This window comes from Macaca nemestrina, chromosome 17 (assembly GCF_043159975.1).
Source record: "Macaca nemestrina isolate mMacNem1 chromosome 17, mMacNem.hap1, whole genome shotgun sequence".
NCBI classification, from domain to species: Eukaryota; Metazoa; Chordata; class Mammalia; order Primates; family Cercopithecidae; genus Macaca; species Macaca nemestrina.
Window position 1 is genome coordinate 90,331,723 of NC_092141.1, and position 121,896 is coordinate 90,453,618.

A 121,896-nucleotide genomic window follows, 5' to 3' on the forward strand; every position below is an offset into this window, starting at 1 on the left:
CCGCTAGGCCCACGGCAGGACTTCTAGGGAGGGGTTCCTGGAAATGCCCTTGGACGAAGAGAGGACGGAAAGAATATTCTCCCTTAAATTGCAATTAAGGGTATGCGGGGCGGCGGTGCTGGGGGGTGCTGCGGCAGGCCCGGTTCGCTCAACCGGAGGCAGCAGCTCAGCCCTGGGCCGACAAGGCCGAGGGAAACGGGATTTCTTTGCTTCCCGCACGGAAAAGATCCGTCCAAGCGGGTAAGAGGGAAGCAAAGCTTGCATTTTGCATGTTGAAAAAAAATTCAAAATGGAAAATCATTTTATTGGTCACCACCCATAAGTAAACTAAAAACAGGGATAATTAGAGTGTGGGGATTTGGAGGGACCATAAATCTGCGGCGCCTTTTCCACTGGAATCAGGAGCCTTTATGGCTTGTTGAGTTTTATTTTGAGAGAAATGAGATCCCTGGCTTTGGTGCAGGCGGGTGTGTACTCCGAGCGTCTTTCGTGGGGCGGGGGGGAGGGGGGAGCGAGGAGATTCGCGCAGCCAGGGCGCTGCGAACCCCGAGTCTCGGTCCTCGAAGGCGGCAGGAGAAACTGCGCGCTGTGCCCCGACCCCTCTTGCCCCCAGGGCCCTTCTCTCCCCAGCTCGGAAACCGCGACTTGGGACGAGCTGGGGGAGGTTCCCCGGGGCTCCCGACGCCCGGGCCGAAAACCAGGCCATGGGTACCAAACCCGACTCTAGGCGGGGATTGACTTTGTCCCCACCCAAACTCTGATGAGCTATTTGGGAGTGCGCGGGGACTGGGAAGTGACAGATTTTTATAACGTTCTTCTTTAGACTCCGGCTTCCGAGCCCACTGCCCATCGTGCCTCCTTCGCCTCCGCCCTTTGTTCTAAATTGGGGAGGGGGGAGAGGGGAGAGAAAAGGACACAAAATCACCCCCGCCCCGTCAAATCCTTAAATTTCCAATCTTCCGCAAAATGGCCAGGAATCCATTTCACTCCAGTTCTATCCCCCACCGGGTGGAGGCCAGCTTTCCAATCTCCCACACAGGCAGGATCTTTCCCACTTCTGAAAGTCTTCAAACCCAGTCACCCCAAATGCAAACATCGTGTGAAACCCCATTAATCAGTTAAGAAAGTAGGGAGAGCTCTGACTCAGCTGCCTCTAATTTTGGGAGCAGAAAGTGAGTTTCTCTTTCATCAAATACCCCAAAATAACAGCGCTCCTTCCCTTCAGCCCGCTTCAACCGCAGCCTTGCCTTTGTTGTAAGACTCCTGTCCTTCCTGGGAAGGGGGGCGGGGAGGACTAGAGGCTCACATTCCGAAGAGTTCTGTCCCCAAAACTGTTAGAAGATTCTTTTGTTTGACGTGCGCATGGGGGAGGGGAAGGAGCCCGCTCAGGCTACCCGGCCTCCCCGGACCCCGCAGAATACCTGCAAAACCCATGGGCGTCTTCTAACCGTCAAAGTCCGGGGCTCCGGGGGCTAGGAGGGGCTGCTCCAAGACAAGGGGAGCTGCCCACCAGACTGGGGCCAATATCGGGTTTTCCCAACCCAAGCTTCCTCCGAACATAACCCCCTCAAAACTGAGCATCCCTGGAAAATCCGGATTTTCCAGGAGGACGGGTTGGGGAGGGCTGCGGAGAACAAAGCCCGGTCATTCCAGCTCTGAGGCCGAAGCAGGGCGCACCTCCTCCCGGGCGAATTCAATCGGAGCTGCAGAAAAGGGACAAGCATTTCCAAACTGGCACCCGCTCCGAGCCCACGGTGAGGGTGGAAAAGGGTCCCGGGTGGAAGCTGCAGGAATACCTTGGGCCGGGGTCTACCCCGTGTTCGGCGGCCCCCCGAACCCCGCAGAAAGACACGTTTGCAGCGAAAGGCTCTTACACACCAACCGGGATTTTATTCGTTCCCTACCGAGAGTGCGCACTGGGAGCGCGGGAAACAAGGAAAACGCACGTACCTGGCGGCGCTCCGAGGGCGGCCTCGCGGGCCCTCCGCTGGCGAAGGCCCCCAGAAGCCACTCCCCGCCCGGCTGCTCGCCCCACGGCCAGTCCCTCCCTCCCTGGCGACGCACCGAAGCTCCAGGAGCCGGAGACCCGGCTCGCCTTTCCGGGAGCTGCGTCCGTCTTCGACCGCCCGGGCCCGAGTCCTCTTCCCGGCCAGAGGGTCCCCGCGGCTGGTCCTGGCTCGGACACGTCCTTCTGGGTTCGAGTTCTCGCGTTCCCAGGTTCCCGGCCGCGATGTGGAGACGGACGCGGAGCCCTCGGGGAAGACGAGGCGGCGGCGGCCGCCGTCCGGGCAGGAGCCCCGGGGCGGGAGGGGTGCAGGGCGGAGAAGGCGGGCGGAGGAGCGGGCGGGATCCCAGCGTCCCGCGCCCCGCGGCCACCGCCCTCCGGGGCGCCCAGCCCCACCCACGTGGAACCGCCCCGCCCCCGCGAGGGAAGGCGCCCGAGCCACGCCGCACACCAGCAACTCCCGGCCCCGGGTCCGAAACGCCGCGCCCCTCCCCCCGGGCCGCGCTCCCCGCCTCCCCAGCGCGCCGCTCGCGCCCGACCCGCGCTCTCGCCCGACCCGCCCCCCAACCCCGCCCAATCACCGCCCGCCGCGGCCGGTCCCTTTGTCTGAGCCGCCGGCGCAGGCCAATGGGATCGCGCGGAGGCGCTGGAGGCTTGGCCAATGGGCGGCCCGGGGGGCGTGGCTGGCGGGAGGCGCTGCAGGCGGCCGGGATCTGTGCGCTGAGATTGGAGACTGTGGCGCCCGCGGGTGCTCCCCGGACGCCCAGCTACAGCCACCAGGATCCCGCCGCCTTGTTGTGGGTTTCCGACCCTCCCTCCGCTGTCGGGAGAAGCGCCCGAGTCGGGAGGGAGGTGGGAGAAGGTGACCCCGCGTCGAGGCTGCGGGGAGCGGGACGGCGGCTTGAATGGACGTGGTCGGCCCCGGGGCCGGAGAGGGTTCGGCTCAGAGCAGCCTGGGTTCGGTTCAGAGCCCTGCTGTGCACGTTTCCGCGAGGATCTGCAGAGACGTGCAGGCGACGCAGGCCCCGGGAAGGAAGGAGGGTGCCTGTGCTCGGACGAGCGATAACACTGTGTTCTGCGACTCCGTGCAAAGGGATCCTGGAGTCCAGGGAATGCGTCCCAGGCCCCGAGCCCGGACAGGGTTCGTGAGATTGGCGTCCGCTGCCCCAGGCTCACCCCGAATGGGGGAGTGACCCCTGTCGCCTGAGCTGGGTCACATTGAGGGGAAATGCCAGGACACCCTCAGCAGGGCCCAGGGACTGAGATCTGGAGCGGAGCACAGCCAGGTGGCGTGGCCTGTGCCCTCCGCCCTCCCCAAAGGGGGTCTTCTTCCAGGCTGGAGCGCACATCTCCCCTGGAGCAGGGGATGAAGGAAGGGCCTCCTGTGCCCTCAGTCCGGCCCTGTAGGGCAGCAGGGGCGGAGAATGCCTGGACCTTCTTATCCTGCTATCCCTGATTGCCTTCACCATGGCAAGGGAAAAAGTGACAAAACTGTCTTTGGGATGCCAAAGAGCTGGTGAGTGTCGCCTTCTCTGTAACAGAAACATGTGAAGGGGGTTGTCTGCTTCGAGGTGGAGGACTTTAGTCCGCTGTGTCCTGCATCTTCTTTAAAAGTAACAGACACAGTCTTAATTCCCTGAGAAGGAGGCACACGTGGGTGTCAGTGGTCCTAGGCCTCAGGGAACGTGCTTTTCACATTTTCCTAAGTTTCTAAATCTTGTCCAAGTGAAATCACAAACCAGAATACAAACAGGAGCAAAGCAGCCCCTGACTGTGAGATTTCAAAGGGCCTCTCCCTGCAGGGTCCAGTCCATCCCTGCAGAGTAAGTGGAGCCCTGGGCATAAATAAGGCACAGCATGGCAGAGGAGCCAGCACCAGGGAACACAGTCTTGTCACAAACATCCCAGGACCTGCTGGAGTCCTGCCGGGCCAGCCTGGGCCTTCTCAGTCCTTATGTCCCTGGCACTGTTGTCACCAAAGCTACCATCCAACTCAACTGCTGTTGCCAAAGCCACTAGACAGCAACTTTTAAGGCTCCACCCTGGGGTTCCCCACTCTAGGGGTCACTGGAATTCTGAGGCAGGCACTCTCTGTGTCCCCTGAGGTCCACAGCAGCCCCGGGGTCTGGGGGACGCAGGCAGGACTTCCTAGCATCCTGACCTCCTCCAGCCCTGGTTGCAGCCCACAGACCCAGATCAATATGACCTTAATGGTGTGGCTCCCAGGGATTAAGCAGCCAAGTCCAGAGACCTGGATAGGTTTAGAGGCTGAGAAGGGATTTAATCAAGGTAGCCCTCCATACAGTTCCTCCTGACACCCTCCTCTCCTGTTTCCAGTCCCTGGAGATGACAAAAAAAAAAAAAAAACTCAGGCCAGGCGCAGTGGCTCACGCCTGTCATCCCAGCACTTTGGGAGTCCCAGGCAGGCAGATCACCTGAGGTCAGGAGTTCAAGACCAGCCTGACCGACATGGAGAAACCCCATCTCCACTAAAAATACAAAATTAGCCAGGCGTGGTGGCGCATGCCTGTAGTCCCAACTACTCAGGAGGCTGAGGCAGGAGAATTGCTTGAACTGAGGGGGCGGAGATTGTGGTGAGCCAAGATTGTGCCATTGCACTCCAGCCTGGGCAACAACAAGAGTGAAACTCTGTCTCAAAAAAAACAAAAACAAAAAAACTTGTAAGTCTATTATAACCAGGAGGGATAAGAAGGGTGCCCTCCGTGGCCCAGAAATCTGGAGGAGTCGTGGGGAGACAGGGGTGGGGGACATTGCTCTGGCTGGAGGGAAGAAACGACAGCCTTGGTGCCCAGAAGTGAAACCTGCTGGCAGGTGACGGCAGCTCCCAGGGGAGCCGAGGGGCCCTGGGACAGTTGTAGGGGGATGGCTGGGGGTGTCTGTGGGAGGGCAGCCTCACTCTTGGCTGAGTACACTCAGCACAGGCGGTGGACAGAGAAGAGATCCCATTGTGGAATAACACCTAGAGGGAGCGGGGAGTCATGGGCCCCAAGCCGTCAGCCACAGCTGAGGTGCCTGACCACGTGCTGATGGACAAGCAGGGATCCCTCACAAAGCTGGGATCACCAACCCCGAGGACGCACCACAAACCAAAGAACTAACACGAGCAAACTAACCAGTGGAGAGCCGCGCTGTCCAGCGAGATTGGGTGCCCCTCGTCCTGGGCCTGGGCTAGACTGAATCCGCCAGGTTCCCTGGCAAGGGGTGTGCCCGGGTGGCCACCTGCAGTGGAGGTGACAGCAGTGACGTGTGCCTCTCCTGTGACTGGTCCAAAAGGCCCTCTGTTCACTTTCCCTTTCCCAGGGCCTGGCAACAACCAGGGTGACACAGGAAGCTTTGCTGGAGGACAACAGAGTCACCCTCAGCCTGGGGCCCTGAATGACTGGCCATTGTCAAACTGAAACCCTGCCATGGTTGTCAAGAGAGAAATCCACTTCTCTTTTGTTTAGGCATTTACACCAGTCTATGCCTTAGAGCAGTTTAACTTACAATTCAATTAGCGATTTCATCATTGGTTTTTCACTCCCCTGTAGCAGAATTTTACCTCCGTCTTCTTGCTGTGGCCTCTGGGTGGTGGGTGGGCTCTCCTCCCTTGACTTTGGACTTGGCGAGTGATGCGCTCTGGCCAGTAGGAAGGTAGCAGATTCAAAGTGGGCAAAGGCTTGGAATGTGCCAGCAAGGGCGGCCTGGTCTTCCTGCTTGCCAGGGACCCACTACAAGCAGGCCGTGCCCCAGAGAAGAATGGAGAAGGATGGAGAACGCAGACACTGACGGGGGCTCCAAGGAGGAGCGAGAAACCTGGGTGGACCTCAGCCCGGCCCACATCCCAGAACCCGGAGGCCAGGGGCTCGGCCGGGTGGAGGTCGGCCCTAGCCCTGTGAGTGTGAGAATTGGCCACCAAGCTTTGAGGTCCTCGTTATGCAGCATTGTTGTGGCAATAGCCGACTGATATGCCTGCCCCGAATCACACAGAAGTCAGTACACAGGGTGCTGGCTCGGTGGTTGGACTGGGGATACGGGAAACGGATGTGGTGAATTGGAGATGACGCCACACGTCCCTTGGTGTGCCGAGGCAAAGGCTTGGGAACGCTGGGAAGGGGGAGGAAAGAGCCAGAAGGTTAGTGCGAGGCGCCCCTTCCCTGTAGCTTGGCCACTCTTTCCAGAAAGTGAGGGCTGGTTTGCAATTAGAGTTATCCCAGAAAGATGAGACTCCCAGGCTGAAAGAGCCACGGTTTATGCCTCAAACAGTAGGAGAAAAGATGGTGGCTGTTCAAGGCCTGTCACTCAGGCAGCTCAGTCCAACAAAAGTGTGCAGGCCTGCGGCAAAGATCAGATGAAGGCTCAGGTTGCGGGGGAGGGGAGCAGATGGCTTTAATGAATCATCTGTCAGTTGGACCCACGGAAAGGCTCCGCCCATCCTAGACAGGCAGGCTTTGGGCTGGGTCTGCTCCCTGGAGACGATGGTGACTTTCTCTAACACGAGGTGTGGAAGGAAGGGTGGGTCTCACAGATGTCTGGAGGCCAAGGGCTGGCTGGCTGCCGTCCGGCTGTCCAACAGAAGCCGTTACCCCTTCTCACGGGGCCCCTGGCTGCTCTGCACTCCCAGGCTCCCTTGCAGGAGGTGTGGCTGAGTAACTGGTGGTGTCCAACAGAATCTGGCAGAAGCAACGTGCGCCAGTTTCAGGAGTATGTGAACCTTCCAGGAGGCTTTTAGGGTTCCCCCTTCTGATGGCTGGAATGGGGACATCAGAGAGATTGTAGAAGGCAAATGTGCAAGATGACAGGGCAGCCTCCAGCCTGGGGCCCACCCAGGCCCCACCCCTCAGGAGCATTTGCTCAGGCAGGTCAGGGATAGATTAGCTGCTGGCTGGCGTGGGCAGCTATGTTTGGGGTCTGTTTGCTACAGTTGTGTAACTTGCACTGAGCAAGAGTCTTGGAACACACAGCGTTCAAAAACAACACCAGTAATAGCTTCAGAGAGAAGAGAAAGATATTTTACTCTTTCAAAAAAGAATCTAGGGACGTGAACTCAGATTTTTGCTTTTTTCCTTATAATTTTAGGTATTATTCAAAAATTTACAGAAGATTCAGAAACAATAACCAACAAAACCACATTCATGTGAACAAATAAAAATAAGCTTTGGGGCCGGGCACAGTGGCTCACGCCTGTAATCCCAGCACTTTGGGAGGCCAAGGTGAGTGGATTGCTTGAGGTCAGGCATTTGAGACCAGCTTGACCAACATGGTGAAACCCCCATCTCTACTAAAAATACAAAAATGAACTGGGCGTGGTGGCGGGTGCCTGTAATCCCAGCTAGTCGAGAGGCTGAGGCAGGAGAATCACTTGAACCCGGGAGGCAGAGGTTGCAGTGAGCCAAGATTGCGTCATTGCACTCCAGCCTGGATGACAAACCAAGACTCTGCCTCAAAAAATATAAAAAATAAATAAAAATAAGACTTAGGAAGACTTCCCAAAAGTCCACTGGATATCTTGGGAAATTAAAACATGGGGCATTGAAACAGGAAATCCTCAAATCGGTGGGCCTCAGTTGAGCCCGAGTGAGTGGGCTGGGAGGTCCAGCCAGATAATTCAGTGGAACACAGGTCACAGGGCAGAAAGGTTAGAATGTGTGAAGGAAAAGTTCAGAAACATGGAAAACAGGCCCAGAGTTTTCTCCATCCACTGAAACAGAATTCCAGGGGAGAGGGAACGGGAGGGAGAGAATGTTAACGGAAACCAAGACAGAAAACTGCCCAGAGCCGAAAAGACACTTGAAGACGTTTTGGAACACGGGGAAAAAAGAGAAAAGTGTCAAGTGGGGAAAAAACCTGTGAGTTTAAACAAACAACAACAAAAAAAAAAAAAAAGAAGAAGAAGTAGAGGAGAAGGAGCAGGAAGAGGAAGAAGAAGAGGTGGAGGAGGAGGAAGAAGGAAGAAAGAAGAAAGGAGGAGGGGAAGGAGAGAGGAAAAAAATCTTCATCTGACATCACACATTGGCAAGCTGGGATTCAGACACTGTGGAGGGGGCACCTTCACGGCTCGGAGGGAAAATTTGGAGGCTCTAATTCGATGCCAGGCCCAACAGCCATTCAGTGGGGAGGAAGAACAAACACTGTTTTCGGTCATGCCAAGTGCTCAGAGAGTTTCTTTCCAACAAGTACTATCTGAAATCATTACTAGATGAGGTACCCTAGCAAAACAAAACACAAGTCCAAGAGGGAGATGAAGGATACATGGGCCATCGAGGGGTTTCATGCTGGAAACACAACTGTCTGCAAGGAGGCTCTGGATGATGCCAGCACGGGCCGTGGGAGGGGAGGAGGAGGGAGAGAAAACCGCACAGCGGCCGTGTCTTTTCAGAGGGGATCATGTACGACTGAGGAACTCTGGATGGGGTTAGGAAGAGAGAAATATAGTGCACATGTTAAACATTTAAAATAACCGGCTGCTGGCCGGGCGCGGTGGCTCACACCTGTAATCCCAGCACTTTGGGAGGCCGAGGCGGGCGGATCACAAGGTCAGGAGATCGAGACCACGGTGAAACCCCGTCTCTACTAAAAATACAAAAAATTAGCCGGGCGCGGTGGCGGGCGCCTGTAGTCCCAGCTACTCAGGAGGCTGAGGCAGGAGAATGGCATGAACCCGGGAGGCGGAGCTTGCAGTGAGCCGAGATCGCGCCACTGCACTCCAGCCTGGGCGACACAGCGAGACTCCGTCTCAAAAAAATAAAATAAAATAAAATAAAATAAAATAAAATAAAATAAAATAAAATAACCGGCTGGGTGTGGTGGCTCATACCTGTAATCCCAGCACTTTGGGAGCCTGAGGTGGGTGGATCACCTGAGGTCAGGAGTTTGAGACCAACCTGGCCAAGATGGTGAAAGCTCGTCTCTACTAAAAAATACAAAAATTAGCTGGGCATGGTGTCAGACACCTGTAATCCCAGCTACTTGGGAGGCTGAGGCAAGAGAATAATTTGAACTGAGGAGGTGGAGGTTGCAGTGAACCAAGATTGCGCCACTACACTCCGGCCTGGACAAGAGCAAAACTCCATCTCAAAAAAAAAAAAAAAAAAAAAAAAAATTAACGTCACCACTAGATGAATAGAAATATGTAAATCTTCCAAACCATTAGAAGAAAAAAATGGGACAGGCCGGGCATGGTGGCTCATGCCTATAATCCCAGCACTTTGGGAAGCCTAGGTGGGCGGGTCACCTGAGGTCAGGAGTTCGAGACCAGTTTGGCCAACATGGTGAAACCTCGCCTCTACTAAAAATACAAAAATTAGCCGAGCGTAGTGATATGCGTCTGTAATCCCAGCTGCTCAGGAGACTGAGGCAGGAGAATCACTTGAACACAGGAGAGGTTGCGGTGAGCCAAGATGGCGCCACTGCACTCCAGCCTGGGCAACAAGAGCAAGACTCCCTCTCAAAAAAAAAAAGAGAGAGAAAAAAATGGAACAAAGAAGACTTGATGAATCTCACAAAAGCAGGAAATGGGGGCTGTCAGGCGGACAGGAACAGTAAGAAAATGTGGCAACTGCCGGGCGCGGTGGCTCAAGCCTGTAATCCCAGCACTTTGGGAGGCCGAGGCGGGCGGATCACAAGGTCAGGAGATCGAGACCACAGTGAAACCCCGTCTCTACTAAAAATACAAAAAATTAGCCGGGCGCGGTGGCGGGCGCCTGTAGTCCCAGCTACTCAGGAGGCTGAGGCAGGAGAATGGCGGGAACCCGGGAGGCGGAGCTTGCAGTGAGCCGAGATCGCGCCACTGCACTCCAGCCTGGGCAACAGCGTGAGACTCCGTCTCAAAAAAAAAAAAAAAAAAAAAAAAAAAAAAAAAAAATGTGGCAACTGAAACCCCAGAGCCAAGTGCCAGGAGGAGGCCCCATGCAGTCATCTCAACAAATGTGAACAAATCACAGTCATGCGTGAAACAACAGATACGCACGGGTTAGATAAAAATTCACAATCCACACGTGCACTGTCACTGAGGCCAACCCCAACCACCAACCCCAACCACTGCCCGCCCCAGGTGCTGGCCTCGGCCCAGTGTCCCTAACCCCACAGAAAGACCGCAGGCAGGAAGTTCATGGGGGAGCCACAGGGTACGTGGACTTGAATAGGACATTATCATCTTTTAAAAATTATTTGGGCCAGGCGCGGTGGCTCAAGCCTGTAATCCCAGCACTTTGGGAGGCCGAGGTGGGTGGATCACGAGGTCAGGAGATCGAGACCATCCTGGCTAACACGTGAAACCCCGTCTCTACTAAAAAAATACAAAAATTAGCCGGGAGCGGTGGCGGGCGCCTGTAGTCCCAGCTACTCGGGAGGCTGAGGCAGGAGAATGGCGTGAACCCGGGAGGCGGAGCTTGCAGTGAGCTGAGATCCGGCCACTGCACTCCAGCCTGGGGGACAGAGCGAGACTCCGTCTCAAAAAAAAAAAAAAAAAAAAATTATTTGGAGGGCCGGGCACCGTGGCTCACACCTGTAACCTCAGCATTTTGGGAGGCCAAGGCGGGCGGATCATGAAGTCAGGAGTTAGAGACCCAGCCTGGCCAGCATGGTAAAAACCCATCTCAGCTAAAAAATACAAAAATGAGCCAGGTGTGGTGCTGCGCACCTGTAGTCCCAGCTACTCGGGAGGCTGGGGCAGAAGAAGTATCACTTGAACCCAGGAGGCGGAGGTTTTGGTGAGCAGAGATCGTGCCATGGCACTTCCAGCCTGGGTAACAGAGCAAGACTCCGTCTCAAAAAATTTAAAAAAAAATTTTTTTGGGGGGCTTGTTTGGTTTTGTGGAGTTTTTTGAGGCAGGGAGTACAGCAGCAGGATCACAGCTCATTGCAGCCTCAACCTCCCAGGGTCAAGCAATCCTCCCACTTCAGCCTCCCAAGTAGCTGGGACCAGAGGGTTTGAGCCACTACACCCAACTAATTTTTCGTGTTTGCTGTGTAGAGATGAGGTCTTGCTCTGTTGTCCAGGCTGGTCTGAAACTCCTGGCCTCAAGTGATCCTCCCTTCTTGACCTCCCAAGGTGCTGGGATTACAGGTGTGAGCCACCACACCCCGTCCCACTTTTCTTTTTTTTTTTTTTTTTTTGCTAATCAACCCCAACTCATTATTCATTTTCACTGATCTCTAACTAAAATTTGACATTCCCTTCAGAGATGAATGTATGACGTAACTGAAATAACTAAAATGACTCAAATCATGCTGTGATCGTTGCAGATATCATTTTTTTGAGACGGAGTCTTGCTTTGTCACCCAGGCTGGAGTGCAGTGGTGCCATCTTGGCTCATTGCACCCTCTGCCTCCCGGGTTTAAGTGATTCTGCTGCCTCAGCCTCCCAAGGAGCTGGGACTGTAGGTGCACGCCACCACTTCTGGCTTATTTTTGTATTTTTAGTACAGATGGGATTTTACCATGTTGGCCAGGATGCTCTTGATCTCCTGACCTCATGGTCCATCCGCCTCGGCCTCCCAAAGTGCTGGGGTTACAGACGTGAGCCACCGCGCCTGGCCAGCCAGGCTGGTCTTAAACTCCTGATCTCAAGTAATCCACCTGCCTTGGCCTTCGAAGTGCTGGGATTACAGGCATCAGCCACCACACCCGGCCACAGATATCTTAAAATACTGTTTCTGTTCATCATAAACACATGTACTGCATGTACCAGAACTTTTGTGATGCATTAATATGTATAATTAATATGCATTAATGTGTACAAGTATAAAAAATATATGCAGGGGCGGGGCGTGCTGGCTCATGCTGTAATCCCAGTGTTTTGGGAGGCTTAGGAAATAGGATTGCTTGAGTCCAGGAATTCAAGACCAGCTGGGCAACATGGGGAGGCCCTGCATCTCTACAAAAAATTTAAAAATTAGCTAGGCATGGTGGTGCATGCCTGTGATCCCAGCTACTTAGGAGGTTGAGGCAGGATTGCTTGAGGCCAGGAGTTCAAGGCTGCAGTGAGCCGTGATTGTGCCACTGCACTCCAGCCTGGGCAACAGAGCAAGACCTTGTCTCAAAAAAGAAATTAAGAAAGAAAGCAAGAAAAGAAAAAATATATATATATGCAAACTCATATACATTTATTATTTCAGTGTAATTGGTTCTCTTTATAATCCTATATACTTTATTTTAAAAACACTTTTGAGATGGAGTCCACCGACTTCATCAGTGCCAAGAGGGGTCCGAGCCAATTATGGTGACCATGGTCACAGCCGGGCTGGGTGGATGTGGGGCAAGAATTGCACGCTGGACACAAGGGCAGTGTGCCCCAGGGCTGCTGGGGGAGACGCTCTCCCTTCCTCTGGATCCCCTGGGTGTAAATGGGACACCTGCCCCTACCACAGTGCCTGCCAACTGACTTGCTCCTGTCCTGAGTCAGAGCTAAGAAGTGGAAGGACTCGGGACTGGGAGGCGCTGGGGCCTCTGGGTGCTGCCCCTGCACCTGCCCATCTCAGTCGTGTGAAACGTTCTGCTTCTTGATCATAGAGGTCCGTTTGAGGCAGAGGCTCTGTGACCCGCACACACCTCCCAGAAGAAGATAATGCAGAAACACTGAAACTGGAAAGAGGGAAAAAGTCACCCCACACAAAGGTTCTGTTTTTTGACCCGGGCGTAGGCTGCATGGGTGTGTTCATTATGTGAGCATTCGTAGGACAGTACATTGAAAATAGGTGTACTTGCCGGGCGCGGTGGCGCAAGCCTGTAATCCCAGCACTTTGGGAGGCCGAGACGGGCGGATCATGAGGTCAGGAGTTCGAGACCATCCTGGCTAACACGGTGAAACCCCGTCTCTACTAAAAAATACAAAAAACTAGCCGGGCGAGGTGGCGGGCGCCTGTAGTCCCGGCTACTCGGGAGGCTGAGGCAGGAGAATGGCGTAAAAACCCGGGAGGCAGAGCTTGCAGTGAGCTGAGATCCGGCCACTGCACTCCAGCCTGGGCGACACAGCGAGACTCCGTCTCAAAAAAAAAAAAAAAAAAAAAAAAAAAAAAAAAAAAAGAAAATAGGTGTACTTTGATATATGTTTATTATCCTTCAATAAAACAGACAAATGCTAGCAAAAAAAGAAACAGATATCATAATATTAATAAAAGACACAAAGAAATAAAGACCACCAATATGGGATGGGTAGAAACCCATATGATTTCCGCTACAACCCTCGCAGAGATATGCCAGCTGGATCAGCTGCTTCTATAACCGTCCAGCTACAAATGACAGGAAACTTCCCAGCGCACGGGTTTGTCCTACTGCAGTGCAGTGAAAGAGGGTAGAAGTCCAAGGTGAATGCAGCCACCTGTGACATCATCTCAGATAAGGGTTCTGTCTCTTGGTGGTTTTTGGCTTCTGTCCTTGTGGTTGGGGGATGGTTGCTGCCCCCCAGTCAAGATATCCTGTTCCAGAAGAAGGAAGAGCTGAAGCAACAGGCCATCCCCACAAAGCTTCTCTCTTTCTACCTACATCTCCTTGGCCAGAACCAGGTCATATGGACAACCCTATCTGTGAGGGAGACCAGGAATCTGGGCATTTCCCTTGAGGAGAGGAAGGCAAAGGGAAGGGTGGGAGTAGGTGACGAGCCTCTTTCTTACAGAGTGTGCCACACCAGTTGTGAACTACCATGGACCAACCAACATATCTTCAAAACAGAGAGAGCAAAAAATCATAGAAGCACACATATTAATAAATCCACATTTAGTCTCAGAAATTGAGACACAAGCGGACCCAAAGCAATTAGGGATATAATAGATTTGAAAAGCACAAATGGGCCGGGCGCGGTGGCTCAAGCCTGTAATCCCAGCACTTTGGGAGGCCGAGACGGGCGGATCACAAGGTCAGGAGATCGAGACCATCCTGGCTAACATGGTGAAACCCCGTCTCTACTAAAAATACAAAAAAAAACTAGCCAGGTGAGGTGGCGGGCGCCTGTAGTCCCAGCTACTCGGGAGGCTGAGCCAGGAGAATGGCGTAAACCCGGGAGGCAGAGCTTGCAGTGAGCGAGATCCGGCCACTGCACTCCAGCCTGGGCGACAGAGCGAGACTCCGTCTCAAAAAAAAAAAAAAAAAAAAAGAAAAGCACAAATAGGCCGGGCGCAGTGGCTCACGCCTGTAATCCCAGCACTTTGGGAGGCCGAGGCAGACAGATCACGAGGTCAGGAGATCGAGACCATCCTGACTAACATGGTGAAACCCCGTCTCTACTAAAAAATACAAAAAAATTAGCTGGGCATGGTGGCGGGTGCCTGTAGTTCCAACTACTCAGGAGGTTGAGGCAGGAGAATGGCGTGAACCCAGGAGGCGGAGCTTGCAGTGAGCCAAGATTGTGCCACTGCACTCCAGCCTGGGTGACAGAGCGAGACTCCATCTCAAAAGAAAAAGAAAAAGAAAAGAAAAGCACAAATAACAAATGATCTAATGGATCTATATAATGGAACTTTATAATCATTGAACAGAGACTATATTATTTTCACACATAAGTCAGTCCCCAGAATTAAACATTTATTGGACCACAAAAGAAATCTCAATAGGTTACAAGCAGAAACCATACAGTTCACATTCTTTGACTATAATGAAATCACTTAGAAATTAAGAGTAAGGGCCAGGCGCGGTGGCTCACGCCTGTAATCCCAGCACTTTGGGAGGCCGAGGCGGGCGGATCACAAGGTCAGGAGATCGAGACCATGGTGAAACCCCGTCTCTACTAAAAATAGAAAAAATTAGCCGGGCACAGTGGCGGGCGCCTGTAGTCCCAGCTAATCGGGAGGCTGAGGCCGGACAATGGCGTGAACCCGGGAGTCGGAGCTTGCAGTGAGCCGAGATTGTGCCACTGCACTCTAGCCTGGGCGACAGAGTGAGACTCCGTCTCAAAAAAAAAAAAAAAAAAAGAGTAAGAGCCAGGTGCAGTGGCTCACGCCTATAATCCCTCCTAGCACTTTGGGAGGGCAGGAGGACTGCTTGAGGCCAGGAGTTCGAGACCAGCCTGGTCAGCCGGGCCCGGTGGCTCATGCCTGTAATCCTAGCATTTTGGGAGGCAAAGGTGGGTGGATCACGAGGTCAGGAGATCAAGACCATCCTGGCTGACATGGTGAAACCCCGTCTCTACTAAAAATACAAAAAATTAGCCGGGCGCGGTGGCACCTGCCTGTAGTCCCAGCTACTGGAGAGGCTGAGGCAGGAGAATCGCTTGAACCTGGGAGGCGGAGCTTGCAGTGAGTCAAGACTGTGCCACCGCACTCCAGCCTGGGCGACAGAGTGAGACTGTCAAAAAAACAAAACAAAACAAAACAAAAAACAACGCCACCAGGCCCAGATGGTCTCAAAAAAAAAAAAAATTTTTTTTTTTTTTTTTTTTTTTGAGATGAAGTCTTGCTCTGTTGCCCAGGCTGGAGTACAGCGGCATGATCTCAGCTCACTGCAAGCTCCACCTCCCAGGTTCAAGTGATTCTCCTGCCTCAGCCTCCCAAGTAGCTGGGAGGACAGGCACCCACCACCACCCCCATCTAATTTTTTGTATTTTTACTAGAGATGGAGTTTCACTGTGTTAGCCAGGATGGTCTCGATCTCCTGACCTCGTGATCCGCTTGCCTTGGCCTCCCAAAGTGCTGGGATTATAGGCGTGAGCCACCACGTCTGGTCCTCTCTCCCTGTTTTTTTGACCCATTTGAGAGTAAGTTGCAGACTTAATGCCCATTGTTCCTTATCACTGGAGGGCATGTTTCCTCAAACAGGGAAAGCGCCCGTGTCTCCCCTTAACCACAGCAGACCATCGCAACCAGGGCCAGATCCAGATATTGGCATGACATCACCATGAACCACAGACCCAGGAGAATTTCACGGGCGGCCCCAGTGACATCTTTTATGGGTCCAGATCCAATCCAAGCCCCCGTGGTAGTTTGTAGTGTGTTTCTTTCGCCTCCTTCAATGAGGAATTCACAGCTTTCTCTGTGGCTTGTCCTGTAAGGGTTTTGTTCCACATTTGAGTCTGACAGTTGGAGTCGGCTGCTTGGAGTCTGGTAGGGAGGGCAAGGGGAGTGTGTCTAGCCGGTAGGCAAACTGAGGCCAGAAGGCTTAGAGGCCTGCTCAGGCTCTCACTGCAAGGTGACACAGGTGGCAGGGTTTGGGGGCTCACTGGCCCTTCCCTAAGACCACTGAGGGCTGGAGCAGGGACTCTTTTTTTTTTTTTTTTTTTTTTTTAAAGATGGAATCTCACTCTGTTGCCCAGGCTGGAGTGCATTGGCGTGATCTTGCCTCAATGCAACCTCTGCCTCCTGAGTTCAAATGACTCTCCTGCCTCAGCTTTCCGAGTAGCTGGGATTATAGCCACCCATCACCTATAATTTGTATTTTGGTATTTAATCTGTATTTTGTATTTAATCTGTATTTTTAGTAGAGATGAGGTTTCACCATGTTGCCCAGGCTGGTCTTGAACTCCTGGCTTCCAGTGACTCGCCTGTCTCATCCTCTCAAAATGCTGGGATTACAGGCATGCACCACCATGTGTGGCTAATTTTTGTATTTTTAGTACAGACAGGGTTTCACCATGTTGGCCAGGCTGGTCTTGAACTCCTGACCTCAGGTGATCCACCCGCCTCGGCCTCCCAGAGTGCTGGGATGACAGGCGTGAGCCACCGCGCTGGCCTGGACTGGGAACTCTTGAATGTCACTGTTGACTGATAAGGCAGGCCAGTGAGGTCAGAGAGCAAGAGGACCACTCTTTGAAAATCTAATTTAGGCCGGGCGCGGTGGCTCAAGCCTGTAATCCCAGCACTTTGGGAGGCCGAGACGGGCGGATCATGAGGTCAGGAGATCAAGACCATCCTGGCTAACACGGTGAAACCCCGTCTCTACTAAAAAATACAAAAAACTAGCCGGGCGAGGTGGCGGGCGCCTGTAGTCCCAGCTACTCGGGAGGCTGAGGCAGGAGAATGGCGTAAACCCGGGAGGCGGAGCTTGCAGTGAGCTGAGATCCGGCCACTGCACTCCAGCCTGGGCGACAGAGCGAGACTCCGTCTCAAAAAAAAAAAAAAAAAAAAAAGAGAAAGAAAGAAAATCTAATTTAAAACATGATCCATTTTTATTTTTTGAATTTGTCTTTCTTTGTATTTCATGACTGTGGTATTTTTGAACAGTACAGACTGGTTACTTTGTAAAATATCTCTGAGTTTGGGTTTGTCTAGGGCTTCCTGATGATTGGATACCATTTCTGCAGTTTGGGCAGGTGCAGCGCAGAAGTGATGGTGTTCTCCTCGGTGCAGTGTGTCATGAGCCACACGATGATATGCTGGGACTTGTTCCACCCTGGTGATAGTACAGTTTATTATCTGGCTAAGGTGATATCTGCCAGGTTCCTTCACTGTACAGTTAATGAATTTACTTTGTACTTACTAATTAACAAGTAGTAAAGAGTAAATGCTGTGTGAGGAGATTTGAGGCTACACGGATTGCCTGCTTCCACCAGCCTTTCACCAGTAGTTTTAAGTGCTGGAGTTCACGCTTCCCTGAATCAATTAATATGCTGGTTGCCAAATGGAAGTTCTCTTTCTTTTTTTTTGTCTTGCTCTTTTGCCCAGGCTGGAGTGCAGTGGCGTGATCTCAGCTCATTGCAACTTCCACCTGCCGGGTTCAAGCGATTCTCCTGCCTCAGCCTCCTGAGTAGCTGGGACTACAGGGGTGTGCCACTATGCCTGGCTAATTTTTTGTATTTTTTGTAGAGACAGGGTTTCACCATGCTGGCCAGGCTGGTCTCAAACTCCTGATCTTGTGATCCGCCCACCTCTGCCTCCCCAAGTGCCAGGAATACAGGCATGAGCCACCATGCCTGGCCTACTTTTTTTTTTTTTTTTTTGAGACGGAGTTTCACTTTTGTTGCCCAGACTGGAGTACGGTGGTGTAATCTCAGCTCACTGCAACCTCTGCCTCCTGGGTTCAGGTGATTCTCCTGCCTCAGCCTCCTAAGTAGCTGGGATTACAGGTGCATGCCACCATGTCTAGCTAATTTTTTGTATTTTTAGTAGAGACAGGGTGTCACCATGTTGGCCAGGCTGGTCTCAAACTCCTGACCTCAGATGATCCTACCTGCCTCAGCCTCCAAAAGTGCTGGGATTACAGGTGTAAGCCACCATGCCCACCCATGCCAAATGGAAGTTTTATAATTCCATTATTCCTTCTGCTGCACCCCCCATTTATATATAAATTGTCCTAGGTTTGGCCAGAGGGAAGCCCCTTGAGCCATCTCTTACCTTTTGACACATCTCCATCTTTATTTTGAGATGGTCTCACTCTGTTGCCTGGGCTGGAGTGCAGTGGTGCAATCTTGGCTCATTGCAGCCTCGACTGTCCCAGCTCTAGTGATCTTCCTGCTTCAGCTTCCTGAGCATGTGGGACCACAGACATGTGACACTGATATGGTGTGGCTGTGTCCCCATGCAAATCTTGTCTTGAATTGTCGCTCCCATAATTCCCCTGTGTGGTGGGAGGGGCCCAGTGGGCGGAAATTGCATCATGGGAGTGGGTCTTTCCCGTGCTGTCTTCATGAGGTAGTAAATAAGTCTCACGGGATGTGATGGTTTTTTTTTTTGAGATGGAGTCTCGCTCTGCCGCCCAGACTGGAGTGCAGTGGCACGATCTTGGCTCACTGCAAGCTCCGCCTCCTGGGTTCATGCCATTCTCCTGCCTCAGCCTCCCGAGTAGCTGGGACTACAGGCGCCCGCCACCACGCCCGGCTAACTTTTTGTATTTTTTAGTAGAGACGGGGTTTCACCGGGTTAGCCAGGATGGTCTCCATCTCCTGACCTTGTGATCCGCCCACCTCGGCCTCCCAAACTGCTGGGATTACAGGCGTGAGTCACCGCGCCCGGCCGATCTGATGGTTCTATAAAGGGGAGTTCCCCTGCACACGCTCTGTCTGCCTCCATGGAAGACGTGACTTTGCTCCTCCTTCGCCTTCCACCATGATTATGAGGCCTCCCCAGCCATGTGGAACTGTGAGTCCATTAAACCTCTTTCCTGTATAAATTACCCAGACTCAGGTATGTCTTTATTAGCAGCATAATAACAGACTAATACAGACCATTCCTGGCTAATTTTTTTGCGTGTCTGTTTGTAGAGATGGGGTTTTGCCATGTTGGCTAGGCTGTTCTGAAACTCCTGGGCTCAAGCAATCTTCCTACCTTGGCCTCCCAAAGTGCTGGGATTACAGGCATGAGCCACCACGCCCGGCCTGTTTCCTTGAGTGCTTCCTGACTTCCTGGCACAACAGGATATCCCAGGCTCATCTCAAACATTCCCTGCCCCAGCCCTGGATGTAGCCTTCGCTCCAAAGAACCTCTGTTCCTGTTAGTGGGAAACGGAACTGAGATCTGGGCAGGGCATTGGGTGTGCACATGACTACTGGGACTTCATTGTTTCCGGGCCCTTCTGACAGGCAGAGCTGGGAACTGCACACACACACACAAACACACACCCCTCTACCTCGCTCTATTCATTTACTGTATGAAAAAGCATGAAGCCGTGCATAGTCCAAGCTACTCAGGAGGCTGAGGAGAGAGGATCAGTTGAGCCCAAGAGTTCGAGGTTACAGTGAGCCTTGATCACTGCACCCCAGCATGGGCAACAAGAGTGAGACCCTTAACAAAAAAGAGAGAGAGAGCGAGACCGGGCGCGGTGGCTCACGCCTGTAATCCCAGCACTTTGGGAGGCCAAGGCAGGCGGATCACAAGGTCAGGATTTTGAGACCAGCCTGGCCAACGTGGTGAAACTCCATCTCTACTAAAAATACAAAAATTAGCTGGGCGTGGTGGCGCATGCCTATAATCCCAGCTACTCAGGAGACTGAGGCAGGAGAATCGCTTAAACCCGGGAGGCGGAGGTGGCAGTGAGCTGAGATTGTGCCATTGCACTGTAGCCTGAGTGACACAGTAAGACTCCATCTCAGAAAAAAAGAAAAGAAAAGAAAAGAAAAGTTACATGCATTCACACCAATACTGCAATTGTAGTCCAGCACATTAGCGGGGCATGGTGGTGGGCACCTGTAGTCCCAGCTTCTCAGGAGGCTGAGGCAGGCGTGAATGGCGTGAACCCAGGAGGCGGAGTTTGCAGTGAGCCAAGATCTTGCCACTGCACTCCAGCCTGGATGACACAGCGAGACTCCATCTCAAAAAAAAAAAAAAAACAAAAAAAAAACCCACAAAAAAACCACAGTGTGGCGTGGGACATCTCCCATCCACCCATATGTCACCCAGGACTGGCTCAGCACCTCCCACCCGCCACCACTAGCTCACCCATGACACATCACCTCCCACCTGTCACTGCTGGCTCACCTGTGACACCCCAGGCAGCTCAGATGCTCAGCAGGTCCTGCTGGTGAGAAGGAGGCAGCAACCTGTGCTGTCTGGGACACAGGCATTGCTGGGCACGGAGGGACCTGGGACCTCAGCCACGCTGGAAGCTGGCCTCTCGTACAGACGGTGCCTGGCAGATGTGGACGGGCTCCTCAGGCTCCTGGCAGCCCACCCCTGCATTCTCACCATTCCTCCTGGAAGTCTGGCCAAAAAGGACTCAAGGCCTGTCCCATCTGTGCCTGGGGCTCACTGTGGCTCCCTTCAGTGGGGCTCTGCTCTCTCCCCACGTGCTTCTCCTCCAGCTCCCGGGCTCTGCCCCAGCACCCGCCCTGAGCCTCTTCCATTCCTGGCCCCAGCCTGTCCAGGGATCCCAGGGATCCCAGGGGGTGCCTTCGCCAGCCCAGCCCCTTGCCTGGTGGATCACCACTTCTGTCTCCTGCTGCTCTGCCCCCTGCCCCAGGCCTGAGAAACCTGGGAGGACCCTCAGGGAGGGTCAGGGATGTGTGATGCCAGCAGGAGACCAGCGAGTTCCCTGGCAGGAAGCACACTGCACAGGGAGCCTGCTGCCATGCTGCCACCCACATGCACCTGTCAGGCCGCAAGGAGTGATGCCCAGGGCGGGGCGGGCAGTGGCTGCTGTGGGGGAGGCGCTCTGGGCAGTGCTGTTTCCTGAGAAACTGCAGCCCCAAGGGGCCTAGGCAGAGCCTAGCCTGAGTGGGGTTGAGGGGGAGGTAGGGTGGGGATGCCCTATGATGTGAGGCCTGTTGCGCCCTGGGGAGGAGACCCAGTGCGGTGGGGCCCAAGCTCCAGCGTTCAGACTGTGTGGGAGCCCTGAGGCTCCCTCACCCCGCAGGACACCCCATCCTGTGTGGAGGGGAGAGTAGGGTGGGCCAGAAGGCCCACCTGGACAACTGAGGCCCCTCCCCGCCTGCTACCCCATCTGCTTGGGCCCAGGAAGGGAGGGGCCAAGGCAGACCCCTCAACATACGTGCCAAAGCCCGATGTGGAGCCGCCCACACACCAGGAGCCCAGATTCTGGCATTCGGCATTTTTTCTGACATCAAAAGAGTCTCGGCCGGGCGCGGTGGCTCACACCTGTAATCCCAGTACTTTGGGAAGCCGGGGCGGGTGGATCACCTGGGATCAGGAGTTCGAGATCAGCCTGGCCAACATGGTGAAACCCTGTATCTACTAAAAATACAAAAATTAGTCAGGCATGGTGGCGGGTGCCTGTAATCCCAGCTACTTGGGAGGCTGAGGTGGGAAAATTGCTTGAACCCGGGAGGTGGAGGCTGCAGTGAGCCGAGATCATGCCACCTGCACTCCAGCCTGGGTGACAGAGCAAACTCTCTCTTTAAAAAAAAAAAAAAGGCCCGAGCCCGGTGCAGTGGCTCACACCTCTAATCCCAGTACTTTGGGAGGCCAAGGTGGGTGGATCACCTGAGGTCAGGAGTTTGAGACCAGCCTGACCAACATGGAGAAACCCCATCTCTACTAAAGATACAAAAAATTAGCTGGATGTGGTAGCGGGTACCTGTAATCCCAGCCACTTGGGTGGCCGAGGCAGAAGATTTGCTTGAACCGGGGAGGCAGAGGTTGCAGTGAGCCGAGACCACGCCATTGCACTTCAGCCGGGGCAATAAGAACGAAACTCCATCTGGAAAAAACCAAACAAACAAATACTGAGCCAGCTCACGTGTGTCGCTTCACCTTCCTCAGGCCTCGGTCCTGTCTTACTGCTCCAGTTCAGTCATGCCTGGGAGATTCGTCTGAGTCGCCGCGGGCATCGGTGGTTCCTCTTTGTTGCTGAATTGTATTCCATTGTAGGAATAAACCACAGCACGCTGACCCAGCCTCCCACTGATGAACATTTGGGTTATTTCTGGTTTGGGGCTTGTTGAATGGTGGCACCCAAAAGATGTGTCCACCCAGATCCTATGAAAGGAACCTTCTTTGGAAAAATAATCTTTGTAAATGTCATTCATTAATGACATTGAGCTGAGATTATCTTGGAGTTGGGTGGGTCCTAAATCCAATGACAGGTGTCCTCAGAAGATCGAGGCGGAGGGAGTCTAGACACAGATACACGGGCGGCATTGCTGCAGCCCCCAGCAGCTGGGAAGAGGTGCTGGAAGGATTTTCCCTCAGAGCTTTCAGAAGGAGCCAATCCTGCCCATGCCTTGATTCCAGGCCTTGGTTTCCCAGACTGTGAGAGAATGCGCTGGTGTTGCTTTAAGCTGCCCGATTGGGGAACTTTGTTACGGTATCCCTAAAGAAACGCACAAGGGCTGTGATGAGGAACTCTGCTCGGTAGGTTCCTGTTTGTGTCCCTTGGTCATAGAAGCCCTTCTCCATCTTGGGTGTGTATTAGCCGGGGTTCTCCAAAGAACCAGAGCCAACAGGAGACAACACCCGTCTCTGTATCTGGAGAACGAGATCGATGAGAAGGAATCTGCTCTCGTGATGATGGAGGCTGACAAGTCCCGAGAGCCACAGTTGGCACCCTGGAGACCCCGGAGGGCGATACCACTGCTCCAGGCTGAAAGCTGGCAGGCTTGAGACCCAGGGAGAGCTGGCCCTCCGATTCCCGGGATTTCTTACTCCATCCCAGTGTTTCCTCAGCTGAGTGCATGGGGCCAGCCCACACTGGGGAGTGCAGTCCGCTTCACTGAGAGCCCCCAGTCATCTCATCCAGAAACACCCTCGAAGAAACAGCCCAAATTGTGCTGAGCAAACATCTGGGCACCCCGTGCCCCAGACAAGTTGACACAGAAAATTAACCATCACAGGTTAACTCCACCTAGGAGCGGAATTACTGGGTCATAGGGAAGGCATAGGAATTCACAGAACTCACCAAATGGTTTCCAGGAGGTTGTGCCACGTTAAACTCCCACTGGAAGGAGAGGAGAGCTGTGGTTGTTCCACATCCTCACCAACGTTTAGAATAGGCAGTCTTTGGCCAGGCGCAGTGGCTGAAACCTGTAACCCCAGCACTTTGGGAGGCCATGGCGGGTGGATCATCTGAGATCAAGAGTTCAAAACCAGCCTGGCCAACATGGTAAAACCCCGTCTCTACTAAAAATGCAAAAGTTAGCCTTGCGTGGTGGTGCATGCCTGTAATTCCAGCTACTTGGGAGGCTGAGGCAGGAGAATAGTTTGAACCCAGGAGGCTGAGGTTGCAGTGAGCCAAGATCACACCACTGCATTCCAGTCTAGGCAACAGAGCAAGACTCTGTCTCCAAAATAAATAAATAAAGACGGAATAGTCAGTCTGTAATTTTAGCCTTTGTGAAGGTATGAAGTGGCATCTCAGTGTGGTTTAAATGCTTATTTCCCTGGTGACTAATGACTTATTTCCTCAGACTAATGAGGCTGACCAGTTTTTCACTGCATTTAGCCCCTTCAACGTGCTTCAGGTCTGTGAAGTGCCTGTTCAAGTGTATTGCCCATTTTAAAAATTGGTTTGTTTATCTTTTTCTTATCAGTTTGTAGGAGTTCTTGATATATTCTGGGCAGAAGACCTTGGTCCAGAATCTATGGAGACACACCAAGGCGAACAGCGCATTCGTCTGCAACTTACCTTTTCACTCTCTTGATGGTGTCTCGAAGTGGTTGATTTTAAGGAAGTCCAGTCTTTTATGGCAAGTCCCTTTGTGTTCTATGTTAGAAATCTTTGCTAACCTCAGTGTCTTCTTTTTTCTTTTGAGACGGAGTCTCGCTTTGTCACCCAGGTCGGAGTGCAGTGGCGTGATCTCAGCTCACTGCAACTTCTACGTCCTGGGTTCAAGTGATTCTCCTGCCTCAACCTCCCAAATAGGAGGGATTTCAGGTGCCTGCCACCATACCCAGCTAATTTTTGTATTTTTAGTAGGGACAGGGTTTCACCATGTTGGCCAGGCTGGTCTTGAACTCCTGACCTCAGGTGATCCGCCCTAAGCCTTTCCTCAGCCTCCCAAAGTGCTGGGATTACAGGTGTGAGCCACTGCATCTGGCCTGACCACAGTGTCTTGAAGAGATTTTGCTATGTTTTATTCTAGAAGCTTTGGGGCTTATTTTTCACACTTTGTTCTACGTCTTATTTTATTTCATTTATTATTATTATATTTCGAGACAAAGACTCGCTCTGTCACCCAGGCTGGAGTGTGGTGGTGCAATTTCAGCTCATCGCAACCTCTGCCTCCCAGGTTCAAATGATTCTTGTGCTTCAGTCTCCCGAGTAGCTGGGATTACAGGAGTGCGCCACCATGCCCAGCTAATTTTTGTATTTTCAGTAGAGACAGGGTTTCACCATGTTGGTAAGGCTGGTCTTGAACTTATGGCTTGAAGTGATCTGCCTGCCTCAGCCTCACGAAGTGCTGGGATTACAGGTGTGAGCCACCGTGCCCAGCCCGCTCTATGACTCATTTTACATTAATTGTGGGGATGGGGTCACTTTCTTCTGTCAATGTCCAACCGATACTAGATACCTGGCAGGGAAAGGCCACCTCTGCCGCCTGCTCTGCAGAGGCCTTTGTTATCGATCAGCATAGGGGAGGCTCCGCTTTCTGGACCCGCCCTTTGGTCCAGGGTCTCTTTGCTTATTCCTGCGCCAATCATCCAGGCCCCGTGCCGCCATCAGTGCACCGCTGGCTTCAGCAGAGGAGGCTCAGGGCCGGGCTGTGGGGCCAGAGAGTTCATCGTAGTGTCCTGGGCCCCTAGGTCAACTTGCTTGTCCTGGCCACGGAGCACAGCTACCTTGACAGCAGCCTCTGCAGTCATCCCAGGCGCTCCAGACAGGGACCCAGCCCGGGGCCAGTCTCTGAGTACCCTGTGGATGAGGAAGGAAGCAGCTCTCAGGGAAGGGGCACCCCATGGGTCAGCCGGCTGCCTGGTTCAGTCACCACATGGGCACATAGGGCCAGTGTGGGTGCACAGGAGCTGGGACACGGCACGGAGCCAAGCGCTGGCGCCTACGTTGTCGAGAGTGTGCATAGCTGCTCGAGGGGCTGCATGGGGGCTGCAGTGTTCAACGGGGCAGCCAAGGTGACCTTGAAGCACAGTACTGCAGGCAAGGAGGAGGCGTACAGCTGGGGGCATTTCTTTTTTTTTTTTTTTTGAGACGGAGTCTCGCTCTGTCGCCCAGGCTGGAGTGCAGTGGCGCAATCTCGGCTCACTGCAAGCTCCGCCTCCCGGGTTCACGCCATTCTCCTGCCTCAGCCTCCCGAGTAGCTGGGACTACAGGCGCCCGCCCCTGCGCCCGGCTAATTTTTTCTATTTTTAGTAGAGACGGGGTTTCACCATGGTCTCGATCTCCTGACCTTGTGATCCGCCCACCTCGGCCTCCCAAAGTGCTGGGATTACAGGCGTGAGCCACCGCGCCCGGCAGCTGGGGGCATTTCTGATTAGGGGACTGGAAGGCACAAAGGCCCTGGGGCTTCCAGGAAGGAAAGGAGGCAGCTGGGCCTTCAGTGGGGCAGGAAATGGGGAGGAGAGAAGAGATGGGGTCAGAGGGTTTGAGCCGGTGGCTGGATTCCAGAGGTCTTGGAAGGCCGAGGGGAAGACTTTGGCTCCGGGACTGTGCCTTGGGAGGTCCGTGGAGTTCTTGGAGCCTGGGCTGCTTACAGGGAGGGAACCAGAGGGGGTCCCAGTGGAGGGGATGCAGAGCCAGGGAGGAGGTGACGGTGCTGGGTCGGGGAGCGAGCCGACTGGCTGGGAAGGCCCAAGCTGGACATTGCCTGGATTTTGAAGATGCCCTAGATCTGTTGTGGGTGTTCATGTGGGTGTGGGGGACACAGCCACGGGCCTGTGCTTCTGGGGTGGGGGGGTCCTCACTGAGATGGGTGCCAGAGGGCCAGCAGATTCCATGGCAACTCAGGGCTCTGCGTGGCCGTCTGCCAGGCTCAAAGAAGTCGTCAGGCGGCCGGTTCGAGCAGGAGCATGTGAGGGACGCCTACTTGGCTTGGAGATGCGGACTCCAGAGCCTGCCGCAGAGCACGGAATGGGAAACCGGTGTGGATGAGGTCATCTCAGGGACGCTGGACACAGGATGGAGCTTCAGGAGGGAGGAGGGGCCAGGAAGCAGAGACCAGAGACACAAGAACGCCTCCTGGAAGCCTCAAGAAGGGAGGTCCCACCAGGAAGGAGTCATCCCCGGGTTGACTAAGAGGCCGAGTGGTGTCCCTTGGAGCTAACACTGTGGAGGCCACGTGACCTGCACAGGCCCTGGTCCCCCCAACACTCAGGCTAAGTGCCCAGGCACAGGCCGGATCGCCCCAAGCCCGTGTGTGGCCGCAGTTCCAGGGCCCCTCCCTGGAACAGCCTGTTTTCTCCAGCCGCAGCTTCCAGAGCTTTCAGGAACCTCACCCTGCGCTTCCTGGGCCCACGGGCATTCCTGGGAGGCGGAGCTCCCTGAGGCCTCCCAACCTGCCCTGGAGGAGGGAGGAGCCCTGTCCCATCCTGCTCCTGGGAGACCCCCCCAAGCACTGACCCTGGCAGCAGAGAGTCCCCCTCACCCTCTGCTTCCCCAGGACTCACACATAGCTGGGTCTGGGCCTTGGTGTCCTCGGCTATGCAACAAATGGCCACAGACTGGGCACTTCAATGGCAGGAAGTTCTTTTCTTACGGATTGAGAAGCCAGAAGCTGGCCACCGACGTGTGGCGGTGTGAATCCTTCCGGGGGCTCTGCGGGGAGGCCTGTCGCAGCCTCTGTCCCAGCTTCAGGTGGTCTCCAATCTTTCTCTGCCTCACTCTTTTTTTCTATATTCTTTCTAAAATTGCATATTGTCAGGTGGCGAAACTGAATGAAGTATTTCAGTAACTTGCCTGGTAACAACGCCGGGTTTGAATTTGTCCATTTGGCTTCATATACTCAAATGCCCTGCAAGCAAACCTCAAAATCAGAACCATTTGCAATTTTTCCTTTTTTTGATGGGTGTGTGTTTGTTTCCCTAGGAGTTGACAGATGAAAGCTGCCAGCGGGTGGTGCGGTCCCTCACTGTGTACACGCCCCACAACTTCAGGCTCCTAAAATTTTATGTGATTATTTTTAAAATTGTGGTTATATATATAATTTACCATTTTAACCATTTTTAAGTGCACAGTTCATTGGCATTGGGACTGTCTCAGTGTCTCACTTATTTATTTATTTATTTATTTATTTATTTATTTATTTATTTATATTTTTTGAGATGGAGTATTGCTCTTGTTGTCCAGGCTGGAGTGCAATGGCATGATCTCAGCTCACCGCAACCTCTGCCTCCTGGGTTCAAGTGATTCTCCTACCTCAGCCCAAGTAGCTGGGATTACAGGCATGTGCCTCCACACCCAGCTAATTTTTTGTATTTTTAGTAGAGAGGGGGTTTCTCCATGTTGGTCAGGCTGGTCTCAAACTCCCAACCTCAGGTGATCCACCCGCCTCGGCCTCCCAAAGTGCTGGGATTACAGGTGTGAGCTGCCGCACCCGGCCGACCCTATTTCTAAATAAGGTCACATTCACAGGTATGAGGGTGTCAGGACTTGGACATATTTGGGGGGCACAATTCCACCTTCTGAGTCAGGCTTGAAGTGAAGGGGATGGATGACCCTCTGGGCCGGTTCCTGACTCCGGCAGGCAGTGACATCAAGTATGATATCACAAACTCTCAAAGTCCATTTCAGGAAGGGCTTCCTGCTTCTGGTGGAGACGGCCAGCTTAGCCCTGTCCCCTGCACCCCTGCCCCCGAGGCCAGCACCTCCTCTCCTTCCTCCTCCTCTGGGACCCGGCTGCCTCTAGCATGTGCCTGACCCCATAGGGCACTGCAGTTTCCATCCAGATGTGGCTGCCCCTGGCTCCAGTAGGTTCCCAGGAACCCTGAGGATTTTTTTTTTTTTTTTTAGATGGAGTCTCACTCTGTCACCCGGCTGGTGAGCAGTGGCACCATCTCGGCTCACCACAACCTCCGCTTCCCGGGTTTAAGCGATTCTACTGCTCAGCCTCCCGAGTAGCTGGGATTACAGGCACCTGCCACCACACCCAGCTGATTTTTGTATTTTTAGTAGAGACAGGGTTTCACCATGTTGGGCAGGCTGTTCTTAAACTCTTGACCTCGGGCGATCTGCCCACCTTGGCCTTCCACAGTGTTGGGATTACAGGCGTGAGCCACTGCGCCCGGCCGACCCTGAGGATCTTTGCTCTAGGACCCAGCCTTGAGAGGGTTGTTTTGAAGGAGAAGGTTTAGAAAATGGGAGAGGAGCCCTGAGGGAAAGAAGGAAAAGGTGAGAGGCTTGAGGGTCAGAGGCCAGGCAGGCTCTGGGGTGCCAGGGACCAACGGCCCAGGAACTGAGGCTCGGCGACTTCCCCAGGTATCCAGGGCTAGGCCCCCACCAGGAGTAGGGTTAAAGGCTCTGTCTGCAACAGGTCCCAGGACCCCACAGGAAACCACTTTCTCCCAGATCTGCCTGTGCCTGTGGGTAACCAGGTAGCTCCAGGCCCTGCTGAGCCTCATTTGAAAATCAGACTTAAGGCCGGGCGCGGTGGCTCAAGCCTGTAATCCCAGCACTTTGGGAGGCTGAGGCGGGTGGATCACGAGGTCAGGAGATCGAGACCATCCTGGCGAACACGGTGAAACCCCCGTCTCTACTAAAAAAAAATACAAAAAACTAGCTGGGTGAGTTGGTGGGCGCCTGTAATCCCAGTTACTCGGGAGGCTGAGGCAGGAGAATGGTGTAAACCCGGGAGGCGGAGCTTGCAGTGAGCTGAGATCCGGCCACTGCACTCCAGCCTGGGCAACAGCGCGAGACTCCGTCTCAAAAAAAAAAAAAAAAAAAAAAGTAAAGAAAATCAGACTTGGCTGGGAGGGGTGGCTCACACCTGTAATCCCAGCACTGTGGGAGGCCAAAGCAGGCAGATCATGAGGTCAGGAGTGCAAAACCAGCCTGGCCAAGATGGTGAAACCTTGTCTGTACTAAAAATACAAAAATTAGCCAGGCGCGGTGGCAGGTGCCTGTAATCCCAACTACTCAGGAGGCTGAGGCAGGATAATCCCTTGAATCTGGGCGGCAGAGGTTGCAGTGAGCTGAGATTGCGCCATTGCATTCCAGCCTAGGTGACAGAGTGAGACTGTCTCAAAAAAAAAAAAAAAAAAAAAAAAAAAAAAATGGCCGGGCGCGGTGGCTCAAGCCTGTAATCCCAGCACTTTGGGAGGCCGAGACGGGCGGATCACGAGGTCAGGAGATCGAGACCATCCTGGCTAACACGGTGAAACTCCGTCTCTACTAAAAAATACAGAAAACTAGCCAGGCGCGGTGGCGGGCGCCTGTAGTCCCAACTACTCGGGAGGCTGAGGCAGGAGAATGGCGGGAACCCGGGAGGCGGAGCTTGCAGTGAGCTGAGATCTGGCCACTGCACTCCAGCCTGGGCGACAGAGCGAGACTCCGTCTCAAAAAAAAAAAAAAAAAGGCCGGGCGCGGTCGCTCACGCCTGTAATCCCAGCACTTTGGGAGGCCGAGGCGGGCGGATCACAAGGTCAGGAGATCGAGACCACGGTGAAACCCCGTCTCTACTAAAAATACAAAAAATTAGCCGGGCGCGGTTGTGGGCGCCTGTAGTCCCAGCTACTCGGGAGGCTGAGGCAGGAGAATGGCGTGAACCCGGGAGGCGGAGCTTGCAGTGAGCCGAGATCGCGCCACTGCACTCCAGCCTGGGCCACAGAGCGAGACTCTGTCTCAAAAAAAAAAAAAAAAAAAAAATCAGACTAAGCCAGGCATGGTGGCACATGCCTGTTATCCCAGCATTTTGAGAGACCGAGGCAGGAGGATTGCTTGAGGTTAGAAGTTCAAGTCCAGCTTGGGCAACATAATGAGACCCCCACTCTACAAAATAAAAACAAAAAATTGCCTGGGTGTGGTGGCACGTACCTGTAGTTCCAGCTATTTCAGAGGCTGAGGCGGGAGGACTGCTTGAGCCCAGGAGGTTGGGGCAGTATTAAGCACTGATCCCACCACAGCCTAGACAACAGAGTGAGACCCTATCTCAAAAAAAGAAAAGGGCCAGGCGCGGTGGCTCAAGCCTGTAATCCCAGCACTTTGGGAGGCTGAGACAGGCGGATCACGAGGTCAGGAAATCGAGACCATCCTGGCTAACCCAGTGAAACCCTGTCTCTACTAAAAAATACACACACACACAAAAAAAACTAGCCGGGCGAGGTGGCGGGCGCCTGTAGTCCCAGCTACTCCGGAGGCTGAGGCAGGAGAATGGCATGAACCCGGGAGGCGGAACTTGCAGTGAGCTGAGATCGCGCCACTGGACTCCAGCCTGGGCGACAGAGTGAGACTCCGTCTCAAAAAAAAAAAAAAAGAAAGAAAGAAGAAAATAGGACTCACACAAGTCTCTCTCAGGGGGTGCCTGGGATAATGAAGTACCCCTGGGAGAATGAGAGGGGGTCATCGGCTCCCAGCAGTGACCAGGAGCAGGGCCAGCCATGAGGAGGCACTGGCGCCCCCCTGCTGGGGTCAAAGAAAGGCTGACCAAGATCCACCAGGCCCGTGCTGCAGGCCATAAGACACACCCTCTGGGCATTTATCTTGCGTTTTGTATGTCCTCGCCAAGGCTGCCGAGGGACCCCATCTGGATGCGAGCTCCTCACAGCCCGTTTCTCTGGAGCCTTCCTGTCCGGCCCCCCGGAGTTTCTGTGAAGGCAGATCATGGCTGGGGAGCTCCAGGGCACATTTGTGCACGTGAAGAGCCAGCCTAGAAAGGGCCTGCAGCTGCCCCAGGACCTCCAAGCCTCCCGGTCTCCACAGAGAAGGCCTGGGGGCACGAGGAACTCTGAGCTCTGGTGAGGGTCCTCTGCCACCCCTCTGTACCCTGCCTCCCCGCTAAGGCTGCCATGGGCCCACTGGGCAGAGAGAGCAGAGCTGCCCCTGGACCTTGGGGCTCTGTACTCTCCGCCCACCCCCAGCAGGGTGCTGGTGCATCACAGAGCTCCAGCCCGAGACTGCGTCCAACATGGAGAAGGAAGTTCCAGAGCCTTGGTCAGCGGGACCCAGGGCCCAGCCTTCCTGCACCACCTTGTTCTGCAGACCTACACACAGGGACACCGTCACGAGCCCCAGACTCCAGGGCAGACCCAGCAGGGCTGGGAGCGCAGAGCCTGGACAGCGGCCACCTGGTTCTCTCGGCGCCTCTCCATGAAGGCAGCAACAGGACCAGATCAGTCCCGCCCGAGAATGGCCGCTGGGGCCCATCTGTTGAAAAGTAGCCCCTGGCTGGGCACAGTGACTCACACCTGTAATCCCAGCACTTTGGGAGGCCGAGGCGGGTGGATCACTTGACATCAGGAGTTGGAGACCAGCCTGGCCAACAATGGTGAAACCCCATCTCTACTAAAAATACAAAAATTAGCCAGGTGTGGTGGCGCGTGCTTGTAATCCCAGCTACTTGGGAGGCTGAGGCAGGAGAATCGCTTGAACCAGGAGGCAGAGGTTGCAGTGAGCCGAGATTGCGCCACTGCACTCCAGCCTGGGTGACAGAGCGAGACTCCATCTCAAAAAAAAAAAAAAGAAAAAAGTTGACCCCTGAGCTGTCCCACTGGGTAATCCCACCAACCCCGAGGCAGCCACCGTGATGCCGCTGTCCAAATGAGCACCAGAGGTCCCTTGTCCAAGGCCCCCCAGCTGTGGACAGAGCCCAGGCAGCCTGACCCAAACACTGCACCTGCTGGCTTTGGGGTTGCCACGTGGGAAAGCACCACACGAGGTGGGTGGGGACTCCCCAGGGGTGCAGTCTGGGATAAACCGCCTCAGCTGCACCAGGCCTGGCCAGCTGGTCTTTGCATGGTCCACACTCTTGGCTGCACTCGGTTCTGAGGCCTCAAATACACATCGATGCCTCAGTGGTAGCTTTCGACGCCTTCCTTCTTACCACCACCCCCTCCTCCTTGTGGGCCCTGGACACAAGGCCAGTCCGGGAAGCCTGGGCTTGGGGAAAGGGGCGTTGTGGGGGTGTCGAGGTGTCCTAGCGTCCAGATGTCCATGCTCCAAGTGTTCAGACACCCGGGTTCCCAGGTGTCCAGGTGTCCAGGTCCTGCTTGGACAGTCACCTCCTCCCAGGACATAGACTCTGCATTCATAGAGCTGGGGCCCCATTAACCTCCAGCTTCTGATTGACACCTAATTTCCAGACGAGGTCACCCTGAACTTAGGTTGGGCCCTAAATCCAATGATACTTAGACTTTGGAGAAAGAGAAAGTCAGAGGGTGACTGAGACCCAGAGTGGAGACGGTGCACCGAGGCGGGGGCGGAGGCTGGAGCCATGTGGGGCAGTGTGCGGAGGTGGGGGCGGAGGCTGGAGCCCTGTGGGGCTGCAAGCCCAGGAGCACCTGGGGCCGCCAGAAGCTGGAAGAGACCAGGAAGGATCCCCCCCGACCCCGCCTCCCCGGGCGCCTCCAGAGGGAATGCGGCCCTCAGGCACCTTGATTCTGGACTTGTGGCCTCCAGACCCGTGAGAGAATGGAATTTTGTTGTTTAACATAAACAACTTTGTGGAAATTTGTTACAGCAGTTTAGGAAAGTAAAACAACGCTGCTTTTACACCTCAAAGGCATAGAAGATTATACTGTTTAGGGATCCTCCAGGCACCGTTCCCCTCCCATTTGGTTTTAGCAAAGTCCCACCCATGGCACGGGCGTGGTCCACGTAATCTCCTTCTCAATGGCTACCAGACTCCATGGCCTTGGCTCACCTCTCCCTTACCCAGCTGCCCCGTCCCAGGCACTGAGCCTGCGTCCAGCTCCAGGTGCCGCCGGCACGTTCCCACAAATGTCCTGCCTCTACATCGTGGCACCCTGGTGGGACTTGGTGGTGGGAGAGATCCCTGGAAGTAGAATTGCTGGGTGAAGAGCATTTTATTGGTTGAAGGTGGCTGGAGGAGTCTCTCCAGCAGTCACAGGCACCTCCCTTCCCACCCCCAGCTGGACTACTTCACAGGAAGGACTGAAGGACGGGGGACCTGCAGCCCAGGGCAGGCCTGGCTGTAGCACCTGGCACGCGGGGCTTCCTGCGGGTCTGGCACCCGCCACAGCCCCTGCCCACGGGCCAGAGCGCTCTGGCTGCAGGAATCTGTGGCCATGAAGGCGGGAGGGAAGGCTTGGCTCGCTCCCCGGGCGTGTTGATGGACACGCAATTAACCTGCCTGTGGTTATGTTGGCACTGAACTGGAACAGGAAGTTAGCATATAAACCAGAGCCTTTCAAGTTATGACAAATTCATCAAATGAATGAACCCGTGAGCGCAGAGGGCGGTGTGCGTCCAGCCCCTGTGCGCTCTGGTGGAGATAAGCGCCCACTCCCAGGCCCTTTCCAGCCTTTCCGCTGAACTCTAGGCCCGCGTCTTCCGGGCCCCAAACAGAACCTTGCCCAGGGCAGAGACGGGGGCTGGTCCGGAGCAGACACAGGCAGGTGGTCCCATCCCACCAGTGACTCCACACGTCTCTCTGGGCCTCAATTTCCCCAGCTCTCCGGGGCGAGGCCGCTTCCATGATTGGCCCAGCAATGTCTGATTTTCCTTCTGAATTCCAGACGCCAGCTTTGACACAGTCCTGCTAAAACGCGACAGCATCCCAGCTGACGCTGCTGCGAGAGCAGGTTCCAGAGCCGGTTCCCTCCAGGGGCGGGGTGCTTAGCAACACCCAGGGGGCAGCCCTCTCCGGCCTCCGTGCCAGCCTGTGCTCAGCGACGGTGCTTATCAGGCTGGGGGTGTCCTTTAAGTCAGGGGTCCTCAACCCCCGGGCCACGGACCTGTTGGTGTCCTGTTAGGAACTGGACCACGCAGCAGCAAGTGAGCTGCGGGCGAGCCAGCGTCCCGGCCTGAGCTCCGCCTCCCGCCAGGTCAGCGGTGGCGTTGGATTCTCATAGGCGCGGAACCCGAGAACCCTACTGTGAACTGCGCATGTGAGGGATCTGGGTTGCACCCTTCTTATGAGACTCTAACGCCTGATGGTCTGAGGTGCAACAGTTTCATCCCAAAACCACCACCCCCCTCACTGTCCGTGGAAAAACTGCCTTTCACAAAACCCATCCTGGGTGCCAAAAAGGTTGGGAACCGCTGCTTTAAGTTGTAAGCCCAGCACAGGGTTCTAAATGGCCCGATGCTGCCGCAGAGCTGGAAGGGCGGCCTCCGGGCAGGGGTGCTTGTGGGCACCAACTCAGATGGGGCCTCCGGTCAGCCCCTTTACTGGACATGAAGGAACTGAGCCTGGGAGGTCTTGACTCTCACTCAGGGTCACTCAGCTCACACTGCGGGCAGCGCTGGGACTGGGGGAAGCCCCCTCACAGACCCCCTGGGCAGTCCAGGAAGAGCCACTCTGGCCTTCCCAGCCTGTTGGACTACAAGTGGTGTGAGCCACTGCGCCCAGCCCCAGGCCACACTGGTTTTTTTTTTTTTTTTTTTTTTTTGAGACAGAGTCTCGCTATGTCGCCCAGGGTGGAGTGCAGTGGCCGGATCTCAGCTCACTGCAAGCTCCGCCTCCCGGGTTTTTACGCCATTCTCCTGCCTCAGCCTCCCGAGTAGCCAGGACTACAGGCGCCCACCACCTCGCCCGGCTAGTTTTTTGTATTTTTTAGTAGAGACGGGGTTTCACCGTGTTAGCCAGGATGGTCTCGAACTCCTGACCTCGTGATCCGCCCGTCTCGGCCTCCCAAAGTGCTGGGATTACAGGCTTGAGCCACCGCGCCCGGCCCCAGGCCACACTTTGAAAAGGACAAATGGACTGGGATGCTGCCCTCGAGCTCATAACGTGCACCTGGCTGTGCCTCCGTTCCCCAACCCCCCACTCCCCCCCAGCTCCCCCGGCTCCCGGGTCCCCACCCCCTGCCCCCACCCCGGGCAAGCCTCAGGGGTGGTGGCTGTGACTGCAGGAGCAGAGCCAGAACAACTGGCAGAGACCAAACCTGGTCACCCCTCACAGGCTGTGTGGCCATGGGCAAGTCACTCTATCTCTCTGGGTCCCAGTCTCCACATTTTCAGAGTAGGGGCAGTTTCTCTGTGCCCTGAAAGTGGCTGGGAGTCTAGGCCAGGTAACAGCTCAGGGCAAGTTCTCAAGGGCCCCAGAAGCATCTAGGGTGCAGGGGAGGCTCCAGGATCCCCAGTTTCCCACTTTTTTTTTTTTTTTTTTTTTGAGACGGAGTCTCGCTCTGTCGCCCAGGCTGGAGTGCAGTGGCCGGATCTCAGCTCACTGCAAGCTCCGCCTCCGGGGTTTACGCCATTCTCCTGCCTCAGCCTCCTGAGTAGCTGAGACTATAGGCGCCGCCACCTTGCCCGGCTAGTTTTTTGTATTTTTTAGTAGAGACGGGGTTTCACCGTGTTAGCCAAGATGGTCTCCATCTCCTGACCTCGTGATCCGCCCGTCTCGGCCTCCCAAAGTGCTGGGATTACAGGCTTGAGCCACCGCGCCCGGCGTTTCCCACTTTTAAATGAGTTGACTCGAGACCCTCTGAGATGAAGGGACCCTGGACATTGATCATTTTGGCCTCCCATCTCTAGGAGCATGTCCAGAGTCTGCCATTCCTTCCAGAAAGGAAAAAGGAGAACTCATGCCAAGGTCTCCCTTGTTTAGCCAGGGAGGTGGGAGTGGGGTCGGGGGGCAGCCAGGAAACACGAGCACATTCGTCATGGAGGGCAGGAGTCCACGGTCAGCACCAGCGGCAGACTGTCCTCTCCCTGTGCCTCAGTTCCCTTCTGTGTAAAACAGGAGAACTCTGCACCACCCGCCCCCCATGCCGAAGTGTGGGGCAAAGCTGCGAAGGTGCTGGTGCCCGGCCACCCTCAGTCAAGGCGGCAAGAACCCCTCGGTGAGTGGGCATGGCCCCACAGGGATGGAGGGGATGAGGCAGAACCCAAGGCTCCCCAAGTTCCCAGTCCATGCTCCCTTGCACTCAGGCCCACCCGCCGCCCTTTCCAGAGAGAAAAAGAAATTTCTATCTAAAGCCTGTCAGAACAGCCCCAGACTCCACACTGGTGACGTCTGCATCCCCCTGGGAACTGGTGTGGCCTCAGTCCTTCCTCCCAGCCAGTTCACGCAGCCCTTGCTCCCTGCCCGCCGCCAGGTCCTGGTCCTTCTGCCACAGGCTGGCAGGCGCCCAACGGCCCAATGGCAGCTCATTGAGACTGGGGTCCTGGATCTGCTGGGGGGAAAGTCACAGCCACACCCTCCACCGGGCTGGGGACAGCTGCCCATGGGCCAGGCCAGTGCTGGGATTATGTCTGGGGCCACCCAACAAAGGACCACAAATGGGGCAGCTGCAAACAACAGAAGTTTATTCTCTCCCTGTCCTGGTGGCCGGAACCAAAATCAAGCTGTCGGCAGGACTGTCCTCGGTCCGCAGGCTGCAGGGCAGGTTCTTTCCGCCTCTTCTGGCATTTGGTGGCCCCAGGCGTCCCGTGGCGTTGGCCGTGTCACTCCTCTCTCTGCCTCGTCTTCATGTGGCCTCTCTCACCTCCCTCTCAAATCTCCTCCGACCTCTATCTTCTAAGGGCCTTTGTCTCTGGATAAAGACCCTTTTCCCAAATAAGCCTGTTGTGTTCACAGGCTCCAGGTGGACCAATCATTTGGGGGCCACCACTGTGCCCACTGCAGTGGAGCTTCTACACTACTTCAGAGTCGGGGACAGGGCCACTCATGGCCACGAGGCCACAAATGGGTGTGGGGCCTGAGAGCAGCAGGCAGGTCACCCAACACCAGACAGGAGCAAGCCCAGGCAGGGGCGGCTGAGAAAGCCGGGAGGGTGATCGGGTAAGGCGCCTGCCCTCAGAGGAAGAGACGGGACAGGGCACACGGCGGGGCCTCACCCACAGTGGGGCCTCACCCGCAGCCTCTGGTTCTCCCCGTGCCTTGGGGCCACCCCCACTCCATCCTGTTCCTTCACTCCCCTGTTGGAGAGGGTTTTCCCACAATGGCCTGGACATGGAGGGCTCGGGAGGTGGGTGACCTGCCCAGTGTGCCCAGCTGGAACTGGCCGACTTGCACCCAGGTCCGTGTGAGTCCTGGGCCCCGCTGCCTCCTGAGACCAAGGAGCATTTCTCTCTCTGGCGATGGGCACGGGAGTTCCCTCCCTGCGCTTCTGGCAGGATGGCGACCGTCCGGCGGGCCCTGAGAGGAGGCAGCTGCTGTACCCTCTGCACTGGCTCTCAGGGATGGCTGGGCTGTTAGGCCCGAGCTAGACCTGGGGCCACTGTGTGGAGAGGAGGTGGCCCCAGGAGCCCACTGTCTTGGATGTGGGCCACCCCCATGCCTGTGCCTGTCCCCATCACACACCAGGCAGGCCCCACCAGCGCCCACACCCTTACCAGGGCTCTCCACGGCCCCTCCTCTGGTCCCCACCCATATGTCAGCTCCTCACAGTTCCAAGGGGCCACTCAGCATCCCCGGGGCCCAAGCCCTTGGAGGATGTGCTCTGGGAGGGTAGCCTCTGATGTGTCACCCAAACCTTTAAACTTTGCACCTCAGGTTTATTTATGTATTTATGTATTTATTTATATTTTTTTGAGACAGACTCGCTCTGTTGCCCAGACTGCAGGGCAGTGGCGTGATCTCGCCTCACTGCAACCTCTGCCTCCCAGGTTCAAGCGATTCTCCTGCCTCGGCCTCCAGGGTAGCTGGGATTACAGGGGCGCGCCACCACACTAATTTTTGTATTTTTAGTAGACATGGGGTTTCACCATGTTGGTCAGGCTGGTCTCGAACTCCTGAGCTCAAGTGATCCACCTGCCTCAGCCTCCCAAAGTGCTAGGATTACAGGCATCAGCCAACGCGCCTGGCGGGACCTCAGGTCCGTAATCATCTAAATCACCCAACAGGGGGAGGCAGCAAGACCTGGGCAGCCAGGGCCAGGCAGGAGGGCCATCCGCTTGTCCCCTCCACCCCCAGCTCTCCCAGGCACTACAGCCTGGGGCAGCCCCTCCCCCAGGGCCCCACCCTCAGCCTCCCGTGCAGGTGAGGAGGAGCAGGCAGCCTCACTGGAGCCCAGATGACCAAGCTGAGGCGCTCCCCTGCCCCACCCCACCTGCATTTGAGGGGTGGGCTCTGTTTGTGGCCATGGGGGAGGACAGACCCCCACACTCCACAAAGCCCTCCCCTTGACTGCTCGGGCATCTGGGCCAATTCTGGTGGGCCTGAACCAGAGGCCACCAGTGGCCCCTGTGGGGGCTCAGAACCAAAATCCCACATTCTTGGAGGCTCTTGGGGTCCTCAGGGTTGGGTAGTGCAGCAGCGTGCAGGCTGGGAGGGAAGCCTGGGATCACATCCTGCCTCCCCTTCTTACTGTTGGGTGGCCTTGACAGGGAGTGAGGGCTTCCTGGTGACTGAGCCTCGGTTTCCTCGTGTGTCCCGGGCTCGGAGAAGTCCCTTCTGGAGGCAGGAGGGTCCCTTCCTCTTGGTCAGGGCAGGGAGGAAATGCGCCCCAAGGAAGGGTGGCAGCGCCCACTGCGCCCGTTTCTTCTTCCCCCCACTCCGGGATCCTTCTCTGATTCTGTGTTGGGGACTCTTTCCCACCCCTCAGAGTCTGAGGCTTCTAGGCCTGCGCTGTTCATACCCTGACCCCACCCCAGCCCCCATGTTCACAAGCCCGTGTCCGCCGGAGCCGCTTGTCACATACAACCCTCTCCTAGAAGTCCCTGGGCTCCACTCGTCCCCACAGGGTTTCCAGCCTGCTTGCAGCCCCAGGGTCCTAGGATGGGTGCAGGGAGGCGAAGTGGCCCCCAGCCCATGGACCCACACCATGCAGAAAATTCGGCACAACCCAGCTTCCCCCGAGTGAGGTGACTGTCCCAGGGCAAGCTTGGTGAGGGCATTGTTGCCCCCCTGTCCCTTGGCCTTGGCAGGGTGAGGTTATGGCATGGGCAAGACTCAAGGGTACAGAAATCAGAAGGGGGATCCAAAAGGGGGTCCAGCCCTGCCGGGCAGCCTCACCACCTGGTGGCTCATCACCCCCATGCTGGGCAATCCGCTCCCCCTCCAGGGCGGGGCTCCAAACCGCTCTGGGGGAGGCTGGCCTCAGCCCGGTGTCGGGGGGCCTGGGCCCATGTGCCTGGATGCTGCCAGGCACCCTGCCCCTCTGGCTCCCTGGGGCCCTGGGCCTCTCGCGGGCAGGCATGCCGTCTGTGCTGTCTGGCCAGGGCTCCCCTCACTGTGCACACTGGCGTTTTGGGGTGTGGGAAGGAGTTCGAGCCTGGTTTCCGTCTCCCCATCAAGCCTTGACTGGAGTGCTGGCCAGTGGCTCCCCGGGCACCTAGGGGAGGCTGTGGGCAAACTGAGACAGTCCAGAGCCTACAATCATTCCAGGAGCCTGTGGGGCAGGGATGGGGCTGGGGGGGCCTGGCACCCTGTGGGTTCCCCAGCTGTGTGGCTGGGGACAGAGCCCACTTTGCAGCCTCTGATCTCTGGCAGAGGGAGGCTGGACATTTGTTTGGAATAGTGTTCATTGGTTTGCTTTGTTTTCTTTTTTTTGAGACAGAATCCCTCTCTGTTGCCCAGGCTGGACTGCAGTGGCGAGATCTCGGCTCACTGCAACCTCCGCCTCCTGGGTTTGAGCAATTCTCGTGCCTCAGCCTCCCAAGTAGCTGGGACTGCAGGTGCCTACCACCACGCCTGGCTAATTTTTGTATTCTTAGTAGAGACAGGGTTTCACCAAGTTGGCCAGGCTGGTCTTGGACTCCTGGCCTCAGGTGATCCACCTGCTTCAGCCTCCCAAAGTGTTGGGATTACAAGTATGAACCACCATGCCTGGCCTGTTTTGTTTTCTGATTACAATATGAATACATTTCAAAAGGGCAATTTGAAAAACATAGAAAATTCTAAAGAAGAGAATATAACCCACCCATCAACCCATCACACTATATACCCAGGTGCACTACCTCCAGCTTCCAGGTCTCCCAACCTCGGCCGAGGGTCTCCACATACTTCTCCCTTCTGTAATGGGGTCGTCCTGCAGGGGCTGGGGCCTGCGTGGATGGATGCCCGGGGTGGGGGCTACCTCCTCTGGACCACCAAGACCTCCCCAGCAATGCGGTGCATGCTGGAACCAGACCAGGACCGGTGCCTACTCACCGTAAGCTTCTGTTGCCATCTGGGCCTGGGTTGGGAGCAGGAATCTCTGGGAAAGGCCAAGCATATTTCAGAGTCATCAGGTTCAGGACCACCCTCTCCCTCCCCCAGTGTCTGCAGCCATTTTCATAGGAAAAAAACTGGGTTTAAAAAAGCTGTTCCAGACCTCGGGACCTGAAACTGATTTCTACCCTTCCGTGTGGCCCTAAGGCTCCCCGGCACGAGGCACATAGCTCAGGGAAGACAGTGCCTCTGACACCCATTTAAGAGTTAACCGAGGCCAAAAAGCAGCTCTGCACGCCCCTCCTGTTCAGAGGCCCACTGATCCGCTGGTCCCATGGTCACCACGGGGTATGGGTGCAGACAAAGCCGTGTTCATGGAAGCCCTGGGCCTGATGACAGTGGCACAAGGACCCCATTCTCTACTGTCCCCAGCTGCATCCCCTCCCCCAGCGGACCTGACATCAGAGACAGCGGGTCAGACATCCTGGGAGCTCCCACTCCCACCCCAGGGCGCAGGCTCAGCTGCTGGGGCTCAGGGAAATTCACAAGGGGGCCTGTGTCGGGGAGACAGGGGGTGGATGAGCTGCCTGAGTGGTGCAGACAGCTGCGGCTTGGCCCAGCAAGTCTTCAGTGGGAAGCTGCCTGCATTTTTACAACTGATTTTTGAACCTGAAAGTGGAGGTTCACATACAGCCTGTTCAACGTAATCTTGTTGGTTTCAGTCCAACGTGACCTTTTGGAATCTGCTTTCCAGACTCTTGCCATATATTAGCAGTTCCTCCCGGCTGCAGGCTGCGATCTGCCTTGCTGGGGCCTCATCCCAGTGACAGAGAAACAGGCCAGCCGCGAGCTTTCGGAAGGGCTTCCCAGGGAGAGCTGGACCCTGACACATCTTTCCGTGGGTGCTGTGGCCAAGACGCCCAATGGCTGGTCACGAGGCCCATTTTGTTCTGCTCCTGGTCTACAAGGTAGAAGTCGGGACGCATCATGTCTGCCCCAGCCATGAGTCTTAGGGTGGTCCGAGGCCCAAAAGCCAGCCAACCCTAGGACTAGTTTTCCAGAAGAATCCAGGGCCTAGGCACCCAGGCCCCAGGTGTGAACAAGGGCATGTTATTTGTTCTCACAGTCTCCTTCTGCTCATCTGTAAAACAGGCAAGGCCACCATGCTGTGTCCCAGGCTGTCTAGAGGGTTGAACAGGCAGGGTAGGATCTGGTACCCCCGCTGCCTACGATAACCACGCAGGCCAGAGGGGTAAGGAATGGAGTTGGCTCAGGCAGCGCAGGATTGGAGTTGGCTGAGGCCTGGCCCTCCCGTTCCCTCTCTGGGCTATGAACTAGGGTTCTGTCCGTCCCCTGGGGCTGTCTCCCTCAGGCCAGGTCTCCTTTATTCTCCCTGTTTGGCACCAGGGGCATGGGGATGGCAGCATCATTTCCCCAAGCAGCCCCCACAGGGCTCCCTGGATTCCTCTCTGAGAAACACATGCGCTGGCTCCGGTCATGGCTGTGTGTAACCCAGCACGACAGGACAAGTGCCACAAGACCAACGCCTGCAGGGCCGCAGCAAGTGCCCCGAGGGGCGGGGGAGGGGGTAGGGGTTATGCCGGCGCCCGGCAGTGTCGCTGTCCCCGCACCACCCCCCAGTGTGACCTTCCCTGACACGCAGACAAAGGCCAGCAGAGCAGGCAGCGCCTTTAAGGACGCGGCGCGGCGGGTTCGGTGCCAGGAGGCACCGGGGGGCGGAGGGAGCGGGCGCTCGAGGCCAGAGGAGCGACCCCCGGCAGCCACCCAGGCGCGCCCCGCTCGTCTCTAGCTCTCTTCTACCACTTGCGCCGGCCGAGGGCGGGGCGCAGCGGCGAGGGTGGGGGCTGGGCAACCGGGGTCCTCCCTCCCCAGCTGTGCTGGAGGCAGCAGGGCGCTCTCCGGAGCTGGGGCGCGGAGGGAGGGCCGAGGGCGCGTCTGAGCCTCATCCGGCCTGGGCCCTCCGAGCGGGAGCGACCCGGGTGCGGGGCCCCACTCTGCCTGGCCGCCCCAGGCACGTGGAACGGGAGCTGAGGTTGCGAAGGGGTGCGGTCCGGGCGGGGGTTGCGCGCCCGAAGCACGCGGCCTGGGCTCTGGAATCCGGGAGGTCTCCGGCACGGGCTCCCGAGCGCACAAACTCGGGGACGCCCTTGCTCTGGTCCCTGGTTCCCTCCCCGAAAAGCGAGGGGGACCGGGCTGGAGGGAAAGGGATTCGGCTTCGCTCCGCTCTCGTCAATTTTCTGTTTAATGTCACCGGGCCCCACTGTGGGAGTAGGAAGCACGTCACCCGGGCCATAAATTTGCGGTGATGGCGCCTCCGGCCGCCTCCCCAGACAGAGGGACAGGCCCGACTCCGGAGCAGGTGGGGCCGCCGGGACTCGACCCCCGTGGTGGGCGCTGCGCGGCTTCTCCCGACGCGGGTCCTGGGCGCGCTCGGCCGCCCCTCCCGCCGCAACCGCCCGCGCCCGGCCCCGCCGCGGGATTTCCAAAGGGCTTTTGTTCCGGGCTTGGATGTAGACGCTTTGATTTTTTACCACCCGCCTCAGGAGACTTTTTGCTTGGAAAAGTCCTGCTATTAAAACAAAAACAAAAAACAATCAATTCCAGAGGGAAGAAAATGCCTCCAGTGTGTCTTCCCCCGGGCCGAGGTTGGGCTGCGGGCGGCGGTCGGGGCCGCTTATTGCCCGGACCCCGGGTAGGGCAGGCGCAGAGATCTGGCCCTAATGGACTTCGCTCGGAAAGGCCCCGGCGGAAGTGGCCAGGAGAGCGGGCTGCTGCGCGGGTCTGGGCCCTGGCCCGGGGCAGGCTCCTCTGGCCTTCCTGTCTTGGCTGTTGGGAAGGGGATTTTGGGGGAGTCTCCCTTTCGGGGCACTTTCCCCGAAACTCCTCTCCTGCCTGGGGAATTATCCCCGCAGCGAGTACTGATGCTTCATGAATTGAAGTAGAATACGTATTTGTGCAGGCCAGAAAAAAAATGAATCTATTGAATGATTTTTAATTTAATGGATCAACTGTCCCGTTAACAAAAGAGGCGGTGGCCGTATTTGGAGCAGGCGGAGGCAGCAGTCAGGTGGTCCAGGGGCTGGAGGTGAGGGCTCTGCCCCAGGCACATGCTGCTCTGTGACAACTCCAAATAACTTACTGGAGGGTATAAATGCTGTAGGTAACCAGGCCAAGGACTCCAGTGCCCCCAGAAGTCGCGGGGGAGAGACAGTCTGTCCCCTCTGGTCCAGCCCAGGGAGGGCCTGCAGCCTCCCAACGGGAGCCATGGCCAAGGGAGAGAAGTCTCCAGGGCTGGAGGGCAGGTGGGCCGTGGGGCTCATATCAGGAGCGGCGCCTGGGGGTTTGTGGGCCAGGACCCACTAGAGGGCTAGGTCTGGGAGGTGTGTGAGGAGCCCAGGTCGATCTGGTGTGTGCCCTGCGGGATGCCCTGAGGCCTCCTGCTTGTGTTAGCAGCAACCGCCTTTGGGAGCCCTCAGCTGGGGCCACGATGCTGGCAGGGTGAGGCCTGGCAGGGTCTGGGGCTTTTGGGGGGTGGGGGCTAAGGGAACCCCTGGTGGAAGCTGGCCTCAGAGTTCCTGCCTGCCTTGAGGATGGGTGAGAAGGGGCCGGGCCCTGCCCTCCTGCTGCCTGGGTCTGTAACTGAAGCTCAGAGGACAGGGTGGGGTTGGGTATGAGACCTAAATGCTCCATGGTCCTCTAGGTCTCCGCTGGCCTGGCCCCGCCACCCAGCCTGCACCCCTCCACTAGGGCCCTCCCACCGATGTGAGAATAGTCCTGGGGAAGTCTGGGCCGGCAAGGCCCTCTGAGCCCCACTGTCCAGACACCCTGACAGCGATATGTGTAAACACAGCCAAACAGTGGAGAGCCAAATAGTGAAGACAGGCAGCCCTGGCGCCTTCACCTCTGCAGCCAGGCCTGGTCTGGCAGGGAGTGGAGGCAGGTGTCCCTGCAGGGAGGGCCTGAAGCCAGGCTCTGCTCTGGAGGATGCTCCCAGAAGGACCACATAAGCAGTGCCCTCATTTGGATTGGTCCTGCCTGAGCACTGTCCCCAAGCAGGGCAGTTTCAGCCACTAGGCCCTCCCAACCCCCATCTGTCTGATCTGGACTTTCTCTCCCGGGTCTGGCTTCCTGTCCTCGTTGTCCTCGTGGGCAGGAAGACTGAGGGCTGTTTGGGGTCAGCCTCCTGCGGGGAAAACCAATTACTCTTTATTCCAGCGGATCCCCAAAGCACATCCCTTGGCCCAGAGATTCCCAGAGAACCCTGCCCCTCCAGGTCCCCTCCAGGTCCACCCCCAGACTGGCTGCCTGTGGGGAAGGAGCCGGCCTTTAGGGAAGGCAGCCTGGCACAGTAGAGATTCCCAGGGCTCCTGGGCCTTTCTCCAGTCCTCCAGCCGCAGAGGAGGTGACAGTGACCAGGAGGCTGGAGGGGCAGCGGGACAATGGTGAGTGGAAGGGGGCTGGGAGGATCCCTCCTCAGCAGGGGGGTCCCTGGCAACTCCCACCTTCCTTGATCCCCTCTAATAATTGCAACAATCACACCGTCACTAATAAAAAGGCAGAGGAAACCAGGCAAAGGGGTGCTTCTGCCCTTTATGAAAATCACTTTAATTTAACCCAGATGGGTCTCCTTGATAACCTCATACAACAAGCACCCTGAATTATACTTTCTGTGCGAACACACTGGTTATATTTAGCCACAAATTACGACTCTGTGTTTAACAAGCAACTTTGAGAGCGGGGAGGGGGCCGGGCAGCCTCCTGACCTGGTTGGACAAAACCGGCAACTGCAGCAATGGAGCCCCCTCACTGGACGGGGAGTCCAGAAAGTCGTGCCACGGGCTTCTGAGTCCCTTTCCTCTGCTGCTCTGGTTTCTTTAAAAAACTTACAACCTCCTCCCGAGGTCTGTCGAGGAGACCATGGCCTGCAGGTACAACCTGAGCCTCTCCCAGGATCCCTGGGACTTCTGCCTTCCCACATCTCCAACCTGGCTCCCTGCTTAGGCTGGAGCCAGGGACCCGCTGGGAGTGCCCAAGAAGGGACAGACAGCCTTGTGCGCCAGGCTGGGAGCTGTGTGTGCCTGGAAGACAATCTCCCACCCAGGCCTGGCCGCTGACAAGCCTTGCTCCTCTGTGGCCTGCCTCAGCCCAGGCGCTGGGGACGAGGGTGCGGCGCTCCCTCCATGCAGCCCCCTCCCCTACCACCTCATCCTCTGGGTCCTGAGAAATGAAGGGGCTGTGATTGGAAGCTTTGTTTTCAGTGGGGGCAGCCCCCTTCGCTTCGGAACCTTCGCCGTCCTCTCCCCTCCACAACAGTTCTGCTCTTATGAAGGGTAAGCTCCCGAAGGCAGAAGCTGTGGCAGAGACAAGGAGACAAGGCTGCCCCCCACTCCAAGGCACAGACCCTGGGGCTTCCCAATCCTCCCCAGAGCCAGAGGTCACACTGCTGAGCAGGGGAGGTGAGGGGGGAACACACGGACCTTTCCCCCACACCCTCTTCCCTCCAGGCACCAGGAAAGACCCTGATGAAAAGAACTCCCCCCAGTCTATAGCAGAGGGGCTTCTACAGGCAGATGGGTGGGGTGGGGGGTCAGGACCTCTTCCGGGAGGGAGTGGGATTGCTCCTAACCCCCCGCCCCAGCTGTCCTCCCAAACACGGATTCTGGGGTGGGGGTGAGCTACTGCTGTCCTCCGGTTGAGGGAAGTCTCCGCTGTGAACCATTTTAGGCCCCCCACCTCGACCCCTGCCTACCCCTCCTGATGCCAGCCCCAGTCTCAGGCCTGGCCCCTGGACTTGTCCCCCTGTGCCTCTGGTGGGAAGAATTAAGAGTCAATTTTTGTCATCAAGAAATTGTTTCTAATTTGCCCTTTGACTAATGGCCCAGGGAACAATGGAGAGACACCTAACACGGGATTACTGGGGGCGCCGAGCTGCTGCTCTCTGGCCGAAGCAGGCATTTATTTGGAGCAATGGCTAATTCACAATTTCATGTAACTTGCCTGACACTCCCACCCCCTTGTATTAAAAAATAATTATTTATATGATTATTTCAGACAGAGCAGGATATCAGTGGTTTGGGAGCCGGGAGACCTACATCTGCTGCCATTCTTGGGGAGCGTGGGGGTGGGAGAGGAGTGCTGGAGGGGGCTCCAGGGCTGGGCCCAGTTCTGGGGGAACAGGGGCCCCTAGGCTGGAAGGGAGAAGGTGGTTCTCGGGAGTGCCTCTGCGTGTGTGATGTGCCTCTGCGTGTGTGATGTGCCTCTGCATGCATGTTTTGTGCATGTGGGAGTGTGACATGCTGCGTGAGGCTCACCTGTCTGCCCATCTGTGCCGTGGGTTTGGGTGTGTACACTTCCAAGTGATTCACATGTTGGCACATGAGTGTGTACAGGCAGATGTATGTGCACACACTCAAGACTGTGCAAAAGTGTGTGTATGCATTCAAGTGTGATGTGTGAGCCGGCCTGCCAGGTGTAGAAGCGCAGCTAGTTATGTGGGGTGGGGGGTTTCTCTTCTACCCAGGCCAGAGGGCAAACCTGGAGTGATGTCTGCCAGGCCCATGGCAGTGACCCCAGATCCTGCTGGAGAGGGATCAAGGTGGGGTTCAAGGCCACTCCTGGCACTGTTCCAGGCCCCACTGGCTGTCCACAGGCCCAGCCTCACTTGCAGCCCACTCATCTGTAAAGCTGCAGGAACTTGGGAGACCTGGGCACTCCAGCATCAAGACTGACCGTGGGTTTATTATCCCCTCTCTTTTCTTCCTCCTGTCCCCTCCCTGGTCCTCTCCCCAGTGGAAGGCGTGTCTGCAGATCCCCACACCATGTTCCTCTAAAATTAAAAACATTTGTTAGCTCTGAACAGCAGGAAGAGTAAAAAAGGAAACCAGGGAGGTTTCCTCCAAGCAGATCGCCAGCCTGAGCTCCCGGCGGCCCAAGTCTTCCAGGAGAACTCGGGAGCTTATTTTGGTATTGCGGGAGCTGCCCAGCGGCCAGGCGCCCGTGCTGGGCAGCTGCCAGCCCCTCTCCACCGAGTCCAGCAGACCCGTCTGCAGTTATTTGCTGTAACAACTGTTTTGAAACAGTATTGAAAAAAAAAACAAAAAGCCCACTACAATTTGTTTTAAGTGAACACTGGGGGAGGAGGAGGCAGAAATGGGGAGGAAGGAGAAGGGCAGGGAGCCTCTGCACTGCTCTGGAAGGCGCACGCAATGCCTCGGGGCCTTTGCCCGCCCGAGCAGCCTCTCTGGGGGACACGAAGGGGCCAGCACTTGGGGGATGTGAAGCCAGTGCTCATCCTAGGAATCTGGTGAGGCTGAGCTAGAAGGGTCTAAACTAGCTTCAGGAGATAGGGGCCACGCACCTGTGAGCTACTCTCTGCCCTCCCATGTCCCTGGCAGTGGGCATTTCTCGGATGGTGAACGATGACTGGGGATGGGGGCAGGCAAGCTGAGGGTCCATCCTTCAGGCTCCAGGACCCTAGAACAATCTGCCCAAGGGGGAGGGGAGGCTGGTTTAGGGGCTCTGTGGGGCCTTTCCGGCCACTCTCCTTGCAACACATTCTGGAGGGGACCAGGACTCCCAGGGGCTTGAGGCCTCCCTTTCCCCCACAGGTCGGTTTGAGGTGGAGCCCCTGCCCTGACGCGGCGAGCTCAGAGCAAGTCCTGGGAAACCACGGTGTTCTCTTTGTTGGAGCCAAGGTTTTTCTCATCTACATATTTTCCTATATTAAAAAATTCAAATGAGGCTTTAAAAATTAACTTGAAAAAGGTTCCTGATCCGGAAACAAGCTCATCGGAGGCAGTGATGGGAACTCGGATCCTTAGGAGAGTAGGAAACGCGCCGTCTGTGAGGGGCGCCCTGCGTGGACCCGGGGCCTCGGGGCGCGTCTACCCACCCGAGCCAGGAGAGACTGGGCCCCACGGTGTTAGCCCCGGGCCCGGGCCCGCGCGCCGCTTCCAGCTCGCGCCTCCTCCATCCCCGGAGGGTTGCGCGGGTCCCCGGCGACCCGTCCCTGTGCAAGGTCCGGGAACCTTTCCCTCCCCTCCTTTCCCAAGCGCCATTTCTCCGGAGCCGGGCCGGCCGTCCGCGGTGTACGCGGGAAGCGGGCAGCCTCCGCCCGCACCCGCGGGGCTGGGACCCAGAGGCGCCCGATTCCCCGACACACTCACTGGGGCCGCTACTCCAGCCTCCCGATGCCACGGCCAAAGCCCAGGGGTCGGCGCCAAGCACACCCCCAGCCGGCGACCGCGCCCAGGGACCTAATTCAATCGTCCCCGCCCTAATGAATAGCCGCGCGCTAATCTCATCTCCGCGCGCAACGGGGATTTACGCTTCCCGACTCTGCCCCTCGGGCCCCGCGGCCCGCCAGATGTCGCTTCCGAAGGCGCCGGCCTGGGGCCTGGCCAGGGGCTCGGTCGCTAGGGGTCCCGGCCGCCGGAGCCGGGAGACGCCGGAGCCGGGACCCGGGCCTGCGCGACCGCCACTCCCGAGCCAGCCGGGGCGGGCCCCGCGCCTTGTCCTGAGCCCCCGGCCCGGCCCGCGGAGCCCTGGCGCTTACCTGCGAGCCCCGGGCTCTCCGGAGCTCCCTTCCCGGCCGCGCCGCCCAAAGCCGGCGCCGGCGCAGGCCCCGACTCAGACAGGCGGGAAATCCCGGAGTCCCCACCCGCGGCCCGCAGCCCCCCACCCCAGGTCGGCGTGGCCTGCGGGGGGGAAGGCCGGCCGGGGCCGGCCGCCCGCTTCCCCTTTCTCTCCAGATTCCTTTGATCCGCGGGTTCTCCGCCGCACCTCGGCTCCCGGGCTGCCCGGGTCGGCCCGCGGGGATCCTGGAAACGGTCCCCAGCTTATCTCCTTTCATCAAGCGGCCTTGGGCCGCCTTGAAACCGCGGAGCCAGTAATTGCTTTTTTCGGGAGGCCCAGTGCGGACTGGACAACAGCCAATCAGCGCCTTGTTTACACTCGGTGATGGACAGTCCGCTGGCGGAGTGCCAACCAATCCCAGCGGTCCCGCGGGAACGGGAGTGGGGGCGGGGAAACAGAGAGACAGCAGGCTTTGAGTTTAACTCTTTCGTGTCCCTGCTGGAATGAGACGGTGGAGAATTTCGAATGCGTATGAATCTGTCATTTGGCTTCTAGTTTAAATATCCTTTTTTCCCCCAGAGGGGGAGGCAGAGATTCACAGGGAGAAAGAGGAGCAAAAATAAATGTATCCATCGCCACTAAGACATCACCTCGACTCCCTGAGAATAAATAGCATTTGGGTGGGAAACCAAATTCTAACAGAAATATTTGTTTGCAGAATATTTTAGAAGTGGTTTGCATCTGATTACGATAAAAATTGTTCAGTAGCTTGCTTTAGTTGGAGTGAGGATTTAGCAGATATGCAGACAGGGAGCAGCATTGAGAAATACTATACATGGTTTACCACACCATATCCCCTTCCCCCCTTATCGAGCTGAAAATATTTTTTAAATCTAGGTGTAGATGAAGAAAGGGCAATCCTTGTCTTCTCAATAAATCCCTGATTTTCATTTTAGTAGTTGCTCTGTTGCAAAGTGTGGCAGAGGGAGATAAAATTGAGAGCCACTAATGTAGACGGCTGGAGACTCAGAACTCACTTCCCAGGGTCTGATCCCCAGGTCAGGGGGAGGAGAGGGCCGGGCGGGCTATTCAAAGCTTGTACTGCCCAAGCAGCGGACGTACGTGGATCTGTGAGCTCGGGTCCGGGCAGGGAGCAGCCTCAGAGCGGTAGATGGGCCAGGCAACCTGGGGAGGCCTCTGGGCTTGGAGGTCTGGCCTACCTGCCACCTGCCAGACAGATCGCAGGGAGAAAAAGTAGCTACTTTTAAGGGGTGGTGGTATTTCTTCCTTTGGCCTTCTGTGCGGCAGAAGCCAAACGTTAGACCTGCTGGATTAAACATATATGTGTGTGTGTGTCTGTGTCTGTGTATACGCCTCCCCCTCCGCCGGGACACGCGCACTCGCTGGTTCCAGCTCCCTCTCCTGCCCTGCGCCACCACATTCCCATTCAGCAGCAATGATCTGCGCAGAGGAGCTGCGCAGTCGCCGGGCTTGAATTAGGCGCCATCGGGCTTGGTAGTAGCCCCGCTGCTTCCTGATTGGCAGCTCCCTGGCCCGGCGCCAGCCTATTGGGAGGCCTGTTTACGCCGAATGAGTGGCACGAGCTCCCGGCCGCGGAGGGCTGCGCGGCCAATCAGCGCGCTGGCTGCTCCGGGCTGAGTGGCACGAGCTTATTAGTATGCAGGGCCCGTGGCTCGCGGCGCCAGGCTGCAGGTTTGAGAGCCGCTCTGGATGGGCTCGCTAGAGTCGTTGTTGTGGAAGCGGTGCATTTACAGTGCAACAGTCAGCACACTGAAAATACCAATAGGAATACAAAACAAAGTCACATTTACTGATTTAATTGTATTGCATTCAGTTGTATCCAGGAAACAGCCTCCAGTAAGTAACTGAAATTGCTTTCATTTTTTTTTGTTTTTGTATTTTTATTATTATTTTTTATTCTGGCTTTGGGGTTTTACATTTTTTTTTTTTTTTTAGCAAAAGAAATTCAGGGTTGTGATGTTAAGAAATATATACCTTCCCTTTTAACAATATCCGTTAAAATGTCGAAGCTTTTTTTTCTTAAAAAATATGGACTATATAAGCGATTTTTTTCTCTGAAAAATCTTATCGATCGGTTTAAAATTCCCCTCGTAATGCGTCCTTGCTTTGCTCTGAACGCTTGTTGTCTCGATCGACACCCAGCATTAAAAATAAATACTCGAGACAGGACAGGGACCGCCAGGCTGCGTCTGGCGCGAGCCGCGCGGGTGGCACCGGGCGGACAGTCGGCGAAGTCCGGGCGCCGCCAGCGTGCTCCCAGCTTTGGGTGACCCACGAACGAACCCCTACTATTCGCTCCCCTACCCTGCTCCACTCCCCGGAGCAGTCCTGAGTTGGCCCCGCCCGGTCGGTCCGCGGCTAGGGGAACCGGCCGGCTCGTGGTACCCACGGCCGCTGCCCTGAAGGGCCTTCCGGGCCGAAGCTAGGGGCCGGGGAGGGAAACGGTCATGGCGAGTTTTTCGGTCTTCGTTCCCATTTCAGAATTTTTTTTCGGAGAAGGGGTGGAGGAGGGGGGCCGAGCGAGGCTGGCGCAGCGGGGCGTTATCACCGTGCGTTCGGGACAGCGCGCGGGGCTCGGGTCACGGCCCGTGTGGCGGGGCCCGCGGGCTGGTTTTCCTCAGGCGCGGGGGTCAGGCGCGACCCTAGTTCTCATGACTCTCCTCGGGAGCGGGTGCGGCTGTTTCGCAGGGAGCGGGTTCTGCGGCGGCGGCCGAGCCACTAGCGCCCCCGGGCGCGCCAGGTCCCAGCCCGGCCTGCAGGCCCCACCGCGCCCGCGCTCCCGGAGACGGCGCCGGAGGGAGGCAGACGGGTCGGAGTCCGGGTCTCCGACAGGCGGGCGAGGAGAGAGCGGGTTTTTAGATGCAAAAGCAGAAAACAAAGCAAACCTGTAGAAGCCCCAGATCCTGGAGTGCGCCAGCCACGCCTGGGGCCGCGGGAAGAGGGACCCGCGGCTCCGGGGTCACGCCCTGCCTTCCCGGGAAGGAGCCCTGTGCTCCGAGGTTCATATCCTCCCGAAATGCCCTCGTCAGCGATTCTCCGCCCGCCCGGGGTCCTCTGCCCGCCATCACTTTTCGCTCCGTTTCCTCCCTTAACTCAGCCTGACCTGGCGCTGCGGCGCCGTCCTCGCGGTCCTCCTGCGCGGCCTCTCCTGGAGCTGGGCTGGGGGTGGGCCCCGGGCCTCGGCACTCGGCGGGTGGCGGCGTCGCGGCTGCGGGACTGTGGGGCTCCCAGCCCGGGCCGTGTGGCCGCCCTTCCTCGCCCCGCTTCCTGGCCTCCTCGGGCTCCCCAGGCCCCCGAAGCCCGGCGCTGGCAGACGCGGAGGCGCGGCGCGGCCTCTCCCCGGGAGGAGAGAACACAAAGAAAAGCCCCCTCCAATCCGGTCAGAGCCGTGGCGGCGCAGGCGGGCGACAGTAATCCGCCTCCTGTTTGCTTAAAAAGTCGAGCCGGCTGGTGAGAAAGGAACAATCGGGCCTGCGATCCGCCCGCAGGGGGTGCGAGATGAAAATTGCTGCTGCTTAGCCGAGCCCGCGTCCCGAGAATCGCCAGCAGCTCACGCTTTCTCAACTTTGAAATTTCTCATTGGAAAAAAAAAAAAACAAAAAAAAAACAACCACAAAACAAAAGCACAGCACACACGACTCCCCGGAGGCCTCCAGGAAGCCTGGCACCCCCGCGTGCGCCGCCCCCGGCCCTTCTCCGGCCCTCGGCGCCTTTGAAGCTGCAGGTTTCTGACCTCCCTCTCTTTCCTTCTTTCCCTTTGTCCCGCCCGGCGCCCTCCGGAGCTCGGGAGGCACCGGCCGGTGCTGGGGGCCCCCACGTCCCTGGTCCTGCCTGGGCAGCCCCTCCCCTGACCCCAGCGCTCGCAGCCCCCTCGCCAGAGTACTCTCCGGGCCCTGGCGGCCGGGCACTCGCTTTGCAGGCCGGGCTCGGAGCTTGGGACACGCCGAGCTGTTTGTTAGACCGGGGGAGAGAGCTGGCGATCCCCAGAGGGAAGGGAGCCCCAAACGCCTTTGTATGTAGTTGCCAGACAAAGAGAACTCTTTGTGTAGACCCATTTATTTACAATGCAAAAGCTCTCCGAATAAATATTAAAAAAGCTTATCAGCAGAGCAAATATGTATTCACTTAATACATTATGTTTTCAGTTATAGATTAAATCAGACACAAAATAGTCTGCAAATAACACGTTTTAGAACCGGGAGCATAAAATATCGCAATTTAAAAAGGTATTCAGGAGATGGAAAACATCTTAATCGCTTTGTTGTCATGGTGGGATGGCTACAAAAACACAAGGTTTTCTGCAAAGTTCCTAATTAAGAATATCAAGCCTATCCATCTCCCTTTTGTTGGAGGCGATAAACATTAAAAACAATACGTATTTAGGAGATGAGGAGGAATATGTGAAGTGCGGCCGGGGAGCGCCTTTGGAGGAACGCCTGGGAGCAAGGTGGTGCACGTAGCTTCTATCACTGGCTCCGATCCTCCGCACCCAGAGTCTGAAATTGTCCCCAATTTCGCCTGAGTGGATGTTCTGCGTTGGGTGGGGGTGAAAGAAAATGGAGGTGAGGGTCATTTTAGGTGGCCCCGCCGGAGGTCCGGGCGGGGTCTGCTGGCAGTAGGTTGTGCTGGGCCGGGCCCACCTTCCCCGGCTGGAGGGCCGAACTGGGCGCCGCAGACCCCGCGTACCCAGGCCGCCCCGCCATGCCGAGACCGGCCTCTGCTCGCGGTCCCCGGCAGGCGCTGAAGGAAGAAATCGTAGGGCCGATTTAGGCCGTTGAGAGAGCAGCATTCTGACTCTGAAAGCATCCCCCCCACCCCCAAGCCCCCAATCCGCAGAGGAAGATCCTGGGCGAATTTGATTGGGGGGCGGGGTGATTGTTACAGCCTCAACAGGAAGCTCCCGGCTCCGGGACAGCAGGCCGGGCACTGCGGCGTGGCGGCCCAGGTGATGCCAGTGGCGGTTGCGGGGCGCCCGGGGCTCTGAGGAGCCGGCCTGGGGTCCTGGAGCGATTCTGGGGACAGGAGCTGGTCCCGCTGGGGCTGGGGAGGGAGGACGACAGCGGATTCAGAAGAATGGGCCGAAAGATGCATGGGGGGGATGGGAGTGGGGGAAAAGGAAGGTTATTAAAAAAAAAAAAAAAAAAACTCTTGAGTTACAATCAATAAAATTACTCGCTTAATTAGCATGGTTATTCGGTTAAGCGGAATGCAGTAAAAGCTGGATCTCGGCATGAGGTGGGGAGAGAGAGTGAGCGAGCGTGGACCCCAGGCCTTTTCCTCCGAGACACCTTTGGGCAGCGGGGGAGGGGAGAGGGTGTGCGTGTGAGTGTGTGTGTGTGTGCGCGAGTGTGCGTGATGGCTTCGCAGATTTGGGTTTTTATCACCCAGCAGAGCCAGCAGCCTCTTCGCCGCGGTGCCCTCGCTGCAGGGACCCGCGGGAACGAGAACGGGAGGCGGCTAGCAGCGCGGCTGGGCTCCCCCAGCTGCCCCGGGCCAAGCGTGGCCGGGACGGTGCGTGCGCGCGCGGGGTCCCAGGTGCTGGGCTGCGCGCGCGTGCCGCGGGGAGACACCGAGCGCCCCGGCCCCGCCACCCGGCCTGGCCGCCGCTCGCTCGAGCCGGCGGGGGTGGGGGGTGGGGGGGGAGTGGGCGAGCGGGCGGGGCGGGGACCCCAGGGCGAGCCGAGCCCCCCAGTCACCCGTGTCTCCTCTGCTTTTGCCTCCACAGACCATGAACCCGCACAGCGGCCGCCGGCTCGGTGCGCGGCCACCCGCCGAGAAGCCCAGTCCTCCCGTGTGCTGACCGGCCCCGCCGCCACCACCGCCTGTGATCCCGGACGCCGCCGCCTCTGCGCCGAGCCGCCCCCGGGCCCCGGCCGCGCTGCTCCGAGGAAGCGGCGGCGGACCGGGGCCGGGGCCCGGCATGGATGGCCGCGACTTTGCGCCGCCGCCGCATCTGCTGTCGGAGCGCGGGAGCCTGGGCCACCGCAGTGCCGCCGCCGCCGCGCGCCTCGCCCCGGCCGGGCCCGCCGCGCAGCCCCCCGCGCACTTCCAGCCGGGAAAGTACTTCCCGTCGCCGCTGCCCATGGCTTCGCACACAGGTCAGTGCCCGGCCGGGGCGGGCGCGGGACGGGAGCGTTCGAGAGCGGAACAGGGTGCCCACCGCTCCGCTCCCGGGAGCAGAGAAGCTTTGGTTTCATTTCCCGGTCCCGGCCGCGGTGGCCGCCTGGGTGCTGAGCGGGGCCGCGCGTCCCGCCAGCCCCCAACACTGCATCGCCGCAATTTAGAGCGGCCCTTCTCTGGCCACCCTCCCCCGGGGGTCTCGGAGGGGCAGCCCCGGAGCCGGCTGAAATTAAAGCCTTTCCGCGCCTCGCCACCCTCCCCCGCCCCCTCCTGCAAATCTAAATTCCACGGAAACCTTTTCTGCATTCTGCATTCACCTCCTTAAGACGTTCCGGGGCTGGGACAACGAGGCGCTTTCTGCGGGAACAAAACGGCTGTTGTGGCGGGGGGAGGGGACCAGGGTACGCCGCGGCCTCGCGGATTAGGGTGGTGTGTGCGCCGGGCGAGCGTTAATAGGGACTGCCGGTGTAAGACGAGCAAATCCTGTTTCTATATAAAGCCTTGAAGTGTCAGGGCGAGAATGGGTTTGCAGGGATGCATTTGCTTTAACGAGTGCCTCTGGTATCCCGCTAAAGCCGGACAAAGCGTGGCCGGAGTGCGGCCCAGCCTCACAGCCTGCAGCCCGGGGAGGAGGGCAGCGCGGGCTCGGGCTGGGGGTGGCGCGGGGCGGCGCTCAGGATTTCGGTGCAGGCGAGAGTGCGGTGGATTTGCTCCAAGAGGAGAGCGTGGTGGATTTGCTCCAAGAGGAGAGCGCGGGGCGCCGGTGCTGGGCCTCGCAGGGAGGCCCGGTGGCCGTCCCCTCGGACTCCCTGCCCCAGAGGGTCAGTCCTTGGCAGAGCGGGCCCAGGCCTCCAGGGCAGCTCTCTTCCTGGTGTCTTTGATATGAGTGTCGAGGGAGGTCAGGGAAGAGGCAGCTACCACACCTGAAGCCTGGGAGGTCACCGGGCAGCTAGCGTGGAGTTCAGGGGAAGCGCGCAGGGCTGCGCTGGGGACCCGCCGGGTCACCCTCGAACATGGGTGGCTTTTGTTTACAGTTTGTTCTAAACATCAGAAATGTTTACCGCTTAAAAAAATTGGCAGTAACAGTTATTATTGGTAGCTTGATGAACTGTGAATACTAATAAAATTATATCTGCTTTAATGGGATTACAATTAGTGTGTGGATTAAAACGGATGGCAGAGACGGGGCTAGAAGGGAAAACGTCGGAAGAAGGGAGGGCACTCAAAGAAAAACGTACGTTTCCTAGAAAAAAAACAAACTCGAAATTGCTTAATTGCTAACGGGCTTCCAGCATTTGCAGCGCCAGGAGATTGGAACGGGGAGCCGCCCATTGGAGGGGTCTCCCCAGTGCTTCCCCGGTTGGCCCACACCCGCTTCCCTCCCTGCCTGGGCCTTTGGTGAAGCTGCCCTTTTCTCTCTGTTGCCCTTCCTTCTTTTTCTCCCTTTTTTTTTTCTCCTCTAGATTTATAACTGGAAAGAGAAGGAGAAAAAGCACTTGCCTGAGCGATGGGTGATTTTAAAATATCTCTTCCGCTGTCCCTGTGGTTATCAAGCTTGTCTTCCTGCCCCTGCATGGGAGCTGCTGCCCACCCGGCTCAGGTGCACGGGGCGCTGAGGCTGGGCCCGCCCTGGCAGAAGGGACAGCTCACCAGCCTCCCCACCAGCCCCTCTTCTGGCTGCAGGCAGGTGGCCCCTACTGGGGGTAGGGGGAGCGTGTGCACCCCACCTTCACTGTGCTGTGCCCTCCAGCCTGGCAAGTAACAGCACGACAGAGACAGGAGCCCCTGACACCGAGGCTTGCATGTTGGTAGGCTGGGGCTGGAGCTGTCCCCTCCGGGAGGCCAGGCCAGATTCCCCATCAGGTCAGGTCAGCGCTGCCTCCCTGACCCCATGCCCCAGCTCACATCCTGGCCAGGTCCAGGCTAGCCGCATTCTCCCCCTTCTGCCCTTACTTCCAGGTCTAGGCAGCACCCGGGTAGGTGGGCGCCGGGTCGGGTGGCCTAGCCCTTTGTCTTGCTCATTCTAAGTTTGGCCACGTGGTTCTTGGTGTGTAGGCCCCGGAGGGCTGTGAGAAATGGCTCTGGGCTCTGGCCTGGCCTGTGTCCTCTGTGCTTCGTCTTGATCCCAGGCCCTCCCAGCCTCCCTAAGCGCAGGGTGCTCTAGAGGGCGCTGGAGGCCCCTCGGGGCTACCTCGTTCAGGGTCTGAAGGGCCATGTGTCCCCTGTCCCTGGAGGCCCTGTTTCCTCCCCACTGCAGACCGAAGGGACCGCTTGTGCTCGGAGATGTTCAACCCATTTGTGATGGGCAACTTGGCCACACAGACATCCAGCTAGAAGCATCTGTAGCTCAAAAGAAAGCTTTTTGAAATTGCTAAGAGCCAAAATATTGTATCGGTTTTTAAAATTTAGCTGCATGTATTTTTTTGAAAAAAGAATTATACCCCAGATTATTATTTGTTTTGGTCTGTGTCTATATATGATCTAGTTTAGAGAGAAAAAAGTATAATTAAGTTAAACAATTTTTTTGCATCTCGTGTGCAGACTTCCAAATGGCCGGTTTGGCCGCCTTGCTTCCCATTTTCCTGGATGGCCTCAGTCCGCAGGCCACAGCTGCAGCCGGTCCGCCCCTCCCTCTGCTGACTGCCCCTCGGAAAGGAAAATTGACCTGGATTCTTCCTGCCTGTCTGGGAGTAGGATCCAGCCATTGGGGATGGAGGCCCTGGCCTCTGCGAGGCTGCCTCTTTTTGCTGGGCTGCTCTTCCTGTGCCTGTCTGGCCTGGCACTGCCACCCCAGCTGGACTGAGGCTGTCCCCGCTGGCTGCCTGGGCTGCCCTTCCCCAACCCCACCCAGCACTTTCAAAATGTCAGCCTGAGGGGCCCTGATGGCTGGGATATGGGGCTGTCCGGCTTCTTCCATTGTTTTTCTAAAAATGAAAGTGCTGGGAGCTGTAGACTCGGGCTGTAGGGTTTTATGGTAAAGTGCTGTTCCAGTAACCTTGTCACCAAAAGGTGCAATTAAAATGTTTGGAATCATTATTTTTAGTTCAGTGTTAGATTTTGTCTCTAATACAGATGGTCTGGAGGCAAAGCTGTGAAATCTAGGGGGGAAAAAAGAGAAATCAACAAGAACCAACCCAAGATTTTTCATCAGTGCTACTGCCTGGAGCCACTGGGGCTGGCGCCTCTGCTGGGAGTGTGTGATCTGGAGGCAGCCCCGGCCTGGGGAGAGGCCCACATAGACAGCCCACCGTCCTCCTGGCTTCTGACCGGGCCAGCTCCTGTCTGTCCTGTAGGCCTCCCCTCTCCAGGGGCCAGGGCTCCGCCTCCGCCAAGGCGCTATTTCTCATCTTGGTTTCAGTAATCTGCTCAGATTCCCCTCCCACCCTTTCTCTTGTCTTCTTTGGGGTGTAAATTGCTGGGGCCTGGGAAACCAGGTGCTTTGAGCCTGGGGTGGTTGTGGGAGAAAGGCGAGGCTCCTTCTGGTGGGAGAACTGCAAACTACTTCTTTCCTGCTACAAAAGTGCTTCCTACTGCCAATCTCAAAAAGAAAAAAAAAAAAAAGAAAAAAAAAAACACCAAAAAACAAAACCAAAAAATACCCCCAACTCGGTAGAGGAAAAAAAAAGATAATTTCCTAGTGTGGAAAGACCCCATCACAGGCTCCCCTCCCTCATCATGTGATATTTTTTCGTAAAGAAAAAAAAATACATTTTCTTAAATACCTCATTAACTCCATGACACGATGGAGTGTTTCTGCAACGGTTACCAACATTAAGTAGGTGTGAAAAGAGTTACTTTCCGAAGACATCACCCGTCCTGCTCCATAAGTGACAGAGGTAGACATCAAAGTTGCCCCGAGCCCAAAGGAGCTACGGGAATCCGGGAATGTGAGGCTCGTGGACCCGCAGCGGTGGCCCGCCACGCCCGCCACGCCCGCCCCGCCGAAGCCCTGTTTGGAATGTGGGTTTCCCCCAGTGGGGCTCGTGCTGCCACCACGTCTGATTATCCCTGTACGGAGCCGCCGCACTTTCTGTAGGAATATCCAGGTCACGTGAGTAATAAGGGAAATTAGTGAGCCAGGCAGAGTACGGCGTTGTGCAAATAGCGCATCTCCCCTGGAAAACGCGCGTCCCCCCAAACGCTCCCCGGTTATTCTTAGAAATCTTCCCTCATCTCCCTGTGAGACAGGGTTCAACAGCCCCCACAGACAGGACAAAATGCATAGGAGGCTGTTAGAATAACATGGATGAGGCTAAAAATACCCCTCAGAAACACACATAAAAAAGCCAAATCCAACAACAGAACGAGCTAAAAATATTCCAGGCTTTGGCAAAGAGCACAGAGTTAAATAAATTATACACAGAGCCATTCATGGGAGCAAGTTGACTTTCTCTCTTACGGGAACTTGGTTCAAGCTAATAAAAATAATAATTTACTAGCCACTGAGCTTTGCATGAGTTTAAATTTAATTGGTGAGGCTTCTGGCGTTTGTCACTTCTTGGCGATTAGTGGGCTTGCCCTGGCCTGGGCCGGAGTGGGGAGGGGGTGCTGAGGCTGCGGCTCCTGGCAGCAGGGACATTGCCTCCTGAGGAGCAGGGCCTAGGTGCAAGGGCAGATTACCCAGGAGGTTAGAGGAGGATGGAGACTATTGGGGGTTCCATCCAGGAAGGTAGAAAAAGAACTGGCAAGGCACGGCTATTTTAATTTGATAAATGATTGTACACCTTTAAGAGTGTTTTAACAATCAAGATACACTCCAGCAAGTTGATAGGATGTTCGCTGTCAACTTACATATGTCATCAGAGCTGGCTGTGAGCATAAATAATGTGTGAGCGCTTGGGACAGCTGCAGTCTCTCCTGGAGGCCGAGGCATGGCAGGTAGCACCTCTGTCCCCTGGCGGGCACCTTTGTTCTCCTTCTCTCTGTGTGTCTGGGGGCAGGGGCCAGAGGAGAACAATCATGGAGAATCACTGAATGCTGCTTTCATCCTGGGTGGTTTGGTTGGGGTCCCTCCTCTCTGGGGACTTTCTAGGTCTCCCTACCAAAATAAGAGTCCTCAAAATTACTTGATCAGAAAAGCCATATGTGGATATGATCTGAGACTAGAATGGTAGCATTGTCTGGTGTGTCTTTTTGTTTGTTTGTTTTTGTTTTTCTTTTCATTTTTGTTTTTTGAGACAGTCTGGCTCTGTCTCCCAGACTGGAGTGCAGTGGTGCGATCCCAGCTCACTGGCTCACTGCAACCTCCGCCTCCCCGGTTCAAGCCATTCTCGTGTCTCAGTCTCCCTAGTAGCTGGGATTATAGGCATGTACCACCACGCCCTAATTTTTTGTATTTTTAGTACAGACAGGATTTCACCAGGTTGCCCATGCTGGTCTTGAACTCCTGAGCTCAAGCAATCCGCCCACCTCAGCCTCCCAAAGTGCTGGGATTACAGGCGTGAGCCACCGTGCCAGGTCTTTGGTGTCTTTTGAGGCAGCAGATGTTTATATATACAGCCACTTGCCAGGAGTTTTGAACATCCACCCTGGGGTTGGAGTAATGGTAACTCCCTTTACTCCCTCCTCTTCCTTGGCTGTTTCTTAACTCAATGTTCCCCCCTCTTCCTTGGCTGTTTCTTAACTCAATACCCCACCCCCGCCCAGAAATCCTGGCCGGCCCTTCTAACTCCCAAAGGACTACATTTCCCAGAATACCCTGATCTTACTTGGGGTCGGAGCCGAGACTGCCCATGTCCCTGGGCTGGGAATTCCCAAGCACAGATAGAGTTCAGCCAGTCCTGGGAATAAGTACTTTCCTGGTGGAAGAAAGCCTTACTCCATTGTGCCCCCCTACCCTTCCTTCTGGAAGAGGCTTCTGGGCCCCCCCACCCCCGGCCTGGCTTCCTCCCTACCATAAATATCTGAATATAGGCCCGTAACAAATGGGACCTGTCCTCTGTCCTCTGCCCTCTGGATCCTGTGAAGCAGCTACTGTGATTGTCATGGCCAAAGCCCCACCAGAGAGTCTTCCCCGACCCCCTGAGCTCAGTACATGGCACATGCCCTCTTTTGGAACGGCCTTCTCAGAGGGACCTGGTCGCCCAGCAGCTGCTGTGGAAGTGATACCAGGACTCCTCCTGGGTGGCAGCGGGGCCAGCCTCTGCCTAGGGAGTCCCTCGAGAAAATACCTCCCAGCCTTTGAGGTGCCCTGTTGCCCTCCTGACACCCGCAAACAACAGAAGCTGTCTGTCTGCTTGATGGGTTCATCCTGAATGGCAGGTTTCCAAAAAGAAGCCCTCCCTCAGACGCACTGCCTCGTTCCCCCGAGGAGGAAGGCAGGCTCGTCCTGGCCTGCCCAGGGGAGGGTCCGAAACCCTCAGCTCCTGGGCAGCCTCCTCGAGGGGAGGTGGCCTCCCCAGGTGGCCTCTGCCTCGAAGATGTGCTGTGAATGGACTTGGACTCAGGGCACGCCCCTGTCTGTTGGGTAGCTCTGCATTCACCCCCTGACCCCCGCTCCCCACCCACCTGGGAACAGCTTCCCTGGGGTTCCCCGGTCCCCATTAACCTCTGGGACCTCATTTCCCCTCACCGAAGACAGAGTATAACAAGCAAAAAACAAAATCAGAGCCAGCGTGCAGTGTCTGGAAAATCACTTGCAGCCCAGGCCCTTCTGCAAAGGATGGGGCCTGGAAGGGCCTTGGGCGTGGGGCCGCACTCCGCTCTGGCTCCGCTGCTCTGCCCGCTGACGTTTTTATGGGATAATATACCGTTTCGCTCACGCAGGCCTATTTGTCAGTGGGCTGCCCCTGTTTGTTGTAATCTATAATATTACTGCCTCCCGTGGCCCCGGAGCAGCTGCCGCCGGAGAATCCAGGGACGGTGGGCGCTAGGCGTGGGCTGAGGGGATGTGGTGGCAGGCGCTGGGGGCAGGCGGCGCCCAGGTCCTGTTACGAGGTCGGTGTGGGGTTTGCAGCGAGCCTCAGGTCTGGTGGGGAGGCGTCCAGCGCCCAAGCTGGGAGGCAGCCGGGCTGGCTTGCTGCAGCTATCCACACGATTAGGTTCCAGATCGGATCAGCCAGGAAGTGGGTTTTTTTCATTCTGACCTGCTGTGGGGAGGAAGGGAGGGACAAACAGGTGGGTTGGGTTCCTGCCTCCCCTCCTCTCCCCTAGGATCCCCCAACAAAAAGTCCAGTGTCTTGACATGCGGGGACTCTGAGGCTGTCTGGAAGTGCTGCCCCTTCTAGGGTCTGTGGGAGACCCACTGTCTCCCAGCTCAGTGCAGGGACATGGTTCTCCAGTGGAAACTTACAGAAATGGGGGATGGGTGTGCTTCCAGTAGGGTCTTCTGAGCAGCAGGCGGGGCTCCCTGAGGCAGAGGGTGACATTGGGGGGCAGTGCCCCATATTGGTGGGGCCGTACCCCACCAAAAAAGAGAAGCCTTAGCCATATTAAGTAAGAAAGAGACCAGCCTGCTGGCGTCTTCAAGGGAAGTCCCGTCTCGGTGCGACTCCTTCTCCCTCTGGTTCTTGGGGCACAGTTGCAGCTTTGTTTTCTTCCCCTGGGACTTCTGCAAGCAGAGGCCCCTCCTGGTCTTACACATGGCACAGGTGAGAGTGAGCAGATCCAGGGAAGAAGAGATGGGGGATGCCCAGACCGGAGACCCAAGGGACCTGAGCCCAGGATGGGGGTGCCACGGTGGGTGGGGGAAGGGGCTGCGCTGCAGGGCAGGTGCCCCTCTCAGGCATGAACACACATTGCCGCCTGGCAGGGGTTTCCTGGCCCTGCAGACGGTGGAGTTGTGGCCCCTTCTTGGGTGAGGCCCACTCTGTAGACCCCAGGAAGGATATCCCAGCGGGGTCCAGTCACAGGTTCACTGACCAAGCTCACAGCTGCTCACACTCACAGATGTGGCAACGTACACCTGCTTCTGTGTGCTCACACCGCGAGCCAGGCGTTCACCTGCATACTCACACACACTCCCACTCCCACTGTTCACAACTGGCCCGCAAGGAGTCCCACTCCAGTGGCTCCTGGGAAAGCCAGGCTGCCTAGTGACTGGCACGGACATCTGTCTGTCCCCTACGTCCTCCGCACCAGCTCCCTCCTCCGTCTCCTGGCTCATGGTTCCTGGCCACCTGCAGGAGGGAGCAGAGCCCCAGATCCGCATGACCCTCTGCGGCTCAGCCTCCCTTCAGCGCCTTCCCTGGCCCCCTTCCTCCTGCTGCCACAGTGTGGCTGTGGACCCTGTCCTCAGGCTCCAGCTGAATTTGGCCTTGCCCTTTCCTGAGCTCCTGCTCAGCAGGAGGACATTCCTGTCAAGATCAATTCTAGTGCATGGCGAATGCCTCGGGGTCAGGTCTGGTCCTGGGCTTGCCCTGAGACTGTCTGGCTGTCCTGGAAGCCACTGCCTGCATTGGGCGCTGCTTCCTGTCCTTTGTGGCCGCCTCCACCCCTGGCCTCTGTGCCTGGGGTCCTAGAGGTTCCTAGATGCTCGGCTACCCCAGGCCCCACCTTCCTCCCACCCCCTAGGCTTCCACCCTGCACTCCCACCTCTCAGCTGCCCCCAGTACCGTCTCTGCCCTCCTGGGGCCTACCCCTGCCCGGCCTTTCACTTGGTCAGCTTCTACAATCCCCAGTGCCTGCCCCTGCCACCCTGGAGGTCTGATCCTGGCGTCACATCCTCTCAGAGCCCCCGTGTGACCCTAAGTGGAGAGGGGCCCCTGACTGCTGCATGCCCACCTCTCCTTTCCTCCATGCCCCACACCAGCTGAGCTGTTCTTGGCAGCAGCATCTCCTGAGCCTGCAGCCCTTCTTGTCCCCCAGCCCTGTGACCTCCCAGCCCTGACCAACCACCTGGATCTGTCCCACAAAGTCTGGCAGCAGCCCCTGCCCAGCCCCCCGGCTGGCTTGCTTGGGGCCAGTGCCTTTCCCCTGATATCAGCCACCTTTCCTGGGGCACTGCAGGCTCCCGAGTCTGGGGGGGCATGTCTTTCTGTCCCTTCCTGTCCCCAGAGCTGGGCTGAGCCACGCTGGCCTCCGTCGCCTGCCACGGTACATAAGTGCCCATCCACACTCGGGTGGTGTACACGGGCACACACGTGTGGGTGTGAAGAGCTCTGCTTTTCCCCTAGGATTTCACCCCCATGCTGGAAAAGATGAACGATTAACTCTGGGAAAACTAAGGAGGTGGCAGTGGCGAGAGGCCCAGCCAGAGTCTCTGGTCTCTTTATTAAAAATCAAGGTGTTCCCCCAACACTGAACCGTGGCATGGGGACACAGGCTGTGTGGCCACCTGCCTGGGGGACATGGCAGCGTCCCCTGGCCTTCCTGTAGCGTCTTCAGCTGTCAGGGCAGCTCCTGAGGCTGCGTGCCCTACACCTGAAAGGGTGTCAGAGCCCAGGGAATTGGCAGATGGAGCTGTCCTCTGGTGATTAGCACCACATGAGGTGGTGGGAGACAGAAGTGGGGGTGGGGCTCCTGTCCCCCAAAGACTAGTTGGAGCTGCGCTGGCTGAGTGGCCTGGGGAAGGGGGGAAGTGTGTGTGAGTGGAGGGAGGCGGCCCACAGCTGTGAAGGAGAGTCATGGAGGGCCAGGAGCGGGCTCAGGGTGGGGGCCAGTTCCTGTTCATCTCGTGGCCCTGGCTGGGGCTGTGAGGCGACTCCCCGATTGTCCACGCGGGGTTGTGGGGGTACAGCTAGGATTGGGAGCAAAAGCCAATGGCTTCGTCTGGGTCATAGGGCACTGGTGGGTGAGAAGGGACCCTGGGGAGGGCTGCTCCTCCCCCACCCATGGGCCTGCCCCCTCCCACTGACCAGAGGGAAATCAGGGCCTGGGGAGAAGGCCGGGTGCGAATCAGCTCCCTCACCTTCTGCAACATTTCTTTGCACAGGCTGGTCCTGCAAGCACCTCCTCAGCAGGCTGGGCTGTGCCAGCGACGGGGAGGCCATGGCCCCGGGACTCATGTCACCAGGCCACAGTGCTGCTTCAGGCCCTTCACATTGTGGGTTTTGCCTTCCAGACTTCGGTCCCTGGAGAGCTCCTGGCCTCAGCGCCTGCCCGAGCTGAGGGGAGCATGCGTGATGGGGCCCTGCCAAGCTGCCCCAGCCTAGGGTGGGGGTCAGGGGCCCCTCCTCTTCCCTCCCTGAGTCTAGGCCTTCCACCTCTAAAATGGGCAGTGGCCCTGCCCTGCTGGAGGGTTGAGTGGGATTGGGGGATGCAGTCCTGGCCCTGGTGCCCTCCCGGGGGCACTGCGGCCATCCCTGTCACCTGCAGGGTCCTGGGAGCCTGCACGAGCTGCCGGAGGCACACAGCCAGCCTGTGCACGGCCCTTCCCTGGCGGAGACTGAGAGGACTGGGGAGGAGGTGGCTGTGTCCGGGGCCCCTTGGTGGGACCTCTGCTCTTGGCAGGCAGTGAGACTCCTGAGGGCCCCACCTCATGCCTCAGAGGCCCAGGCCCCCTCCTGTGTGTCCGTCGAGGGGTTCTGTGACCTTGAGGCCTTAGTCTGGCCACAGAACTAGGAAACCTGGGCCCTTGGCTCCTGTGCCCTGGCATGGGGGTCCAGCTGCCCCACTTACCCACCTGTACAGGGGCCGGCATGGGCTTGGCATGAAGGTGGATGCCCACCTTCCAGCGTGTCTTGGGGCATTGGATGTGACTGGGATGGGCAGATGTGGCCCTGCTCTGAGGCACCACGGGTTGAGGCACCATGGGTCCTGGCACCCCGGGCAGTGCAGGCGCTCTGGACCCCCAGATGGGGCCTGGGTGCTGGGGGACCTTCGTGACCTTCCGGGTCTGCCGGGCTCTGGGACTTCAGAGGGTTTCCCAGTGGCAGAGGGGGACTGACCCAGGGGAGACACTAGCACATGACGTGCGACGGGACCGCAGAGCCAGAAGAGCAAAGATGTCCCGGTGTAACCCCCAGTCTCGGGCGGGGGTGGGGCTGTCTGCCTGGGGTTGGGGGACAGTGGAGCAGGCTATGCTTCCCCGAGTCCAGGGGTGCGGAAGGCCGTTCGTCAAACACTCCACTTGCCGGGGGTGGGTCTCAGAGCTCTCTAGGTCCCTCCCAGGGAAGGAGGGCTTCGGAGCTGTGCCTGGGTCTTTGCTCTCCCTGTGTCTGTGTGAAGACCTGGGGCCCCCGTGCTCCTCCCCTCAGGCCTGAGCGGTGGTCCCTCTCTCTGGGGTCACGCTCCCTTGTTCTCAGTCGTGCAGCCGTCCTCCGCCTGAGCCCATTCATCGCGTGCCTGCAGGTGCCCGTGTCCTGTCTCTGCCCTGAACTGAGGCCGAGGGTCCGCGCCATGTGCCTGGTGGGGCCCCAGGAGGACTCGCCACCCCCAGTTGAGCAGCTCCCCAGTCAACACCTGGCCTGCTCCCCTTCTTGGCAGCCCCCAAACCCGGACCCCAGACAGGCAGCAGGAGGTGGACCTGCAGTCAGCCCAGGCCCGAGAGAGAGGCTGGGGAGACGGGAGGCACCGTTGCCCTGTGGGTGGGAGCACGGCTGGCTCCATCCGCCACTGCATTCAGATTGATCAGGGAGGGTGGGGTTGGGGGGGAGCGGGGTCCTTGAGGTTGTCGGCCAGCCCCTCTCCCACTTGCCTGCCTTCCTTCCTTGAGAGGCCTCTCCACCCAGCACCCACAAAGACGGGTGAGCTGCTGGCCACCCGGAGAGGGTGTGGGGTGGCCCGGGGTGTAGGTTTGGGGCATCCTAGACCTGAGGCCCTCTGGGCAGCTCCCCTTACACTCTGCCCAGCCCACCCTGCCAGGGAGGCCTCAGTATAGTCCTTGAGCTCTGGGGACCCCAGCCCAGCCTCCCTGGGTCTCTGGGCCTTTGTCTCTGCCCACACTTGCACACCTCAGCAAGGTCCTTCCCAACAAGCCCCTTGCTGCCCTGGTCCCTGCCCCTCCGCACCCTGGTCACTCTTCCCTCCAGCTCCGCACTCAGCATCGTATCCCTGCGTCTGAGAGTAGCTTTGCTGCAGGAAGCATTTACATTCAGTGAGACACACAGGTGCAGAGACCCACGTGTGGCCACGGTGAGGGTAGGACCAGGGCCCCGTGGCCGCCTGGTTTCTGGCTTCAGCTGGTGACCCCCAGGAGGCCCGATGGCAGGTCCCCCGTCCCTGGCCAGTGAACTGGCCCTGGAGTGACAGGAAAGAGCCCAGCTCTGTGGTCGCCCAGGATATGCCGGGTCTCCGTGGTGGGATGGCTACCCCATCGAGCCGGCCCTGCTGTGGGCCCTGGTCACCTCAGGCCAGCAGGTCGCCTTGTGGCCAGTTTTCCTGGAAGCCAGTCCCCTCTCTGAGCGTTTTCGCATCCCTTTGGTCTCTAAAAATAAACTTTTAATTTATTTTAATGTAATACCAAAATTAAATTGTAACGCATTTTTCGACTAACCCTTAAAAAGCTCTTAGTGTGTGTAAATACAGATAAAATCAAAGAAAATTTGAAAACTGTATGTGAGGCCATGCCATCCTTCCTAACACATTGAGAGTTTGATGGTAAATACTTAGCAGAAATCCAAAGTGCCTAAGTCTGGAGGGCCTCAGGTGGGAGGCGGCTGGGTGGACACCCTTGAAAATGCTGAAAGCCAGAAAAGCCAGGGAGAGACACGTGGCCCGCGAAGGCCTGGGGGCAGCTTCCCACACCTTGGTCAGACACCCTTGGGGCCGGTCGGCCAGGGCAGGGAGCAGCCACCAGGCTTCAGTGGCTGACTCATGCACGAGGCAGGTCTATCTGGAGTCACCGACTCTCCCTCCTGGCGCTTCCCATACCTTCCCAGGGGCTCTCCCTGTCCGCGCCCCCCGCCCCACCCTGTGGCTCTGTCTCTTCTCTGCATGAGTAGCCGGGGCTCTCTCCCATTATCTCAAAACTCGGTAGCTTAAAACAGTGAACATTGATTATTTCCTAGCTTCTGTGAGTCGGGAATCTGACTCAGGGCCAGGTGTTGGCTGGGGCCTCGGACATATCCAGACCCAGCTGTGGGGAGTCGCCTCCCAAGGCCACCCTCCGGGTGTCGTGGGTGTCGGATTCTTGCCGGCTGCTGGCAGGAGGGCGAGAGTGAGAGAGCAGGACGGAAGCTCGGTGTGGTGCGGCCTCACCTTGGGGGGCAGTGGGTGGTGTCACTTCTACCATATCCTGTTTCTAGAAATGAGTCCAGGTCCTGTCCACACCAAGGGCTGGTTACATAAATGTGAACACCAGGGTCCGGGGTTCTCAGGACCTTCCCTGAGGCCACCCACAGCAGTCATAGCCTCCCCCACCCCAGAGTGGGCCACTGGGACCCCACCCGTGGCTGTGGCTGCCTCCTCTGTGCTGACCATGCCCTCCTCGGGCTCTGGCTGCTGTCTGGGGCAGACCTGCCCTCAGGGGTTTGTGCCTCTCCTCTGCCCCATGCCCTCGGCCTCCTTCCATGTGACTTGGCCAAGTGCAAGCCCCGGACTCACTGGAAGCCTGCTCCCTCTCAGTCTCTGTACCTGCTGTGCCAGCCTGGTCCTGGACATCTGAGGCGAGGCTGGCCCTGTTGTTCATCCCTCACCACTCTTCCTCCCCCTTCTCTCTTCCCCCAACACCACACCACCACCTCCACTCTGGGCTGTCCCCTCCGCAGCAGCAGGCCCCTGGATACCCGTGGACCGTCCCCACCCCAGCCAGGGCAGTGCTGTCCACGAAGGCGCAGTGTCGTCTCAGCACCTGTGGGAGATCCGTTCCCAGATGTTCTGCCAACTGGTGGAGCGAGCCGAACCCAAAACAGCCACGAGGCCACAGGGTCTGTAGCAAGGCCCCAGGGCCCATGCAGGAGGCAGGCCGCTCAGACCACCTGTGGTTTCCCTGGACTCCAGGCTGGACTCAGGGCGAGGGTCGGTGACCCTGGCCTGTCATGGGCACTCAGCAACTGTTCGTGTACCAGCCGGGTTAAGGTATCCTTCTCTGGATGGAGCGCAGGGCTTGCTGTGGGGGGCTGGGGCCGCTGTGTTCTCTGATCTAGGCAGCGCTTTCTCCTTCTGTTTCTGCATCAGCTGCCTGCCTGGGTGGGGTGCGCAGGTGCATCAGTCGCCCCGGGGGCTCCCCCAGCCCACCTTGGGGCGACACCGGCAGCCCACCTGGGTGCCCTCGGGATGGGGAGCTGGCCCTGGACCTGGCCTGCTGGACCTTCTGAGCATGTCTCTGGACTCTCCTGCGAAGCTGTGGGGGTGCCTTCTGGGCCCTGACCCCCACCGGGGAGGCCCAGCACAGCATCCCAAGCCACCTGCCCGGGACTAGCCATGGCCCCCTTGATGTCCCCCTTGGCAGCAAAGTGGCTCCTCCCGAGGCAGGACCTGTCCTGGGGCAGGGGCAACAGTGTGGGGGTACCTCCTTCAGCGAGGGCCGTTGCCTGGCGCCCTGGTCCCTGGGGCAGGTCCTGTCTGGGCAGCAGAGGCTCAGGAGTGTGCTGGTTCTCCCAATGGTCCGTGAGGCCGGCAGGGGTATGCAGGCGGCCAGCATCGCTGCCCAGACCCCACAGAGGTGGAGCTCAAGCTGCAGGGCCGGGTGCTGAGGGCACCAGGAGCTGCCGGACCTCACCAGGGCCTTTTCTCCCTTGGGCCTCCCACCCGGTCCCCAAGCCGCCTCGGCCAGCCCTGTCTGCCCCATCCCAGAGGTCCCTGCCTGAGCCACCCGCCTTGCCCGCCCGCTTGCAGAGTTCCTAGGAATGCCGAGTTTTTACCTCGGAAGGCTGAGGTGAAAAACAGGATGAATAAGATGAACGTGTGTGTTGTGAGGGCGTGGGGCCGTGCAGCAGGAGTGCTGGCCATCAGGAGGGCCTGGCGTGCTGCCGCCCCATCTCTCGGGGTAGGAAGGACTGAGGCTCCCTGGGGTTCATAACAGCTTCACCACGTGTCCCCAAACCCCAAGGCCCCAGGACAGGGTGAGGCTTTGGGTGGAGGTGGCCGGCACCCCCTGGGCCCAGCCCTGCTTGCTCCCGTCGCTGCCACACTGCGCTGAGAAGTCTCGTGGGTTCCCTGGATCCCAGCATGGTCTCCGTCTCCCCGCCCCAGCCTGTCCTGTCCCCACCCGGCTGGCCGTCACCCACCACGGCGCCCTGTCCTCGCCAGAGGCCATGCACTCTGCACGTTTGCTCTGGGCTCCCATTGGAGCTCTGCCCTTTCCGCCCGAGCCCCCCTTCCAGGGCCACCAGATGCTGCACAGGGGGGCTGGGGACAGGCCCAGGCAAGGGGGCTGGAGGAGGGCACCTGGCCGGCTGACCCCCGCCCTCTGAGACCCGTCTGCTGGCAGCTTCCTGGTTCCTTCCTCTCCTTCTCCACCCATCTCCCTGGACCCTGGGATAGCCCAGAGCCCGTACCTGGCTCGGTGCCACACAGCAGCAATGGGCGTGCTCAGCCCCTTGGGGTCTCAGCAGGTTGCTGCCTGGAGGGTCCTGCAGTGGTGGGGAGTTCCAAGGGGGGACCTTCATTGTGGAGGAGGCAGACTGGGCTTTTTGGAGGTGGCTGGGTGTGAACCAAGCCTTGAGAAACAAGAGTTTGGCAAGGGGCATACGTCCCCCTGGAAGGGTAACACAGGTGCGAGGCCCCATGTGGCGGGAGCCAGCTGTACCAAAAGCAGTTGGCTGGGAAATAACAAAATGGCACTTCAGTGGGGGCCGGTCCTCAGTGGGGGCTGGTCCCTGCCCTTTCAGCCTCCAGTGACCTGTCCTGGCCCCAGCCCCCACCTAGCCCCTTCCTGGGATACTGCACCCTGAGCCAACCTCGTTTTGGGAGTCAGGCCCTTGGCACCCGGTCCTTCTCAGCACCAGGGGCAAGGGTGATCTGAACCCTCTCGGTGGCAGGTGGACTCTCGGCCAACATAGCAGCCACCTCCACACTGGACGTGGTGACCACACTGGACGTGGTGACCACAGCATGTGAAGCTGTCCCTGCTCCCTGACCTACCCCCAGCCCTGTGTAAGCTGACACAGACCATCGTTTCTCTCGCCTGGGTGCAGGGACCCCAGCTCTGGGGGCTGCAACTACCCACAGAACCATCACAGACAGCCCAGGGTGGCTGTGGGCAGAGCACCCCACCCTGCCAGGGAGACCACGGGCCTCACACCTCCAGGCAGGCCAATCTGGGAAGCAAGTAGTGTGTGTGTGTGCGCCCATGAGGATGGGTGTATTATGCACATGTGTACGTGTGTGTGTCCATGAGGATGGGTGTATGCACGTGTGTATGTGTGTCCATGAGGATGGGTGTATGTGCATGTGTACGTGTGCGTGTCCATGAGGATGGGTGTATTCGCGTGTGTATGCGTGTGCATGAGGATGAGTGTGTGCATGTGTACATGTGTATCCATGAGGATGGGTGTATGCACGTGTGTGTGTGTGTGTGCATCCATGAGGATGGGTATATGCATGTGTGTCTGAGGATGGGTGTATGCACGTGTGTGTGTGTGTGTGTGTGCATCCATGAGGATGGGTATATGCATGTGTGTCTGAGGATGGGTGTATGCACGTGTGTACGTGTGTGTTCATGACGATGGGTGTATACACGTGTGTGTGTCCATGAGGGTGGGTGTATGCACGTGTGCGTGTGTGCATGTGTGTGTGTGTCCATGAGGATGGTTATACATGTGTGTACATGTGCGTGTCAATGAGTTTGGGTGTATGCACGTGTGTGTGTGTCCATGAGGATGGGTGTATGCGTGTGTGTCCATAAGGATGGGTGTATGCACCTGTGTACGTGTGTGTGTTCATGAGAATGGGTGTATACGTGTGTGTTCATGAGGATGGGTATATGCACATGTGTACATGTGTCCATGAGGATGGATGTATGCGTGTGTATACGTGTGTGTGTTCATGAGGATGGGTGTATGCACATGTGTATATGTGCATGTGTATGTGTGTCCAGGTCCATGAAGATGGGTGTATATGTGGGTGTGTGTGTCCATGAGGGTGGGTGTATATGCGTGTGTGTACATGTGTGTATCCATGAAGATGGGTGTATGAGCGTGTGTACATGGGCATGTGTGTGTGTCCATGTCTATGAGGATGGGTGTATGCATGTGTATGTGTGTGTGTTCATGAGAATGGGTGTATACGCGTATGTACGTGTGTGTTCATGAGGATGGGTATATGAGCATGTGTACGTGTGTGTGTGTCCATGTCCATGAGGATGGGTGTATACACGTGTGTGTGTGTTCATGAGAATGGGTGTATGCACATGTGTACCTGTGTGTTCAAGAGATTAGGTGTATGCACGTGTGTACGTGTGTGTGTGTGTATGTCCATGAGGATGGGTGTATATGCGTGTGTACGTGTGTGTGTGTGTCCATGAGGATGGGTATATACACGTGTGTACGTGTGTGTGTGTCCATGTCTGTGAGGATGGGTGTATACACATGTGTGCATGTGTGTGTCCATGTCCATGAGGATGGGTGTATACACGTGTGTACATGTGTGTGTCCATGTCCGTGAGAATGGGTGTATACGCATGTGTACATGTGTGTGTCCATGAGGATGGATGTGTAAGCATGTGTACATGTGTGTGTGTCCATGAGGATAGGTGTGTATGCGTGTGTGTGTTCATGAAGGTGGGTGTATGTGAGTGTGTATGGGCGTATGCGCGTGTGTACATGTGTGTATGCCCACAAGGATAGGTGTATGTGTGTGTGTACGTGTGTGTCCATGAGGATGGGTGTATACGCGTGTGTATGTGTGTGTGTCCATGAGGATGGGTGTGTATGCGTGTGTGTGTGTGTGTGTCCATGAGGATGGGTGTATGCACGTGTGCATGTCCACAAGGATGGGTCAACATGCAGGAGGGTGAGAGCCTGCCCCCCGGCCACCCCGAGCCTGCACCTGCCTCTGCCCACCCTTCTTCAGCTGCTCTGGTATGGAGCCTGTGTCATTGATGTCGCCTGTGTGGGCCAGGTGGCAGGAGTTAGGAGCACACTCCCAGCCGCAGCTGTGGCTAGTCCACTGGAGGATGGGAGGGGCCGGCCAGCAAGGCCACATGGCTGTGTGGACGCAGGGCCAAGAGCACTAGAGTCTCCCTACAGCCCGGCTCTGTTGGGGCTCATCTGTGGCTGGTATGTCTGGGCAGGCCCTGGGTCCCCATCCGTTGCCCTGTGTCCCCTCCACGTCCACAGCTAGAGTGGACACGTCCTGGGTCAGGGCAGGGGGCGGGGGCCCCAGTTGAGAGGCCGGAGTGCAGGAGGGCAGAGGGGTGTCCACATGGTCTCCCTTGCTCTGCGGGGACCTGTGGGCCAGGGTGGATACCTGGGCTGGGGTGTGCGTGCGTGTGCCCCTGACATCTTCACCGGCGTGTCCGTCTCCCGCAACTGGCTCTCTCAAGATGGTGGAATGGGGCGTGTTCGGTTTGGGGTGGGGAGACTCATCCAGCTGTGGTGGGGGGTCGGCGAGGGAGTGGCGCTGACCACCCTGAATGCCTTCCCACGCCCCTGGCCAGCCGCCCCACGGCCTTCCAGAGTGTCTTGGGGGCAAGGGGAGGTCCTGGCCACCTGCCCGCCCAGGAGAGCGGGTGAGAGACATGGGAGAAGGTGTGAAGAACTGTAGAAGCAGAGAGGGAGCCAGCCTGCGCCCCGCCCTCCGCCCCCACCATGGCTGCTCTGAGTCACTTGGCCCAGAGCTCTTGGGGGAGGGAGACCGAGGAGGGACCCCGTGGGGAGCATCGGCCACCCCTACCCCGCCCTAGCCAAAAAGCTAAATTTACCCCTTTAATAAGAACCAGACTTATATCCGATTTTCCTTTTCTTTTATTAGTTCTGGGCTGTCGGTGGCTGAGCCCATCCTCTGTCATCATCGGCTCCCGGCCGTTTCCACGCTGGTTGGGTTGGGTACACAGAAACCACAGAGTTTTCCTATTAAGGCCTGAGAGATGCTGCCTCTGGGCCAGTGCAGGCTTCTGGAAGGTTCTCCTGAGCGAGCCGAGGGGCTTCCCGGGTGACGTGCTCCTATTCCTGGGCGGGCGCCCCTCCCACAGGCTGCTCCAGATCCTGGGCTGAGCCCATGGCTGCGTGCTCTTGGCCTTCCCTCCAGCCTCTCCCTCGCTGCCCCCACGCTGGTTCCTGTCCTTTTGTGCCCCATTTCTTCTCTGTTACTCCTTTCTCCCTGTGCCCGCCTCAGTCTCCACTTGTCTAGCCTCCTCCATGGAGCCGTGGGTGGGTGGGGAGGTTTGGTGACCCCAGGGGGCCAAGGCACCCTCAGACACTTCCAGGCTGTGGGGGCAGAAGAGGCAACGCTAGGCAGGGCAGGCCCCGTGTCCCGCCAGGCATGGAGGGAGCCGTGCTGGACAGACGGACATCTGGTGGCAGCAGGTGTGCAGTCGGGACAGAGGGCCGCCCCGGATCTGGACAATTTGCGGGCCCTGGAGAGGGCTTCAGATTGGAGAGGGCTCCAGGACAGCCCAAGGAACGCTGGGGCCTGCTTCTCCACCGCAGAGGGCAACTGGGCCTGGCCACATGACCTGCTGGCCGGCCCCAGAATCTACAAGACTCCTGGAGGCCACTCTAGGGTCTGGGGTCTCACTGCCCCAGGAGAGGCAGCTCAGAACTGAGCAGCTGTGCTGGGTGGGGGGCTGGCTCCTATGCAGCAGGGGACTGGGGACTGGAGCTGCAACTTGGTGCAGATCTGAGGCCCCCTCCACCACCAGTGGACCGGGACGTGCCCTGACCCAGGGCAGCTGTTCATCCCGGTGCCCCTTCCATGCCACCTTGTGCACAGCGGAGGCCAAGAGCCTTTGCCAAGGTTTAGGCCAGTAAGGGGATAAGCCTGGTGGAGGCCTGAGCCCTGGGAAGCAGCATCTTTGAAGACTTGCCTAGCTATGTGGCTCCCGTGCCCGAGAACAGAATCTGCCAAGGTGTGTATACCCACAGACGTGCGTGTGTGTGTGTGTATAGCCACTCATCCCAGACATGTGAGTACAGTCAGACCTTGTGTTCATAGGTTCCATAGTCACGTGCACATGCCCAGAGACAGGTTTGCACACTCAGACACACCCCGTGAGTCTCACACACACTCCCTCCCCTGCCTCCATGCAAGTGTGAGCGTGCACAAGTGTGAGGTGCACCCCACATCTTCTCCAGTTTGGACCACTAGTGATTGCAGTCAGGGTGGGGGAAGCATCACTGGGTTGCATCTGGGGGTTGAGCCTGCAAACACCTGCACACCCAGCGTGCACCTGCCTGTCTCCTAGCCACATCTGCACACCTGGGGTGGCATGTGGCTGGGCCTCTAGCCCCTGCCACAGCAGCTTCTGGTCTCCTGGTGCGGGTGGTGGTCCCAGAGTGGCCTCTCACCCCAAGGCAGGGCCTGGTCTCCCCACCCCTGTCCCTCACTCCTCTTCCTTGGCAGCCAAATGGTCAGATGCTACACCCCTGCCTCCAAGCAGGCTGCACCTCCCCTCTGCATCCACCAGGAACCTGTGCAGTGTGGCTTCCTCCCCCGCCTTTCCCGGAATGAGGAATGTGGGGCAGGGCCAGCAGCGGGGCTGCTCCTCCTTCCTGCCTCCCCTCCCCTCCTGCGCAGCTCCCTTGGGAGCCTGGCTCGTGGGAAGGGTGCTTGAGACCGCCCATCACTCCATTCCCAGCCACTCCTGGTGTCTTGGGGGAGACCAAGGGACAGCCCCAGGGGAGCCTGGTGTCCCCCGCCTGGGCGGGCCCTGTCGGGGGCGGGGAAGGTGTGGAGCGGAAGCCAGTGCTGAGGGAAGAGGGGAGCCTGAGCGGGTGTGGGTCGGGGGTGGGAGCTGGCGCAGGCGGCGGGTGCAGCCGCCAGACTCGGAGCTGGGGAGGCCCATGCCAGCAGCCCGGCAGCTGGGCTTCCGGAAACAGCGGGAGCCGGGAGCCTGGGAAGGGCCTCGCTGCTTCTCTGGAGCTGCCGCCATCTCAGCGAGGCTTTTTTTTTTTTTTTTTTTTTTTTTACAACCCATTTCACAGTTTCCAGAAAAGGAGGCTGTCTCGGCGGCTCACTTAACTCAAAACAAATGCTCGTTCTGCCGGCTCTGCGCCCGCCTCTCCCGGCTCCCAGGCCCTGCCGTCCTCTTGTTCCGTCTGTCTTCAGTCTGGTGCCACAGGCAGAGCAGGGTCAGCCTGGCAGGAGAGTGGGGTGGGGCACAGTGGGCACCTGGCCATCCGGTTGCCCAGGCCCAGCCTCTGGTGTGTGGGTCCTCGGGAACCCTGGATGGGGGCTGCTGGACCGACCTTTACGGAGGGAGTGGCTCGCCGGGGAGTCCTGGGCTCCAGGGCTCCAGCATGCTCTGTGCCCCTTGGGCTGCCCAGCATGTGTTGCCTTTCTTGGCCATCCATGGCAGGGAGCCTGGCAGACAGGTTGGCAGGAGGTAAGCCAGCTCCCATCGGCGTCCTGGCCACTTAGGGCCACCTCTGCTGCAAGCCCATGTGGCCAACTCTCACCTATTGTGTGCCAGCCTCCTCATACAGCAGCCCTGGGCCGGGGCCGGGCTCAGTGGGCATCGAGACTCCAGCCCAGCTGTTGTGCAGCTGTTCCCCAGTCCTCCCGCTGCTGGGCCACCCTGGGACAGCAGGTTCAGGCACAGCCTGCCTCCATGTCTAGTTGGCTGGACCTTGGGCGCCAGGTCAGACCGGCCTCCCAGGGATGGGGCTGTGCCCGAGGACCTGAGCCACCTGGGGGTGGCCACAGCCCTCTGGGCATTGCCATCTCCCGAAACTGTTTCCTCAGCTTGCCGGGCGTCCGAACCAGGCCTCTGCAGCCTCTTGGGCAGAGCTGAGGTGGCCCTGGAGCTGGGGCCAGAGCCTAGTCCGGATCTAGAGTTGCAAACCCGGCCTGGGCTGGCTGGGCAGTCGGGGCAGCCGGCTGGAGGCCAATGTGCAGTCCTCGGTGGCCCCGCTGACACTGCATCCAGCTTCCTGGTCCCTTCCCCAGGAACATCCAAACTTGCGCTGCATCTCTGTGATGAGAGCTGATGGGAAGCCTGGCAGAGCGGCCCCAGGCAGGCCCTGTGCGGGGCCAGGGCACCCTGACCGTGCACACAGGTGGGGACAGGCCATGTTCAGCCCCCAGCAAAGCACTTGGGGCTATGGGCCTGGACCAGCAACTTAGACTCGGTCATGCTCCATCACTTACCAGCCCCATGGCGGGCCCACGACCGACCTTGGGAGCATGGTGGCACTAGGTCACATGAGTCTGAAGCCCCAGGCGAGGAAGGTGCCACTGCAGGCAGTGCCAGGATGGGGCACTTGGCCTGAGGAGGCCTAGGTCAAGACCGGCCCCCAGCTGCCTCCTCCTGGGCTGGTAACCACAGCACTTGGTAGACAGGGACTTTGCCAAGAGGAAAGAACCCTCAGCCCAGTTCCCGGCTGGCCTTGTCCCACGCGGTCTGGCCCTGGCTGGAGCCCAGGCTACACTCGGCTCCCAGGCAGCTGAGGCCCAGGCTCTGTCTGGGGTTGGCCACTGGTCGGCAGGCGGGGGCTGGGGAGGTGGCAGCCTGGTCTACCTGTGGCTCTGCCGGCCAGTCACAGTGCCATCCCCAAACACGTGGAGGTGGGGGTGACAGTAGAGGTGTGATGCTCTGTCCTGGGGTTTCCCGGACTCCTCAGGAGCTGGGTAGGATAGGAAAGGCCTCAGGTGGCCAGCAGTCCCATCCCCCACACTCGCGGGGGTCACCACAGTAGTGACCACCTGGCAGGGCCTGCAGAATCTGCTTCCAAGTTTCAAGCCAAGGCCAGGGCCATGGGGGAGAAATCCCCCCTTTAGAGTAAGCATCTGAGCCCCCAGCCATGTGCAGGGCTCGTGCTCTTGGGGCAAGGGGGATGCCGGGCAGAGGCTCCTCCCCTGCCTGGTCCCGTCTCCGAGGTGCTGGCCTGCTGAGCCGCCAGTGAGGACCCCTGGCAGCAGCTGCCGCCCGAGTCAGGATTTCCAGAAGCAAAAGAGGCTACCCCAGTCCCTTGTGGGGGATGGTAGGCCTCTCATGGTAAGCTCAGTACCCAGGATGCCCGGGCATGGAATTGGGGTGCAGCATGCGACCCCGTGTGATACCGGAGAAGTATGTATGCCGCTGTGTACACAGTGGTCCTAGAATGCTCACGCGAGGGCCTCGGGGCAGGGGGCTTGGGTGACTTGGCTTCCTCTCTCGTGATTTTTTTTTTCTTGGAGGCGGAGTCCCACTCTGTCATCCAGGCTGGAGGGCAGTGGAACAATCTCGGCTCACTGCAACCCTCGCCTCCCAGATTGAAGCGATTCTCCCACCCTCAACCTCCCGAATAGCTGGAATTACAGGCGCGCACCACCATGTCCGGATAATTTCTGCATTTTTGTAGAGACGGGGTTTCACCATGTTGGCCAGGGTGATCTTGAACTCCTGACCTCAAGTGATCCACCACCTTGGCCTTCCAAAGTGCTGGGATTATAGGTGTGAGCCACCGTGTCTGGCCTCTCTTGTGCTTTATTACCTGAGCTGATTATGGTGAAAATACAAAGACATGATGTTTGTATGACAAGGAGACAGCAATCCAGCTGGCCTGTTTCCAGAATGAAAGGGAAAAGAGGTGAAAGAGACCCCCACGTCAGTGGCCCTGCCTGACTCTGGGCACAGCTTGGTGAGGCTGGTCAGGTGCAGGGAGGGGCTAGGCTGGAGCCCCCATCCCCTTCCCTCTCATTCCCCAGATTCTGGGGCTGGGGACCCTTCCTTGGTGGGCTCAGATAAGGCAGCACAGCAGGGTCCCCCAAGTCTGGAGACAGGCTGGTTGCCTACTGAGGGCCCCGTGGGACACCGGGGTGTGTCCCGCCCCCGCCTGACATGGTGTGGGAGAGCTCAAGGTACGGGGTTCTCAGGCCAGGATCCTGGAGAAATCCCTTCTCCAGACCCAACTTTTGGACTTAGTTGCTTCCCACCATCCCAGGGAGGAAGAGGCGGGAGGGACTTCCCCAGGAGGGTGTGGGGGTGGGAAGGCCTGGGGGACTCGAGGCGGGCCTGGGCGAGGCAGCGGCAAGCTTCCAACTCCGAGGGGAGCCCACACTCACCCCACAGGCATGCCCCAGTGTCCCCAAGCAGGGGAAGCCAGCACTTCCCTTCCCAACCCAGAGTCCCCTCCCTGGCCGCCGGGCCTGTGGTCTGGCCCTGGCCCATGGCAGTCCCAGCCCTGTGGTCCGGGAAGCCCCTGGCTCGCGGGCACCTTCGCCCCCTGCCCTGGGCCTGGACCTGGGCCTGCTCCACAGTCCCTTGGGCCGGCTCTTCCTCTCCACCCGCCCACCCGCCGCAGAGGCCAGCTCACACCCCACGTCCCCCACCAGCACTCACAGACCCTCCTCTGCTGCCACGACCGGGAGAGGCCCCTTCAGTCCACGTGGCTGCGTTCACACACGAGAGGGGAAGGGGCCTTGGGGGCCCTGGGCTGGGAACTGGCTCAGCACAGCAGGACCCTGCCAGGGCCCTGCAGGGCAGCCCCCGCCGCCCCCCTGGCCCCGCTGCCTCTGCTGAGTCACCTCATGTCTGGGAAGTTCCCAGGGCCAAGCCAGGCTGGATGAGGCATCAGAAATTCACAAATTCCCCCTGCCTCCCGGGCAGGGGAATGGCTGTCCTGACTCACCTCGGGCTGGGCCCCTGCAGACCCCCACTGTCCCCACACTCAGCCTCATACCCCTCTTTCCCGAGGGGGCAGTGCCCCCGCCCTGGGTTCCTGGGATGGTCCCAGGCCAGGCTTGCCGCCCGTGGAATGGAGATGACAAGGTGCCAGGGTGCCTGGCTGGGGTGGGGGCCGCTCAGTGACAGCCTCAGACCACCCACGGAGCAGCAGGGCCACCGTGTGCAGAAATCTGTGTGTGCTGTCCTCCGTGTGCAGGAGCTGGTAGTCATGGCAACCCTGGGAGGCTCCCTCGGGCTGGCCTTGGCCACTGGACTTGGGCAGAGGGGGGCACGGCCAATGGGCCACAAGTGAGCATGCAGGCGGGTCAGTGGGCCGGGAGGGCTGGGCTGGACGGGGCCTGGGGTCCTGGGGGCTCACCATTTCCCACACTCAGGCTGCCAGAGGAAGTGCAGGGTATCCTGGCAGTACCCAGGAAGGAGCCTCTCGCTGCCTCCACCTGACCCAGAGGGGAGCGCCATTCGCAGCTCTGTGCCAGCCCAGTTGGGGCCCAGCCCTAGGAACCCTGAAGGGATTTTAGAAGCAGATCTGTCCCCAGTGCTGCGCTTCCTTCCTCTGTCCCCCACCCTCGGTCTTCCAGCTGGCTCAGTTTCTCTCTCCGCTCACCTGGGACTGGGGCATTCCTCTGTCTGACAAGTCAGTTTATTGGGTCTGGGTAGAGGGAAGAAGACTCCACTCAGGAGAGAGAACAGCTCCTCCCAGTGCTGCCTGGAGGGGCCGAGACTGCGGGGCCCGTGGAGCTGACACATGGCCTATGGCTGGGGCCCCGCTGACCCTGGTTCTTCATGTGTCACCTTGGCCTTTTTAGCAAGTTCGCCAGTGTCTAAGGGGCCTTGGAGCTGCCCACCACTGTGGGCTGGGAGAGTCGGGGTGCTCTCCCTGTGAAGAGGAGGCCTATCCACAGGCCATGAAAGTTGATTTGGCACAGTACCCAGCACCTGGGTGGTAGTGGTGGTGACGACGATGGTGGTGGTGAGTGATGTGGTTATTGATGGTGATTGGTTATTGATGGCGATATGGTTGTTGGTGGTGGTAATTGGTTGGTGATGGTGATGGTGATGTGGTTGTCATTGAATGTGGTTGGTGATGGTGGTGGATGATGTGGTTGGTTGTGCTGGTGGTGGGTGATGCGGTTGGTGGTAATGGTAGTGGTAATGTGTTTGGGGGCATGGTGGTGGAGGTGATGTGGTTGGTGATGATGATGTGGTTAGTGGTAATGTGGTTGGTGGTAACGTGGTTGGTGTTGTGGTGATGGTGATGCAGTTGGGGTGGTGGTGATGATGTGGTTGGTGGTAGTGGGTGAGGTGGTAGTGATGTGGTTGGGGGTGATAGTGGTAGGTGATGTGGCTGCTGGTGGTGGTGGTGATGTGGTTGGTGATGATTATGTGGTTAGTGGTAATGTGGTTGGTGGTAACGTGGTTGGTGTTGTGGTGATGGTGATGCGGTTGGGGTGGTGGTGATGATGTGGTTGGTGGTGGTGGGTGAGGTGGTAGTGATGTGGTTGGGGGTGATAGTGGTGGGTGATGTGGTTGGGGGTGATAGTGGTGGGTGATGTGGCTGGTGGTGGTGATGTGGTTGTAACAAAGATGACATTCTTGGGTTTTGCACCAGCAGGAGGGTGTCAGTACCGGGACACCTGAGGCACCAAAAGACTCAGGACTCTGAGTATGGCTGTCAAAGGCCTATGTGGGTAGCCTTTCCCATCATCGGTTTCTTGGATATTGAAAGACAAAGACTCCAGGGGTGATGGGGGCCTGAGGGTCCCCCATGGAGAAGGGCTGGGCTGTTGCCCCTGCCCTGCCTCAGGCCACACCCTGGGAGCTGCCCCCAGACTCACTCTTGCCCTGTGTCCACAGCCAGCAGCCGCCTGATGGGAAGTTCTCCGGCCTCCTCTTTCATGGGCAGTTTCCTCTCCAGCAGCCTGGGCTCGGCAGCCTCCACGCACCCCAGCGGCCCCAGCTCCTCCCCCTCTGAGCAGGCCTACCGTGGCTCCCACCCCGCCACCTCCCAGATCTGGTTCTCCCACTCCCACGAAGGTAAGTTGGCAGACTGGGCTCTTGGCGACGCCCTGGTGGCCAAGAGACTGACCCTGGTGCCCGGGCCAGGGGCAGGTGAGGGGCTCCCACGAGGGCAGCGGGAACCTGGCCGGTGGACGTTGACAAGCAGGCTCTGGTGAGGCTGCCTCCCTGCTGAGGAAGCCCCGGGGGAAGTGGTGATTGGTTGGAAACAAGGGCGGCCTGTTCGGCAGTGGTCCTGACCAGATGTGTGCTCCAGATGGGCAGCAAGGGGGAACGGGGGAGCCAGGAGGGGCTCTGGGGAGCTGAGAAAATGTGGAGTACAGCTGGGCCGGCCGGGCTGGGCTCACCCTCACAGTGGCCGCGCCCCACTTCCCCAGATGCTAGGAGGTAGGCTCTGGATCTGCCAGCCGGTAGGGGAGGGGGCGGGGAGAGCTGTCAGTGCACACAGGCTGCCACTGTGGGGCTTGGCCCAGGACAAAGAGTTCCTCCCAGGCCACCTGCCTCCCCATGGGACATAGCCCTGGGCACACAGTAGGCACCTCACGAATACTGGCTACTCTCAGGCTGCCTGGCCAGCAGGAGGCCCCTGGAGGCCCCCCTGGCCTTTCCCTGGCAGGGCACCCCTGCCCGGATCTCCTTGCTTGCTCAGACCCCTTGCCCTGCAGCCTAGGCGGCGGCCCTGGGCCCCCATGTCCCTGGGCCCACAGTTGCTGGTATTCCCTCGGCTACCCCAACCCTGCAGTGTGGGAAGGGTTAAGCTCCCCCCGCCCCCTGCGGCTGGCACGCAGAGAGGTAATTGCAGTTGGCAGCGGGCACACAGGGCTCTCTGCTCCTGGCACCCGGCACTGCCGTAACTCAATGACTGCTGAGCGGCGGGCGTCGTGTTTACAGAGCGCTGCGGACCCACACACCACGCCACCGCCCCGTTCCAGGCAGGGAGATTAGCACCCGGCACTGCTGGAAGCAGAGAAACCTCTCTTTGTGCAACAAGAAAGGGGCTGTTTTCCAAGCAGAACAGGTGACGAGTGAGGGGCAGTTGCTGAAATAATCTGGGCTTTGGGCGCAGGGCGCACATGTTGGGCAGGCGACAAGGAACAGCCTCTTCCTGGGTGCAGGGGAGGCCGCTACCTTGGGATGCCGTGGGCAGCATGGGGTCCTCGGTCCAGACTCCCCTGCCCAGACTCCCCTGCCCCTTCCTCCCACCCCTGCACTCCTAGCGGCCTCCTGGAGGGGAGACCAGGCTGGCCATGGCTCCTGGGCTGGCTGTGGGGGCCCCGCCTTCCTGGCTCATACCCCCCACCCCGCCTCAGCCTTCTGTGTCTGTGGGCAAACGCCCCCGCCAGCCACAGCATCTGGCTCCCAGGATGTCTTCGGGAGGGAGGAGGGTGGCCTGGCATGGGGGGAGCAGGAAGGCGACGCCTGCGGCAGCCGTGGTAAACCCCCCCCCCCAACAGACGCAACGGCCGCTGCCTGGCCCTGGCCCAGCCACAGGTGCACAGATCCACCTAGGACCGCTGACTTGGTTTCCCCTCCTGGCAGTGGTGGCCCCTAGTCAGGGCCCAGAAGCGGCACGAACCCATCCCCAGTGTTCTCTGCACCAGGAGAGAGCTCCTATTCCACTCCCTCTGCCCACGCTGGGGGACCCCAGCAGCAAGGAGGGCCGTTTGTGGGTAGCACCACCTGCCTTGGAGCCCCCGTCCCGCCCCTCTGGGGGCTGCTCAGAGGGTGGGTGTGCGGTGGCCCACAGGCAGACAGCACCCACAACGGCCTCTAGACACTCACTTCCCCTAGTGCCAACGGCTGCCTGGGCGGAGCTGACCACATCCCACCCCGGGGACCCCACCACCTCTCAGCCCCTCACGTGGGGCCCAGCATCAGCGGGTTCCATCTGCTCCCGAGCCCCTGGGAGTCCCCCTGGCTGGGTGGGAGACCAGTGTCCTGCCACAAGGGTCAACATGAGCCCCTGGCATCTGGGTTTCTGAGCCCCTTCTGTCTGCGTCCCAGGGAAGTAGCTCCTCCAGGCAGCGGTGGCCTGAGCAGGAGGAGAGGACTGTACCCACAGTGGCCCTGGCTGTGTCACACCGAGGAGATTCACCTGTCTAGCCTGCTGGGCACCTGGCACCCTGGCTGGGCGAGATGCATCTCCCGCCATCCGTGTCAGGTTGGGGCGGGCATGTGTGCGGGACAGTGGACTGGGTGGACCAGCACAGGTGGAGGCAGGACAAGAGAACGCGGGACGTAGCCTCTGAGCCGCCCGCCTGGGCCCCAGACCGCAGGGCCCACCCGGGGCTGAGGATGGGTGTGGGTACCCCCCGAGGGTGGCAGAGCCTCTAAGGCCACACACCTGTGAGGCCTGTGCTCCGGCTTGCTGTCCCCTGCGCTGCCTTCAGTTCAGTTGCCCCACCCCCCGGGATCCCCTCCTCTCCCTGCAGGGGTTCCCTGCCACGCAGCCGTGCTCCCCGACAGACCACATGGAGCTGCCGCACTGTGAGCTGAGCGGCAGAGGCCAGGGCGGGCGGGCCAGGGTGAGAGGCTGGCTGGCTGCCCGGGCAGCATGCCTGGCTGCTAGTTTGACAGGGTGCCAGCTGGCTCCCCGTGCGCAGGGCCTGTTTCTCTGCCGTGTGTGTTCATGGGGGAAGGGGAGCGAGGTGGGCGGGGGGCACGCGACTCGGCTGGAGGGTGGGGGCCAGCAGGCACAGCGGGCTGCCTGGGCGGTCGGCCTCGCCCACGTATCCTTCCAGTGGCCCAGGATGGGCAGGAGGCAAGTGCCCTGCCAGGCCAGCTTGCCACCCCCTCCCCAGCCCAGGGCTTTCGTTGAGGGCAGGGAGGCCAGGATGGGGCAAGCCAGCAGAAACCCAGGTTGGGGTAGCCCCAGGAACCCCCCGACGCCAGGCAGGGCCTCCTCTCTCCCCATCTGCAGGGCAGCCCCTGGAGCGGTCCAGGGCTTCCTGCTTCCCTGGGGGAGCAGCCGGGGGTGCAGCAGAGGCAGCCTGGAGCTGGAGGAGCGGCCTGAAACATCTGGCCGGTTCAGCTCCCCTCAGCCCGCAGCTCACACGAGGCTTGGGCTCCCGCCAGCGGTGGGCCTCCCTGGGGCTTTGGGTGGGGTGGGCAGCGGAACTGGCCAGGAGCAGAGGTGAGCTTCTGTCGGCCAGCCTGTCCTGGGTGGGTGAGAGCGGGGGTGGAGGCACGCACAGCTGGTCCTATTGTCGGCAGGCCTGGTCCCCTCCCTCCCCACCGCGCCCCCCAGCTGCTGGGCCAGGACCACCCACAGGGCCAATGAAAGAGGATTCTGTTCCTGGGGGGCTCAGCTGGGAAGGGTGGGGGCAGGGGCTGCTGAGCCGCCCACTGAGGCCACTCGTGGTCTCTTGTGCCACCTGGGGGGAGCCATGGCGGGGACAGGCACACACATGCGCTGGCTGTCCGCCTGGCCAGCCGCTTGGTCAGAACCACGCCCCCCCCAGCGGCCACCTCTCACTGGGCCTGGCCAGCTCCCAGGGGTCCGGGGCTACGCATGTGGAGTGCTCCCTGCCGACAGAGCCCTGCAGCTTCCTACGTCCTGCTGGCTGCCCCCCTGTCCCCTTCATCCCCTCTGAGGTCTCAGGATTCGCTGGTGCTGCTGGGAGTGAGCAGGAGCTGGGACCACATCTGTTTGAGGGACAGAGATCCCACCAGCCTCCACCCACCCTGAGTGCCCTCAGAAGTGCTGCAGCCTCAGCTCCATCCTTCCTGTGATGCCTGCCCGGGACCCACCACTTCCTCCCAGATCTCTCAGCAATTCCTTCCTCTCCCGGCCTCGGTTTCCTCAGTGGCTAAAACGGCCTCTTGACCTGTCCTCCACAGGCCCGCTGACCACCCCAGCACTGACGTTTCTACCTGGGCTCACTCCAGGCCCCCCACATCTATGCGGGGGAGGGGGAGCACTTGCCCTGCCCGGACCTGCTGTCCCCTCCCATGTGCGAGGGAGAGTTGGGCCAGTGAGGACAAGCTGGCTCCCCTGGGATGCAAGGGACAGCATGGGGGTCCCGGTGTGGGGATGGAGGGGACAGCGTGGGGATCCCAGCGTGGGGATGGGAGGACAGGGTGGGGATCCCGGCGTTGGGGTAGAAGGGCTCTGCCAGACTGGCTACCTCTGGCCAGCTTCTCGCAGCCAGAGGGCGGCTGCGATCATCCAAGCCTGTGATCCCCGCTCCGGAGGCATCCTGTGGCTTTCTGGAGCCAGCCCTCCCAGACCCTCGGCCCCTCACCATGGTCTGCCCTGGCAAGCTGCCCTGCTCTCCTGTCCCCACTAGAGTCTACCCTCAGGCCCTGGCAGTTCCCGAACCCCAGCCCGCTAAGACTTTATGAGTGTCACGTTCACGGCCTGGCTGAGTGCTGCCAGTCACTGTTGAGGGCAGGGGTTTCATCTCATGGCCATGGTGACCAGCACCTAGGTCCTCACCTGGCAGAGGACTGTATGGAGGTGGCTGGGGGAGACACAGGCCTGGGGAAGCCAGGGTAGGGGCATCCCAGGTGGTAGAACCTGAGCCCCAGGGAGGTTGGGGAGAGGTCCAACCCTAGTTTGGATAAAGGGCCTGGTCCCTGCAGCTGCAGGGTTCCCAGGGCCAGCCCAGGCTCGAGGTTGGGCAGGATGACACTTCTGTCATGAGCCTGGCCCTGGGACGGCACCTGCCTCCCTCTCTCCACACCGCAGAACACAGTGGTGCTTGCACCCATTTTATAGGTGAGGAAACTGAGGCTGAGGACTGTGTGTGACTGAGAGCCTGTCCCCTCACCCTCTCCCCGCCCTCTGACCTGCCGTGCTTTGGAGTGGGTGCCCCCCTCCGCTCTCCAAGAGCTCCTGCTCTCCAAGAGCCAGGGACTTGGCCAGGGACTTGGGCTAGAGGCTGCTCTGGGACCTAGGAGGCTGCACCCAAGGCCCTGCCCACACCCAGGCACCGCAGGACAGGGCGGGACGGTGGCGGATGCGGCATGGGCCCCGCCATGTGCAGAGAAGCTGGGCAGCGCAGGGGTCTTCACAGACCCAGAGCTGCCTTAGCCTGGAGTTCACACGCCCAGCCTCAGTTTCTCCATCTGCCACACCAGTGAGAACAGCTGTCCAGACCCCATGTGATACAGGCACAGAGAGCAACTTCCCTCCCGTGTCCGGCGGCGGCTGTCCACTGCTGGGGCCAGTGGCCTTGGTCACTGGGGGTGGGGTGCGACTTTCCTGGGCTGACATCCCTGGACCTGACCGGTGGGGGTGCAGCCCCTCCCGGCAGGTGCACCGTCCACAGTGTGCCTGTGTGTCGGGCTGGCTGGTGTTGTGTCTGTGGCCCGGGGGCTGTGACCTGTGTGTCAAGGATGCTGCCTGGAGAACGTGAGGAAGGTCCCAGTGGGCAGGCGGGAGGGAGTTCCCTGGCAGCCAGAGCTGCTGTCCAGGGTGCCAGCGAAGGCTGTGGGGGTCATGAGGTTGCTTCTAGCTCCACACTCTGAGGATTGTCCATTACCTCCCGTGGTTTGAGGACGGCCCCAGCCTTGGACCCACGCTCCCTCCCATCCCCGGGCCCACCCTACCCCCAATCCCTGGGCCACCATCCCCCAACATCCCCAGGAAGGCTGTGCTCCTCCCTGTGGAGTTGGTGCCTGGATCCTGGGCAGGCTGCTCGCTGCGTTTGTTCTAGAGGCTCCCATGGGAACCTGGCACCTGCCCCCGCTCTTAGCCTAGGAACAGACGGAGCTGGCCCGGCCTGCCCCTGAGGCAGCTGTGGGTCACCACTTGGGCCAGTTCCCTGCAGGCCTGTGGATGGGGAAGGGGCTGAGCTTCCCCAGCCTCAGGGGCCCCCAGGGATTGGGCAGTCCAGCTCCAAGAAGGAATCTCCTGCCATGCCTCCCACCAACCACTCATGTCCCAGGAGCTGCACTTTGAAACACAGCCTGGACGCCCAGGGGTCTGCCCGCCTGGGGTGAAGGGCCTGTGTGTAGGAGCAGCATGTTTGGCAGAGAGCAGACAGGACTAGGGAAGGGGCCGCTGGAAGGTTGTAGGCCCTTCCAGCCCTAGAGTGGGAGTGAGAACTGCCTGCAGCTGCAGTCATCACTACGGCCCCTCCTGTGCCCAGGGCAGGCGTCATCAGCCCACCGAGGCCCCCGTGTGCCCAGGGCAGACGTCATCAGTCGACTACAGCGCTTTGTGTGCCGCATGCGGACAGGGTTTCAGAATCCGTGTCAGCCCAGCACTTGGGGACTGGCAGTCATCAGATAGACCCGTGCACTGCACCTGAAACCCACTGACACCTGAGTGAAGGGGGTGTCCCCTGAAAAGCCAGCGCCGAGTTGCGGCTGGTGGAGGCCAGGCTGAGCCTCATGCATGTGGCTGCATCTCATGCATGTGGCTGCATCTCATGCATGTGGCTGCATGGCAGGGAGGCAGGGATATCCTACGTGACGGGGGGTGTATGGGGTCACAAGAAGAGCAGGGACCACTTGCCAGGCCAGGGGTCTCCCGGGACTCCCCTGGGGTCACTGTGGGAGGAGTAACAGGGGATTTGGCAGACTTGGCAGGAGATGGAGGAGGGTTGTCTGCTTCTGCTTCTGAGTCCGGAGGATGGGCCCTTACTGGACGGTGGGCATTTGATACAGTCCCCAGAGCCTCCCACGTTCCCCCAGGGCCTCCCAGGCTGGCTGCCCATGTGCAGATTTCAGGCCTGGGGCCACGCCCAGTTGGCTGCGTGACCCACTGCCCGCCGGTCCAGGTGCGTGTGGGAGCCGAAGTGGTACCACAGTGGGAGACAGGTCGAGGCTCAGCCGTGGGAGGCCGGCGTGGCGGACGCAGGTGCCCAGTCCTTCCCCCAGGGAGGAGGCACTGCTGTTTGTCAGGATGGTGGGGTGTCCGCTGCAGAAGGTTTTGTCCTCAGAGGCGTGGGGGCTGGGGCAGGGTGCTTGAGGCACGCTTCAGCACCCCCAGAAGTTTGCTAAGCCTGAGCTCCGTGGCCCCAAGTGGGGCTCCCTGGATGACCCTGCAGTGGGAAGTCCCCTGACCCTCCCCGGGTGATCTCAGTCTTTCTGCTGGCTGGTGTTCTCCCTCCTAGACCTGGCCATGAAGACACCCCAAGTCCAGCATCCTGAGAGACCCAGGAGCAGCCCCCCGTCTTCCACTGCAGGGATGTTCCCTGGGGGGTGGGGTGTGGCCACGTCTCCAGTCTAGCAAGAGGAGGAAGGCGCAGGGCTGGCCTGGAGAGGGCAGGGCCTCGACGCTCTGGGCTGCTGGGAAAATGTGTCAGAATGCAGGAGGGATGAGGGAAATGAGGTGCCTAGGGTGGGGGTGCCCGGCAGGCAGCCAGGGCTGGTGTGAGCAGAGACATTGGGCCAGGCCCTGTGTGCCGTGGGTGGGGGCTGCTTCTCCCTCCCCAGGGGTGAGAAACCTCCAGGCTTCCCTTCTCCAGGTGGGCAGGAGGAGAGGAAGGGTCCCCTCACCCCTGGCTGCCTCCAGCCCCCATTTCTTGGCACTGTGCCCTCCCATTCTTCCGTCCTTCAGCCCTGCCCAGGGGCAGCCTTGACCCCCCCCGACTGCCCACTGTGTCTCCTGCCCACACCACAGGCCTCCTACCTGCAACCCTTGACCTCCCCAGACATGGTGAGCTCAGGCCTGGGGGAGGCTGGGAGGGGTTTGGGGATGTGGCCATTGTGCCCCCCGCCAAGCCCATGTGTGGCCTCCTGGCCTTACTCACCCATCAGGTGCTTGTGACCTTGAGCCTCTGTCTCCTGCAGTCCATCCCATCACGGGACTGAGTTTGGAGGCTCTTGCCCGCCACAGTAGGAGGGGCAGGATGTGGGGACCTCGGTGCAGCCCCCAGTGCGCACAGGGTTCTTCCCCACACTCTGCCAGGCTCTGAGGGCACCAGCAGCCTGAGTCCTGCCTGCCTCTCTGGGAGGTTCGTTTAGCCCAGGGCTTGCCCTTGTCTGCTGGGGTGATCATGAAAGCTCCCATCTCAAAGGGGTGTGGGAAGGGGAGGTTCTGGGGCCCTGGCGTTCCAGCAGGAACTTGCAGTTGAGGACCTCTGGCTCTGGTCTCATGTGCCCCGAGGCCCTGCTGGCTGAGCCCTCTTGGTCTCTGGCCCTGGAGTGTCTCCTCCATGCCATCTGGGGCCTCTGCGGTCCCCCTGGAGCCCTCCCCAGGACCACCACCCCCACTCCTCAGTGGCAGCCCCTCCCAGGACGCCGGTGTGTCCCCGGCCCAGCCACAGCAGCCCTGCCTTCTGGCTTCTGGTCTCAAAACAGCTGCTCTGATTCATGAAAATCATTTTTTTATTTTCTTTTTCAGTTTTGAGAGTACAGTCTTGTTGGGAAAAAGAAAGGGGCTTTCTGTCGCTGGGCCAGGAGGACCTCTTCCGTTCCTCTCTCTGCCCCCTGCCCAAAGAGGACCTCACCCTGCCGGCTGGGCCTCTCCGGCACCCCAGCCCCTCCCTGTCTGCTCCCTGCCCCTGCATCCCATCTCCCCATTCCCTCCTCCTCCCCGCTCCCTAACTTCCCCTCTGGGGCCTCAGAGGTGGGGACTGAGCAGGCAAGGATGGGGGCACCGGCCAGGCCTTTGGTCTTAGGGCCCTGACTAATGCTGCCCTGCTCCCCAGCCCAGGGGCCACCAGTCAAGGCCCAGCAGCTGAGGGACAAGCATAGCTGCCCACCCTCAGCTGCCCGCAGAGGGGACCGGTGGGAAGGAGCCCATTGCTCGGCCAGCTGAGTGCTGCTCCCCCCTGAGAGTGGATGGACTGGGGGACAGGGGCTCCGTGCCTGGGAAACGGAGTCTGGGAAGGAGGAATTTACAGACTTCTGTTTACCAAAACGAGGCCTCGTAAAACATTTAACAGCAGCCAGTTAAAGGGGGACAGCTGCGGAGGTTTAGCCAGTGCCCCCCAAGGCCCTGCCCCTTGCCCTGCCACTCCCCTACCCCCGCCCCAGTTCGTTCCCACCCAGTCCCTCTCAGCTTTGGTTAAGTCTTCCTGGGGCAGAGTTCAGTCTGTTCAGTCTGGTAAACAGCTGCTCCAGAGGCAGCTCCCACACAGACCAGGCCAGTCGGCCAGGCTCGAGCCTCAGCCCCGTGTCCCCAGCTGGAGGGCAGCTGCAGGGCCGCACCAGGGCCGGGGCGCCTTCCCCAGGTCCCCAGACTTGGCCTGGGATGTGTGGCCTCACAGGGAGATGGGACTTAGCCCTGTCAAGCAGGCTTCCGTGTCTCAGGACTTCCCAGAGCCTTCCCTGTGCTCATGCCCTGCACAAGACTCCAGATGGGGTGGGTGTGGGGTGCGTGCTTGGAGCTGGTGACCCAGAGCTTGGGTTTCCTGGAGCATCTCCTGGGGCTCAAGCTCCACAGATTTCCCTGGGATCCACTGAGCCAGAGAAGATCGAACGCTAGCTGGGTGGTGCCTGCCACTGCCGGGGGTCCCAGTGGGATTAGGGTGTGGGGTGCACCAGTTGGACTCGGGGGCCCATTTTCCAGGAAAGATTCCGAGCAGGAGTTTTAGAAGGTGAGGCCATGGCCGGGCGCAGTGGCTCACGCCTGTAATCCCAGCACTTTGGGAGGCCGAGGCAGGCGGATCACAAGGTCAGGATCCAGACCACGGTGAAACCTCGTCTCTACTAAAAATACAAAAAAAAAAAAAAACTAGCCGGGCGCGATGGCGGGCATCTGTAGTCCCAGCTACTCAGGAGGCTGAGGCAGGAGAATGGCGTGAACCCGGGAGGCGGAGCTTGCAGTGAGCCGAGATCGCGCCACTGCCCTCCAGCCAGGGGGACAGAGCGAGACTCTGTCTCAAAAAAAAAAAAAAAAAAAAGGTGAGGCCCCCGCCATCCTGCCCTGCCCAGCTGCGTTCGTTCTGGTTCATTCTGGCTCATTCTGGCAGGTTGAAGCTGTAGGTTGCTGCCTCAAATGTCTTCTCCTCAGGCCTATAGAGGGCTGCCAGACCCCCAACCACAGCCAGCCCCTCGGCCCTCATGTTCAGGCAGCTGCTGTGGCGGGCCGGCCAGCATCAGCACCACCGGGACTGCACGCGGGGCTGGGGATGGGGCTGGGCAGGTGTGAGTCTGAGAACTCTGCCCGTGGCCCAGGTTCCTGCTGGGGAACCAGAAGCCACACTCCTTGTGACTGGTGTCTCTGGTGTCCAGCAGACATGCTCTCTGCAGCACTTGGGCTGGGTTCTGGTGCCTGCAGGCCTCCCAGGCCGTGCTCAGCCCTGTCCTGACCTGCCAGCTGTGCTTCACCCCTTGGGTGGGGGCAAGTGTGCCCCACACAACCAGAGCTGTCCCAAGGCCCAGGGCCAGCTGCGTGGGTGACTGGGAGTGGCTGGCTTTCCTGTATTGGGCAGAGGCAGGTCGCTCAGAAATGTGGCTGCCTTGAGGGACAGACAGACTCCTTAGCCTAGAGAGGGGGCTGTCTGGCATGACTCGGAGTCACCACCTGGGGTTTGGGGGCTGGGGCCTGTGCAGGGAACTCTTTGCCCCCATCCCCTCCCCACCCTGTGCAGACCTCAGAGCTGGAAGAGGCCTGGCCATGGTGGGAACTCGGCGTTGGATGGACACACCTGTGACCTCCAGCCAGGGTCGGGGGAGGCTGGCCACACCCCAGCAGCGCTGGTCCCTGGCCTGGGCTGTCCACTGGGCCCTGGGGCCTGCCTTGGGGAGGCCAAGTCCGGGCCTGGCTGTCCTTTGGGCAGGACCTTGGTACAGTGTCTGTCCACCGTGCCCCCTCCTCCCACAAAACTTCCCTGGAGTCCCTTTTCTTGCCCAGCCTGGGAGCTTCTGTGATCCTGAGTGCTGCTGGGAGGGAACAGAGGCCCCCTCGTCCGTCCTCCCCTCTCCCCAGCCCATCAGCAATTCAATTTGTGCCGCACCGGCGGGACGGCATTAGTCGAGTCAGAGTTAATATGATGTATTGACGGGTTGATTTCCCCCCGGCGGCGGCGTGCTGGGCTCTGTGGGGCATCGCTCCTGGGCTGCCTGCCGGCTTCTTGCCTCCCTGGGGTCAGGGCGAGTGTGGGCCGGGGGCTGGGAGTTGCCTCTGCAGCTGGGTCTCCTTGCTTCTCTAGCTCCGGGGTACCCCAGATTTTCGGGGAGTCTGGCATCCACCTTCCTACCCGTGAGCCACTTGGATCACCATGGAAACAGCAACGTTCTCTATGGGCAGCACCGTTTCTATGGAACCCAAAAAGGCAAGTGCAGCATGGGGCCGGCGTGGGGAGCAGGCGGGGAGGGGGCGCAGGAGCTTCTGGGTCACCAGGGAAAGGCCAGCCTAGGTGAGCCCTCCCACAGGTGTCATCGAGGTCAGGGTGGGGGCTAGAGGAGACGGTGGGTCTGCCCCTCAGGATTTAAACCCAGGGGCCCAGGACCACCCCCAGGCGCAGGTTCAGTTCCCAGATCACGCTGTCTCAAGACCTCTCGCTGCTCAGGTGGGAGCAGCTGAGCTAGTGCCCACCTTCCTTATCACCCTAGTCCCACCAGCTTCCTCAGGATCTGGCCTTGCCCTGCAGCCCCCAACAGCTCCCGGATCCTGGGGTGGCTCAGGAGGAGGACACATCCGGTGGGGGCTGGAGGAAGCCCACAGAAGCCTGCACTTCCCGGCTTACACACTCAGTGGTCTGGGCTAGAGCTGGGCTGCAGGAGCCCTGCCCCCAGCCCCCAGCCCCGTGTCCCGGTGGACAGAAGGGCGAGCTGGGCTGCAGGAGGCCCAGCCCCCAGCCCCGTGTCCCGGTGGACAGAAGGGCTGCTTACCCTACTGGCAGAGCATCCCCAAAGCAGGGATGCAGAGTTTGAGTCTTTGCTGAGAAATCAGAATCGGTGGGGCCTTGGGGAAGAGGAATCGCAGGCCCAGCAGAGCCAAGTCCCGGTGCCAGGGAGTCCCCCCCCGGAGTCCCTGAGACGGACTGGCTGGAGGTGGGATGGGTGTGGGTCCTTATCTCCAAGTTGGTAGGGTGACATCTCATTTGCATTTTAAAAAGTTCCCCTTGGGGTGACACCAGGAGGCTGGAGCAGGAAGCTGAAGGTTAGTTACTGGCCTACAATGAGAAGCAATACAGGTGTGGGGTCCCACAGGGGCCAGCATCAGTGATATCTAGGAGGGGGGTTGGGGGCAGGGAGGGATAGAGGGGTCTAGGTGACCCTCAGTTTCCGGCCTGGGCTATGGGAGGGCGCACCTGGGAGGAGCAGTTGGATGGTGGGGTGAGTTCTGCCTCAGTGCAGAGGGGCTGGGACGTCTCCCCAGGAGGATCTGAGAGGTGTCTGGACACATGGGGTGCGGTCAGTGCGGAGAGGTGGACTGGGAGGTTGTCCCGGCTGTGGAGAGGGACACCCAGGCTGTAGGGGGTGAGAAGGGAGGTGGGGACAGATGGCTTCCGCACAGCCCCTGGGAGCCCAGGAGCCCTGGCGTTTAGGGCTGGAGCTCTGGGTCGGGGCAGAGGAAAGGCCCAGAAAGCCCCTGCAGGGCCTGAGAGGCAGACTAGACACCCTGCAGGGAACAGAGTGGGGGACCCCAGTGAGCCTGTGGTCATGATGACCCCAACTCTGAGTGAGCTGAGGGGTGGGGACCTGAGGCCAGTCTGCCCACCCTCGCTTGGCTGCCCGTCAGCCCCTTCTCCCCACCTCACACTCACTCCAGGACCTCTGTGTGGCCTGCACCTCCGCACCTGCAGGAGCCCGAGATTTGCTAAAGCTCGGGAGGGCTTTGGCCTTGCCCGTGCCAGCCAGCTGCAGGGGAGCAGGCATGGGGGCCAGGAACTCACCACCAGCCCCACCCAGGGGATTCAACTCTCACCCAGGACAGGCACCCAAACCCGTCTCCTCACCCTACACCCCAGCTCCTGTGGCTGCAGGCTGAGGGGCTCTGCTGCCCAGAGGACAGCCCCGCAGGCCCCGTTCCCCCAGACCCACGTCAGCCCCTGCGCGTGCAGTTATTTTGACAGTGTTTGTCAAGGGCGGGCAGGTGGCTGGTCCCAGCCCCAGAAACCCAACCCCTCCACCAGCACAGGGGACTCCCTCCGGGCAGTGGCCAGCCAGGCCTCTCGGCTTTCACAATATTGTGGTGCAGCTACATCCAAGAACAGTATTTGGTTTTGGAAATGGAGCTAATTAGGTTTCGCTGGGGCTAGCCCCTTCCCGCTCCCCTTCCCCCTTGTTTCTAATTAGCAGGAAATTGACAAGGAATTTACATGCCTGAGGACAATTTTACAAGTTCCAAATGTTTCTTTTGTTTCCCCCCTTGTCTGCTCCCTCCCTTCTTGGCACCACCCTGCTGCCCACCCACCCAGCTGGGCGTGGAGAGGGACAGCCCCCCGCCCAGGGTCCCCAGAGGCGGTGACCTGGCCCCCTCTGTGGGGTGATGGGTACCCCCAGGGCAGCCAGGAGTGTGGAGAGCTTGGGGCAGACCCTAGCCGGGAAGAGCGGGCCCAGGCCAAGGGCCCAGGCTGAGGGCCCAGGCTGGGCAACTGTTTCAGGGACCGGCAGAGGGAGCCCCCAGACACCCACCAGCCACCAGGCAGGGCGAGCATAGCTGCTGCTCTCTGCCCCCGGAGCCACTGGCCTTTCTCCATTTCAACCCATTACCTTAGCCCCACCAGACTGAGACACCCAGACGAGAGGCCAGGCCGAGGGGCTGGGAGCTCCCAGGGGGTCCAGCAGGTGGGTGAGCTCCTCCTCCGTGACCGCCTGTCCTTCCTCGCCTCTTCTGCGGGGGCGCCAGGAGCTGCGCCTGCCACCTGTCCCTGGTTTCCAAGGTCCTGGTGCCTGTTTGTAAAGACCCAGTGGGGATGCCCTGTAACACTCACTGCCTGCCCCGTGTCCCCCAAAAATCCCTACTGGCACTGGGCCAGGTAGGGGAGAGACGGGCCTCGGGTTTGCATCTCCCATCTCTGAGGTGTGGGGGCCGAACATGGGGGCCGAGGGTGAGTGTTTCACGGGGACAGAACTTCAGTATGGGGAGGTGAGAGGTTCTGGCCATGAATGCTTGTGACGGCTGCACGGCAGGGGGAATGTGCCCAGTGCCCCTGAACTGTGCACCAAAAATGGGAAATTTTATGTTATCCATATTTCACTACAATTTTATAAAAACAAAAGCAAAAAATGACCAGGCACGGTGGCTCACGCCTGTAATCCCAACACTGTGGGAGGCCGAGGCGGGTGATCACTTGAGCTCAGGAGACCAGCCTGGGCAACATGGTGAAACCTTGTCTCTAAAATAAAATAAAATAAAATAATAGGCCGGGCGTGGTGGCTCCCACCTGTAATCCCAGCACTTTGGGAGGCCAAGGTGGGCGAATCACGAGGTCAGGAGATTGAGACCATCCTGGCTAACACGGTGAAATCCCATCTCTACGAAAAATACAAAAAATTAGCTGGGCGTAGTGGCGGGTGCCTGTAGTCCCAGCTGCTCGGGAGGCTGAGGCAGGAGAATGGCGTGAACCCGGGAGGTGGAACTTGCAGTGAGCGGGGATCGTGCCACCGCACTCCAGCCTGGGTGACAGAGGACAGGGTGAGACTCCATCTCAAAAAAAAAAAGCGAAAACCTTCCCTAGGCTGTAACCTGGGGTCAGTGCCAGCTGGTGTCCGGGAGGCACCTGGAGCACCTCTCTCAGGGAGTCTTCCTCCAGCCTCACCCCTAAGGCCTCCCATCGACCTTGGCTCTTTCCCACACAGATAACTTCTACCTGCGCAACCTACCGCCCCAGCCCACGCTGCTGCCGGCCAACCACAACTTCCCCAGCGTGGCCCGGGCCGCCCCTGCTAACCCCATGGGCTCCTGCAGCCGGGATCGAGACCGGGGCGAGGCTGGCTCCCTGCAGAAGGGCCCCAAGGACTTCGACCGCTTCCTCGTGGGCAAAGAGCTGGCCAGAGAGAAGGCGGGCAAGGCGGCTGAGGGCAAGGAGCGGCCGGCGGCAGAGGAGGACGGTGGCAAGGAGCGGCACAAGCTGGTGCTGCCCGTGCCGGCTGATGGGCACTGCAGGGAGGGTGGCCCTGTACCCCGAGGAGCCTGTGAGGGCCGCTCCAAGCACCTCACCTCCTGCCTCCTCAACACCAAGGTGCTCAATGGCGAGATGGGCAGGGCCGCGCTAGCCAGCTGTGCGGGGGGCGTGCTGGGGCGGCCTGGCGCGGGGGTGGCAACCTCTGGGCGCTGTGCGAAGGAGGCAGCAGGCCCCCCGGAGCCCGGGCCGGCCTTCAGCGAGTGCCTGGAGCGGCGGCAGATGCTACACCACACCGCGTCCTATGCCGGGCCGCCCCCGCCCCTCAGCACGGCCGCTGGCTCCTTCCCCTGCCTGCAGCTGCACGGGGGCCCTGACGGGCTCTGTCCGCTGCAGGACAAAGTCCCCCGGGACCTAAAGGCCAGCGGGCCCACCTTCGTGCCTTCTGTGGGACACCTGGCCGACAAGGGCCGCCCCTTCCAGGCCACTGAGGCCTGCGCTGTGGCAGGGGAGGGCAAGGACCGGCACCTGGAGGGAACCATGGCCCCCGACCACGCTGCAGCCTATGGAGTCTCCTATGCCCACCTGAAGGCTGAGAGCAAGGGCGAGCGGCGGCCTGGGGGCTTTGAGGCGGCCCTCAACCCCCGGCTAAAGGGCCTAGACTATCTCGGCAGCGCAGGCCCTGAGGCCTCCTTCCCTGGACTCCCTAAAGGTAGTCTGGACAAAAGCGGCTACTTCGAGTTGCCCACCTCTTCACAGGACTGTGCCCGGCCTGGTCACCAGGACCCGCTGGGCGGGAAGGCCCCCCAGGCCTGCTGCACTTTAGATAAGACTGCTGGCAAGGAAGCCCCGGCCGGCCCCCCGGGGGCACAGAAGGTGGCCCGGATCCGGCACCAGCAGCACTTGGTGGCCCCCGAGGTGGAACAGGGGGGCATTGGGGCTGAGGCCAAGCGCAAGTCCCTGGAGCTGGCATCCCTGGGCTACAGCGGGCCCCACCTGCCCCCATGGGGTGTCCAGGCAGGCCCGGGCACCGCCATGGCCATCAGCGAGGAGCGCAAGGCTGGCGCCTACCTGGACCCCTTTGGCAGCGGCCTGCAGCAGGCGGCCCTTCTGCCCCAGGAACTGCCTGCACCACCGGACGAGGTCTCGGCCATGAAGAACCTGCTCAAGTACAGCAGCCAGGCCCTAGTGGTGGGCCAGAAGGCACCTTTGGTGGGCCTGGGCGGCCTCAAGGCCAGCTGCGTCCAGCAGGAAGCGAAGTTCCTGTCCTCTAAGGCCCCAGGCCAGTCGGAGAGGCCGGACTGTGCCCGCAGCCGGGAGCACGACACCATGCACGGTGACGGGGAGGTTCGGCAGCCCCCTGTGGGCATCGCAGTGGCCTTGGCCCGGCAGAAGGACACGGCGAGCCGGTCTGAGGCAGCCTACGGCACCAACACCGCGCGGCAGGGCCGGGCCGCCCCCGCTTTCAAAGGTACAGGCCCTGCGCAGAGAGGGAGGCAGGCCGGGCCAGTCTAGGATGCCCAGCTGGCCCTGCCCTGCGCCCCCGCTCCCCAGCTCCCACACCTGCCCTTGGCAGACCCTCCGATGCCCCAGGACCAGGGGATCCTCCTCAGGGCATCAGGCCCCCCAGCTCGAAGCGGGGTCACTGCTTGCCTTAGCCTGTGGCTCCCTGGCCACCCAACCCTCTCCTTTCTGCTGTCTCGACCCTGTGCAGCTGGCGGTGGGCCCCGTTCCACACACGCGCTGGACCTGGAGGCCGAGGAGGAGAGGACCCGGCTATGTGATGACCGCCTGGGGCTCGCCGGCCGCGAGCTGCTGCTGCAGTGAGAGCTGGGCCTGTGGCCCTGGGGAGTGGGGCTGGGCCTGGGCTTGGGGCTCCCCACTCAGAGCCACGTGGAGGAAGAGGGTGGTCATGGCTGGGGCAGCAGATTCTATGGCTGGCTGTGGGTGGGTTTCTACCCACCCCTAGAGCCTTTCTGGGGTCTCACCCTGGGTTGGGGGTCTCAGCTAACTCCCTGCAACAGTCAGGTTGCCCACTCTCAGGGGCCAGGAGAGGGCCCCCAGTCAGCCCTGCAGAGCACTGAGGCTGGAGCCTGGGGTTTTCCCTGAGCCTCCAGGTCCCATTCTCTCTCCCAGGTTGATGGCAGGGGGTGGGATGGGGAGCTGGGCGTTGGCGCTGGTGGCAGGGCTGAGCCCCGGGTCTTACAGAGACAGCAAAGGGCCGGGGGTGGGATGGGGAGCTGGGCGTTGGCGCTGGTGGCAGGGCTGAGCCCCGGGTCTTACAGAGACAGCAAAGGGCCGGGGGTGGGATGGGGAGCTGGGCGTTGGCGCTGGTGGCAGGGCTGAGTCCCAGGTCTTACAGAGACAGCAAAGGGCCGGGGGTGGGATGGGGAGCTGGGCGTTGGCGCTGGTGGCAGGGCTGAGCCCCGGGTCTTACAGAGACAGCAAAGGGCCGGGGGTGGGATGGGGAGCTGGGCGTTGGCGCTGGTGGCAGGGCTGAGCCCCGGGTCTTACAGGGACAGCAAAGACCGTGTAGAGTTCGCCCGGATCCACCCACCGAGCAGCTGCCCTGGGGACCTGGCCCCCCACCTCATGATGCAGAGCAGCCAGCTGGGTGGGGACCCAGCCCCCCACACCCACCCGCATCCCCCCTGGCTGCCCCGCACCCGCAGCCCCTCCCTGTGGATGGGGGGCCACTCCTACGGTCAGTGATCCCAGGGCGGGGGCTGGCCTGGGGCTGATGGGGGATTCCCTCCTGGTCCCTGAGAGTGGGAGGCCTGACCACTGTGCCCTCTGCCTCCCAGGCCTGGGGCACCCTGCCCTGCACCAGAACCTGCCCCCCGGCTTCCCCGCCTCTGTGGCTGGCCCCGTGCCCTCTGTCTTCCCCCTTCCCCAGGACGCCCCCACTCAGCTGGTCATCCTGCCCTCAGAGCCCACACCCCACAGCGCCCCCCACGCACTTGGTAAGGGCCCCTGGTCCAGGCTGCCACACTCGGGGGGCTGTTGGAAGGAGGGGCAGCTGGGGGTGGGCTGGCCAGGGCTCAGGAGGGAGCAGTGGGCTTGGTGGGCTAAGGAAAGGGTGACGGGGACTCGGGGAAGCAGCCCCGGAGCTGTCCCCTCCCCGGCCAGGCTGACCCCTCCTGGGCTCTGCCCGCAGCGGATGTCATGGACCAGGCCTCGCTGTGGCCCCCCATGTATGGGGGCCGGGGCCCTGCCTCTCACATGCAGCACCCCGGCCAGCTCCCCGTGTACTCGAGGCCACAGCTCCTCCGGCAGCAGGAGCTCTATGCTTTGCAGCAGCAGAGGGCCGCCCAGTTCCAGGTACCGCCCCCAGCCACGCCTGCCTGGGCCAGGCACTTCTCCCCCTCCCTGCCTGGCTGGGCCTGGCTCCGGGAGACCCCTGAACGCCTGCCCTCCGGCAGGATGAACCCAAGCAGGGGACCCTATGGGGTCGGGGGAGCCTGAGCCTGCCTGAACTTCCCCCCATCCCTGACAGCGGAAGCCCGAAGACCAGCACCTGGATCTGGAGGAGCCCGCCCAGGAGAAGGCCCCGAAGTCCACTCACAAGCCAGTTGCCTTAACCCCCACGGCCCCAGGCGCCCCCTCACACGCTGCAGGCCCCACCAAGCTGCCACCCTGCTGCCACCCGCCCGCCCCAAAGCCCCCTGCCAGCTGCCCCACCCCACCACCTCGGCCCAGCGCCCCGTGCACTTTAAATGTCTGCGCTGCCAGCAGCCCGGGGCCTGGCTCCCGGGTGCCCAGCGCCGAGGAAAAGACTGGGGAGGGTCCGCAGTCCACGGCTGACATCGTCACATCCGAACCAGGTGAGAGCAGCCGCCTGGCCTGGCCCGCTGTGCTCCGCTCCAAGCCCTCCCGCCCCTGCCTGGCAGGGCTGAATTCGGGCTGCCTGCAGGGCTGCTCCACACCGGCCCAGGCCCAGGGCAGCGTGGCTGTTCCCTTCCTTTCTCTTCCCTCTTCCCAACCCTCCCAATGGGCATGGGAGAAGCACACAGCGGCCCAGCCACCTCCTTCCTGGCCCTGGGCTGACAAAGGCACGATGAAGACGGTCCCACTGGCCGTCATGGGGACGCTCCAGCAATGAAGGCAGGGCCTGCTGGTGGTGGTGCTGGCAGCCTGGGGGGCACCGGGCGTGGGACCTGACCAGGCTGCCATTCAGGGTCTCAGCAAAGCTGGGTGAGGGAGGGGCAGTGAGGCGGGGTGCCTGGGTTGGGGGGTCTCGGACCTGGCCTCGGCCCCTGCCACCCGCCCATCCACTCCCCGCCAGCCTGTTTGATTCTGTCTGAATGGGGCTGAGTTCACACTGGAAACCGTGTGGCGAACATAAAACCCGTCCTAGTTTCACGGTCAGGAGACGGAGCCAGCCGAGGCTTTCAGTTTTTCTCCCTTAGTTTTTTTTTTTTTTTTCCTGCAGTTAATGGGACGTGATGCCTCTGACATGCTGCCGGCTCGTTCTGGTTCAGGGAAAACCCTGATTCAAGCATCATGTTTTACAAATTTCCCCTTTTCTGGTTGCCCACGGCACACCATGCCAGAGATGGCTCCTGAGGCCACCCTAGCCCAGGCGGCCAGGGTTGTTGGGGGAGCATTAGAGCCACTCGGTGGGGGAATGAGGGCCTGGCGTCAGGCTGCTCACACTTTTTTTTTCTTCTTTATTTTTTTGAGACAAGGTGTCCCCCTCTGTCCCCCAGGCTGGAGTGTGGTGGCACGAACATGGTTCACTGCAGCCTCGGCCTCCTGGGCTCAAGCCATCCTCCCACCTCAGCCTCCCGTGTGGCTTGGACCACGGGCATGCACCACCACGCCCAGCTAATTGTTCTTTTATTTTTTTGTAGTGGTGCGTGCACTCTGTTGCCCAGGCTGGTCTTGAACTCCTGGCCTTAATGATCCTCCCTCCTCAGCCTTCCAAAGTATTGGGATTACAGGCGTGAGCCACTGTGCCCGGCCAGGCTGCCCCCTTAATTAACGTTAACACTTTCGCCGCCACCAGTCTTGCAGACCTGCAGCTAGCCCGGGACCCTTCCGCATGGGCTTGGGTCTGAGGGTTCGAGGTCGCTGTCCTCTGTCCTATTGCAGGACACCCCCTCACCACCACTTCCAGCTCCCTGCTGACCTGTCCCCTCCTTTGCAGACCTGCCTCCCGGATACCTGCGCCCCGTGGCTGGCCTGGGCTTCTCCCTACCCTCAGACGTGCACTCTTCTAACCTCGAGGACCCTGAAACTATGCAAACCGCCACCCTGGGGGCCCAGCCTGAGCCCACAAGGACATTCCTGCCTGGGGAGCCACCTCCCTGCAGCCCCAGGAGCCTGGAGGAGCCCGGGCTGCTCTCAGGGGCCAGGGAGGCCACCCAGGACCTTGCCGCCACCCCCCACCCTGCCGAGCGGGGACCCCAGGGGAAGGCAGCGGACCCCAGCCCACTTGAGGGGCTACAAGAACTGCAATGTGGGGCCCTCCTCGAGGCAGGGGGCCCCGAGGCCACCGGCCAGGCTCATTCTACTCAGGGAGAGGCACGAGAAGAGAGGAGCAGGGAGGAGGGGGAGCAGGAGCCCTCATCAGGGGCCTCCCCGCAAGTCCTACAGCAGCAAGCAGGGAGCCCGGGTGCCCTTGAGGACGAGGGAGAGCAGCCGACCGCTGAGGAGGACGAGCTGGAGGAAGATGAGCTGGGGCAGCAGAGTATGGAGGACTCAGAGGAGGACTGTGGGGGAGCTCCCAACAACAGCCACCCACCCAGGGCGCTACCAGGCCTGGATGCTTTGGTGGCCGCCACCATCGACCTGGGGGACCTGCCCAGCGACAGCCCACCAGACCCTCAGCCCCCAGCAGCCTCTGGACCCCCCAGCACAGCCCCCCTGCCCCATAGCTCAGGGACTCATGGAATTGCTCTGCTCAGCGAGCTGGCCGACCTGGCAATCCAGCGGCAGAGGAGTGAGAGGGCTGTGCCAGGTAAGCCCGGTGGTTGCCGCCACCCCCCAAAGCCCTAGCGGTGGGACCTGCAGGCTTGGCTCAGGGTCACCTGGCCAGATGGCAGCCTTGGGCCCCACTCAGTTGTCCCCAGAGTGTGGTGGGTCCCCTGGAGAGTGTCCACCTCCCCTTGCCGACCCTCATCCGTGGAAGTCCGAGGCAAGTGTGCCATTTCCGAATCCCCCTGTCCCAGGTGGGGTCCTGGGAGCAGGACTCACCCACATGATGGTTTCAAAGGAAGGGCCTCTCGGGCAGCACCTCCTATTGAAAGTGGCTGAACAGGGGCCCGTGTCCTGGCAAGGGGAGAGAAGAGCCTGCCTCCTGCTCTGCCAGGCCTCCACCGCCTCAGGCTCCGTGGCTGCTCTGGCCTGGGGGGTCCAGTTCAGGAACTGGCGGCTCCCCACTCAGGCCCAGGGGAGGAAGCAGGAGGGTGGGGCTCTTGTTGCAGGGAGGCCTATGGGACCGGGAGCTCCTGGGCTCTTCCAGCCACCCAGAGGCCCCAAGGACAGCCGGACAACAGTGGGCGGAGCCAGATCACCTAAGGGCCAGGTCTCTGCTTAACCCACCCCAGCCCTTGGTCTGGGCACTCCCTGCGGTCCAGCGCTCCTGGGAAAGCCCCTGCTTCCTGCCGTCTTCCTTGTGGACCCCAGAGAAAGCCCCACGGTGGAGGGCGTCCCCCAGCCGGGCACGGTGCCGTGGTTGTTCACAGCACGAACCTGACAGTCCTCAGGGCTTGGCCACTGCTTTCTGGACGCATAAATCTCACCACCACGATCAAGAGAATGTTCTCGAGCAGTGCATTTCCCCAGGGGCCTCTGGTCACCTCTGCTGGACGAGGCTGCTGGCTCGCACCCGGCAGGGGTGTTCCGCGGTGCTGGGAGCTGCCTGCCCTCGGGGGTATCTGGCCCAGAGTCTCTGCCTCTGGGTGGGGCTGTGCAGAGGGTTTGAGGAAGCTTGGAGTCCTGTCAGGGTGGGCTCCACCGGGACCCCCCAGAGGCCCTCCCTTGGTCCTCCAGCCGGCGGTGTATGAGAAGGTAGATAGGGCGAGGTGGAGGCACCTCGGGGCATGGCCTGAGCTGCCGGGGACCCTCACCCGGCAGCATGAGGAGGCGTCAACAGAAAGCAGGTGCCGTGTGTGTGGCCAGAGTGGCCCGTCTGCCTGTGTGAATGCCTGCAGGACAGGAGCCTGTTCACTGCATGAATAATCAGGTGTAGACCATGTGTCCCAGGTGGGGAGCCATGTGGCTTAACCCAGCATGGATCTCATCACACTCTGGCCAGACCAGGTGTCCCAGTCACCAGGGTGTACAGAGGCAGAGTCAGGGCCAGCTCTGCCCTCCTGGGCCCCCACCCTCGCCCCTCCCCTCCCCTTGTCCCAATTAATGGGCAGGTCTGTGCAGCTGCTGGGCTCAGAGCTCAATCCTACAAGTATAGTGACCACTTTGGTTGAAATTAATTAGGAGACTGGTTTTGTCCTGTGCCAGACAGCAGGATTTCAGACAGCAGGATTTGCAGAGGGGAAAGTGGGGAAAAAGTCCCCAGCATCGGGGCCGGGCGGGCATAGAGCCCCCAGGCCTGGCAGAGCCATCTGGGTGAGGCCATGTGGGGGCCACACGCCTGTAGCCTGCAAGGGCAGGGAAGGCACAGAGAGACCTTCTGGCCAAGTGCAGTGACCCGGAGACCAGGAGACCTGGGGCCTTCAGTGGAAGGGGCCTGCAGATGCATCTTCCCGGCTGCTGATGGTAGCAGCTGCTCAGTCCACCCCCCTCGGCCCTCTCTCCCCTCCCGTTCCCTGTGGACCCTGGACCCAGCAGCCTGAGCGTTCCCATGGTCCCCACCAGATCTGTGCTCTCGGTCCAGAGCTTTGCACCCCAGCATCTGCCCCTCCGAGCTCCTCCTGGCTTCTGAGTAATGACCTCTGAGGATGGATCAACCCTTGGGCTGGGCTTGTGGCCTCCGGGCCCTCCCCTGTACTTGAGGAGGGAACTGGCTGCGCACCGTGGAGCGCCTCCCAGCCGGGGCGTTTGGGTCGATGCCTTTGGTGGAATCTCAGGTGCATCCCCCAGCGGTCAGGCACTGATGTGTCCCATTAGGGATGGGGTTTGCTCTGGTCACCCCGCACTCCTGCCTGTGGCTGAGATCAACCATGTCTAGGGAGCCCAAGTCCGTTAAGTGGAGCATGGGGTTCCGAGGCAGAGACCAGGTTTGGGGTGCTCATTGCTGTGAGGTTATCGTTACTCCTAGGCTTTCCCAGGAGTGCCAGCACCTCTACTCTGACCCCACAGGGGTCCCCCAATTCTCCCGCCTTCCTGGCCATAACCACTTACCCCCACCTCAAGCTGTCTGGCCCCTATCTCCTGCTGGATGTCCTTGTGGGATCAGCCCATGGGGGCCCTGTTCCTGGTCTCTGTTGTCAGCCCCCAGGGCTGGGTCCCCCTACTCAGGCCCTGAATCCCCATGCTGGGCCCTCCCCTGCATGATGCCAGCCTCTGCTGGCCCAAGCTCTGACCCCGAGATGGGCCATCCCTTCCCCAGGCCACTCCCTGGGCTGTTGGGCTGCCGCTGTTCCTGAAGTCACTGTGAGGGTAGCTCCCCCGCCCCCGCCCCCAGGTTGAGGTCCCAGAGGATGCGGCCCTGGCAGCCCCTCCCTCCTGACCTGTGCTCAATCCCTGGCCCTCCTGCCTGCAACAGGGCTGGAGTGTGTGGAAAGGGCCTGGCAGAGCCCAGCACTGTGTTCAGAGACGGGGCAGTGGCAGGGGCTTGGTGCTCTGAGGGAGGATGGAGGAATGGTGGGGGCCCCTCTGAGAAGGGTCACAGCAGGTAAGGCTGCATCCAGAAACTCCTGCCGCTGCCCTCCTCACAAGGAATTGAGGGCCTGGGGTCCCAGCTACCCAGGAGGCTGAGGGGAGGGTGCTGGAGCCCAGGAGTTTGAGGTTGCCGTGAGCCGTGATGGAGCCACTGCACTCCAGCCCGGGCAATAAAGCAGGACCCCACTGCACTCCAGCCCGGGCAATAAAGCAGGGCCCTGTCTCAAACCTAAAGGTATCGAAGGGACTTGTCCCCTCCCTCTGCACTGACCGCTGGCCTCCCTGCAGCCACCGCTCCTTAGGTGTCCACACAGGCGAGTAGATGGAAGGACTGATGGGCAGATGGATGGGCAGTGGCACGTTTTAGCTACTGGGGGACACCAGCCTCCACCACCTGGGTTGAATGATGCCCAGGTACTGAAGCCCACAGTTCCAAAGCCATCTCTCCACGTGACTTTGAACTTGGTTAAAGCCACATGGACAGACGTCTGAGGGAACTGCGGGCTTGAGCCACTGAATTGAACTTGGTTGAACTTCAACAGCTTCCATGCTGGAAGCCTCAGTGGCCTCTTGCAGCGCTGCCTGTGTCTCTGAGGGCCCCAGAGCGAGTGTCCCTTCCCAGAGCTGCCGTTCGAAGCAGCGCACCCCCGGTGAGGGGACACACAGGCGTTTCTGTTAGAAGTAGTAACGAGCAGCTTACTTTTACTTAGATGGTTTGGGGCCTGTCTTGCTCTGTGACACGGAGGACCCTGCCACATGGGTCCTCCCAGCTGGCCCGGCCCTACAACCAGCCTGGAACCAAACAGGGGTGCTGGATGCCAACCCTGATGCCCACGTCACTCTTCCCGGCCTCCTGACCCTCATCCTGGTCTTCACGGCTGGGTGGCTTCAGGGGACCACAGCTGATGTCAAGAGACTGTGAGGGGCAGTGTGTGCCCAGCTATGCCCATTCTGACCTTCCCATGCCCCACAGAGGAGGAAGAGGACGTGCTAGCCTTCAACCTACAGCACCTGGCCACGCTGGCCACAGCCTGGTCCCTGGTGGAGGCCGCTGGCCTAGACAGCACCACTGCCCCAGCACAGCCACCCACGGCCGACCCCTGTAGCGGCCCCAGGCTCACCCCCCGCATGCAGATCCTGCAGCGCAAGGACACCTGGACCCCCAAGACCAAGCCTGTGAGTAGGGGTCCCAGTGCTCACATTGCCCAATGCATTGCCACACAGCCCCAGCCTGGGCCCTGGCCCGGCTCACAGGCCCCTGTGCCCCTGCCCACCAGGTGTGCCCCCTGAAGGCTGCCATCGACCGGCTGGACACACAAGAGGTGGGGATGCGTGTGCAGCTGGCGGAGCTGCAGCGGCGCTACAAGGAAAAGCAGCGGGAGCTGGCCCGCCTGCAGCGCAGGCACGACCATGAGTACGCCCGGCGTGGTGGGAGGGCCTGGGAGGATCGCTGCACCCCCACCCCTGGGAGGTGTGCACGGTGCTGGGGCCTATGTGGGAACAGGCCAGGACTGAGCTCTGCACCCTGCCTGTGGGCAGACACTGGGGTCTGTCAGGGAGGCCTTCCCAGAGGCAGTGGGGCCCAAGGAGGGAGGCATTCGGCCAGGCGAGACCAAGCAGCAGGACTGGGGGTCTGGAAGAGCCACTCGGCAGAGCCTGGTATGCAGGAGGCCGGCTGCAGGGTGGCGGGTGAGGGGACAGTGGCAGAAAGGGGAGTAGGGAGGACTAGGGGCGCTGGGGGGCCAGAGCAGAAGTTGGAAATTTCTCTGGGGGAGGGGACACCCCGCAGTTGCAACAAGGGCAGGGGCACCGCCTGACCAGTGTGTGTGGATGGTGGGAGGTGGGGGCGGCGGGGGCCCTGGCTGGCCTTGCCTTCTGCTTGAGGGGTCAGGCTCCCCAGGCCAAGTCTGGGCCCCACCTTTCCCCGCACCCAGTAGCCATCTAAGGCCAGTGCCCTCGGCTGGAACCTTGTTGGGGCACTGGATTCTGCATGAGTCTCTGACCATCCCCCTTGTGGCCCCCAGGAGAGACGAGAGCTCGCGGAGCCCTGCGCGGCGGGGGCCTGGCCGGCCGAGGAAGCGCAAACACTCAAGCTCACTGCCTGCCCCACGTCCCACGGGGCCGCTCCCCAGGAGCGATGGCAAGAAAGTCAAGTGAGTCCTGGGCACTGGCATCGCAGGGCACCTGTGGCTGGCCCTGGGCCCTCGAGGCCGGGGCAGCAGGGTCCAGCTCCTCTGAGGCTTCCGGGGCTGCTGGTGCCCCTTCACAGCCACTCTGAGGGCCTGGCCCTGCCCCTCCTAGACCATCGAGAGTGACCAGTGGACAGAGCCCTGCTCCAGACAGGCTTTGCCCAGCTGGCAGCTCCCAGCAGCACCCTGGCCCGGGTCCCCCTCTGGAAGCCACAGCTCCCAGGCCCGGCCACGCCGGCTCTGCACACCTGGCTGTGGCATCGTCCCCGCCCGCGCCCCACCCGGCCCCCTGGAGTGTGAGGCGGCATTGCCTGCAGGCCTCTTTATCTGCACTGTATAAAGTCGTTGGTCACGCTGCGGCGCTGCTCACGGCTGCCGGCGCGATGTTATTATCCATTACCCGCCCGGCACAGCCGTTGGTGCACTCCCGGGCCTGGTATAATTGTCCTTCTCGGCTACAAATTGCCTCTCCCGGCAGGCCCATTTGCATAAATCCTCCGAGCTCCTCCAAACACGATTGGCGCGTGCGTGTGCGCACTGCATCAATCCTGATGATTTGGTAATAATAGTTAAATCGGCACTAAATGGTTCCTTCAATTAAGACAGAGGCAAAAAATTAATCTCAGGGCTTTATGTCACAAAACATTAGCAAATGCAGGGAAGGTTATAGGGAGGGGCTGCATGGCTGTGGGCAGTGGAGGGGTCACCATATGGCAGCCCCCCAGAGCTGCCCCTGCCCTGCCCAGGTGTCTCTTGGGGGGGGTCTCCTGGGGTCTCCCTTTGAGAACCGGCCAGCACTGTGGGAGCTGCTGGGCAGGACAGGGCCCCTGGAAGCCAGGGTCTGGCTAGAAGGCAGCAGCCTCGGGACCTCACGGAAACTGAGTCCAGGACCCCTCTTCCTGAGGGTCAGGGCCCCACCTCACCCTTCCACCTCCTGCCCTCACTCATCCAGGCAGTGGTGGCGGAGGCAGTTGGCCCCGGGACGGGCCTTCTACTGTGCAGGAAGTTGGGGAGTGGGGGCCCAGGGGCGTCTTCTGGCCCACGGCTTCCTGCCTGGCCCCTCAGCCCTCAGAAGCCTCCTCGGTGGGCAGGAAGGTGGAAAGGGATGTTCGGCCAGAGCCGGGCAGGGCTCTTTGTCTCCATCTGTGATTCATTTTCTTTTTTTTTTTTTGAGACAGAGTCTCGCTATGTCGCCCAGGGTGGAGTGCAGTGGCCGGATCTCAGCTCACTGCAAGCTCCGCCTCCCGGGTTTTTACGCCATTCTCCTGCCTCAGCCTCCCAAGTAGCCGGGACTACAGGCGCCCACCACCTCGCCCGGCTAGTTTTTTGTATTTTTTAGTAGAGACGGGGTTTCACCGTGTTAGCCAGGATGGTCTCGAACTCCTGACCTCGTGATCCGCCCGTCTCGGCCTCCCAAAGTGCTGGGATTACAGGCTTGAGCCACCGCGCCCGGCCTTGTGATTCATTTTCATGAGCAGCTGGGGCTCCCTTTGCACCTGTGAGTCAGGGGGTTGAAAGGTGAGAGGCCAAGCCCCCAGCCCCTGTCTAGCCAGGAACAGGCAGAAAGACTCCGCGAGCCTTGGCTTCCCCATGTGAAATGGGGCAGTGGGAGGTTCTGGGGAGAGTGGGTCACCCACACAAGATGGGGAGTCCGGGATGTGGGGGAATCAGGTGGGACCTGTTTGGGGGCATCTGGAGGTAGCTGCTAGGCCCATGTTGGCTGGAGTCGATTTCTGCCCCAGCTCCCAGCCTAGGAGACAGCACAGCTCTGGGGCATGGGGAACACTGAGGCTCGGCCCCAGCAGTGTCCCGGGCTCTATCTGGGAGGGGCTGAGGATGCATAGTTCCGTCCTCAAGACGTGCGTGGAGGACAGGACGGGCTCCTGGGAGGGCCTGAGCCAGGCAGTGGGGTCCCTGGGGACTCGGGGGGACCCTGGGGGAAAGCCCAGGCTTCTCTGGACCCTGCCCCGCCCGCCTGCCCCTACCACCGCCCCTGGTGGGACTCCAGTTGGCGTGTCCTCTTCCAGCTATGGCAGAAATGTGGATGCAGTTCTCACAAACCTGCCTGGTGCCCACCCCACTCCTAAGGGTGGTAGCATCAGGCCCTGAACACCCGCCAAGGGCCGGGCCCAGCCTGCATAAGCCCTGCCTGCCTCAGACTGACAGACGGCGCATGTGCGGCTGTCCCTTGTTCCAAGTGCCAAGGCTGAGGCTGCAGCCCCACTAGAGCCCCAGTAGCAGCAGAGCCCTGGCTCCTGAGTACTGGGCGGCCCCTCAGAGCCCTCAGCGGCCCCAGCCCCTGACACCTGGCCTCTGGGTCACTATGGCTAGGACCAGACAGCACTGCCAGGGTGTTCCTTCCTAGCAGGCTGGAAGGATGGGATTCGGGTAACAGAAGCGTGCCTACTTCCAGTATAGCTTAGTGGGGGGTGGGGTGGATTTGAGGATGCAGGGACTGCTGAGGGCTGGTGGTTGGCAGGCAGAGGGGCTGGCTGGAGGCAGGTGCTGAGGGGAGGTCAGAGCTGGCTCAGCCCCCGGGGCCCCTCACCCTCAGCTCCGTCTGCCTGAGACGTAGGGCCTTTGGAGGAGTGTGACCCACTACAGAGACAGTAGGGGGACAAGGCTGGGGCGGCCAGGACTGCATGTGCCCTGCACCCACCACCCCATTCCCCCAGGGCGGTGCGGACGAGCCTGGGTCTGCTGTGCGCGGAGCTTCGAGGGGGCAGCGGGGGTGAGCCTGCAAAGAAACGGAGCAAGCTGGAGAGGAGCGTCTACGCGGGCCTGCAGACCGCCTCTGTGGTGAGTGCTGAAGCACCTGCCTGGCCCCAGGGCCCTTCAGGTCCCTTCCTGGGCAGGTAGCAGATAGCGGACTCTCCCCAGCCCTGTGCTGACACCCGTTGCTCAGAACCAAGCGAACCAAGGCTGGGAGCTCTGAGTGCCAACGGCAGGAGGAGGAGCCCGACCCTGTGGGGTGACGTGGGAAGGTCTGACCGGGCGGCCCTGCTGCCACTTGCCCGTGTGTCTCCACCCTCCTCGTCTCACCCTAGCAGGAAAGCAAATGCCGAGGCCACGCTCTGCTCACAGAGACTCCCCAGAGCGAGGCCCTGCCTTTCCTCAGGTGGCCCGGGGCACACTTGGTGTGGCAGGGGCTCCCCCGGCTGCCGGCACCCCTTCCTTCTTGGCACAGCAGATGCCTCCTGCCCTCCCCTCTCCGTGGCCTCGGGGCCGGGTGAGAGGTGGGCCCCAGCGTGCTTCGCCTGTCTGCCCAGGGGGCCGATCCTTCTGTCCAGATGCTGTTTCATCTCTGCCTTGAGAAAAGCTAATGGCCTGGCCCCACAACCCACAGCCACTGGGCCCTCAGCCTCCTCCGTGCCCCCTAAGTGGGGTGGGCAGTTGGTAGGCAGTGGAGTGGGTGGGAGAGGCCCAAGCGTAGGCTCCAGGGGCAGGCCCCGTGTCTCTGAGCCAGACATACCTTCAGTGCCTGTGGATCGAGGGCAGGGACCTGGGAGGTACCAGTTCTGAGCCGGGCATCAACAGCGAGGCACCTAACCACCCAGGGGCTGCGGTTTGCAGAGGGCGTCCTGAGAGTGCAGCTGCCCCTCCCTGTTCCCAGGAGAAGGCACAGTGTAAGAAGAGCGGCTGCCCGGGCGGGCTGGCACCCTCTGTGGCCCACAGGGTGGCCCAGCTGAAGCCCACGGTCAAGAGCAAAGGGCTGCCCGCAGGCCTCAGCTCTTTCCAGCAGAAGGAGCCCACCCCCGGGGGGCGCATCCGGGAGAAGCTGTCCCGAGCCAAGAGTGCCAAGGTGTCTGGGGCCACGCGGCACCCACAGCCCAAGGGCCACAGCAGCCGGGAGACACCCAGGTGCCCAGCCCAGCCCTCCGTGGCTGCGTCCCGGGAGGCAGGCAAGTTGCTGGCGTGAGTGGCCACTGCCAGGAGCCCCGGTCATGGTCACTGGGGGGCTGGAGGAGGGGGCGGCAGGTTCACGGCCACCACCAGGGCTGGGTCAGGGCTCGTGGGGTGTGACAGGTCCAAGGAGACCTTCTCACTAGACAGGCTGGGGAAGAAGGCGAATGTCTCATAGAAGGAGACCCCCATCCGCAAGGCAAGCTCAGTGGCTCTCGGTGTGCCTCACCCCCATGTCGGGGCCGGAGGGGAAGGAAGGACGCCCCCTGGAAGCATCCAGGTTAAAAATAGCCCTCCCAGCAGCCCCAGCCCTTGCGACTGTAGCGTCCGGCTGGGCTGACCCTGAGGCGTTATCTGACCCCCCAGCAAACACGTGTGTCCAGAAACAGGAGCCTAGAAAAATAGAAGCTTCCTTTCTCCCGCCAGCCCCTTCCCCCAAGGTCTCAGAAGCCTGAGAAAGAACAAAGGGAGGGCTGCTTGGGGCTGGGGGAGGGGCAGAGGGCCATCTGGGCGGGTGGGGGACAGCAGAAAGAGGGGAAGGGACTTCCTGGGGAGGGGGCACCAGCCCTGCCAGGCAGGTGCCCCATTGCCCAGGGTATAAAGAAAAAATCCCGTGTCCCCACACCCATACAAATCCCTTCAGGCTGGAGGCCAGGACCTCAGGCACCTGCCCCCAAAGCAGCCCCACAGAGCAGTCCAGAGGGCGACAGTGACTGGTTCCACTCACAGCCCCGCCATAACCGCATGCCCAGAGGGTCATCTCCCCCACCTCTCAATGGCACAGCTTAACATCAAGTCATCGGGACCCCTCTGCCTCTCTCCCAGGCAGTGGCTATGACAGTGAGGACTGTGAGGGTCTCCTGGGGACAGAGGCACCACCCAGGGAGGCAGGGCTGCTGCTGCGTGCCGGGGCCAGTGTGGCCGTGCTGGGGCCCTCGCCCTCCTCTGTGGTCAAGATGGAGGCCAACCAGAAGGCCAAGAAAAAGAAGGAGAGGCAGGGGTTGCTAGGTAACCAGGAGGGAGGGCAGGAAATGCTAGATAACCAGGAGGGAGGGCAGGGGTTGCTGGGTAACCAGGAGGGAGGGCAGGGGTTGCTGGGTAACCAGGAGGGAGGGCAGAGGTTGCTGGGTAACCAGGAGGGAGGGCAGGGGTTGCTGGGTAACCAGGAGGGAGGGCAGGGGTTGCTGGGTAACCAGGAGGGAGAACAGGTACAGTCAGCCCAACCAGCCAGGTCTCCAGGATGGGGATCCCTGCGACGGTCTTCCCTCCCTCCCCCAGGGGCCTGTCGCCTGTCCAGCCCTGAAAGTGAGGTCAAGATCAAGAGGCGGTCAGTGAAGGCCAAGGTGGGCACCACCCTGGAGCGGGCCTCAGGGCAGAGGCCCCCAGGTGCGCTGGGCAAGAAGAAAGCCAAGGGCAAGGCCAAGGGCGGCCTGCGGGCAGAGCCAGGGTCCACCCCTAGCAGGGACACCCTCTTCAGCCCCTCTCGGGCCTTCACCTGCCGTGAGGAGGGCAGCCAGCTGGCCAGCGAGCGCCTCAAGAGGGCCACGCGCAAGGGCACGGTGCTGCAGCCAGTGCTGCGGGTGAGGCTGGGCTCTGGGGTGCTGGGCCAAGAGGGTGGGTGCTTGTGAGGAAAAGCCTTCCCTGCCCTCCCCCACATGCCGGCCCCTGAGCCCTGGGTCAGCCCCAGGCTGTCCCACCACCCTCGGCTCAGCCCCTTCTCTGCCTGCCCATGCACAGCGGAAGAACGGGGCCCTGTCCATCACACTGGCTGCACGCAATGCCAAGGCCATCCTGGGGAAGGGCCGGAAGCTGAGCAAGGTGAAGCGCAAGGCCGGCAAGCAGGTAGCAGCGCCCCCAACCCTGGGAGCCCACTGTGCACTCACCTGCACCCCGCCCACACTCACCCAAGCCTGACCCCTCTGGCCCCCAGGGCAAGGGCCGGGCCGTGAGCCGCCTGCTGGAAAGCTTCGCTGTGGAGGACGACTTTGAGTTTGACAACAACAGCAGCTTCTCAGAAGAGGAGGAGGACGAGGAGGAAGAGGAGGAGGACAGCGGCCCCCTGAGCGCAGAGCAGAGTGCCGCCCTGGGTGAGCGGGGCCAGAAAAGGCGCCAGCCGCCTGGGGAGGGACAGTGGGTAGGCCATGCTGGCTGCTGACACCCTGTGCCCACAGCGCGCTCATGTGCCATCCACAAGGAGGACCTGCGGGACGGGCTGCCCGTGCTCATCCCCAAGGAAGACAGCCTGCTGTACGCGGGCAGCGTCAGGACCCTGCAGCCACCCGACATGTGAGGCCTGGGCACGGTGGGGCAGGGCAGGGGCCTGGAGGGCAACTGAGACCCATGACGCCTCACACTCTCCAATGCCCCCAGCTATAGCATCGTCATCGAGGGTGAGCGGGGCAACCGGCAGAGGATCTACTCGCTGGAGCAGCTGCTGCAGGAAGCGGTGAGGACCGGGCTCGCCTGCCCTGGGAAGGTGCCTGGCTGACTCGCCCCAGGACAAAGGAAGGCCTTAGCCTGGGCCACAGCCACTCCCGGGCCCAGGAACCAGGCTCTCGGGCAACCCTGGGCCGGACCCCACCTGCTCACAGCCGCCGCCCGCGTTCCTGCAGGTTCTTGACGTGCGGCCACAATCCAGCCGGTACCTCCCGCCCGGCACACGGGTCTGCGCCTACTGGAGCCAGAAGTCTCGATGTCTGTACCCGGGCAACGTGGTCCGGGGTAAGCTATACCCAAGGCGGGAGCTGGGGCAGGCCCTTCTGAGACCCACAGGCTCGTGTCTGGCCCCAACAGCCTGACTTCCGAGGCTGGCGAGGGCAGAACCAGCTCTCTGCTTAGACAGAGTACGACAATAAAATGAGCTCCCCAGGTGCCATGAAAAAGCACAGGGTGTGTGGGGAGGGAGGGAGGGGGCTCCGGCCTCCAGCCAAGCAGAGAGGGCCCAGCAGGAAGGGACTCAGAGCGCTGCTGCTGGGGGTCACAGAGTACATCAGTGGGGCACCAGCTCCCCTGGGCAAAACCGGCTGACTACAGGCAGGGCATGTAGGTCCCTAGGGTGAAAGGCGCAAAGACCCCACAGGCAAGTGGCCAGGCAGGTGGGAGGTGCCGCCAGGAGGGACTCGGCTGGGAGGTGGGCACGTGGGCATCAGCACGTGTGGGGAGGTCAGGTTCCGGTCGGGGTAGGGTGACGGTGGCATCGCACGGGAGGCACTGCAGGAGTCGGAGAGGAGGCCCCGGCTCCCGGGCTGCAGGGCGGCTCCACCCTCCGTGTGGTCAAGGAGAAGAACCCTGGAGCCCTCCCCTCACCCTCCCGACCAGCCTCGGCAGCCCCGCCTCCTTGTTTCGGGCACCTGCTGGGGGTTCCAGCCACAAGCTCAGGTGTGCCGTCCACAGGGGCCTCCGGTGACGAAGATGAGGACCTGGACTCGGTAGTGGTGGAATTTGACGATGGGGACACCGGCCACATCGCTGTCTCCAATGTCAGGCTGCTGCCGCCTGACTTCAAGATCCAGTGTGAGCCCGGGACCTGCGTGGGGCAGGGCCCTGCCTGGGCTCCACTGTGTCCAGACAGGCTCCCAAGGAAGGGTTGGGGTGGCAGTACCCCACAGCCATGGCACTGAAGCCCTTGGCCCATGCTGTCCACAGGCACAGAGCCCTCTCCAGCCCTGCTAGTGTCTAGCAGCTGCCGGAGGACCAAGAAGGCATCCAGCGAGGCGCCCCCGCCCAGTGAAGCCACCACCCCCAGCCTGTCCCCCAAAGCACAGGATGGCCCCGAAGCTTTGAAGACACCCGGGAAGAAATCCATTAGCAAAGACAAAGCTGGTATTTTGCTGGACTTCCCAGAACCCAGATGGGGGAAGGCATCCTCTGGGGGCTGGGGGAACGAGGAGACCCATGGGGCAGGCAGGGTCCAGGGAGGGGCAGGCAGGGTCCAGGGAGCGGCAGGTGGAGGCAGTTTTGTGGGCCCAGCTGGGGCTGACTCCCTGGGCTTTTGCCCCCAGGTAAAGCCGAACTCCTAACCTCAGGTGCCAAATCCCCCACGGGGGCCTCCGACCACTTCCTGGGCCGCCGTGGCAGCCCCTTGCTGAGCTGGTCCGCAGTGGCGCAGACCAAGCGGAAGGCAGCGGCAGCAGCCAGCAAGGGGCCGGGGGTGCTGCAGAACCTCTTCCAGCTCAACGGCAGCAGCAAGAAGCTGCGGGCCCGCGAGGCCCTGTTCCCCGTGCACAGCATGGCTACACCCGTGTTCGGCAACGGCTTCCGCGCTGACTCCTTCAGCAGCCTGGCCAGCTCCTACGCGCCCTTCGTCGGGGGGACCGGGCCGGGCCTCCCCGGGGGAGCCCACAAGCTGCTTCGGGCCAAGAAGGCCGAGAGGGTGGAGGCCGAGAAGGGTGGGCGGCGGCGGGCCGGCGGCGAGTTCCTGGTCAAGCTGGACCACGAGGGTGTGACCTCCCCCAAGAACAAAACCTGCAGGGCGCTGCTCATGGGGGACAAGGACTTTGGCCCCAAGCTCGGACGGCCCCTGCCCAGCCCCAGCTATGCGCACCCGGCCCTCGTGGGCAAGGACAAGAAGGGGCGGGCGCCCATCCCCCCACTGTCCATGGGGCTGGCACTGCGCAAGTACGCGGGCCAGGCGGAATTCCCACTGCCCTACGACAGTGACTGCCACAGCTCCTTCTCGGACGAGGACGAGGACGGGCCGGGGCTGGCGGCCGGTGTGCCCTCCCGCTTCCTCGCCCGCCTGTCCGTGTCCTCCTCCTCCTCCGGCTCGTCCACCTCCTCCTCCTCAGGCTCTATGTCCACCTCCAGCCTCTGCTCCTCTGACAACGAGGACTCGTCCTACAGCTCAGACGACGAGGACCCAGCCCTGCTGCTGCAGACCTGCCTCACCCACCCCGTGCCCACCCTCCTGGCCCAGCCCGAGGCCCTGCGCTCCAAGGGCGGCGGCCCTCACGCGCACGCCCAGCGCTGCTTCCTGTCCAGGGCCACGGTGGCTGGCAGCGGTGCGGGCTCAGGCCCCAGCAGCAGCAAATCCAAGCTCAAGCGCAAAGAGGCCCTGAGCTTCTCCAAAGCCAAAGAGCTCTCCCGGAGGCAGCGGCTGCCCTCCGTGGAAAACCGGCCAAAGATCTCAGCCTTCCTGCCCGTCCGGCAGCTCTGGAAGTGGTCGGGGAACCCCACACAGGTAGGTCTCCAGAGGGTGGCAGGAGGAGTTCCGTGTTCCCCAGGAAACCAGGGCGGGCTCACGCGCCCCTGCTGCCCTTCCTCTCCTTTTTGCATCTTCCTACTTGATTTCAAGTTAAAAAATGTGGAAAACTCGGGCCGGGCGCAGTGGCTCAAGCCTGTAATCCCAGCACTTTGGGAGGCCGAGACGGGCGGATCACGAGGTCAGGAGATCGAGACCATCCTGGCTAACACGGTGAAACCCCGTCTCTACTAAAAAAATACAAAAACTAGCCGGGCGAGGTGGCGGGTGCCTGTAGTCCCAGCTACTGGGGAGGCTGAGGTAGGAGAATGGCGTAAACCCGGGAGGCGGAGCTTGCAGTGAGCTGAGATCCGGCCACTGCACTCCAGCCTGGGCGACAGAGCGAGACTCCATCTCAAAAAAAAAAAAAATGTGGAAAACTCAAGGGAAGAACAAAAACCCATCCATGACCCAGTGAGGCAGACAGCTACTTCCGCGGGCCCCTCGCTGGAGCCCACGGCCTGCGTGACGGTGGAAACGACTTCACGTCGGCGCCGGGCCCGAGCTGCACTCCACATGTTATGGCCTCACTGTTCCACGTCAATAGTGGCACGGCCAGCTGGAGAGCTGTGGATCCCCGCGCTCAGATGCCAGCGTCTGTCCTCGCCAGGGCACTGCTCGGGGATGCACAGGGCCGCTCGTGGGTCTTTTGCCCTCGTAAATAACACTGTGGTGAACGTCTCGTCCACACCTCCCTGCCCCAGGTCCAGTGTCCAGATGTCATGACTCCGTGTGTAGGCTGAGTGGAGGCGTGGCCCCTGCTCCGGATCCATGGCTGCCATGGCCTTCAGGCGCGGTGCTGCCGCTTCCCGTCCTTGCGGGCGCCCCGCACACTCACACTCTCAAACTCAGACTCACACACCCACACCACGCCCTCCAGGCCTCCTGGCCGCCGCCTGTCCCCCCCGCCCCTGGCCTCTCAGAGCCACCCTGCCCATGTCCCCCACAGCGGCGTGGCATGAAGGGGAAGGCCCGGAAGCTGTTCTACAAGGCCATCGTGCGGGGCGAGGAGACTCTGCGTGTCGGGGACTGCGCCGTCTTCCTGTCAGCTGGCCGGCCCAACCTCCCCTACATCGGCCGCATCGAGAGCATGTGGGAGTCCTGGGGCAGCAACATGGTGGTCAAGGTCAAGTGGTTCTACCACCCCGAGGAGACCAAGCTGGGCAAGAGGCAGTGCGACGGCAAGGTGAGGCCCAGGCAGGTGCGGGGCCCAGCCCCCCTCGGGGCCCCGGGGAGGGGGCACGACAGCAGCCAGCGCTGTGCTCCAACACAGGGCACCTGGCCCCCACACACAGGAGCCGCACAGCCTGTAGCCATGCCCTAGAGCAGGGCCCCCGGGTCCCTCCCCACTGTCGGGGTCTGTGGCCCACGGCAGTGCTCAGCATCCGGCAGGCCCAGTTCACTCCTGGGATGTGTAGCAGCCCCCACCCCGTGGGTCCTCCCTGCCTGCGATGCCAGCCCAGGACAGAAATTGCCCTCAGCACGCCCTCTGCTCCTCCCTGAGAAGAAGCCGTTTTCCAGACCATGGGACGTGTCCATCTTCCAGGGAAATTAGTATTTCTCTGACTCCGACAGTCCCCAGAGGGTCCCCAGCAGGCTCCTCGGGCTCTGGACTGGTTGCCCTGTTCCGGTCACACAGTTGGAGGCCCGTCCGGTGACCCTTACAGAGCATGGGGGGGCAGGGGTCTTTCCTGGCCGGCCGCTGATGCCCCGCGCGCCTCGCCCGCAGAACGCACTGTACCAGTCCTGCCATGAGGATGAGAACGACGTGCAGACCATCTCCCACAAGTGCCAGGTTGTGGCGCGCGAGCAGTACGAGCAGATGGCCCGGAGCCGCAAGTGCCAGGACCGGCAGGACCTCTACTACCTGGCGGGCACCTACGACCCCACCACCGGGCGCCTGGTGACAGCCGATGGCGTGCCCATCCTATGCTGAGCCGCCCACCGCAGATGCCTCCCACCTGTGCCAGGGACCCTGTGTGCGGAGCCTGGCATCAGCCAAGCCGCCGGGCAGGAGGCAGCCCCAGCCTCCCAGGGGCGAGTCTGAGCAAATATGCAAAAGCCCACAGGGCAAGACCAGGCTTTCTTAGGTTTTCCCTGGAAACAGTGTTCCAGGTGTCGGAACCCAGTCCCGTCCCATCCGCTGCGGAGGGTCGGGCTGTGGCCCTGATGGGTCCCTGGCCCGCCCCGCCCACAGCACCCTCCGTTTCCCGCACCGGCAGTTCACGGGAGATTCGAATCCAAGCCATATTCCCTAGTACCTCCGACTGTCTCCCACCAGGGAAAGCAGAAATCAGGTGTGTTGTCTATTTATTTCTCTATGTAAATATTGTATTTCTGCGGGGAAGTTTTATGGAAAAATGTGGAAAAGGGTTTTTCCCCATCCGCGTGACAAGGTGTGTGTGAGCGCATGTGTGTGTGTGCTTGTGTGTGGCCATTTTTGTCCTGGGGTTTCCTTTGGAAATGCACTGTTCTCAGCCCAGCTGGGTTCCAATGGGGGCGCCTGGGACGACAGAGGCAGCTCGGGGCAGGGGGCAGAGGCCACGGGAGGGTCAGGTGGGACCCTTGGTGGCACCCTCCAATCTCTTGGCGGGACAACCGTGTAAGATGAAAGTCAGTCGAGTTTATTTGCTTTCAGTGCGTCTCCTAGAAAAGACGTGTTAGAGCAGGGGGTGGTGATGAGGGGCCTGTAGGGAAAGAAGAATTCAAGAGGCAAAGCCCAGACCAGGGAGTGTGACAGCAGCCGTGTGCATCTCACCTCTGTTCAAAACAAGACAAAGACGAACAAATATTTTAAAGTATTGATAAGAAAAAGCGATGTTTGGATTGTATTTCCTGAATCATACTCCAACTTATATCTGATTTCTGTTTCCGGGGCCAGTTGGTCTGAGGCTGAGGAGTCTGGCCTCCAGCCAGAGCAGGGAGGGGCTGGCCCCTCACCCCCCTCACCCTCGCCGCCCTGGCACACTCAGGAAGCAAGGCCCAGCTCTGAGCCCTCCTCACCCCTGGGGTCTTAACTTTCCTGAAAGTAGCAGGTGCCGCGTGAAGGGGCAGCTTGGCCAGGATCCTGAACTGGGCAGGGCTCTGGGCCTACGAGGGCAGGTTCACAGTCCAGCCAGATTGTCTCCTTACCCCCAGCAGAGTGCATGCAAAAGACACCCCTTTTCCCACCCACCTTATCGGCGCCCCCAAACCCCTGGCCTGCTGGGTAGATGGTGGTGAGGCCAGGCCAGCAGTGCTGTGGCCAAGGGAGAAGAAAATAAAATGCAGACTCTGCCCCACGGCCCACCCCAAGCAGGGGAAGGCCCCTTCCTGGGCCCCCCTTTTCCACCAGCCGAATCTGCCTGGCCCTCGGACGCCTCTGCCTGCCCCAACGCCTTTAGAGGTTTCTTGGTTTTTCAGTGCCACTCGGTGGGGCAGATGGCCTGATGGGCCTGCTCGGGGCATAGAATAAGGGTCCCTCTGACCACCCGAACCCACATCCTGGCCCCAGGTGCAAGGAGCACCCCTCGGGGGCTCTACCCCAGTATCCCAGGAGAATTCACACCCCTCCCTTTCTCCCACAGCCAAGGATACATAGGGCTGCCTGGACCTGAGCCTGACAGCCTTCAGCTTCAGAAATGCATGGGGGACCACGTACTCCCCGTGTCCTCCCACACCAAGGTTCCCCTGGCCCCACGGGAGCTTCAGGAAAGCCCCCCCAAGTTAGCCGCTGCTCTAGGACAAGCTCTGTGTCACCCACACACCACAGGCCTCGGAAGCAGGGGTGCTGGCGGGTGCCCTGTGCTCCAATCCCAGGTCCCCTTGGCCCCCCTATTTTTCTTGGGCCCATTAGGGCCTGTTTCTCACCTGCTGGGCGGACCCCCTGAAGGGCCATTCCCAGAGGCTCCCCAGGAAGCTCAAGGCTGGGGGCTTACGTTGTGGTCAGGGGTCCCTGCCCCCAGCCCCCCGCTCCCACCCCCGAGCCTAGCCTTTGTCTCACATGAGTGCAATATTTCATTCCCGGTGGTTGTCTGGGGAGGTGGTTGTACGAGGTCCTGCTCGAGGCTCGGGGATCAGAACAATGTCAAGTGAAGAGAAACACACTGGGGGTACGCCGAGCCACTGGAGTTCCAGGGAAGGCTGAGGAGGGCGCGGCCACCTCATCCTCGTCCCGCTTCTGCTGGGTTCCACTTTGTCCCTTGTTTTTTTCTTTTTTTCCTTTCTGTGTGCGTGTGATTGGTGTGGCCCCTCCCCTCTCGCCGTGCTTAACGTGACGAAAGCACGATTCCTGTAAATGTGTAAACTAAGGGGATGGTTGGATTTTTTTTTTTCAATGTAAACACTAAAAACAAAATGGACAAAAAAACACACAAAGGTTTTATGAACAGCAGACTATGTAAAGGCATTTTAGTATCAAATTTTTTATTGATAACTTGCTTAAGAATAAATATATGGACTATTGTACAGGTTTTCGGGGGTCCAGGGTCCTGTGTCCACGGTACTCCTGGGGGAGCCAGGGCTCCAGGGGCTCAGCAGAAGCCTCTCGTTCCCAGAGCTGGGGCTTCTGGACCAGGCCTCCCCACTGCCCCCTGTGTAGCCCCTCAGGGCACTGAGCCTCAGGCCAGGAAAGGGTCATGTGACTGGAATGGGGTTAGGGTGGTCTTAGGGGTGGGGTCCCTCCAGCCTGAGCCAGAGTCCGGGGCCAGAGTAGGTTCCGCTGGAGAGGACAAGGGCAAGAGCAGTCTCCGAACCACCATGCTGGGCAGGGCCTCTGATGTGAATGGCCACCCTGCGAGGACCGGCCCACAGCCCGGGTGTGGGAACACAGATCAGTGCACCCCCAGCTGGAGGGAGCCCTGTTGATGAGGCTGCAGACCCAGAGGAAGCTGGATGCTTGCAGGGGGTGGGGGACCCTCCTTGTCCCCCCTCTGCCACTGGGATCTCGGGAAGCTGCGTGAAGTCGGTGTGCATCTGTCCCAGTGGGCCCCGAGTGCCTGGTCACAGCTGTGCCCACGGCCAGGAAACACGGTCCTTGGAGGATGGAGTCCCGGAGTCAGCAGCGCCTCCCTGGGCCAGTGAGTGCGGAGGGAGGTGCTCAGGGACC

General features: G+C 59.9%; 2 protein-coding genes and 1 pseudogene across 6 annotated transcripts; 2 read left to right on the plus strand and 1 right to left on the minus strand.

Annotated features, from left to right (window-relative positions):
• The first annotated feature begins 18,975 nt into the window (after nucleotides 1-18,975).
• Nucleotides 18,976-21,037, plus strand: LOC139359309 (uncharacterized; annotated as a pseudogene).
• Nucleotides 21,038-36,617: 15,580 nt separating this feature from the next.
• Nucleotides 36,618-50,688, minus strand: LOC112424506 (putative cuticle collagen 80). Its single transcript, XM_071081821.1, has 2 exons — nucleotides 40,585-50,688; nucleotides 36,618-40,467 (listed from the first exon to the last, which is right to left on the minus strand). The coding sequence occupies exon 1, from the start codon at nucleotides 49,291-49,293 to the stop codon at nucleotides 48,742-48,744; it is 552 nt and encodes a 183-aa protein (XP_070937922.1). The 5' UTR covers nucleotides 49,294-50,688; the 3' UTR covers nucleotides 36,618-40,467; nucleotides 40,585-48,741.
• Nucleotides 50,689-50,738: 50 nt separating this feature from the next.
• Nucleotides 50,739-121,261, plus strand: LOC105469294 (BAH domain and coiled-coil containing 1). Of its 5 annotated transcripts, none has more exons than XM_071081815.1 (28): nucleotides 50,739-50,894; nucleotides 54,784-55,156; nucleotides 81,619-81,798; nucleotides 92,832-92,954; nucleotides 96,430-98,163; nucleotides 98,407-98,515; nucleotides 99,209-99,396; nucleotides 99,497-99,655; nucleotides 99,850-100,013; nucleotides 100,189-100,516; nucleotides 101,842-102,654; nucleotides 106,453-106,655; nucleotides 106,757-106,893; nucleotides 107,504-107,632; nucleotides 110,344-110,467; nucleotides 111,282-111,574; nucleotides 112,401-112,579; nucleotides 112,850-113,151; nucleotides 113,309-113,413; nucleotides 113,481-113,658; nucleotides 113,743-113,857; nucleotides 113,942-114,017; nucleotides 114,184-114,292; nucleotides 114,965-115,084; nucleotides 115,217-115,393; nucleotides 115,573-116,750; nucleotides 117,760-117,996; nucleotides 118,540-121,261. In XM_071081815.1, the coding sequence occupies exons 2-28, from the start codon at nucleotides 54,979-54,981 to the stop codon at nucleotides 118,744-118,746; spliced, it is 7,845 nt and encodes a 2,614-aa protein (XP_070937916.1). In that variant the 5' UTR covers nucleotides 50,739-50,894; nucleotides 54,784-54,978; the 3' UTR covers nucleotides 118,747-121,261. The 5 variants fall into 5 exon arrangements, with proteins under 5 accessions (XP_070937916.1, XP_070937918.1, XP_070937919.1 ...); XM_071081817.1 differs by having other exon boundaries at nucleotides 115,597-116,750; XM_071081818.1 differs by having other exon boundaries at nucleotides 99,209-99,306.
• The last annotated feature ends 635 nt before the right edge of the window (nucleotides 121,262-121,896 follow it).

Coding starts and splice junctions, on each gene's coding strand:
- LOC105469294 (XM_071081815.1), top strand. CDS start 54,979: ATGGATGGCCGCGACTTTGCGCCGCCGCCGCATCTGCTGTCGGAGCGC. Junction 111,575..112,400: donor GCGTCCCGGGAGGCAGGCAA/GTTGCTGGCGTG, acceptor TCTCCCAGGCAG/TGGCTATGACAGTGAGGACT. Junction 113,858..113,941: donor ACCCTGCAGCCACCCGACAT/GTGAGGCCTGGG, acceptor CAATGCCCCCAG/CTATAGCATCGTCATCGAGG.
- LOC112424506 (XM_071081821.1), bottom strand. CDS start 49,293: ATGAAAGGAGATAAGCTGGGGACCGTTTCCAGGATCCCCGCGGGCCGA.